The following is a 144179-nucleotide window of genomic DNA, read 5'->3' on the forward strand; positions in this document are numbered from 1 at the left end:
TGATCTTTATCTTTTTCGCAACACTCTCATCCTAGGCTTGGGGCAACTGAACCTAACCATCCAACCTTACGTGCCCTCTCTAGATGCCTATAAAAGGGAACCCTGCACTCACAATTCAAGGCAGGGAGTAGAGGCGAGAATTCAAAGAGTGAGAGAGATTCCAGAGAGGTAAGAGTCCAGAGGACAGAGTATGGTGCAATGGAGAGAGCCTCGGTCTCTTCTAGTTTTTCAATATTTTTCTATTGTATGGAGAGAGCCTCGATCTCTTCTATTTTCATTTCAACTTGCAAACCGGATACCAATTTTCAATCTATCATTTTTCAGCCTGCATATTTTAACTCTCCTCTTTGAACACCAGAGTAAGTAGGCTCCGCGCTGACATCACGTAATTTATGCTCTATAGTTGCATCTCTTGATGATATTCAATATAAGAAAACATGACTTAAATTAATGAATAACCAAAAACTCTATGTTCTTTTTCTTTTCCATACTTTTATTGAAAAATCAATTTTCAATTATTACAATTTCTTTTTTAGTTCATCTTTTTTAGTTTAGATATCTAAATTTTAGTATTTTACTGGAAGTTTTTTTAATCTCCTTTGAAAGCGTACAACCTAATATAGTAGAGACCATGTTGTACACGGGTGGAAATGGGTGTTTAATATTTTCCTTTTTCGTAACTGTGACTCTTACCTAGAATCCACGGCGCATACATATCTAAGAATCATCTGAGTTAAGAATTTTTTAGTTTTCCTGATCTCTGAGCAATTCCACATATTCTAGCCAACCATGAATTCTGGAGCTTTTCTTTGGCTAGTGGTGACTCCTACAGCATCGACAAACCATTTTGTCAACCTTGTGAAAGGTATTACACAATCGAACCGAGTTTACAAATCAAGCATACCCCTTAGGGTTCAACAAATGAGGATACAAGTATGTTGCATGAGCTATTATGAACAATATAAGTATAATTATTACTTTCTCTTCTCAACCCTTCTACGAGATTCAAGTATGGAGGTCTTAGTCATGAGTTTCACTGGATTTGGATAGACTTTGGATATGGGCTTTTATATGCTCTTGCTCATATCAACTAAGCATACAATATTATATAGGTTTACAAAAGATATATGCTATGTGGCTTGTTGGGTATCCGAATCCTGTTACATCAGAAATCTTAGTAAACTCTAATTTTATATTTATCACCACATACACACACATGCACATATCCACCGTTTGACTCATACAACCTTTTAGATGATCCAACACAGATGCCTAGTGGACCACCTGAGGGAAAAAATTTCCCCTTAACATCCACAACATGCTATAGAACTATTTTGCTCCAATACAATGGGTGAGGCAATCCGCATGCTGTCTCAAAATGCAACACATATACTTATTAAATGGTCCATAGTCATATTTAGAATTTGGGCTATCTACCACTTCTGTAGAAAAAGCTTATTTATAACTTTGCTCATGGGGGCCACTGCGGTTTGTCCGCCGAATCGACCCCCCAAAACAACACCGATTCCACGATTACATGTCCCACCATGTAAATTAGGAAAATTTTGAGGGATGCCTATTTGTTTTATGTGGTGTGGCCCACCTAATGATCATATGGTCCTTATCTTTTAGAGCTATCCCATCGCCATTATGGGACTTACTGGATGTACGGGTTGAGTAACACACACACATGAAAACATTTACACACAAGTGGATAAATTCCCTACTCGTTTATAACCAATATTCGGGTAAGTGAAACGGTAAAACCCGTGCCGATCAAAACAGTCAGGTCAACGATGGCTCCCATTCATAAACCATGCCGCCCATGGGTTTTTGGCTCTGGATGGTGGGGCTCACAGCTGGGCACTCAGGTCTTTAGATTTTGGTTTAAAAAATAAAAATAAAATAATTTTAAATTTTAAAAATTTTTATTTTTCAAGGAAAATGGGATTTTGTTTAGTCCCACACTGGATAGAGTGGGAGAAAACTTTTGGTTTATAAAGTTTTGTGTGTGGAGTTTTCTTGTTGGAGCAATGGAGAGAGATGCTTGGGTTACATATTCCAACCTGGCTCGGGAGTGGGAGAGGACGTGGGCACTAAGATAATGTGGTTGTAGTGGCCCTATTAGGTGCACTTTGTGCCAGTTTATTTAGACCAGTCCAAAAACAAACAATTCTTGATGATCCAACCCTTGATGATCCAAGGGCTATATTGCTGATCTAATGATAAAAAAACATATGAAATTCGGTTCGAAGACAAACAAATGATCAGAAATAAATGAAATTCAGTGTTGACAGTAAGAAATAAAAAACAAACAATCCTTGACGATCCAACGGCTATATTGCTGATCTAATGATAAAAAACATATGAAATTTGGTTCGAAAACAAACAATCCTTGATGGTCTAAATTTCAGAAATAAATGAAATTCAGTGTTGACGGTTAGAAATAAAAAACAAACAGTCCTTGATGATCCAACGCCTATATTGCTGATCTAATGATAAAAAAACATATGAAATTGGGTCCGAAAACAAACAATCCTTGATGGTTTAACTATCAGAAACAAATGAAACTCAGTGTTGACGTTTAGAAATATTTCACAAACGTCATGAACCATTAATGACCATCTAGCAACAGTCCGCACCCTAGATGCTATATAAATTGAACCTTCCAGGTCCAAAAACCATTTAACATAAACATATTTAATCAGAATTTAATCCAAACTCTCTAAATAATTTCTTTTTAAGATTATTCAAGAACAATTGAATTGGTTGAATTTTTTGATTCACTAAGTTTGGGCACTCGACAAGTCTGCCAGAGAAGAGAACCGTGTTAACCGAGTACCTGTGAATGTCCTTTTGTAATTGCTGCATGCAGACCTTATAAAGGCTTGTCGTATATATCCTCGAAGCGATTCGCCTCTAACCCTATTAGCGATCTCAAATCAACATGATAACATATCAGCGACGTGCTTCAACTTGTTGTAAATTTTATTTTTAAAATTATTTCTGAAAATTAATCTCCAACATCATTACTGTTGATACGTGATAGATCGGTTTGAATGACCCACACCAAGCAATTTCCAAATTGGTCGCCTACATGCACAATTACGGTTGAGAACGAAAACATACGTTGAATTGAAATAATATTAGTTGTCAAAGCAGTCTAAGTTAGAATTACATTAATAAATAATTATTACATATTTACAAATATTTACTACAGTGAATTAAAAAGCAAAATGAAAAAGGCAAAATCTTAGGATTTGAAATTTTACTTTTTGCCATGTGTTTCAGTCACGTGCAATTTAAAAACAAGGCGCGTTGCATGCTGACACTACCAATAACGAACTGGCTACTAGATAGTAATCTGTGGGCCCACCATGATTCATGTGTTTCATCAGTACTGTCCGGTACATTTTTCCAGCTCATTTAGGGCATAATCCCCAAAATGAGGTAGATCCAAATCTCAGGTGAACCACACCACAGGAAAATAGAGGTGATTGAATGCTCACCATTAAAAACTTCCCAAGCCCCCCTGTAATGTTTATTTGCGAACTAACCCATTGATTAGATAAAAAAAAGACCCGGATGAAAGGAAAACATAAATATCAAGTTACTTCAAAAGTTTTGTGGTCCTTAAGAAGTTTTTAACGGTTGGTGTTCAATCCCCACCTTTTCTTGTCGCGTGGTCCACGTGAGATTTGTACCTGTCTCATTTTTGGGATCAAGACCTAAAATGAGCTGAAAAAATGCGGACGGAGTGGATAAAATATATGCATCATGGTGGGGCCACAGATCATCATGTACTAGCAAGCATTGGTACGCAACCCGCATTACTTACAAACCATGTTCCAAATAAATAAAGCAATATACTCCGGGAAACAGCCCCTACCATCCATACACCATTTAAATAACGGTGGTGATTCATCCCAGGTACAGCTATCAAGCCCATCCAAATTGTTGGTCCCAATGTGGATGTGCAGTATCTCTCTGTGTCTATGTTAAGAAAAGTGGTGGTCCACACGTGTATATATATACAGGGAAATGGTATTATGAGGTTGACCTAACTTCCCATGAATTCAAGCTGTGTGACCCCACCCTGATGTCATTTATCCCATCAGTCAGATGCACCATTCCATGGTTGGCCACGGGCTTAAAGATCAAGTCAATACATGACTTGGGTGGGCCACATCACATATAGAACTTGAGAGGGGTTATCCTCCCATTAAAACATTCATAATCATTTATTGGGCCCACCAAGATGTGGTTCACAAATCCATCTCATCCATTGTGTGTGTCCCACTTGGATGAGAGTCTAGACCAAGTTTCAGAGGTATCCAAAACTCAAGTGGGTCCCATCAAGTGCTTTTATATATTTTAGGCATGTCTTCACATGATTTTAGATGGTATGGCCCACCTGAGTTCAGTATATGGCTGATTTTGGGGATATCCTAGGTGTTGATGTTCAACACACATCACAATGGGGCCCACACCGCTTGACCTCATGAAGTTCCCATGAGGTCCACCTTATAGTACCATTTCCCCACACGCGCGCGCGCACACATATATATATATATATATATATATATATGAGAGATGCATGCACACAACTAAGTTGGATGGTGAATTTTGGTCCAACTAGCTGGGCATTTAATGAGAAAAATTTTCTCTAATGCTAATTAATGTTGAGAGAGAGAATGCCATTTGCTTCACGTTAGCCTTTTAAGAGGTCTTTTGAAAATGATCTCTGACTTGAGTGGGTCCCACTGTAGTGTTAATGTAAAATCCACCTTAACCATCATGTGTGTCACTCCATGTTAGATCTAAGAACCGAAAATCAGTTCCATCCATGGTTCAAGTGGACCGCATAATTGAAAATAGTGTTAAAAAAAAGCTCACCTTTTAAAATAATTCCTTTCATGAGGCACACTTAAATCAAATATGTGCTTGATTTTTGAATTCTATGCCTAGCTTTTGATGTGGCATCTAATGGTTGGAATGGATTTCACTTATAATTATGGGTATCGTAAAAATCAAAGGTTGATGTCCCTCCTTTTACTGTTCTATGTGTGTCCTACCTAAATAAGAAGTCAACCTGATATTTTGTCTTTAGACGTAGAATAAGATCACATATCTGATGGTCTCAGTGGATTTCACATGCACATCAAGACATCATGGTGGGCCAAATGAAAATAAGGTTAGACATTCGTCTTCCACCGTTAAGCTTCTTCCTGCTTCCTTACGAGATAAAAAGAGCATGCTAGGATAAATATGAAGAATGCATTAAGTGCAGTCCAATGCTTATGCAACACAGTTTGTCCCTGACCATGTTGCCCACCTTCATGTATGTATTATATATCCATCTGGCCCATTGGTTTTTTTAGGTCATTTTAGAACATTGATCCAAAAACGAATAAATAATAAATCTCGAGTGGTCCACACCAAATAGAAAATAGTGAAAATTGAACTTTTACCATTAAAATTTCCTAGGGCCCAACGTAATTTTTTTACTTTCCACCTAACTTATTGATAATATCATAAAGACCTTGACGAAGGAAAATAAAAATAAAAATAAATTTCATCTTAATCCAAAACTTTTGGCCCACAAAAAGTTTTTAATGGCCAATCACCACTATTTCTATGTTGTGGTCCACCTGAAACATGTATCTATTTCGTTTTTTGAATCCTGTTTCATCAGAAGCTAAAAATATAGATGTAGAGAATGGATATACAATACGTTTATCCGGGTAGGCCCAGGATGAGGAATGCACAGAACTGCATATGTACAGGCTGCACCCAATGTACTTGGGAATAGGCACTTTTTCTATCGGGGAATCCGAAGAAGTTTCACGGTAGGGGAGAGCTTACCACGATTTTTTATATGGCCCACCTTATCATGTAAGCAAGATCCACTCCGACCATTAGATATGAAATCTCATTGTAGGGCTAGAGAGAAAATATAATGTAGATTTGTAATTCAGGTGAGCCACACCAATGGAATATTTGAGGGAGAGACATCCACCTTTGATTTTTACGCGACCCAATCATGAGCATGTGAAATCCACTCCAACCATTAGATGCGAAAGTAAAAGCTAGGTGTGGGACTTAAAAATCAAATCCATACATTATTCAAGGGGGCCTCATCAAACAATCATTTTGGAGGGTGAGCTTTTTTAGCACACTGTTTCCAATTGTGTATTCCATCTGAACTACCAATGGCGTTTATTTTCAGTCCATAAGTCTAACTTGATGTGACACATGTGATGGTCGGGGTGGATTTTACATTATCAGCACAAAAGGTCCCACTCAAGCCAATGGTCATTTTGAAAGCAATTTCTCTTTCCACGTTTACTAGCATTAATTAATTAGAACTAGTTGGACGGTCCAACTAAGCATTTCTCTCTCTCTCTCTCTCTCTCTATATATATATATATATGAGTTATAACCCCACTATTGGCAATCAATTGGAACACCCAAATCCATAGCTCAACTAGCAGACTGAGCAGAGATAACTCGTTTCAACACTTGAGGTCTTGGTATCAATCCCCAGCCGGGGGTGGCTAGCATGGAGTGTGTGTACTGACACGGGCGTGTACTAACAACCTAACCCAAAAAAAAAAACAGGCAATCAATTGAATGGTTAAAAAGGAGAAGAAGTGGGTGGATGGTTAAAAAAAAAGAAGTGGGTGTTCTAAATGATGAGTGGTTGCAAAATGATGGCGACTTGTCTCGGTGGACTTTATCATCTTGCTCCATCCATAAATAGGTCAGTGATTTGGACGGCCTTGATTGCGTTAAAACTATGTCATGTGTACGTTTGAAGAATGAAGAGTCACCAACCTTTCTTAAATGGCGCAGAACTAGCATATAAGTCCAACACCAGAATATTATAAACCATGAATACCCCTCGAGACAGGCAAACAGGTACCTCTATTTCTAAGCAGCAAGAGGGCACTTACGTCTTTTTAACGGACACAAACCGCACTCAGCTATAAAATCTCAGTCCACTTCCGAAACGGCGGTCTCCGGTCAGTCTCCAAAAGGCGCCGATTCCGCTCCCGGGATCTGACCCACACTCCCTCCGAGCAGTCAGTGTCATCTGACCCACCCGTGATACACGGGAAAGATACTATATTCGGTACTGTTCGTGTATATATACAGGAAAAGGTGGGGCCTTTGGGAGTGTCGGAGAGCTGCAATGGAGAGCAGCAATGGAGAAGCAGCAATGGAGAAGCAAAGGAAGGATATACACCTTTTCTACTGTGTAGAGTCGGAAGATCTCGCTCGTAAAGTCGCTGCTCAATCCGACTGCATTCAGCTCCAGTCTATAAATTGGAGGTGGGTTCTCTTTTCTAACCCCTCTACTTGCTTCTGCCTTTTCTTTTACCCCTTTATTGGTGGTTTTGATTTTCGTGTTACATGGATTTTCTGCTTCTTCCTGCAGTTTTTGCATTTGGGTTTTCTTCCTCTGCTTTGATTTTCTACCTTTTGTCATGAATTTGTTTTTTGTTTTTTTTGTTCATGCTCATCTTGTATGGCTTATCTTTCTTCTTCTTATTTTTTTTCTCTTTTGGGTTGTTGATTTTTTCATGTTTTTCATGGATTGAGGTAGTTTTCTTTTTTCCATGACTTGGGTTTTCTGCATTTTATCTAACAGTTGGGTTTTGATGGAGTGTTTATTGTAATCTCAAATGGTTTTTTTTTTCTCTTTCAACCTATTGATTTTCTTATTTTGTCTTGAATTGCTGTTTCTGTTTTGGTAGTAATTTCAGCAATCTAACAAGTATATTTTAGCTCAGGTTACCATGTACTATGTTTGTGCTATGTTTAGATTCCCTGAAATGTAGAAGAGGTAGAAATATGCTCATCTCTGTTGCTGCCTTAGTGGCTAATGCATCCAAACGTGCAATAAAATGTACTTGCTGATGAGAATTGGGTTCTCTCCTGTATCTGTAATTTATTCCTTGCTTTTTTCAATTCATTTCATGATAGAATCATCCTTGTTGTGGAAGTTATCAATGCTGTTTCTGTGGTTAAAACTGAAACTTCTTTGGCTGATGAGGTTACATGTCTTTAACTTCAATTGCGGGCTACCTCTTTAAGTGGAAGTGCTCACTCCATATAACTGGCGATGCCATTTGAGGAATCGCTTGTCTTCCAGATGAATTCCAGTGTGCAGCTCTTGTTGTAGTCAGTTCTATGTAGCTCCCTCCGCATGGTTTACATGGAAAACATGTGGTGATCATGAGTGTCGATCTGATGGGTCACCATGTGGATAGGCCACATCCCAAAAGGGAAAAGGATTGGACTGTGGTGCCATCCAATCTGTTGCTTGCAACTGGAAAGCTTAGATGCAGGAGGTCACATTCAACCAGAAAGACTCACAACAACTTGACAGTGAGAGTCATACAATCACTGCAATTTTAGGCATATTGCCCATCCACATAGTGGTCCTCCAGATCAACAGTCCTGATGACCACACGTGTTTGCCATGTGTACTGTGAGGAGGGAGTTGCATAGAACTTATGCCAGACAACTGCATATTAGCCCCTTTGTCCAAGTTATCCAATAAGGAACGCTTCTGATGAGTAGCCACAAGGCACACCTCATTTTCAGCCATCTTCAGATAACGCTAACATATGCAATTGATGACACTTTGCCAATCCCACCACCTAGAAGCAATGTTTCGCGGAAGGTAGTAATTCTTGTCATAGAAGTTGAAACAAGCTGTGTGCGGGGTCATGGGCCTCATATCTTTGGTGGCTGAGCCCCTATGATGAAGACCCTACAACATCCATTCAGTCTTGTGAATAGCTGGGCCTTCATAATGCCACTAAAGATTGCTCAAGAGCGGCACATTCTCTATTGATTTGGTTCCAAATCCAGTCCTTGTAGTTGTCCCTGATGATGGGCTTTGTAGACTATATCCTGGAAAGTGGCTAAAGCTTTGGTGGAGAGTGTAGGAAATTGTGAAACTAGGGTGCGAAAGAAGTTCCAGTAATGTCTAAACTTTTTGGGATACATTTAAAAAGGCTTGTATTTAGTTATGCAAATTTAGTAAAATCAAATTTTGGAGAAGAAAGCAAACCATGCATGTCGTAAACTGGTAACAAACTACTTGCACATTTGTAAAATCTTCTTAATGGTAGTTCTGAGAAACTTGGGAGTAGGGGGAGTCATCAGAGATGAATGAGGTGTCTCAAGGCTTGCTTTCTTGAGGCCAGCTAGGAGTGGTCACTCAAATTATTGAGAGCTGTAAAAGAAGGGTTTTTATGTGTGTGTGTGTGTGTGTGTGTGTGTGTGTGTGACAGTATAAGGCCAAGGCCCTAGTGATGTAGAGCAGGTCACGGACAGTTTCATGGCCAAGATGGATCAAAAAAGGCCCGATTGACGACAGAAGTGATCCAGACCGTCAGACCTTAGATCGGGCGTATCTCGCAATCCGGAATGAGTTATCGGGGCGTAAAATATATGATTTTGGGGTAGAACGAGCTACTTTAGCCACCCAACCCGCTACGCCAGGTTGCGCAAGCCGGATTTGCGAAATACCCCCGGATCGATGGTTGTTTCCCTGTTTTAATTCCGTTTTTACTACAAATAGTAAGTTTTAGTTTGGTTATAACTCTTCATCCATTGGGCTTTAGGAGTTGCGCCCAACACGAAAAGTGCTTAGAATAATTAGGAGAACAGCTTGGCGAAGCCAAATAGGACACTATTTTTGGCCGAAAACCTTGCACACTAGTAGGCATCGTGACCGTCTATAAATAGTAAGTTTACTATTTATAGTACGTTGCGAATTCTAGGAGTTTTAGTGGTAGTTTGTTTTGATTTCTCTCCCATTGCTTGGTATCCCTATTTGAAGGGTTGTGAACTCGTTTATTTCAATAATCTATCAAATTACGAATTTATTAGAATTTATTTCTATTCTTCTTGCTTTCTTTCCTCGTGGATTCGAGAAGTCTTTGTGAAGAGTTCGGAGAAGCTCTGTGGATTCGGAGTAGTTATCCTTGAAGAAGACGGTGATCAACCTCATCACGTTCATCCCTGCGTCACCTAGTCCGACATTGTCCTACACAACAGGCTCGAGATTGAGGCCACTAAAAATTGGTTGGGCCTAGGCTATGTTAGACAGGAAGCATGCCTTGTATAGCTAATTTCCATGTATAGATAATTGATTCTGTTTTTATTATTTACCTTGTATAGATGATTGTAGATCTTTATATATTCAACCCTTTAGGGTTGTCTCATATACAAGAAACCAAAGGAGGATTGTCTCCTCTTTGTTTAAATGGTATCAGAGCCATACCGATCTCCTGCAATCCAACCCTGCTCCACCATCTTCAGCTGCACATCCTGATCCGGCACCTCCTTCGTCACCGGCACCACCTCCTGATAGATCCGGCCTCTCCTGCGTCAGCAAACCCCTGCGGCACCACCTCCTGACAGATTCGGCACCTCCTGCATCCACAAACCCTGTTCCGGCACCACTAACCTAGCCCAGCCGAAATTGATCAAATCCCTATTTCTAAGGGTGAAAGTTCTCAATCCATCTATTGATTAGGTCGGCTGCATGCATAGTTGTTAAAATCCTACGATTTAGGATTTGAGTCAAATCTAACGCAAAATGATTTGAATTCCTTTTTGGATGAATCCTATGATTCTTAATTTGAATCCTACGGTTTGTGATTTGATTCCTGATTTACGATTTAAATTATTCATGTTCTCTTATTTTTTAGAATTTTATTTGGCTTTCATTTTATGTTCTTAAATGGGTGGGGCTTTAAGAAATTTTTTAAAACAAGTCAGTTTTTTTTTTTTTTAAAATAATAATAATAATAATATTCTTTATAAGAAATTAAATGATTCATTTTATCTTCAACCTTTAATTATGGAGCTTTTATTGTGATTTCTTGTAGGGCTGTACACGAGTCGAGCTAGCTCGAAAAGCTCGCTCGACTCGCTCGACTCGGCTCGAGTCAGCTCGGATTGACTTGGCTTGAAAGGCCGACTCGGGCCGAGTCAAGCTTGTTTTCTAAAGCTCGAGTTGAGTTCGAGCCGAGTTCGACCATGGTGCATTTCAACTCAACTCGACTCGAAGCTCGAGCTCGAGCTCGACTCGGCTTGATTAATATATTTTAATATTATATATATAATATTAATATTATATATATATATATATATATATTTAAGTTAAAAAAAAGTTAAAAGTTGAAACTGTTTAGTAAAAAACCCTACCCGACCCTACCCGTCCCCATTCCTTCTCTTTCTTTCTTCCCTTACCTTACTGAGCACGAGCAGCTAGCACGCCGCAGCCTGCATGGCCGCACCCAGCACGGCAGGCCAAGACTCTATGCCCGACTGCCCCTCTCTATCTCTCTCTTTTTCTCATTCTCCTGATTTCTCCGAGCAACCCGTGCAACCCACTCGGCGACTTCGAGCAACCCGCGCCCAATCCCGACTCGGTGACTCGTCTCAGGCCCGTTTAGCCCATTCGGCCACCACAAAAGTAGGTGATTAATGATTTACACACACACACACATAAATATATGATTGGAGATTTTTATTTTTATTTTTATTTTTGAATATAATAAATTGACATATGAACAAGCTCAACTCGACTCGAGGTAAACTCGACTCAACTCGAACTCGACTTGAAAGCTTTGGCAAACAAGCCAAGCTTCAATGTTGAGCTCGAGCTCATGCTCGTGCTCGAACTCGAGTATAGCATGGACGAGTCGAGCCAAGCTTGGCCCTCCTCAACTCGACTCGACTCGGCTTGATGTACAACCCTAATTTCTTGCCTCTTAATTGGTCAAGAGTCGAGACACCAAATTGATCTATGATTTATTTGGAATGTTTTTATAGAAGGTTGGGATCATTATTGACCTCTATGTAATATGATAGTGGTAGTTAGGATTTGACTTCAACTTAAAGACTTAATTTCTTTTTGTCACATCTTGAATTCAAGTTGTGTCTTTCTAGGGATTCATTACGTGATTTTAAACTCGAAAGGTTTATTTGATTCTCTGTTTAATAATGGAAAACTTATCATTAACAAATTACACTTTACAACTTTGACTTTAAAACATAACAGTGTTTATGATTCCAGGGGGCCATTATTTTGAAGTCTATTAAGTTGGTGGCAATGTTTTTTTTTGGGTTTAAGTTTATATTTTAATTTTACAATACATCTATATGAGGCTTGAAATTGATGATTCGACAAAATGTTGAAAAACAATTTTTTGAGTCCTTAGATTTCAGACTTTTTGGAAACCTTTTAGATTTCTAATCATCTCAGTTCTTGATAATGTTATTCTTCAATTCGAAGTCAAGTTTTTTCAAGTTGATATTGACTTCATTAAAACCTTTGAAATAATGAAATGACCACATTTAGCTGCTTTTTTTTTAAAAAATAAAAAATAAAAAATTGAATAGTGTCAAACAATGTTGGTTGTAACATATTCTATAAATATCTACACATTATGATGTGCAATGATAGAATAATGAATATTTGATTGTATCCTTCTTTTTTTTTTTTTCTAGATTTTCCGAATAATTTTCAGATTTTTCCTATGTTTTGTGTAAAAGATTTAAAAACCTATGATTTGCGATTTACGATCTACAATTTCCATATTCTTGTGATTTTACAATCTTATTCAACTTTGAAAACATTGGTCGCACATGCATAAAGAAATAGACATTTAGAAAAATGAAAACCAATAGTCTACATGCAAGTTGCATGTGTTGCCTAACCAATCATTGGAACAGATATTTATAGGACAGGACACATGTAGATATGAAGTTGGGCTGGGCCAAGCTAGGTGAAAATGACATGAGCCCAAGACCAGCCCTGAAATTGATTAGGCCATGCATGACAGGCCCAAGCTGGGTCTATGGGCCAAGCTAATAGGTCCAAGCCCTGTCCAGAGCTAGGCTGGGCTCGCTGACCCAGGCAGGCTGCCTGGCCAGTTGCCAACCCTAGGTAGGACATCTCTCATTGTTTCAAAGAGGAAACAACCTCTTGATAACCCTCTTTCACAAGATAAAACACCCATACTATATATTGTTTTCCTCAACCCATGTTGCATGCACTTTATGGAGAAAAGATATTTAAAAGGGTTCTTCCGTAAACACCTTTCTATCTCTCATGCACGCATACATACACATGAATAAGCTGAAATCAGAGTCGTAATCTTTTCTTCGTCTTCTTCTTTTTCTGAATGATACATGTCTTCTAGCTCTTTATACTTACTATTGAAATCTACTTCATATTATCCAACTACTATTTTCTTTTGTACTTGGAAGTTAGAATTGAACTGTTTTCTTTAGATGCATCGCAACCCTTGTTATAACTTATAACCTTTAGTGTACTTCAAATTTCAAAATAATTCTTAGTTAAATGCTGTTATGAAATCCAAAGGATGACTATGATTTTTTGTTCTGTTAGTGGGGTTATTCTCATTAGAGAGGGAGAAGTGATGCATCTTCTGCATGTCTCAGGAGCTTTGATGATGGATTCCCGAACCTTTTCATTAACAATGCACAGCATATCAGAGGCCAACATGTTGCTTTCCTGGCTTCTTTCAGCTCCCCCTGTGTCATTTTCGAGCAGATCTCTGTCATATTTGCTTTGCCGCGACTGTTTGTTGCTTCCTTTACATTGGTTTTACCATTCTTTCCAACTGGTTCGTTTGAACGCATGGAAGAGGAAGGAGATGTAGCAACTGCCTTTACCATGGCACGGATACTGTCAAATATACCCATATCAAGGGGCGGTCCCGCTAGTTTAGTCATCTATGATATACATGCTTTGCAGGTTGGTCTTGCTTAGAACTGAAGCTGGTATGCACATTTAAGCATTATTTATATCTCTGGGAAGCGATGTCTCCACGCACACACGCGCACGCTTGCAAAAAGATCTATATGTCTATATAGCTTCTTTGCTTTATCAAACTACTGTAGGTTTTTGGTAGTTTATTTCTGCATACAGGATTGAAAACACAATATTTTGTCATAGACTTCTATGCAATTTACTGAGGACTTCCCATACCTAGTTGCTTCGTCTGTACATATTTTTGTTTACAAAATTCCATCCATTGTTGTTCTCAAAAAAAAAAAAAAGAAAAAAAGAAAAAAGATCATTCCTTGTCGTATGTGATCTTAGTTTATGAATGTTGCAGTAATATTACGGTTCAAGCCTTTAGCTCAATGGTAGACAGCCTGCATTTCAACATTGAGGTCTCCAATTTGAGCCCCGCATACCTGCCTAAAAAAAAAGAAGAAGAAAGAAATAAATAAAGAAAGAAAAGATCTGAGCCCGAGAGATAAACTTGAGTTCATATCCTTTAAAAAAAGAAAAAAAAAAAAATCAGTTCTTGTCATCGGTGTTTTTAAACAATGCTAAGGGGCCGTTCAGAGCAAGACGTTCAGTCCTTGTCTTGCGCGCCTTTGTTTCAAAAGGGGATTGGGGAATTTTCTTAGGGTAAACAGAGAAGTGCTTCATTCCCGTGCCTCCAAAAAACACAAATTGTCCCATCGAAGGAAAACCATTTTCCTTTACTGCTTTCTGGCACGGAATCCATGGTTTCCAAACATGGCCTTAAGAATACATTTGGATAATCTGGTTCTGGAGGTGGATGGTTGCACAACCACTCCAAATCTCAAGTGTCTGTTCTTTATCTCAGTTGAGATTTTGGTTGGAAAAAGGTGGAAAATGGTTTTCTATCCCTCTGCTTACACCTTGTCAATTCGTTGATTGCCTTTGCCCCTGCTGTCATCTCTGCTGACAAAGCATTTATCCCTGTCTCTGCTATCCTCGCACCTGCTGATCAAATCAGATCGACTGAAACAGGATATGCTATTAGTGGAGCTGGTTCTACCTCAACAACCGGATCTGCTATTGGATCTTCAACTGCCTCTGCTTCAATTTGTGATGAAACTGTGGTCTACTAGTTCTGGATCTACACACTCTGACTCTTCAGCCGGTGTCCAGATGCTACTTTCTGACCTAGCTTACCCTGGTTCTGATGATGGGTGATCAATGGCCTATGCCTCTACAGGTGCTAACTAGGCTTCTATGGGGCTTCCAAAACCTGAGCTAATGTAGCTCCTGCTTTCCAAGCTACCTAACGCATGGTGGAACACTTCTGCTTAAACAACCAAACTCTAGTTTGCTCTGAGTGTACATTATTAATTTAGGGGCAGTTCCTGTTTCATACACCAATTGCATGTATTGCTAGGTCCTTTTTCCATAACAGAATTTCTGGCTACCACCCAGTAGAAGCTTAACCATGTAATCAGTTGTGTTCTATTAAATAAATGACCTGACGTTTCCAGCCTATTGAGGTTCATGCATCTATAGAGCACAAGTAGTTGATGCCCGATGATTTACATATCTTGCTTCGTCATGACGATAATCATTTCTCATCTATTTATTTCACAACAGATGCATATATGATTTTGTTTGTGTATAGCTTATTAGCAAGGCATGATATGTAGGCATGTCTTTTGGGGAAGCGAAATCTTGTGGCATAAATTAACTCAAATTAAACAGTCCAAATCGTGGGACCTACCATGGATAAGTCAGAACTTCAAAATCAGTTCAATTGATCAATTCTAAGATCTGATTAATCGACATTTCTTTGCCGACTTTGGACCATTGACTATTTTACATTTCAATCGCCCATTAAATGTCCATCAAGTCCAGTTAGAAAATCAAATTAGTGTAAATTTTGTTCATTATCTATTGAAATGGGGCCCCACAATATGGACGGTTCAGTTTGAGTTAATTGTATGCCGTGTACAAATTTCTTAGTGCCTGTGTATCAACCATCATTCTCTGCCCGAGCATTGAAGTTATTCTCTTCATATATTAGTATGAAGATGAGTTGTATGTAGTCATATCACCGCCTTGGAAAACAAAATTTCAGTGGACAATTAAAATATTTTCTGTGCATATTTTTGTGGTTTGTAAGAGAAACTTCATGTGGCATCATGCTATGTTATTCTTATCTTTTAAGCAAATGTCTCTTGTGCCTAATCTGGTAAATGGAGCATCCATATCTCTTTCATTCCTGTTCCTAATACTGAGTATGTATTTATTTCCCATACCATTTGACTGTATGTACTTTGCCATCTTTCTGGCACTCTCTTGTTTGACTTATGCAGGAAAGATTTTATTTTGGGGATCATGTTTTGCCTTGCTTTGAAACTGGAATCCCGCTGTTGAAACAACGCCTTCACCAGCTTCCTGATGCTGACAATGTGAGTTACGAGCCCTCCCACTGTAGCCTATCCTCTTTTTACATCTTTTGGTACCCAAGGTTTTTAGATGTGTCATCATCATCACCATGACAGCCTTGTTCCAGCCGTTCAGGGTTGACTTGTTTTAAGATGGGTTTTTGGCTTGTCCGTATGTGTTTTTATCTGTTCCTGTTTGTGTGCCACCAAGTTGGTTATTGTCAAAATATTCATCTTCTGCATTTGGCAATAGTTAACCAGTGAGGTTTTAAAATCCCAATATTGTCTCAGTGATCTATAGCCTAGCATTTCTTGCAGATATGCGTGGCGTTTCCAGATGATGGAGCATGGAAGCGATTTTACAAGCAGTTGCAGCATTTTCCCATGGTTAGATATCTTTTTTAAAATTATTATTATTTTTTTGTTGCACACGCGCACACACCCCACACACTCACTCCGTAGTGGGATTTCACCACCTATGGATACTCGAACCCTTGACCGGGTGTTGAAACTCCTGAGAGTCTACCACCCAAGCAAGAGTAAGGATCCATGGTTAGATATCTTATCCAACGATATTTAACACATGTATTGTTGTTTATCTGTATTAATCTGGCACGTAATGTTGAATGGTGCCATGGCAGGTTGTTTGCACTAAGGTTCGTGAAGGCGATAAGAGGATTGTTCGTCTTAAGGAGGGGAATCCTGCCGGTCGCCATGTTGTCATTGTCGATGATCTGGTGCAGTCCGGAGGGACACTTCGTGAGTGTCAGGTAAGGACTGTTTCTCCTTTATTCCATCGCTCTTCCTTCATAGAATCTTGACCGAGGGGTCTGCCTCATACTCCAAGTAGAAATGTTTTGAGGGTGGCATTGCCCTACATATGGAGTAGCTATTGTAGGATATGTTAGCTGTGGCATTGCACAGCCTGCAAGGGTTTACATCTGGCAAGTGGGGCCCAGGCTCCAGTAGCCCAGACCATTGTTTTGTTGTCCCTGGTGTGGGGACAATGCTTCTAAACAATCTCCTCAATCTTAAGATCTCAGTCCCCAATCTTTGGACTTCTTCAGTTGAATATGGACATTTGCTGTATTTCTCTTCCATCTATTTGTAGGCTACAGATCGAAAAGTAATGATTCTCCTATCAAGGAGTTTTTTTGGGCATGGTCCACTTGGGGTGGGAAGCAACATACAAGTGTTCTTGATTGCTGAAAGATGGGCCCCACTTTTTATAATTGAAAACCCACCTAGTAGTTGCAAAGCCTCAGGCTACAAATCTCTTGTTGAGAATACAAACTCAACATCGTCCAAGGTTTTATCATTATCTGTGTTAGGCATTGCTTTGTGGGTTTAGTCCCACATCAGATACTTGTGTACAGCGGTCTCTGACTCCTGTCTATAATGGGGCCCAAGTCATCTAGTTCAGTATTTGAGCCAATAAAGGAGCACCTTGTGTGCCAACAAGCTTCAGTTTGTTGAGAGCGTAATTTTAAAATTTGAAAACCCAAGTGAACTCGAAACTCTGTCGGGTTGAATCGAGTTCCTCATTCAGTTTTTATTTATTTATTTATTTTCAAAGTCTTGAACTCCAAAAGTACGCTAATCGCCATTCCATTCATAAAAAAGCCTTAATAGAAGTTCAACCAATAAACATTGAGTTTATATGATGAATTTTACCTATGATGGAACTGTCATTCTTTTTTTTCTTGTTCTCTCTCTCTCTCTCTCTCTCTCTCTCTCTCTCTCTCTCTCTCTCTCTCTCTCTCTCTTTTCTCAGAAAGTTTTGGCTGCTCATGGCGCAACAATGGTAAGCGCTTACGTCACTCATGCCGTGTTTCCTAAGCAATCATGGGAGCGATTTACACACGAAAATTCCGGTAAATATACTCACCAGGCATCCGTCTAAACTCCAACATCCCATTACAAGGTTCTAATTTCCACTTATGTCAATTTCAGAAGGCTCAGACAAGGGCTTTGCTTACTTTTGGGTCACAGATTCCTGCCCTCTTACTGTGAAGGCCATTGCCGGCAGGGCTCCTTTCGAGGTGCTGAGTCTTGCAGGATCCATTGCAGATGCCCTTCACATCTGAAGCTTGTGGGGCCACTTCTGTTACAGCGGCAACAGCAGCTGATGGACCAATCAGAGAATTTCAGGTGGTGGCTCATTCAAAACAATCATTTTGGTAGAAATGCATGTGGACTAAAACACTAGATTATGTATTTTTAATTGAAATAATCTAAAAGCTATTATGGATATTTGAACTATATTATCTACTTGTTAGCTGATTTGTATCTTGGGGCATCCAAGCCTTTCAATGGTTTTATTTTCATTGAGTTCCTTCTTTCATTTCCTGAAGATGTGTCTGGCTGGCCCAAGGGCCTGTTTGGATGCACCCGGGCATTTGATGCCTAAATGCTGTTTTGAGCTAAACCGGAGTTCATGTTGTGTGATTGGCTGCCATTTTGATCCCTCATCAAAATAGGTGCTAAAAGGCCCACTTGCAGAAAACAAATCAGATTGGTTTTCAGCATGTCAACTGACAAAATCGCGGACCCCTTTTGTGGAAATTCCCTTTCTGAAGTTTGCATCCAAACGGGCGTTGGAGTCTTGTTTCATCATCTTTTCCTATTCTGGTTTGCCATTGTTTCAGGATTTCAGGATTGTATTCTTTTTCAATTACTGTTTTTGTGAATGTTGAGAATTTGCATCTATGCTTTGGAAACGTATGGCAATGTAAACATTCGGTTGGAACCATGTGTAGGGCCCACCCGTATCACTCTGGCATGGGAACGGATTAGGTGCCGCCCTGGCCTCACCTAAGACGATGCGGCCCTTACAGCAGGGCCCACCATGATGCATGTATTCTATATCAACTCCGCCCATCCATGATGCATGTATTCTATATCCACTTAACATCCATTTTTCCATATAAATTAAGAAGATCCAATTCTCAGGTGGACCATACTATAGTAAACAGTGGTGATTGAATGCCCCACCATTGAAAACTTCACAGGGCCCACTGTAATGTTTCCGGAATGTTTATTTGTCATCCAACATGTTGGTAAGGTCACATAAACCTGGATGAAGGAAATTTTTTTTTTTTTCTTCTAAAAAACATTAACTTGATCCAAAACTTTGGTGGCACATTAATGGTCAATCACCACTATTTCTTGTGGTATGGTCCACTTGAGAATTGGATCTCCTTTATTTTCGGGCTCATGTTCTAAAATGATCTGGCAAAACAGATGGACAACATGGATATATAATACATGCAGCAAGGTGGGCCCCACAGCAAGGGCCACACCTAATCCGCTCCTCTTTGTCATCATCAACAGTGGGCCACTGTCGATTGGCAAAAAAAAATTGTTATGGTATCTGCTATTGTTAGGATTGTCAGGTTTTGGTCCATTTTTGTACTAGGGTGGAAGCTTTTATATTGTAATCTAAATATTTGAGAGGATGAGGAATGTTCACATCCATCACAATGGACAGTAGAGAGTCGCCGTCCATTGATTTATATCTGGTGTGGCCCATTGTGTACTTCAAATACCTGAAAAATCTCTTCCCACGATGGATCACAAACAGCCAATTGTGTGGAAATTGGTCTTAACTGTCCATTTGCAAGCTGACATTAGAAGGCAGCTCATGCACACGCCACCATATGTGTTAGCATGGCACGTATCTATGAAGTCTAATCCGTCCATCAGGGAGGTACTGTAATGTTTAATCCAAATCTGACCGCGTCAGATCCTGTCACTTAGATGATACAATGGAAAAAAAAAAAAACAGAATTTGAAAAGTCATAAGTAGTCTGTAAAAGGCTAGTCCATCTAACTACAATGGGGATACACGGGTTATACCTCAAGTGCACATGGAAAAGTCAAATTTTCACCATAAAGGCCTTGTGATCTAGGTTCAGTTTCAACTAAAACACGGTCACAACTAGTGATAAGTTTGGCCGATCAACTAAAGTGGGTTGCATAGTTTCTACGGCCGAAGATATCTAGGGCATGGAATACCAATTGTGCTAACATGGCCTAATATTACGGCACACTAATCACAATCAAGTGCATAAGTAGATGATTATTACTATACATGGCAATTCAAGAGAAGCTCTCGTCCATATAGTGAGTTTACATAGCATCCCATGTGTGCGCAATCAATGGCTAACCTATGACAAACGACTAACTTATGTATCATTGTTCGACCGACCATGACTGTCTATGTGTCCAAAAGGTTATTTTTCATATCGATGAACTGGAGAAGTGGCTATGAAGATTTCTCTTTACATTTGACTTTAAAGATTTATAAATAGAATGAAGGTAGGTTGAAGAGTTGCTCTCACCAATCCAACACATATTAAATCAAATCCACTGTATAGCATTACTTATCAGTTATAGCCTTTATCTTTGATCTTAGTTTAGCACAACTCATCTATACTACCATACTGGACCAATCTTAAAATTAGGAGTAATATGATTCTCTTCCTTTTACACTGAGCGATGGATTGTAAAGAAGGCCTTTTTTTTTTTTTCTTTATACAAGTGCAATTCCATTCCCCTATGCTCCAGTCATTGGACTAAGAGCGTCTTAATTTTAAGACCTCATCATCTACGTCGCAGATGCTGGATCGCGAGGAATTATCTCTGGCAAGTTCGTTCTCATTTCATCAAAATAATTCAGTTCTTTTTATTTACATATTATATTTATTGGATCATCATTGATATCACAGTGAGAAAAAAGACAAACCATCTCTTTTACAAGTCACTTGATTGTGTATACGAGTGGTTAAAGAAATGATTGAATTGCTTCAATTCTCGATCATAGGTGGCTGCTCAGTCCCTATGTCTATCTTAGTGCTTGGGATTAAGGCATTCGGTTCAGATCGAGCAGTAAAAGACTCTGGCATGCTTGACACTATACATATGTATGTAAGATCGAATTTTGAGCCTAGCACTTTCTTTGGCATGTACGGTGGGACTTGTGTGCAGTGCTTAATATAGTTTTATAATACAGTGAGTAGGAGGTTCACAAGACTTTTTACAAATTCTGAGGATCAAGAGATGCCAAATGTGGAAGGAGAAATTCCCATGTAACTTGGGTCACACCTCCCCGGGCCTTAAGAATCAGTTATGTTGGAAACAGGTTCATTATTGTTTAGTAATATGTTTGGAAGTGTTACAAGTGCTGTGTATAACGTACAAGCTATCCTACAGTAGCTTCCAAAGCAAGGGTCCATCTAAACTGAACAAGCACAACTACAAGTTGAGTCAGCAAAGCTTACATTAGAAGGAATAACGGAAATGACCACCTTTATAGTTAATGTGAGATTATGTTAAATGTCATTAGTTGTACATATGCTATGTATAGCATTACCTGTAATTAGACATCTGTAATTAACCATGTATAAAAATATTTTAATTATGTTTGGTTTTAATTAAATTTCCTTGTTTAAATTTAATTGGGGGTGAAGTATAATACAAAAAATCAATTGAAATTTATCTGATTCCAGACATTATGAACTAATACAACCAATAAGCCCCAAATCTTGAAGCTACCAAGGGTAGTACGTTCCCTGAGCCAAACAGGCATGATCCCTACTAACGTGTGAACCAGCCTGATTTGTTGTGAGTACGTTTTTGAAGTGAGACCCACCCTGTGAATTGCTTTGATATAGAACTTTGGCCAAGCATACGGTGGCTTGTAGATGGTATGGTATCCCTTGTACGACGTGTAGGTTTTGTAAACTCTACACAATTACTTCTGCAAGGACCTGTCCGGCGCGGATTAATAGATAGTCAGTAGCCAAATGGCTATTGAAGTGATGTCACCGAGCTATGCAGAACCCACCATGATGCATGTGTTGTATTCATACCGTACAACCATTTGTAGAGATCATTTTATGGCATGAGAAAAAAGAATGAAATAGATCCAAAGTTCAAGTGGACCCACCACGGAAAATCTTGGGATCAGTCACACCCACCGTTGAAACATTTATAGGGCTCACCATAATGTATTTTTTAGATCCAACCTATTAATAACATAGAGATAGATGAAGTGAAAACAAAAATGTAAGCTTGATTGGAAACTTTTGTGCCTCTAAGAAGTTTTGAACGGTGGATATCACTGTCTCCATTGTTTTCTATGGTGGGGTCCACTTGAACTTTAGATCTATCTCATTATTTTTCTCCTGCCATAAAACGATCTCTCCAAATGGATGGACGATACGAATACAACACATGCATCATGGTGGGGTTCACAGAGCTTGGTGATGTCACTTTAGTAGCCATTTGGCTACTGACCTTGTCAGTATCTAATCCGTGCCCGGACTTGTCGGGACAGGGTGAATATCAACGGTCTTGATAATACGTACAAACAAACCCTAAGGTTGCAAAAGGAAAAATTAGCACTACAGACTCTTCCGTTGCGTGCCTTTTATTTTCAATGCCCAAAAAACTTATGTTAGCAAAGTGGATTCTTAAGGCACGGAAATATGGTTTTGACGAAAATACCTTTGGTTTTTAGGATAAATCAATTAGAAGGGGTATTTTAGTCTTTTTGGGTTCATCTATACAGATAAAGGTCTACTTTAGTAAAATAGATTTTGTTAGAGTTGAATAAAAAAAGACGAGTGGTACATTGGATCTATAATAAAAAATTACCCACCGCAAAATTGGAAATGGAATTGCATACTGGGTTACTCGGTACACTCTTATCATACTGAGTAAACTCAGCTGAGCCCACCTTGAATATATGCGGTTCATCTAGGCAGTCCATTCATTTTTCCATCTAATTTAAGAGTTGAGCCTAAAATTGAAGCGTATCCAAAGTTCAATTGGATCATACCACTGGTAACGGTGGGGATAATGATTTCCACCGTTGAAGCCTTGCTAGGCCTCACAGTGGTTCTTATTTGACATTCAACCTATCCATAAGATCATACATACACGGATGAACGGGAAACACAAATATAAGCTTGATCCAAAACTTCTGCGGCCCCTGTAAAAAATTCTCAACTGCAGAAGTTCAAGACATCTGTTTTCCGCGGTGTGGTTCATTTGAACATTACATATGCTTATTTTTTGTCAAAGCCCGCCCTAGCATTATTGGGAGAATGGATGGACGGAGCGGGTAAAATACATAAATCACGGTGGACCTCACGGAGTTTACGCCGTACGTTAAGCGTAGTGAGTTACTCCCACAATCCGCTTCAGCATCAATTGAAACGGGGCATTAAAAAAGGAGTTTTGCTAAGGGCACACGAATACGATAAAGCTCACGTACACGCCGCACATGCGCTAGCATAGCTAGTAGGTGCGAAATCCCATCCATCTATTAGGTTGGCCCGACCTTATAGATCTTTTACAAAAAAGTAAGTCTAGTCTAATCGGCACATAGCCCCAATATTGGAAACAGGTGGACGGATAAGAACACTTCAGCCAAGTTTTTCAGAGCCGTGTAATTTTTTCTGCTAAACTGTGGCCCAACTGACTAGTGGATTAACCTGATTATTGAAATATGACATCTATACAGTGGTGCCGCTCTGATGAATGGATTTGATGTCCATGCCGGCACAAATGTGGCGGGAACATAAGCTTATTGCACACGTGCGTGCGCTTATCGAAGCTCTTAAAAATATGCAATGGATAAGCTCGGGGCCATTAAAAAATATGGGAGCGGATTAGCTGTTACCCGGGTAGCATCTTAGTGGGTGTTACTCTAACCGTGTTGGGCCTATATTTATGTGTTTATTATATATCCACACCGTCCATCTGTTTTAACATCTCATATTTTAGTACTTGATACAAAATTTAAGAAGATCAAAATTTTAAGTGGAATATACCACTAGAAACAGTGATGAATGATCATTAAGAGCTTTTTGTGGGCCATAAAAGTTTTGGATCAAGATAATATTTTTATTTTACCATCATCCTGATTTCTTGACATTATCAACAGGTTGGATTTCAAATAAACATTAGGAAAACCTTAAGATGGGCCCTAGTGCTCAATCACCACTGTTTCCTGTGGTGTACTCCACCTATATTTGGATTTGGTACTCCTTCCTAAAATGGACCGGGGAAATGGACGGACGGCGTGGATATACAAAAAAAATCATCAATGTGGGGCCACGGTAAGGGTAACACGTGTTAACCATGTAACACCTAATCCGCTCCCAACAAATATGGATCGCTGCTCTATTTTTGCTCAACATCTTCCTTGATTATCCATCTGCAGGCCACTAACACACACCCATGATAGCATTGGACCACTGGCCTAGCATATCAACGGTTTAAATTAGTGCAAAAAGATAAAGAGGGAAGTTTTTATGAAATCGGAATGCCTGCTGAGTTACTCGGTACGATAAACTCTGTTTGGCCCAACGTGAATGCTTATGTTTTATCCACGCCGTCCATCCGTCTTCCCCGCTCATCCAAGGGGTTGAGTCCAAAATTAAAGCATATCCAAAGCTGAAATCGACCATACAATTAAAGCATATCCAAAGCTGAAATCGACCATACAACAGGAAACCGTGGGAATAATGATTTCCACCATTGAAACCTTTCTAGGCCCTACAGTGATGTTTCTTTGTCATCATACTTCTTAATAGGTTTAAAAAAAAAAAACATGGGTGAAAGGAAAAAACAAATATAAGCTTATCCAATACTTCTGCCCTCAAGAGTTTTTCAAAGGTAGACGTTCAATTCACTATTTACCGTGGTGTGATCTATATGAAAATTGGATATGCTTCATTTTTTATATAAAGCCCTAAAGTTATCTTTTAAAATGGTTGGATTTGGATATGCTTCAGTTTTTTATAGAAAGCCTTAAAATTATCCTTTAAAATGGATGGAAAGAGAGAGTTTACTCCGTATGCTAAGCATACTGCGTAACTCGCTATCTAATCTGCTTCCAAGTATTTATATGTATTAAGAAGTAAGCGGCGGCCTGCATAGTGAGTAACTCACTGGGCTTAACTTACTGAGTAAACTCCGCGGGGTCAAGTATGATTTATGTATTAATATGCTCCCTGTATCCATTTAATTTAAACATATACAATGTTTAAATGGACAACATCATTGGAAACAGTTGACTTGAACTTCTACTGTTAAATTTTTTGTATGGGATACAGAGGTTTTGAATCAAGCTTATATTTGTGTTTTCAGTTAATCCATGTCTGTATGATCTTATGAATTGGTTAGAAGACAAATCAACATTACTATGGGGCCTAGCAAGGTTTTAACAGTGGAAATCTTTTTCTCCATTGTTTCTTGTGGTATGATCCTCTTGGTCTTTGTATATGCTTCAATTTTAGGCTCAATCTTTTTGAATTAGATGGAAAAACAGATGGACAGCGTGAATAGACCACATATATTCAAAGTGGGCCCAAATGAGTTTACTCTGTATGATAGTACTGAGCAACCTAGTAGTCAATCCGATTTCATATAAAAAAAAGATAAAATGATCAAAATAGGGGTAATATAAATTCCCTTGAATGCGGATTTCAAGTTCCTGCACTGCACTGCGAACCTAGGTGAGATCCATTGTGATGTTTATCAGAAGTTCACCCCAGCTATCCATTTTGTAAGCTCATTTTAGAACTTAAGCCAAAAAAATGAGTCAGATTTAATACTCAGGTGAGGCGAAAATGCAAGTATTGAACTTCTGCCGTTCATATGTTCGTAGGGCCACAGATGTTTTGAATCACGATAATATTTATGTTTTAAGCTCATCCCAGTAGGAATGCCGTTATGACACTGTCGACCCAGGAGGTTTCAACTGTAGGAATTACCAACTCACCTTTTCCTTTAGTGCGGCTCAATTGAGTCTTTGATCGTTCTCACTTTTGGGATGAAGTCATAAAATGAGCTCACAAAACGGATGGACCGGGGTGGGGTGGCTGTCTTACGATCATCACGTTTGGCTCCACCTTGGTTTCCAGCGCTGGAAACTCCTGCGAATCCGATTCCCTCTCCCATCTCCTCTGTCGCCATTGCCAGTGTCACCCCACTGGAGCTGGAAGCGGATTCGCAGGTGTACCTCACACCAGCTGCTGTATTTTCGTTAGTAAGTTCTCGCGGTCTGATCATTAGGTATGTGTTATATTCAAACCGTCCATCAATTTGGAGAGCTCGTATTAAGGCTTGAGACAAAAAAATAAGACAGATATAGCTATCAAGTGGACCACACTGCAAAAAGCAGTGAGAGATTAAACGTCTACCATTGATACTCTTTTTGGGAGTTTTGGATCAATATGAAATTTTTTTTTCCTCTTCATTCAGGTCTCTGTAACCTTATGAACAGATTGGATGTAACATAAACGTTATGGTGGGCCCTACGAATTTTTTAACGGTGAAGATCATTATCTCTGCTTCTATTTGTGGTGTGGTCCAAATGATCATTGGATATGATTCATTTTTTGGACAATGTTCTAAAATAATCTCTAAAAATAGATGAACGGTGTAGATATAATAAATACATCACCGTTAGACCCATGTAACTTTGATCTCCTTTGAACCGTTCGTACAAATCGGAGCTCGAGGGACGTCAGTGCTCCTCCTCGCAGTCGCACGTCTCTCTCTCTCCCCAAAACGAAACCAAAATGACCGGAATACACCTCCACCGCCACTCCTCCCACCACCACCTGAAAAACCTCCCCATCGAAACCAAAGCATGTACAAGTGCAAGAATCAAACACCTCTCCTTCGCTTTAAACCTCTCCAAAACCACAACCCCAATCACAACCGTCCATCAACCTCCAACTTCCCCACTAGTAGTGGTGGGGTCCGCCAATGCTGACATCTACGTGGAGATAGATAGGCTCCCCAAAGAAGGTGAGACAATCTCTGCCAAGACTGGCCAGACCCTTGCCGGAGGCAAAGGCGCCAACCAGGCTGCATGTGGAGGAAAGCTCTCCTACCCCACCTACTTCATTGGCCAAGTGGGCAAAGACGCCCACGGGAGGCTGATCACCGACGCCCTCCAGGGCGGTGGGGTCCACCTGACTCGGCTCAAGACCTTGCCTGATGCACCCACTGGCCATGCTGTAGTCATGCTCCAGTCCGATGGGCAGAACTCCATTATTATTGTGGGTGGTGCTAACATGAGCTGCTGGCCTGATGAGCTCTCTGTCGAGGACTTGGAGGTTGTGCAGAAGGCTGGGATCGTGCTGCTGCAGAGGGAGATTCCTGATTGGGTGAATACCCAAGTTGCAAAGGTTTAGTTAGATTTCCTTTTTTCTTCATACACAGTAGATTTGATATTAAATCGATTCAAATTATGGACCCCGATTGTAGATGAAGCATCGTCTGAAATTAACCAGATTATCCCAACTGTTCGATTGGTGGACATCTAATGCATGGTTGGAAAGAAAAGACATAGTACTCAGTGGTCCTAATTCAACAAGTGGGATTGGATGGTTAGGATCATCACTGTGATTTTCACGCGGGCAATTTGGGCAGTCTGGAATGACATACGTGTATGCGCACTTGATAGTGGATGAGTGGCCAATTGTTGCCATTTAACAAATGATGGTGAATGCCCACAGCATTGTAGTCCAGATTGATGGAGTTGTTATCAAAGTTTGGTTTAGTTTATGAGAGGAAACTGATGGTACATTTTTATTCAAGTTCCAATGAGTAGTGGTGTTTTAGCAAATCATTTTTGTTCCTTTCATTTGGGTCGTTGAATGAGAGAGTCATTGAAGAAGCAACGAGGTTGCTTTTGTTTTGTCTATGGGGTCTGTATTATTTTTGTTGGGTTTTTGGAAAGAAAGAAATACTCAATTGATTAATAAAGGTGAGTAGGACTTTAGTGTGTGGTTGACTAGAAGATTAATTGAAGGAGAAAGAAGTTATTTCTTTGTCAACTGGGATTTTCCTAATTTTATGTGGGTTGTTGTAGAGAAAGAAGATGGATGAATTTGCTAAGGATTTGGGATTATCTAAGTCTATATTGTATTCTTCTTCTTCTTCTTCTTGGGGTCTGAGCAAATTTGGGTTGGGTTAGCATGGACCTGAGTTTGCGTTGATTTGGGTCAATTTGTAAGGGTCCCTGTGTTGGAAAATGCCAACCCCATTTGAAATAGGGTTGGGTTTGGATTGAGCAAATCTGGGTTGGGTTAGGCTGGGTTGGGAATAATCACATGTAGTTGGGTTGGATGGGGTTGGGTATAGAGGAATTTGGGTTGGGCACCTCGGGTTGGAATTCGGGTTGAGTTGGATACTCTTGAGGTTAATTGACCTTCAACTCGACCCAATGCACCTGAGTTGCACCCCTAGTATCCATATCTCTTTAGCTATTACTTTTCAAAAGAATCCATTTATCTATTAGTTACAGCAGTCATTCTTTTGAGTATTTTATTATTATTTGAAAAATTAGAAGTTTGTTGTGGATTAAGAGGGGAGAAGAGCACCCACCATGGTATTAAAAAACAGTCACTCCCATTATGCGATACAGGGCTGAATTGGTCTGCTATGGAGAAAAAGGGGGTTTTATTGGCCAGTATGGCCTCATATGTTCGTATAGGCATCTTTACGGAGCCGATACGGCCGTTAAAGGCCAATATGGTGATAACAGGGCCCATTTTGAAAATTTTTATTCTTGAAATTTCTCTCATTTTCCCACTTCTTTATTCATTTCAACCATGAAGGAAGCTTAGAAACCAATTATAAACTAGATCCGTGCCTATTTTGAGGATCAAAACACAAAATATGTGGGATTCAATGAAACAAAAGTATAGTGGACCATTTTGGGAAATATTGAAAGAAGGGTTAAACCATCACTTTTTCTATTTTTCCATTATCAATTTTGTTGTATTGATATCTAAATGGCTCTTATCCATCTCTCTCTCTCTCTCTCTCAAAAAAAAAAGAAAAAAAAAAAAAAGAAAAAAAAAAGAAAAGAAAAGAAAAGAAAAAGAAAAGAAAAGAAAAGAAAAGACTCTCATCCACCATATAATGCTTGGATTTTGTTCAATTAAGACCTATTTGGTTGTCTTTTAACATGTCAGGTTGACACTGCCCAATATATAACATTCTTTTCAAAGAATGGCTTGTTATCCCATCAAATACTGAAATGCATGTCTAAAACCGAAAAAGAATATATATTTGGGATCCTCGCATTTTTTAAAAAGGATTACAAATAATTTTTGAGATTTTGTCCAAAAAAGAAAGAAAGAAAGGCCATTACAGGGTTGTATCAGTTAAAATGGGGGCCAAATTGGTTGATATGGCCTGTATACTGATGCGCCAATTGATACCATTACATAATATGTTGGCGCTGACATACACTCCTAATGAGGGTTTTTTTTTTTTTTGAAATAATAATGAAGAGTCAAGTCCTGCTTATGGAGAAGTGGATGCTCGATCCTTCTTATCCGAATTATTTGCTAATGAGTTAGCATCTCTAAGACTGTATCTGAACAACTTTCACTTCTCATATTGTCCTTCTAAAAGGTCTTAGAATTTCACGAAAGAGTCTTCTTTATCTTTGAAGGAATTAGTTAAGATTATTGACCAAGAAGTTCCCAAAATGATCACTTTTGATACCTTGGGTTAATTCATGAGAGTGAAAAGATTGAGAAGGATTTTGCCGATAGAATTATAGCTGGATGGAAGAAATTGAGATGTTCCTCTGGAGTTTTATGTGATCATTGTGTAACACTCAATCTAAAAGGGAAAGGTGTAACACTCAAGCTAAAAGCCTGGCATGGTGTTACCCTTGGCAAGCAAAGAACTCTGATTTGGAGAATGGCCCTTCTAGCAATCTAGTGATCGGTGTGGGAAGAAAGGAATGGGAGGTGTTTATTTTTTATTTTTTATTTTTTTATTTTTAAAGAAGCAACGGGATTATATTAAAAGAAAAGAAGAGGAAAACAACAGGGGCTGCTGAGGTGGCAGAAAAACAAAAAGGAAAAAACTATAAGCCTAAAAACAGGAAATTAAAATCCTTAAGAGGAGACATTAGCAGCCCATTCGATAAATAATTTTTTAGCCTTTGAGCCCACAGCTTGGACTGAAGATTGAGAGTTGTTGAAGCATCTGTCGTTCCTCTACTTCTAGACCGCCCACCAGATTGCGATGATTACCATTCTCCAAACCCGGGATCTGATTTTACCCAACTTGAACTCGTGCCAGTATGCCAGTAGATGGAAAGCGGAGGCCGGCACGCAGCCACTGACGTTACATCTATTAAAAAAATCCGCCCAAATGTTGGAGATAAACGGATAGTGGACTAGCAGGTGGTCTACAGATTCGTCACTGCTCATACAACACAGGCAGATATTGGCCAACTGCATGCCTTTCTTTTTCAAATTGTCGATCGTAAGGATCCGATTCTTGGTCGCCAGCCAGGCAAAACAGATGAACTTGGAGGGAGCTGGGTATTTTCAGATGAATGGAGAGGCCAGGGATGCAGGGGGATTGGGGCCAATAACAGCGTACATGGACTTAACCGAGAAGCGGGAGGATTTATCCCTCGTCCAGGTGATTCTGTCAGGCTTCACTTGGATCGGAGACATGCTAGAAAGACAATCTAGTAAATCGGCATATTCACTAACCTCCCAATCTTGAAGATTTCTGCAGCACGGAATGTCCCAAACAATGCCTGAAACAGAATGAGAATAGAAGCTGGCAACAGGATTTTGGTTGTTAACGGCAAGGCGGTAAATAGAAGGGAATCTGTCCTTCAGTCTCGTCTCCCCCAGCCAGTGGTCTTCCCAGAAACGAATCGCAGGGCCATTCCCCAGATCGAAGCCAATGTTCTCAACAACAGCTTTTTTGGAACGAAGAATAATTCTCTAAATGTGTGATGCTCTATAAGCTGAAGAATCCTTAGTCCACCAACCCCCCGGGGAAGACCCGTATTTACCTTTGACAATGCTACACCATAAGGCTTCCGGTTTCGATCCCAACCTCCATGACCATTTACCCAAGAGGGCCCTATTCATGATCTTCAGCTTTTTGATGCTCGCGCCGCCATCCTGGAAATGCCTGCAAACTTCTTGCCAATCCAGGAGATGAAATTTCTTTTGGTTGTCCTTGCCGCACCACAAAAAATCTCTTCTCAGTTTTTCGATCTGATGCAGAACTGAAGGCGGGCATTTAAGAAGAGACATGAAGTACATGGGGATGTTTGATAAGACAACTTTTATGAGGGTGAGCCTGCCCCCCGAGGACAAGTACCTGCATTTCCAAGTGGCTAGCATTTTTTGAAAAATTTCCACAACCTTATCCCACATCGATTTGGGGGGGGGGGGGGGGTACCAATAGCGAGCGGCAGCCCAACAAACGATGTCGGAAGCACGGTAGACTTGCAGCCCAGGGATTCAGCATATGTGGAGAGGTCCTGATCCGAAATATTCACCCCAAAAACCTTAGATTTGGTCATGTTTTAACGGTGTATCCAATTCGGTGGGGTCCATAGTGTCAAGAGTTCATTACTATATTATTCAGTGGGCCTCCAATGTGGTGCATTTAAAGGACTGTAATCTGTTTTTATTCAGAGGGTAATTGCCTCGCTATCTTAGCGGGTTGATTCTCTCTTTGTAATCTCTCTCTTTTAATGAAAGTTACTGTTATCATTTTAAAAAAAAGGAAATATTATAGGATAGCTATAAGATTAATCATGCTTCATGGGACAAAATGTTTTTCAGTTAAGAAACAGTATTTCTTAGGATGGCTGTTGTTAAAATGAGGATGTTGAGACGCATGAGTGGAAAGACAAGAAAACATATAATTAGAAATGAATGCATTTGAGGGAACATTGGGGATCCTTACTCTTGCACAGGTGGTAGACTCTCCGGAGTTTTAACAACCGGTTAAGGGTTCGAGTATCCATAGGTGGTGAAATCCCACTATAGCGTGACTGTGTGGGGGTGTGTGCGTGTATAAAAAAAAAAAAAAAAGAAAAAAGAAAAAAGAAAAGAGGGAACTTTGGAGTAGCACTAATAGGTAATAAGATGAGGGGAAGTAGACTTAGATGGTTTGGTCATGTGCAATGTAGACCAAGAACTGCACTGTTTAGGAGTGAGTTGGTACAAGCTGAAGGCTCTAAAAGGGCAAGGGGAAGGCTCAAAAGGACATGGATGTAGGTAGTAAGAAAAAGACTTGATGGTCTATTGTCTAACCAAAGGTATGACCCTTGATAGAGTGGAAGGTAGAGCAAGATTCATGTAGCTTGATCACAATTAATTGGGATGAGGCTTAGATGATGATGATGAGTCATCTCTATCTTTTCTTTTCAGATAATCAATGTCTCACTGTGTAACACTGAGACCAGGGATCAAGTGCCCATGTGGTGTAGGTGGGTGGGCGAGTGTGTGGGGTGTGGTTGTGTGAAAAATAAAAAAAGTCTCACTGTGCAAAATCCACTCATAAGGATTGGTTGAGTCCTATTTATAGAAAGGTGGAAGCTCAGTCCCTTGTGTTTTTTTTTTTTTTTTTTTTTTTGAGAAATCACGATTGTATAATAGTGTCAAGAGTTCATTACTATATTATTCAGTGGGCCTCCAATGTGGTGCATTTAAAGGACTGTAATCTGTTTTTATTCAGAGGGTAATTGCCTCGCTATCTTAGCGGGTTGATTCTCTCTTTGTAATCTCTCTCTTTTAATGAAAGTTACTATTATCATTTAAAAAAAAAGGAAATATTATAGGATAGCTATAAGATTAATCATGCTTCATGGGACAAAATGTTTTTCAGTTAAGAAACAGTATTTCTTAGGATGGCTATTGTTAAAATGAGGATGTTGAGACGCATGAGTGGAAAGACAAGAAAACATATAATTAGAAATGAATGCATTTGAGGGAACATTGGGGATCCTTACTCTTGCACGGGTGGTAGACTCTCCGGAGTTTCAACAACCGGTTAAGGGTTCGAGTATCCATAGGTGGTGAAATCCCACTATAGCGTGACTGTGTGGGGGTGTGTGCGTGTATAAAAAAAGAAAAAAAGAAAAAAGAAAAGAGGGAACTTTGGAGTAGCACTAATAGGTAATAAGATGAGGGGAAGTAGACTTAGATGGTTTGGTCATGTGCAATGTAGACCAAGAACTGCACTGGTTAGGAGCGAGTTGGTACAAGTTGAAGGCTCTAAAAGGGCAAGGGGAAGGCTCAAAAGGACATGGATGTAGGTAGTAAGAAAAAGACTTGATGGTCTATTGTCTAACCAAAGGTATGACCCTTGATAGAGTGGAAGGTAGAGCAAGATTCATGTAGCTTGACTACAATTAATTGGGATGAGGCTTAGATGATGATGATGAGTCATCTCTATCTTTTCTTTTCAGATAATCAATGTCTCACTGTGTAACACTGAGACCAGGGATCAAGTGCCCATGTGGTGTATGTGGGTGGGCGAGTGTGTGGGGTGTGGTTGTGTGAAAAATAAAAAAAGTCTCACTGTGCAAAATCCACTCATAAGGATTGGTTAAGTCCTATTTATAGAAAGGTGGAAGCTCAGTCCCCTGTTTTTTTTTTTTTTGAGAAATCACGATTGGGGGGGTGGGGTGGAAGAAACAACAGGAAGAGAGAGAGGGAGGGAAGGCCAAAACAGACTGCCAAGGCGGCAACCGAATTACACGCCTAGAAAGAGAAAATCAAAACCCTTCAAAGCAGGCACCAGGGCCGCCCATTCAACAATGAAACCTTTAGCCTTAGAGGCCACCACGGAGTGGGGGAGAGCGATATCCTGAAAACATTTGCCATTCCTCTCATTCCACACAGCCCACCACACGGCAAGGATCGCTAGTCTCCACATACGAGATTCGCCTTTGCCAATCCGAACTCCATGCCAAGCCTTGAGAAGGAGGTCCACAGAAGAAGGAAAGCACCAACGAACATTAAAGCAAGAACAAAACTCGGTCCAAATTGGGAAAACGAAGGGGCAGTGAATGAGAAGATGATCGAGCGATTCCGCATTACTCATGCAGCATAGGCAAATATTAGGCAGGAACATCCCTCTTTTGTACAGATTATCAACGGTCAGAATTTTCTTGTTTCCTGCTAGCCAGCCGAAGACGTTGATCTTGGGGGGAGCCGAATACTTCCAAATGTGATTAAAAGAAGACCCGAGAGCGGGAGCTTGGGTCTCCATGGCCCTGTAAAGGGATTTCACCGAGAAAACGCTCGTTTTATCCAGATTCCACAACAAGTAGTCTGCGGCTAGGGGATCTGGGGCTGCTCTCTGAATGCAGGCTAGGAGATTGGCGTATTCTTGAATTTCCTAATCATGCAGATTGCGTTTACACTCCATGTGCCAGACAGTTTGACTAGCAGCGATCGAATAACAATCAGCAACGAGAACGTTTTTGTTGGGAGCCAGCAGAAACATATTCGGGAAACTGACCTTCAAGGGAGCATCCTCCAGCCACGGGTCCTCCCAAAATTTGATCTTGTCACCTTTACTAATCTGAAACCTGACCGCCGAGAGGACCTTTTCCTTCATAGAGAGGATCCCTCTCCACAGGGCCGAGGAGCGATAACGAGAGGACTCCTTTGTCCACCAACCGCAGACAGACCTGCTGTATTTGCCCTTAATCAGGGAGTTCCACAAGCTTTCGTCTTCTGCCCCTAACCTCCAAGACCATTTTCCCAACAACGCCTGATTCATCAGATGAAGATTTTTTACCCCCGCACCACCGTGCTAAAGTTGTTTGTAAACAGTCTTCCAGTCCATCAGATGAAACTTGGCACTCTCGGATTTCCCATGCCAGAGAAAATCTCTTCTCAGCTTGTCCATAGATTTGACGATCAAGGAGAGACAACGGAAAAAGGGACATCATGTATAGGGGGAGATTGGAGAAGGCTGCTTTTATCAGGGTGAGCCAACCCCCCAGCGAGAGGAATCTACACTTCCATTTGGCCAGGTAGGCCCCCATTCTGAGCAAAACCTTCTCCCAGGCAGACTTAGGGGGGACACCAATACATAACGGGAGGCCGACGAAGGAGGAGGGGAGAGCAGTTGCCACACATTGGAGAGAGGAGGCCCAGTGATTGGATTCTTCACGCTCCATGTTAATCCCTATCAGTTTCGACTTGGACAGATTGATCGATTGGCTTAATACTGCCTCGAAGCAAAAAAGAGTCATGCGCAGGTTGTCCACATACTCCTGAGAGGTGACGCTGAAAACCAGAGTATCATCGGCGTACTGAATATGTGATATCGGATCAGGGAGGCCTTTGACGTTAATGCCTTTAAGGATACCTGAGCGCTGAGCCTGATTAAGCATCCAAGAAAGGGCTTCCTCGACCAGCAGAAACAAAAACGGAGACAGAGGGTCCCCTTGCCTCAACCCTCTAGAACTACAGAAAAAACCCCTTGGCGAGCCATTGAGGAGGACCGACAGACGCACAGATCCTCTGCATTCCCCTATCCACTATCTCTATTTTGCACTGAACCCCATTCTATTCATCAGATACTGCAGGAAGCCCCATTCCACATGGTCTCATAAGCTTTTTCCACATCTAGCTTGCAGAAAAGATGTTTCATACTAGACAGATGGCTAGAATGCAGCACTTCATTGGCAATTAGAGCGCTGTTCACTCCCCAAGTATAGGGTTGTGATGTAGTAATAAACTCGGTAAGACCGAGGTCGAATCCCAAGGGACTGATACCTGTACGCTATCTGAAATTAAATAGAACTAGAACTAGAATGAGATGAAATCTAAATCGAGTGTAAGTTGAGGAATAATGATGAAATAATTATCTAAAACTTAAAGAATTCAAGAAAAGGAAACTAGGGTGCCAAGGATTCACTTGTAGAGATCAGGAAGATCTTATGCCTGCGTCAAGAACTCAACTGGACTTAGAGTCCCCATCTTCATCCAGTTGAAGAATGTAACCATGGAAATCAAAACTGAACTTCCTTTGATATAGTTTTCAAGAGATGAAAGGTATATGAATTAGAATGGATTCCATCACCAAACCATGCCCAGGAGACAAGGTAAACAACAGAATTAAACTAATTACCAACCAATTAACATGCTATGAAGGTTAGGAAGGGTACCGTCATCCAACCATGCCCAGGAGACGATGGTGAACAACAGGGCTTCCTGACGTCATAAACATAAAAAAGGGAAAGGAAATACTCAAAGTCATCGCAGACCCATTGTAATTTTAGTCACAACAGACCATTAAAAACTCAAAATATTCCCATAATAAAATTAAATCAAAATCCATTCAATCTAAACAAAAGGCACACATAAATTCTCCCATCACGCTACAAGCTTCACCTCTTAGCCCTAGCTAAGAGGTTTAGCCAACCATGATTAGGCTAAATCCCTTAACAAAAACAATAAAATAAAAATAAAAGGAAAAAAAACTACAAACTCTACTCTCCCTCTTGTGCACGTCCAGCCCCAAGCCGAGATGCCCCCTGACGTTCTCTCTCTCTTTTATAGACAGCCAAGAGGTCGGCTGTTTGCATAGTCGGTGGATATCTTTACGCAGAGAACCTTCTACGCAACTCGTTCTTGCGTTGAACCTGATCTTCGCACACTAGTGTGTTTTAATGAAAGGATGGATTCCCTACGGTCATTTTTGAATGATATAGAAGATGAACGGCCTGGATCAGCCATCTGATCGGTGATGGTGGCTCACCTGGATCGACCGCAGCTCTGTTGCGAAACAGAGCTTGCGCGTCCTGCATTGTGAATGTCGGTGGGCCCCATGTGTGAAGCTATCTGCGGAATCCACCCCGTCCACCAGTTTCTTCTTGAAAAGCCCATCGGGAATGGACGGTTCTTGACTGATTTCGGTGTGACCCACGTGGTTTTCTACGCTGCTGTCCGTCTTACGTTTGGACGGTTGAAATCCGATCCACGCTATTTTCTAAAATTCTATCACCTAGGATTGAATCATACGAATTTTATAAATCTAATGGACGGTCCAGATCTTCACTTTACATGATGAGTGGGGCCCACTGGGCAGACCCGATGTCGGACAGCGTAAACATTGTTGCGTTTTCTAATTTGGAAGGAGTCGGTCAGCGTGCGCTGACCGACTATGGTTGTAATGGTGCACGGCTGGTGCACGTGTACACCTTGCACACGCACTGTACATGTGGGTCCCACGGAGATGTTTGTGAGACATCTGCTCCGTCCATCCGCTTTCCCATTGAATATAGGGGTTGAGACCAACTTTGTGGCATATCCAGATATCAGGTGGGCCCCAATTCAGGATTTTAGGGGCTGATCTGTCCGTTGGGCCATTTATGCAAGGATCCAATGGCTGAAATTTGACGTTTACAGTTAATTTATGGTCCTCAGGCCATATATGAAGTCTTGAGCCGAACGGATGGTGAGAACCCTATGATCTTACATTCAGGACACTTTTCAGGCCTCTTTAACGTGAACAGCTTGACTTTCTTGGATTCCTGGCGTGTAAACTCTTCAATCTCGATCCTTGGAGTCCGGTCCATTGCCTTGGTGATGCTTGAGCATTAAGTCCATGTTTTTTTGCATCCTTTTTCGGTCCAAGCTTGCAAATGTACCTTGCATCACAAACACGATTAAATCAGACCGTTAAACAGTACCATGTTCATAAAATCCGGCAATAACTGGGGTCCACTATGCAATATTTGACCCTCAACAAGTGCAATCGATGATCTGTCTTCCAGGAATGAAGGCATTCTGATTGGTTGAAATGAGCTTGTCCATCACCTTGATCAGACGGGCTGAGAGGATCTTAGCAAGAATTTTATAGGGGGCCCCGAGGAGACATATCAGCCGAAAGTCTTTAAACGTTGCAGCTCCTGGGAATTTGGGAATAAGGGCAAGGAATCCCGAACTTAGGCCTTTAGAGATCCGATCCCTTGCTTGGAATTCGTTTATAAAAGCCATGACATCCTCTTGCAGCATCTCCCAAAACGAACGGAGAAAAAGAATCTGGAACTCGTCCGGCCTGGGAGCTTTATCTCCACCCAAACCGGCAACAACTTCTTTCAACTCCTCCACTGAGAATGGAGCTTCAAGCAACAACGCCTCTTCTTCAGAGATCGAATCAAACGAAAGATTGTCCAGTTGCGGTCTGATCCAGCCATCTGTCTGAAAGAGAGACCGGAAGTGAGCTACTGCTTCTCCAGTTATCGCTTCCTTGTCTTCAATTCTGATTCCTTCCACTACTATACTGCTGATCTTGTTAGCTCTGGCATTCATACTTGCAATGATGTGGAAGAATTTGGTATCTTTATCTCCCTCCCTTAGCCATTTAGTCCGGGATTTTTGCTTCCAAGAGATCTCGTCTTTGAGCACCCTGGAAGATAGAGATTGGATTAGGTGGATGCGCTTGGAGAGGATGTCTAGAGAGATTCTCCCATCTTCAATGCCTGAGTCAATGTCTGAAATTTGGGACACTAGCCCCTCAAGATTTAACTGTCTTTTGCTCAGAGTCTCCAATTTCCACTGCTTTAGCTTGTCTTTAAGCATCCTGAGTATAGAGCTGAGTCTGAACCCGACAAATCCTTCGACTTTGAAGCTAAGAGAGGTCAAACCGAAAAGGTTTCAGACCCCAATTTGTTACCTCCGCAGACAGGAGAATGGGGCAATGGTCGGAAGTCGTGCGAGACAGGGCCGATTGGGACGTAGACAGGAATGATTCGAGCCATTCTGGGGACAACAGAAATCTGTCTAGTCTGGATAAGCAAGGGGAAGCTCTCTCGTTGGTCCAAGTGAAACGGGCACCCAGGAGCGGCAGGTCGAGAAGTTCCTGATCATCTATCCAGGCAAAGAAACCCTTCATTGAAGCCGTAGCAGAATTGCTGTGAGATTTTTCCTTACAGGATTTGATCAAATTGAAATCACTTGCTAAACACAGAGGGCCCGAAAAATTCTGTCTGATCTCCCTGAGCTCGGCTAAGAAGTCTTGTTTGCCAAGCCATTTGTCAACAAGGTCACATCTCTAAGAGCAGAACCAACTTCAAATTCCTTAGTCGTAGCCAGTGTTCAAATTGTCGGCGAAAAGTCGATAATATCGACGATATTATCGGTGTCGCCAGCCCTGCGACACCGAAAACCCCTTTTTTCGTTTCTCTCCTAGTTGTCGGCAAAATATTGGCGAAGTATCGGCGATTTTTTTGATATGGGCGATATTATCGAAATACGGGCGATATCATTGGGGTTGCGTGAATAAATCGGAAGAAAAATCGAAATATCGGGGCTGAAATTGCGTGAATACGAAAAAATTGGGGAAAAAATGAGAGTGATTTACGTACCTGGTTAATCGGAAGTCAGAACAGGAAGATCTTCTCGAATCTCGATCGACGGAGCTGGTACAGATTTAGGGATTTGAAATCTCCCGCAAAACCCTTCGCATATCATCATCTCCCCGCAAAACCCTCTTTAGGGTTTTTTTTTTTTGGTTTTTCCCTCCAGCGAAAAACCCTCTCGCAGTCGCACCGGCCGTATCTAAGGTTTTCGTGAGAAATTGGTTACCGAGTACGCTTTTATCGTACTGACTAAACTCAGTTGGGCCCACCTTGGATGTATGTGGTCTATCTACGCCATCCATCTGTTTTTCCATCCACTTTAAGGGGTTGATCCCAAAATTGAAGCAAATCCAAAGATCAAGTGGATCATACCATAGGAAATGGTGATTATAATGATTTCAACCGTTGAAACCTTTCTAGGCCCTAGCATGATGTATGTATCTTATCCATTCTGTTCTTCCATTTTTACGGATCATTTTAGGGCATTATCCCAAAATCGAGAGGGATACGAATCTCAGGTGGACCACACCACAAGAAAATAATAGTGATTGGATATCCACCATTTAAATCCTCCTAAGGCCCACTGTACTGTTTATTTGACATCCAATCTGTTAATTAGGCCACACAGACCCAGATGAAGGAAAAAAACAAAGATCAGCTTGATCCAAAACTTTTATGGCCCCCAAATTTTTTTTAATGGTCTAAGTTCATTCAAAACTTTTTCCTATAATGTGGTCCAATTAAGATTAGTATATACCTCATTTTTTTTCTCATACCACAAAATGATCTATAAAAATAGATAGATGGTATGGATGAAACACATAAATCGTGGTGGGCCCACAGAACACCGACCACCAGCCCTCCGCCAGTGGCAGTAGCCAATCTGTTTCAGCGGATGAGCGTACGGATCACCTACCGCCTGGTCTGTTCGTAGCTCGGTACAAGGGAGGATCCACGAGCCACTGAGGGACCACTGTGATGTATGAATCTTATCCATACCGTCCATCCATCTTTTCATATCATTCTAGAGTACTATACCAAAAATAAATCATATCAAAGGCTCACGTGGACCACACCATAGGAAGCAATGATGCTAAGGATGCCCACTGTTGAAACCTTCCTATAGCCCACTGTATTGTTTATTTTACATACAACCCTTTGATATGATAATATGCACCTGGATGGAGAGAAAAAAATATATAATCTTGATCTAAAACTTATGTGGCCCTTAAAATTTTTTCAACGGTATTAATTTATTTACCACCGTGTGGCCCATTTGAGATTTAGATATTATGTATTTGTTGGATAATGTTTTAAAATAATATGAAAAAATAAATGGACGGTGCGGATAAATTTCATACATCATAGTGGCCTTTCATTGGCCATCAGATCCTCCACGCGTGTGGGATACCGGTCTCGGATGAAAGCGGATTGCGTACTGAGTTACTCAGTACCCTCTTATGGTACTGAGTAAACTCTGTTGGGCCCACTGTGAATTCATATGGTTTATCCACACCGTTCATACATTTTTACAAATTATTTTAAGGGTTGAGGCCAAAATTGAAGTATATCAAAAGCACAAGTAGACCATGCCACAGGAAACAGTGGAAGTATTAATTTCCACTGTTGAAACCTTTCTGAGGCTCCCAATGATGTTTATTTTTCATCCAAACTATTAATAACATAAAAAAAAATATGGATGAAAGGAAAACACAAATATCATCTTTATGTAAAACTTATGTAGCCACGAAGAACTTTTCAACTGTAGAATTCAATTCACACTGTTTCCGATGGTGTGTTCCACTTGAGATTTGGATATTCTTAATATTTGGATTAAAGATATAAATTTATATGATAAAACGGATGGACGGCATTGATACCGTGCATGAATGACGGTGGCCCCACAGAGTTTATTCAGTACGCCTGGCGTACTAAGTTACTCGGTACGCAATCCGCTTCCAAAGTGGATTGGCTGGTGTAACACAAACCAGTGTGTTGATGTCACCAAGTTCTATGGGTCCCATCACGAGGTATAAGTTATATCCAAACCGTCCTTCCACTTGGTGAGCTCTTCATAAGTCTTGATCTGAAAAATAAGACAGATCCAAAAATCAAGTGGACCACACTGTAAAAAGCAGTGGAGGATTGAATGCCCTGCCATTGATACCTTTTTGGGGTTCACATAAATTTTGATGTGGGAGAGTTTTGGTGCATGAAGCATTGGTGCTGAGGCCCATCATATAAACAGTTTGGATCACCGAATCATGGAACACCATACAATTACAAACTGTAAGAAAAATAAAATAAAATCTGAAACTTGGTTAAAAGTACAAATTCAATGGGCAAAATCAAACAGTTAAGATCAACTGGATCTATGCACTTCCATCTGTTATTTGTGTACATTAAGGAGCTCAAATGGCAATATATGTACCAGCATGGCAAATTGAGATGAGATCCAATCCATCCATCATGTGGTGCACTTGAGCTTTGGACATCCTTTTGGCCCCTATTAAATGGAAACTTATCATTTAATATATTCTTTTTGTAATTTTTTTATTACTCAATATGTAAATATGTGTATTTAGGCATGTCCTGAAGTTTCACTGAAAAATTCCACCATTTTCTCTATGTTTCCACCATTTTCCCTGCATTTCCAGTTATCGGCGATATTATCGGCGATAACGATATTATATCTTTATCTTTGCCCAGCGAAACTTGTAGCGATACCGACAACTCGAACACTGGTCGTAGCTTCACATTCCTTTCTAAGAGGTCCAAAATTTCCGCAACGGAATCAGCCATTCTCCTAGGCCTATACAAAGGAGCTAACACTTTCCCCAATGTAGTTATTCTTGGCTAGAATAACAACATGGAGGAAATCTGTTTGATGATACATCCATAATCTCATGATTATCAAGTCCTGTTTGCACCTCAAACCTTTACCATCGCCCAAATCCCAACAATTGTAGGGTCGGTTTCTTGAAGCGGGCCCATATAGGGCAGTTTCAACTTCCTCCCATTATACGGTTTGCTATACTAGGGCCTTCCAAATAAGGCCTAGAGGAGCCACAGGATGCCTAGCAGCCTATGAGAAACTCATCTTAGTGATAACAGTTTCAGTCTATTGTAAGGGAGGAAAGCAAGCTGATTTTTGGCTTACCTTCCACCTTACTTCTCACCTTGCTTGTTTGATCCTTTGATGAGAAAGGATGCATCCGAATAGGTTGCATAAAAGATCCTTTGGTTCCTCTCCTTTTGTAAATTTTAGAGGCTATGGTATGGAATCCTTCAATTAATTGGAGTACTTGAGTCAGATACTAGGAATTTAGGATACTTGGACAAAAAATTCCCTCGTTGAGGTTTGTACCTTTAGCAGGGTCTTGAACTGTTGACCTACTAATTTTTAGAGTTTAGATGTACAGTACCAAACGGGTTACAAGCCAAACCTGTGAATATTGCCAAGGAATTATGTTAACATGAATTGTAACCAATCCTTGTTGTACAAGAATTCTGAGATTGGGGGAGGATCCATCATACCTGATCCTTTTTTTTTTTCTCCTTTTTTAAAGAATTAAGATATTTATTAAAAAGCTAAAAGGCAGCAAAACAAACAGAAAATAAAGAGGAAAAATACAAATACAGCCCACCCCAAGGGGTAGGAATCAGGACCCCTCTCCCTAAGAAACAGAAAAAAACCTTTCTAACCGCAGACCCCAATGGCTTACTCCTATCCCTAAAGCACCTCTCATTTCTTTCCAGCCAAATGCACCATAAAGCCACCAGCAAGGCGAGACACCAATACCGCCTATCCTTAGAACGAGGACCCCCTGCGTGCCAGGATAAGAACAGCTGCTCCATAGAAATCGGCATTACCCACGGCACTTTGAAAAACCGAAATGATGCTATCCTACACCCCTTTTGCAAAAGGACAGGAAATGAAGAGATGCATCACTGATTGCTTCATGCACACAAGACAGACATTTGGGAGGACCATCCCTCGTCAAATGATCCTTGTTGCATTTGATATCCATATTTAGTAAACAGAGCATAGAGGATTTGGAAGAAAAGCATCGTTGAAAGAGATCTTGCAGTCTGATTTCTGCAAGGATATGGCACACAAAGTTGAAAGTTGAGGAATGGTAGGCAAAGCAACTTTTTTTTTCCTTTCTTCTTTTGTTTGTTTGTTTGTTTCTCTCTCTTTTTAATTTTTTTAATTTTTAATTTTTAATTTTTTAATACTGAAGAATTGTCGAAAATGCTGCAAAATTTTTTGGGAGCACTTTTGAGGAGATGAGGCACCGCTTCAACCAAACCACATAATGGGGATCAAACTTGGGGACAAGACAGTGGGCTTGGTGTTTTGTTGTAAGAATTCAGCTCCAAGTAATCATCTAACTAAAAATGATAGCTCTGCCACCCCATCAGCTCTCCATAGATTGCGAAGGGGAAGGCACGCAACCTCGATATAGAACTGAATCAGATGACTTTATTGAGTCCAAAGTGCATGTCCAACTCATCTAGCCCTTACAGTGGAGTTTACGATGGAAAATCTAAGCTTCCATCTTTTAGGAAGCTAAAATGTCCTTATTCCACCTTGTTTATGGGTGGCTTTAAGTGTTTAGTTTTAAGGATAATACAGGTGCTTGATTTGTAGTTCACAACAGAGCAGGCACAGGTGGATGGTAATATATAGGGAAGCTGGTATCTAGTATTATCTCAGAGTGAAAGCTTGTTCATTTATTTATTGAGAGTACCGTACTTATATTGAAAAGAATTTGATCTTCTTGTATTTCTTATCAAACCATTTGCCTGCATGGATATTATTATCTTAATCATGATGCGGGTGGCTATGTCTCAAACTCCACAGGGCACATCTTGTTCTTTCAATGCATTTCACTGAGCCACAAGAAATGGACCCAGCCCACCATCTGCTTCTGGTGACACTGGAAAAGCTTGCCATTTTGGCGTTGCTGTTTTTGTTGATTTCACAGAAGCTTTTACTGTGGTTCTTTTTCATAGTCTGGTTCTACTATTTTCTTAGAATGGTTCCTGACTAATGGTTTGTGGCACTGAATGCAAGTATAGTTTAAAAATGGTATGATTTGTATCACTTTGATGCATAATTCTGATTTGTGTTTGAAAGTACAACATCTTTAGGCTGCAAGAAGTGCTGGTGTTCCAGTCATTTTGGATGCTGGAGGAATGGAGGGACAGATCCCTGGAGAACTCCTAAGTTTTGTGGATATACTGAGCCCAAATGAAACTGAGCTGGCACGTTTGACTGGAAGGCTGACAGAAACTTTTGAACAGATCAGTGAAGCTGTGGTAAAATGTCATGAAATGGTGAGTTTGGTTAGAACCACTACTAATAAGGACAGATGTAGCTTTACATTCTTGGGTGTTTATGGCTTGTTTACATTAACCTATAGAGGTATGTTCATGAACACCTCTATGGATGTTAATGTTATCGACCACCATGCTCACACATGCCAATCTGTGTCATGTATACAACGTCAGAGTGATCCAAAAGGCCGGCCTCTCTATGAAGATAACCCGGTGCAGAAAGCAGGCTGACCACTCAACAGGTGGGCCAAACCCGTAGATCCAATCAGATAATTTGGCCATCCATTGTTTTCATATTGTGTGGCCTGCTTGACGAGTGAGCTGCCTTTTTTTTTTCCTGCCAGGTTCTTGATGGTGGGCCTCACCCTTTGGACAGTTTGGATTTTATGAACATGTGACATGCTGGTGTACGTGCAAAGTGGACAGTAGCTTTAATGTCCATTTAGATGTTAGTGAACATTCCTCATACACAGACTTTTAGGATATGCCTGGAGTTTCACTGGAATCAAGGTGCAGTTTCCACCAAAATGGTTTTTCTTTTGTTTCAAGTAGTGCTTAACTAACAAGTATATTTTTGGGAGTGAACAGCAATAGCTTGCTCATTCAGTCACTCTGCCCCAGAACACTGCAGTTCAAAACAAAGTCACCAAAAGAAAGTGATGCGGAACAATTAACCACTTGCTCTAAAAGCTCGAATTGATAGAGCATGGTGAATTAATCCCTTTATCTCATAGCCCAGGCCCCACATCGCATGAGTTAGGACCTCAGCCGAACCCCCCTTGTGGGCCTCATATCACATGGGTACCGCCTCACACGGGCCGCCCACCTCGAGTGTGTCCCCACATCCCACTGGCTACCCCACTCGAGCCCGGTGTGAAAATGCCCCTGCATTAGAAAGATTCAACCAAATGGCCAGTTTTGGGGCTTTCCCAAATGCCTACTTTCAACCAATAGGAGTATCATGGAATTTTTCTGCTGGTGCCAATTAAAGAAATGGACTACATTGATCCTTTGTGCTTGTGATAAAAGACGGATTCATACCCATATCCAGCACTTACTCGTTTGAGACCAAGATCCTCTCCTTTTGTTATTTGTCCTTTATTTCTATATTTGCTAATTATTACTATGGATGATGCAGTTTTGAACCACGACATAATCAAACATGCTTATATTCATTGTGTTTTGTGTCTTCCAACTTCCAAAATGATGGAGATGTGGTATGTTCTAAATAAGGTTTGAAAACTTGGGAACTTGAAGTGGTCTTGTCTGAATCAATTCATCCGATTCTTGAGTCTTAACTGAACTGAATTGACTGAGTTTCTGGTTTTTCTGACAGCAAAGTTATGGGCGAATCTTTCTCCAACATTTTAGTTTTTTTTTTTTTTTAAATAAATTTTAAGATGAGAATTTTATTAAAGCAAAAGAAAGGCTACAAGAGCAAAAACTGCAACGAAGAAAAAAGGAAAAGAAAGGAAAAAGAAAAGGAGAAGGAAAAAAAAGACCAAACTAGGAAACACCTAAAAGATTTTGATCCCTAGTGGGGGTGGCTAACAGTGAAGTGTGAACTGACAGTGGGGTGTACTAACATGCTAACCAAAAAAAAAAAAAGAAAAAAGAAAAAGAAGGAAACACCTAAAAGAAAGAAAACTATACGTGAAAAACCACCTAGAAAAATAAAATACAGCAACCAGACCCAAGTCTGGCAAAAACCCAAGGGAGAAGAAGCTAAGGAGCCCAGTCTCTAAAGAGCACAAGAACCATCGAGAACACCCCTGCTGAAGCCACGCTCCTGTTCCTGAATCAGCGATTGTTTCTCTCAGCCCAAAAAACAGCTAGCAGAAGAGTTCTCCATGTCCTCTTTCCAAGACCTCCTCCAGTCTCCGCGTGCCATATACAGAGGAGTTGATCGACAGAATTGGGCATTGCCGATATTCCTGCCAATCTAAGGATGCCCCACCACAGATCTGATGTGAAATGGCAATGAATGAACAGGTGATCTACAGATTCCTCCTCCCTCAAGCACAGGAGACGCATTGGGAAGGAACATCCCTCTTTTCTTCTAGTTATCAATAGTTAGGATTCGATTCTGACCAACGAGCTAGCCAAAAGCTGCCACTTTTGGAGCCACACCATAAGACCAAAGCGCTCCCGTGTGGCAGCATCGAACTGGATCAGCAGGGTTTTTATGGAGTTATTTCCTCTTTTTTCTCAACGCAAACCAAATTGGTCTTGATCAAGGCATTTTATAGCAAAAAAATTGAAGTACGACATACGAATATGAATTGATGTGCACCCATATGATTTTACAGTTGCGCTGAAAACATGGCATCCATTTGTGGTCTAGTAATCTGAACAATAACAGATGGCATCATGCTTAATATCTGTAGATTGTGTACTGTTGTGAGCATTTCAGGGTGTCAAACAAGTCCTGGTAAAGCTTGGGGCAAAAGGGTCAGCTCTATTTGTAGAAGGGGAGGATCCAATACAACAACCTATCATTTCAGCTTCCAAAGTTCTGGATACAACTGGAGCTGGTGATACCTTTACTGCTGCTTTTGCTGTGGCTCTTTTGGATGGCAAGTCCAAAAGGGAATCCTTGCAGTTTGCTGGTATGCATGTTTGTGTTTCCTTCGCTGTGGCTTCCTTCTATATTCTTACAGCTATGGGATATTACCATTTGCAACTGTTGTATTGCAGCTGCCGCAGCTTCTCTGTGCGTTCAAGTGAAGGGGGCCATTCCAAGCATGCCTGACAGGAAAGCAGTTTTGGAGCTTCTTCAATCTCTTTGAGGGGATTCTCTTTCTTTGGTAAGTATTATCATGTTATCCAGATGGAAGATAACTGTGTATGTGAAAAAATGTAACAAGTGCGAACATTTAAAAAACTAATGCAAGGCTACTCTAACTTTTGTTTTCTTTGTGGGGTTATTGGAATTGCTTGTCTGGTTTCATGGTGATTTGAGTTCAGGTCCTGATACGCAAACACATATGCATGCATTTGTGTGTATATATTAAATACCAATTTTCATGTGGAAGATTGGCCAACTAAATGTGACCATGAAAAAGCCACCCCAAAAAAAAAAAAAAAAACCACCAAAAACCAGTACTCAGGAAGTCAGAACTATAGCAAGATCATGTCTTCAGATTACACTTTGGTTTAGCTAGAGCTGATTTTCATATCTAGTCCATTGATGATTTGTGGCAGAATTCTTAATCCAAACCCATCAATTTGATCTTGATCCTAGCATCTTTCACTGCTGACTCTTTTATGTTTTTTTTTTTTTTTTCCTTTTTTGAAAGGCGCTGACTCTATATGGATACGAATCCACAAAATATCTCTGATGAGCTGGTGCTTGGCTCCCTTTTGTGTTGAAGAAGAATACATTTTGTATTTTCTTAGGATTGTCAAGTTATCTGAGAGTATGTCTGAATTTCCATGGAATGGATCCTACGAGTTTCGTGATAGGAAGCTCTCTGAGGAGAAAAAACTGTAGTTTGTTCAGGTTCCTGTCATTGCTAACTGGGGTATTGGGATCAGTGTTCGAAATATCAGTATCGTGCAATGTATCGCAACCTTGGGATACAGATACGTATCGCTTATCGCACGGGATATATCGTTTGTATCACGTTATTTATCGCACTTTTTGGGAAACATTGGGAAAATGGTTGAATTTTTCAATGAAACTTCAAGTATGGTTAAAAACGACCTTAATACACACTTTTAAATCATAACATCTTAAAAAAAAGGTGCACACAATAGGTTTACTTTGTATAGGATCCTAAGCTATGCACTGTCTGATTGACAAAAACCCACTATAAATGTTGAAATCAGCCATCATACATGTTTGGTATTAATTTTGGAGTGCAACATTGCAAGCAATTTGGGAAAAATTGGGAAATTTTTGAATTTTCCCCAATTTTCCCAAGTCAGCTCACTTACACTCGAAATTTGAAATTAGAGTGTATGTGATCATTTCATTAGACACTCTTAAATACTTCAAAATTAGTCTTAATTCACAGCTGGTTCAAGATAAATTTCAAAAAAAAAAAAAAAAACTAATAATGTTTTTAATTAATTTTTAATAAAAAATAAATTTCTTTTTCAAAATTTGATAAAAACTTCACAAATCGGTAGATCAGGCCTTTTGCCTGCTTGATTTCATGTTTGGAGTGCAACATTGCAACTGATTTGGGCAAAATTGTGGAAATTTCGATTTTTCTCCAATTTCCCCCAAATCAACCCACCAACACCCAAATCTCCAAATCGAAAATTGAAATCCCTGGTTTTCCATGCATTTCATGAAGAATCAAGGATTTCATCTCATTTTACTCTCATTTTAGATTTTTTTTTTTTTTTTTTTAAAGGATCGGAATGGTAAAAATATCACAACGGCCCCAAATCCGAGAAGATGTTAATCCTGGGCTTCAAACTCTTCTTTTCCTCCCACAATTTTCAGTAAGATGGACTGAAATCCACCTACAAGTAAATTAGAAGAAAGATTTTCGAAGGGAAAACGGGATTTTTTTGAAAATTCGGATTTTTTTTGAGAAGGGAAGAAAGTTCCCACTAGGTTTCGTCGATATCTGTGGATATCTGTTGGTATTGACAGATATCGACGATATCTGGAATAAATACAACATATTGACCAGTGAGATCATGCGATATATCGCCGATATCGCTGATATATTGCACGATATCCAGATTCTTTTTCTTATGTTTTTTGGTATCTTCAGGCCTGTATCGTATTGCTGGAGTGGGATCCTGATAACATCGGCTGATATTATCGATATTAGGAACACTGATTAGGATTAGGAATTTGGAATGGGCGGAAATGGAAGATAATCATGATAACAAAGACGTGGAATACATGGTATAATCACTAGATTAATTTCTGCCTGTACAAGATGCACATTCTCCCTGTATTTTATTTTCTTGAAGTGGCATCTTGAGTTCTTGTAATCTGCCTAAATTTGATAAGGTTGTCTGGACTGTTCTTGGATTACCTGAAACATGCTCGGCAATGTAGAACAACCTGGACATTTGAGTAGTGAAAGGGTAACGATGTGGATTATGGACAGGATTATTGAACTGCATGTCGTGAGTCTGCATGCAACAAAAAAAAAAAGAAAAAAAAGAAAAGAAAAGAGAAGCTGGCCCACTGACTGAATTATGGATCCATAGGTGGCAACAGTCCTGCCTGGACCGATGCAGGCCCAACTTTTGAACTGGCCTGGGCCTATTCTAGATTTAAGGCCCATGCCCTGCCCATTTCTAGTACCTTCTGATGTTATCGTAATAGGAATTTACTTTTGTTTTGTTTTTTTTCATTCTCATAATATTTGTTTATTTTCATTGATATCAGGTTGAGAGACGGTGTAACTCTTAGGAATGGATATGCAAATTGAGAATTGCATCATTGGAGGAAGACTGGCAAGCCTGAGAATAACTACTGCATCAAAACTGCAGATGGGTATTGATTGCAGTGGCCAAGTCTGAGAACAAAGCACACAGTCAGGCTCTTTTGTTATTTATCAGTTTTTGGTTTCTTTAGAAATATGACAAACGTTTTGTGGATATGTAAGTGTTTTTCAAATTACAACACTTGTAATTTGTACCTGTAGTTTCTGCAGTAGGTTTTGTTTGTTTGTTTGTTTGTTTTTGTTTTTTGTGTTTTTTTTTTAAACACACACCCACCCCACACGGGCACTCGATCCCACGATTTTAGTGTTTGAAACAGTCCATCTGCCACTGAGTCATGGAGCTGGACCAAAATTGCTGCAGTAGGTTGTTACTGGTGTTTATGTGAATTTTTGGTGAGTATTGATGTCATGATTGATACCTACCAAACTTGGGCCTCTTGAATGTGTGGTCCATTGTGGATCATGACTCCCTGTTGTTCAAACTGAAAGCCCTCTTTGAGTACTCTGCATATCATATTATTCTTTTATTGTTCCTGCTTTTTAGAGGGCGATGGTGTTCTGTAATTACCATCACCATGAGACGAAGCTCTCTGACAGATTATTTGGGCGGGTGGAAATCTTTACCCACATTTCAAAATGTACTACTGGTAAACATCTTTTAAGGGGTGGGAGATAACGACCACAAACTCCGGTGAGACTAGTGCGTATTGAAGCCATGATTCATGTTGACATAACCTAGTATTATCAAATTAGGAACGACTTCTGCTATACCCAAATCCAGTGGAACTACTCTCCCCCCTTCTTTAAAATTAAGAGCCATTGTAACTTGGCAATGGTAAGGTTTAATCTCATCCGATAATAGGTGCTTCAATTGATGGACCATCAGTCCATCACTGAAAACCAAGCAACTGTTAGCTTACTGCCTGGGACACAGGGTTTCAAGTGCAGAAACCAAAAATGAGCTCCGAACTACATTCAACAAGCAAAAGACAGATCAGAATCGTCTGTTCGTAATCTCTGGGCTGCGCCTCATCAACGGTTACCCACCATATGAACCGTTGCAATCTCAATACAACACTGACATTGGAGCAGTCAACGGGCAGGACCCAGGCTCAGCTGCAGATGATTTTGGAATGTTCGTGTGGGGCCTATCCAAAATTTTGATTTTCCTTGTTGGGGCAGTCAATGGGCTGGATCCGGGACCAGCTGCAGATGATTTTGGACTCTTCTGGTGGGGCCTATCCAAAATTATGATTTTGCTCAGCACAGTCCAACCCATTGACAGCCCTAACTGCCACATGCAGCAGACACAACAAGGCCTGCGTAGCAATTTCATGTTTTGAAACTGAAAATCATCGTGTCCTATTTTGCAAACTCAGGGTAACATCAGTAAAGGAGAAGAATCACACCCAGCACACCCCACCAGAGAAAGGGTTACATTCCAAAGTTAAAAACTACACAACTTAAAACTCTCGATAGATTAGAAGAATGCCTCTGTAGGATCTACGTTTATGACATGCACCTTGAGAAAACAGTGGAATCTTCTGATCACACTTTCATTAGTGCTAAAATTCCTAAACTGAAACTGACCGAGAAACGCCCTAGCAATATATATGATGTTAGTTCCATTGTACATCGACCTATTTGCAAGCCTAACTACACTTTCAAGATCCCGTAATAATGACAACATCAACTACTTCCCCATTTGCTGATGATAAGGGATTTCTGATGCTGAGATGGAAGCTGACCCACTACTGGCACCCACTGACAATTCTCTAACATGGTTCTGCCAGCTTAATATGGGCGGGTGGCGGTGGGCTCCCTGCAAAGGGCCTTCCTTGGCTCACCCTGCATAAAAGAAATCCTGTGATCAGTATCTAAAGCAAGCATTAGTTGACATTTTAAGACAATCAAATTCAAATATTAGTTTCCTTCCCTCAGTTTCATCAAAATAGCTATTGCAATTAGTAAGCAAGCAAAGACATTGCATGGGTCCTTACTCTTGCTCGGGTGGTAGACTCTCGGGAGTTTCAACACACTCACGCTAGTGGTGAAATTCCACTAGCGTGAGTGTGTGGGGTGTGTGTGCATGTGAACAAAAAAAAAAAAAAAGCAAAGACATTGCATTTTAGAACTGATAGTGGTGGATAACAGAGCACACCAATTGGACGACTATGGCAGTCTGATCAATTGATGTTTACCTGCTGAATGTGGAACTATGCGCACTACGGTATTTGACAGTAATACAACATTCGACCAAGAGTGTCTGCAGCACACTCAGGCTTACAGCCTGTACAACTGAAGCCATGGCTCAGAATTGCAAATCCTTGACAATGGTGGACCCAACTGGCCTGGGTGGGCTCAGTGCACCAAAAATCACCAGATGAGAAAATATGGACCATTCAATTAGTGGTCAGAAAATAGATGGTTAGGAAAGAGAACAAGTACGGTCATATTCAACTGAAAAGGGGAAATACACACAATAGATGGGATTTTATTTTATTTTATTTTATTTTTTATTCTTTTAAAAATTTAACAAACTTTGTTAAAAGGGAAAAAGGAGAATACATCAGAGAAGGGAAGTATTCTCAATAGAAAGAGACACCTGACTTGACACCCTCCTGGGCAAAGACGTCGGCGGCCACATTAATGGCCTACGGTATGGACAAATGAAATGTTTTATCCCAGAGGATAACACATGATTCTCATTAAAAGAAATTTCATTCCTGGCCAAGTGGAGGAAGCCAAAGACATCATATTGAAAGGATTCCCTTCAAAGATCAACAGTTTCGTAAGGTTTGTCAAGAAGGGCCATTGCCTCCACTGTGTTCACCAGCCCCCAAGCAATGGGGCCAGTAAAGGATGTGAATAAGACCTTTATCATCTCTGATCACGGTGCCCATAATAGAAGAACCTGGTTTACCAAAAGAGGAGCGATTAAGATTCGGTATTCAAACCCAGGCAGTGGGATTTTCCAAATACTGCCTAATTTAGATATTGACACCATAATATAGGTCACCAAGAGCCAATCTTTAAGGAGACCTCAAAATCAAATGGCCTAGACATTTGAGCTGATGGTCCCACCATTTATGGACCTGAAAAATGGTTAACATACAGGCTACAGCACTGATTGACATTCATTACAATAATCCCTAAGCCTGGATGGTAGGATAATCCAATACAGGAAACATTTGGGCAATGGACTTTCCGGAATCTAGCCCATAAGATCTCAATTGCCTTGATCACCAAATTGCGGGCTTCACTGGTATGAATTCTGGGCCCAAAGATACTGTGCAGAGAATATCAAACAAGGATATGGGCACTATGCTTGGAATTCCATTTTTGTACCAGTGAGGGCTATATTTCAGTCACTGAGACTGTTGGTCTGTTGGCATCACCTTCATGTACCATGGTCCAAAAAATTTGCTTGACAGTGCATCCTAACCCTTCAATTGATGCCCTAAAAAAACACCATCATAAAAGAAATACAGCAACCGTCCACGTTCAACTGATAAATGGTCAGAGATTGGATGGCTAGAATCTTCCAATTTGGGATATTTTTCGAAGCAAAGTCTGTGCAGGAGGGGCTCATCGGATCAATGCTCTGGACTACCGAACCATGGGCCTCACTAACACAAACTGGAGACCGGAATACATTACGGACACTGAAGATCAGATCAATGCTCTGGACAAATGCGGGTTTGAAGGCTTCACATTTCGCCAAAGTGGAGCATCATTTCTCTACTTGTCAATGATATCATTGGTTGCTTTGTTATTCTGAGAACATGAAACTAGGTTTGCCTTCTCAAGAATATCAAAGGGTAAATATGCAAGTTATCAGTGGCTGTGAGAAGTATAACATGGAAACAAACAAGGCTTGGAGAAACAAACCATGAAAGACTTGAGCTCCCTTGGTGTATCTTTCAGCAATGCCTTCAATAGCATGTCCAAAAGCTGTAACACATGCAAGCAAAAATTAAGATGAAATCAAAAAACCATAATCAGTCATTTTAGACAGCAAAGCATGCTCCGATCAAACTGTCAATTTTCGAAAATTGGAATCCATATTCCATACCTTCACCTATTGGTAGAACTTCCTCGTGTGGTAGACTGGTTCACTACTACCCATATGGTCAAAATCCTCTCGTCCCTGCGATAGGTAAGAAAAACAATGTTGTCAAGAAATTCATACAGTTTTGTAAATACACCACGGTTAGAAGGAGAGTGCTGTACCATATGTTGCCAACTTTCTTGTGTGTAACACTGATTGGCAGGTTGTAGGACTGAGAGGTTTGCCATATTGTTAGCTTGACTTCCATCGACTCGGTAATGACTACCACTAGCTTCGATTCTGGGTCCACTAGCTTCAATTCTGGGCCCACTAGCTTCAATTCTGGGTCCACTTGTTTCAATTCTGGGCACACTTGTTTCAATTCTGGGTGCAAGTCTCCCAATAGAATTACGAGCATCTACAAGCTTTTGCATGGAGTCTTGTAGTATGTGCAATGCAAAGTTGTAGCTCTCTTCGGATAATGACCCTTCCTCTGCGAATTTAATGGATCGTTGGCATAGGTCATTGTAACGCTGTTCCATAGTTTCAGGGCGATCAACAACACATGCCTGTTCAGCACAATCTTCTTCCAACACATGCCTATTCTTCATTTCCTTTGTCCAACGCTTCAGAACATAATGCGACGGGATCTTTGGTACGCCTGCAGTGAGGAGGACTACAAGTGCATGTCTGCAAAGGAAGCCTTTGAACTCAAATAAACGACAAATACAAGAAATTCTTGATTCATGCCCATTCCACATAACTTTGTAATCCCTTCCCTTCATCTTCTCAAAATCTTCCCATTCTTTAACGATGAACATTGTGTATGCCCCTTCCTGCTGCACAATATTTATACAACAAGCAGACATTCCAAAAACCTCATCTTGGAATTTCTTGAATATGTCTTTTGTGTAAACTGATGACATTTGCTTTTCAAAAGGTGACGGTGACCTCAATGACGGTGGTGTGTGGAAAGTCTCAAAATCCGCTTGGGTTTCCCTCTCAATCTGTTTCTTTAGAGCTACCTCATACTGATCTACAAACTCTTTCAATGTCGTTTTTCCACTCACGTATGCATCGAGAAAAGAGTTGACATTTTCATTTCGATGTGAAACAGACATCCCAGCAAAAAACGTATCCTTCAAGAAGACTGGAACCCACTGTTGACGATCTTCATACAATGTTTGAAGCCATGCGTGCTTCCCAAGCTTGAAATCATTAATCAATTTGTCCCATCTCATTTCAAATTCATCAACTGTCAGAGAATCATATATGCAATCATGAAAATCATCTTTGAATGTTGGATTGGCTCTACATATTTGACCCAATTTCTCTGGAACCTTTTTCATAATGCGCCATAAACAAAGGCGATGCCGGGTTTCTGGAAACACCTCTGCGACTGCTGCTTTTATGACCCTATCTTGGTCAGTAATTATTGCCTTTGGGTGCCTTCCGTACATAGCTGTAAGCCATGTCTTAAACAACCAAACAAGGGACTCTTTTGACTTATCTGCTAAAAGCGCACAACCAAACAACACTGGCTGTCCATGATGGTTCACTCCTACAAATGGAGCAAACGGCACAGTATATTTGCTTGTTAAATACGTTGTGTCAAAGGTAACCACATCACCAAAGTATGTATAAGCAGTCCGAGACCTTGCATCAACCCAAAAAACACTTTTTGGATGCTGTTCCTCATCTACTTCTGTTGCATAAAAGAATGCAGGATTCAACACATGCATATGCATGAAATGCTCAAGAATAGCTTGCACTTCTCCTTCTGCAAGGAACTTCCGCCGCTCTTTCTCTGCTGGAGTTTTACGATCTTTGCCTGTTAATCCTAGATTGTTCATTCCATCAGATTGTTTGCTCATTGCAGTTTTCTTGTTCGATTGTGGTGTGGACTCATCAGTTTGTACTCCTGGAGTGCGTGAGTTTCTCTTTTGAGGTGCGCAAATCTTTTTGTGTGATCGAAAAAAATGCACATTCTCTGGGGTGAGAGGATGGTTATGTTCTTTGATAACCTCAATCAATTCCCATTTTCCTGAGTCTTTTCTCCTCGCTTTTACCATTGCTTTGCAACCAACCTTTGTGACCGGTCGTGGGTTTTTGATATTTCCATTCTCGGCCTTGAAACCATACTTGGAACATACGTAAAACCCAGCAATTATTGATTTGTCCCTCCTTGAATAACGGGTGGATCTTTTAGTGACACCAAAGCCAACACGCCTAGCATATTCATTATAGAATGAATACACTTCCTGTTCAGACTCAAATTCCATACCCACATTGGGCTCTAGATTGGCATCTCCTTCATTTGCAATGGGCTCCCTCACTGGAGACTTGTGCAACATTTCATCCCTGCCTATGAAGGGTGCAATATCCACTGTAGGGAAACATTCTGCTGTATCACTTTCCATGTCAACGACAGGGGAAGGAGTAGCAGGGGCAGGAGGCGGCGGCGGAGGAGGCTGCAAAACACATTTCAGCATCAATTTCCAGACATTGCACTGCTCGTCTAGTGACAAATGAACTAGAAAAAAAAAAAAAAGAATAGCCCCAAAAATGCACAAACAAACACGAGTCATTCAAAGATAAAGAAAGGATCATCCCATTTATGTTAAGAGCTATACACAATAGAACCAATTTATTTGTGGTCATAGCATATAGCTAGAATAGCCCGAGTGTCCAAGGAAGCAAGAGTGACATACATAAGTCAAACATAAAAATAAAAATAAAAATAAAAATTAAATATTAGTGCTTTGTCCACTGGTCATGTGCAATGTTCAAAGCATCGGTATTGTTACAAGTTTCACTGTCCAGGGATACGGAAACAATACCGATATCACCAATAACCGGAAATGCAGAGAAACATGAGGAAAATGGTGGAATTTTTTAGTAAAGCTTTAGGAGATGCTACGATACACATTTGCATATTTAGGAATAAAAAATTGCAAAAATGATGCATGCATAATAAGTTTTCATTTAATGGGAGCCTAAAAGCATGTGTTGTCATAAGTAATCAGCCCGACCATCCCATCGATCCATCCAACCATCCCATTTATCCATCCAACCTTCCATCCAAACATCCATCAATATTTGAGAATACACACGATATTTTGTCAAGAAATTGTTGACAACTAGAAAGGAAACGAAAGATTGTGGTCTCGATATCGCCCATGTTGCGATAATGATAATATTGCGATATTATTTGAACATTGCATACAACCATGCGCCCATAAAAAAAAATAATTTTAAATAGAAATTATTTTTAATAAACAAATTTTTGGCAATATTGATACATTGGTAATATTATCGAAATATTGTTGATAGAGTTGGGCACAGGAGGACTCGACTCGACAAACTCAACTCGTCCAACTCATTCAGACCCAACTCAATCCGAACCGAGTAAGCTTCGTCCAATCCGAACTCAAACCGAGTCGAGTTCAGGTCAACAGTAACTTGACTCGACTCGACTCGAAATCCAACTCGGTACTGACTTGACTCGATTCAAAACTTGACTCGTACACACACACACAAAACCCAGATTTGACGTTTCAAATTTGAGATGTTGTGTAGCTGATGGACAGGCTGCAATTCTAGTAGGTGCACCTAAGTTTTGAGTTATGATTTCAGCCCATGGACCGCTGCACTCAACCCGACTCGGTACTAGTGACCAGGTCGGACTCAATTCAGATTAGTCCAGGCCAAACTTGGACTCGGATTGAGTTAGGCATGCTAGACTCAGTACCAAGTTGGGTTGAGTTCGGGTCAGGTCTATTTCAAAACCGAGTTGGGTCAGCACTAACTCGGTCTGACTCGACTCGATGCTCAGTTCTAATCGTTGATATACTGGCAATACAAGCGACACCTAGAATTTACACAGTCGAAAATATTGGCGATACATTGGTGATATTGATACATTGGCAATACAAGCGGCACCTAGAATTTACATAGTCGAAAATATTGGCAATATTGATACATTAGTGATACTTAGCGATACATCGCCAATACCTGGAATTTCTGGAACTACCAGTGTTATTGGTATCGCCGAGTTGGAGACAAGGATAATATCGAGGATACTTCAAACAATGGTCATATGTGAAAGCTTAAAAGCACCACATTTGATTGGCAAAATGTTAGGCAAAAAATCATTTTATCTGTTTTTTTTTTTTTTTTCTAGACCTCTGCCTTATTTTATATGTTCCTTTACTACCAGTCACTAATGATAAAAAGGAAAAAATTGTCTTAAGAGAATGATTGCTCTTGAATTGAGAGAACCTCGATCTCATGATCCCCAACAATCGAGAACTTCATAGCTATCGGGGGATGTTTCGAGAATACATAGCTCTCATTGCTAGAGGTGCTATCGCCATCACAGTAGGAACCCAAGAACCCTTTCGAGGGCAAGCTCTCGACGTCGTGGCAAAAGATGAGGTAGGTTGATCTCATCTTCTCACAGCTGACGAACCTCTACAGATTAGAGGGACCTTAATGGAGACTTCATTGAAGAATACCTCCATTAGAGATGAAGACAAGATTTACCTTTGCAACAAGACTCTCTTCCCTTCGACTCTAGACGGAAGGACTCCCGACCGCCATCCCCCATGGACCGGAGACACTCTGCTCGAGAGCCTTATAGCGATTCCCAGGAACCAAACGATGGAGACAGACTTTCTAGAGCTTTGTCAAAAAGGAGTCGAGGAAGAACACAAATCTGACACTTCGCCCCCTTTGGCTCTTCTCTTCCCTGCCGTCACCTACAGGAGTCGTTTCTCAATGTGATGATCCATCTCGCGGTATAGGAACTTCTAAACCCCCCCCCCCCCCCCACCCCCCCCCCCCCCCCAAACCACTTGAATGAAGAATCCTTGGGTTGGATTTCATTTTCGGTAGTTAAATGGCATTTCGAAGATAAATAAAAATCGTCTAAATTTAATTCTAGCCCTCTGCGCGAGTTCCCAACTCTTTTTGTGAATCACTTCCCAAGGGAATGGATGGAACTGCACTTTTCTCGAGTCTTTGGGAAATTCAGTAAGGTTATAGAGGTAGTTATTCCTTTGGGTGAAAGGTTCCTCAGTCATTAGAGGATTAGACTTTGTTAGGAGGGAGAGGGTCGAGGATCTGTCTAAAGCGATCAAAGGCCTCCATGGCTAGAAATTTTACGGAAGAGAGCTCAAGGTCTAGGGTGCTTGCTTTGAGAGTCCTAAGTAGAGGTGTGCATTTGTGACCCGATCTGGCGGATCCGACCCGATCTGGCCCGTTCCGAACAGAACCGACGGCCAAGATCGGGCCTGATCGGGTTGTGGTTTCCAGATCCGATTTTTTTTGGCTCGGGTCCGGATAGACCTCTGTCCGGACTGAACCGACTCGTATACCCGAACCGATGGGACCCGAACAGCACCGAACAGACCCGAACCGATAGGCGAGCGGGTAGTATAAAATATATTTTTTATTTTTTACCCTAATTTTTCTAAAAATAGATGGATGATGTGGATAAAACATATAGATTGTATAAAATATGTTGATCTAAGTCATGAGGACCCAGATGAAGGGAAAAAATAAATATCAGCTTGATCGAAAACTTTTATGGCCTACATAACGTTTTTAATGGTCAAAATTTATTCAACACTGTTTTCTATAATGTGGTCCACTTGAGATTTTAATATACCTTTTTTTTTTTTCTAATGACTTAAAATGATTTATAAAAATAGATGGACAACATGGATGAAATACATACATCATGGTGGGGCCCACAGAGTACGGATGTCCGGTAGCCAGGGGAGTAGCCAGTCCGTTTCCAGCGTACAGCTGTAATACGTCTGTGCTGTACGGACGGTTCAAAGGAGATCAAAGTTATGGCCCCCACAGTGATGTATTTATAATATCTACACCGTTCATATGCTTTTAGAGATAATTATAGAGTATTATGAAAAAAAATAAATAATATCCAAAGATCATGTGGCCCACACCACAAATAGCAGCAGAGAATAATTTTCACTATTAAATCATTCGTGTGGTCCACTCGATAGTTAGATCCGTCTTATTTTTTGTCTCAAGCCTTAAGACGAGGTTGGAAAATGGATGAACGGTTTTGATATAACACATAATCTATGATTAGATGTACAGACCTTACTCGCTTGGCTTAAGAAATTACCCAATACAGCTCCGCTTGCGTAAAAGGCAAGTACTTTGAATCTTTGATTTTCGTGCATTGCACGTAAGATTTAATAAAAACGCTCGTCGCTCGGTACGTTAGATTGAAAGTTCTTTCATACCCATGTAGGGCCCACCTTGATGTGTATGTTTTATCTAAGCCGTTCATCAATTTTTACATATTATTTTAACCATTGAGTATAAAACATAGGTATATTAAAGGTTAAAGTAGACCACACCACATGAAACAATTTAATTAAATTTATATATCTGAATTCTACTCAACCCGATCCGACTCTGTTTTCCTAACCGAGTTGGACACTGTTCGAGTCACGAAAACTATGCATCGGATCTGTCCGAATCATGTGACCCAGATCCGGCCACGGATCGAATCGGATTCGGGTCAAGCCTTTAGAATTTCGGATCAGGTTGAGTTGAACCTAATCCGATCCGACCAGGACCGATGCCCAGCTCTAGTCCTAAGCTCTCAAGATATTGAACATCTTGGGTAAACCCACCCTCAGGTCTCAGATTCCCCCAAAGGTTTTCTCCTCTCCTCTTTCAATAGTGTTGAATGGGTCAGAAACCCTGGCTGGATCTCTGGTTTCCTTTAAAGAGGTGTTATTGGGTTCCCATCCCCATTTTACCTACCACACATTAGCCCAGTGTTGCAGCCTCTCCTTCCATCTCGGTGTTGAATGTCGGAGGTCCTATCCCCATCATCTTTGTCCCTCCAAATACTATGTTTAAAGCCTAGGATATGTTCCAATCCTGTCTTGTTGTCATGCTGAGTTGGGGGTTTCCCATTGACGAGTTAGCGATTTGGTTTGAGTTCTACTGTGCTATGGGACCTAGAGACATTTTCTTGCGCCTTATTATCCCCTTTGGCAGTTTGGGTCTCACTTCGTCCATTGGAAAACTTGGACAAGGTTCTCTTTACTGATTAGCTCCACAGTACGGGAGCAAAGGAGTTTGTGTGCAAATTGTCAAACTAGTCCTTATTCGGTTGTTCAAATGTCCGGTTTAGGTTCCCAAATCTTCCCCTAGAATTTTGGTTTGACGATTTCTTTAAAACTCTGGGTTCCTACATTGTGGAGTTGATCCTAGTGGAGCAAGCCACTGAATGGTGGGAGGAGCTCCCTACACGTTGGTAAGCCTTCACTTTATCTCTGGGATAAAATTATTAAGAGGTTGGAGAGATGGTTTGACGATTTCTTTAAAACTCTAGGTTCCTACATTGTGGAGTTGATCCTAGTGGAGCAAGCCACTGAACGGTGGGAGGAGCTCCCTACATGTTGGTAAGCCTTCACTTTATCTCTGGGATAAAATTATTAAGAGGTTGGAGAGATAGTTAAACTATCTTCTTGGAAGTCCAACCTCCATTCTCTAGGGGGTAGACTTGCTCTCATCAATGCTTGTTTATCTAACCTCCTTGTCTATTTCATGTCCCTCTTCAGATTCCCCAAATTGATCATATATAGTATTGATAAGCTTCACAGAGACTTCCTGTGGCAAGGAGGCTCCCTCTCGAGGAAATTTCCTTTGCTAGATTGGAAGGAGGTTTGTATAACTATTCACACGTGCCGCGCGGGGGGGGGGGACAAAAAGCCTTGAGTTGGTGAATTCTACCCTCTTAGGCATATGGATTTGGCGCTTTGGCGAGGAAGATTCCTCCCTCTGGAAATCCATTGTTTCTACCAAACATGGGACTTCTCAGATGGGATGACGGACCAAATCTTCATCCCTCTATAGGGCTTCCTTCGTGTGGAAGGGCAATAACTGTGTGGTCTCTTCTGTTTGTCATTGGTTGTGCTTCTCCGTGGGTAAAGGTCGTAGGATTAGATTCTAGGTTGACAAATGCTTGGGTGATCAACACCTTATCTCTTCCTTTCCTAATCTGGCCCCCTTAGACATTAATGTCTCGCTTGCTGAGCGTTTCCCAAACTCGGGTGTGAATATGATTTGCCTCCCCCCTTTAGAAGGAACCTTTGGGACTATGAGATTTTGAGTTTTGCTAACTTATCATCTCGTCTGCAGGGTATCTCCTTATCCCCACAAGAGAATGACTCTTCCTTTTGGCCCCTTAGTGTGTCGGGCGTCTTTTCGGTATGATCTCTCTACGTTGCTATCTTGATCAACTCTGTTCCTTCCTCCATCTATCGAGTGTCATCTGGCATTACAAAGGACCCCCTAAGGTCGCAACTTTGTTCAGCTTGTGAGGAGATAGTGGGTCCTGACAATAGACAATCTCTAGAAGAGGGTCCTCCCCAATGTTTGTCTGCTTAGCCTAAAGGGTGCAAAATCCATCGACCATCAACACTTGCACTGCATCCTGTTCTCGAAAGTGTGGTTAGAAGCTCTCCAACTTGCGAGGGTTCTTTGGGTGATGCCTTCCTCTATCAAAAGCCTCCTGTCCTGGCACACAGCTGATGGCGGGAGTTTGGGTAGGAAGAAATGGAGAATCTTGCTTCTCAGGGTTCTTTGGGCCACCTGGCCTGGTGTTTCTGCAATAGAAGCCTCTCATCTTCTAGGGTCTTCAATAAGGCCCTTCTCCTTTTCCGTGATTGGGCTCCTTGATTGTTTAGGTTCTTGCTTCCAGTGTTTGAAGTATCGGTATCGCTACAAGTTTCACTGGCCGGGGATATAGAAACAATATCGATAGCATTGATAATGTCGCTGATAACTAGAAATGGGGGGGAAACATGAGGAAAATGTGGAATTTTTCGGTGAAATTTCAGGAGATGCTAAAATACACGTATTTGCATATTTAGGAATAAAAAATTTACAAAAAGAATGCATACATAATAGGTTTCCATTTAATGGGGACCTAAAAGCATGTGTTCTTGTGAAAAATCAGTCCAACCATCCCATCTGTGAATCTAACCTTCCATCCAAACATCCATTGATATTTCAAAATATTGACAACATACGATGTTTCATTAAAAAATTGTCAACAACTGGAAAGGAAATGAAAATTTGTGGTCTTGATATCGCCCATGTTGTGATAATGATAATATTACGATATTATCAATATTATTGTCGACAAATTGAACGTTGTATGCAACCATGTCCCATAAAAAAATTGAAAGGGAAAATTTTTTATTAAGTAGATTTTTAGAGATATCAATACATTGGCAATATTATCGAAATACCACTGTATACCAACAATACAAGCAACACTTGGAATTTACATTGTCAAAAATATTGGCGATATCAATACATTGGCAATACAAGTGACACCTGAAATTTACACAATTGAAAATATTGATGATACATTGGCGGTATCAATATATTGGTAATACTTAGCGATACATCACCGATACCTAAAACTTTTTATACTATTTGTATTATCGGTATCCCAACTAGTGTTATCAGTATGGCTGAGCTGGAAATAGAGATAATATTGGGGATATTCGATAACATCGGAGATACTTTGAACGATGCATACAACCATGTGCCCAATTTGAAATAATTGTTTCTTAATAGACATTTTTGACAATATCGATACATTGGCGAAATTATCAAAATATTGCTAATACAATGGCGATACAAGTGACACCTAGAATTTACACAGTAAAAAATATTGTTGATACGATGCAAGCGATACCTAGAATTTACACAGCCGAAAATATTGGTGATACATTGGCGATGTCAATACATTGGTAATACTTAGCCACACATCGCCAATACCTAGAATTTCTAATACTACTAGTGTTATTGGTATCATCGAGCTGGAGATACGGACAATATCGGGGATACTTGGAATAATAGCATATACATTAATCTAAAATCAGTCAATCCCTTCTTCCATCCCTTCTCTAATTCATGCTCTAAATTCCCAAAACTATTGATCAATATGCCCAAAAACTTATTCGTTTTCTACCTCTACTTACGACTACTTACCCAATTTCTTTGGAAACCAATCCTTACAACCAATGATTTAAATATCGATAGCAAAGCACGTATCACCCCCTTCGAATACGGAAACTTATCGGTTTTGCATGGGAAATATCGCATGTATTGCAGAATGTATCGTTGTTTTTGGGAAACATTGGAAACTTGATTTAATTTTTCAATGAAACTTCTAAAGATGTTAAAAAAGGCTTTCTTTTTTCTTTTTGGGAAAGCATTAAGAAGACATTATTCCACACTTAGGACTCAAAAGATCACAAAAAACAAGTACACATAATAAGTTTCCTTTGTATAGGGTCCTAAACTATGCGTTGCCTGACAGAAATGATGCAATCATATCGAAAATGAGTTCATACTATTCATAATCTTACAAGACGAGAATGAAAACATAATCAATCCATTCAAAGGCCAAAAAAAGAAGTAAAAATATGCATGTGCCCCCATTACGCCTGTGCGGCTATGCCTTGGACCCACATAGATATGCGGCGACTCATAGTCATCTTCTCCATCTCCACTGGGGTTGTCATAGTATTGTTGCTCCACCAATCGGATATACTGTGTGCCCAGGTCATAATAGAATGATACCAGCTCAAATTCTCTCTCTGAACTGGTCAGCATGCCCATCCATGGGTATTGTGTAATCATCGCCATTTGCAATTCATATGGATTTGGAACAAGCTATGGGCTGAGAATATGTGCAACTCCTGGATACATTTGCCCATCTCTGATATCCTTGCATGTATGAATAAGCATACTCAATGTATCCGTCATAGTCGAAAAATTGCATCTGTGTGCCATAACTACTAGAGTCACTCGTATATCCATGAGGTCCATAATCATATAATCCATATCCATACACTGATACAAAACTAGAGATGCTTTTCACACTACTGGTGTCCATGGACCCCATGCTCCATGCTAAAGACTCCTCAATACCACTCAAACTACTTCATACAGTAATCATATTTATTTTTCAATTGAGAAGACTGTATTGGAACAAGATAAAAATCATAGTCTTTGTCTTGGGTGGCATACTTAAAATTTTCTCTCCAATGAATGGGCTAAGAGGCCTTTGACTCTAAGTCTCTCCACGGACATCACTGTCGCCATCACCCCCATCGCCACTGCCATCATTTCCATCACGTCACCTTAGTGAATGGGCTTAAGAGGCCTCTGATTCCCTCTTTACAAACATCATCGTCACCATCACCCCCATCGCCACTACCATCATCACCATTCCACCACCTTTATCGCTCTTTATATCGTTGTCAGTGTCGAAGAGGGTGGCTATAACATCATGACAACACCCCTCGACAATGGGTTAAAAGCTTTGGAGGGAGATCTTGCCTCCTTTACAATTGCACCAATGTCCATGCCTTGCGATGTTGTCTCCTCTGCTATCTTGAGATCTGGTCAGCCATCTATTGTATCTAGGTCAACTGACTTAACCCATAAGTAAAGTAGGTCATTTGCACCTCCTTCATAAAATGCGTCCTAACCAATCATCGTAAGATTTAACAGGCCCTCTTTTGCTTTTCTTATACCTTCTACCCATAGTAGCCTCTCTTGAAACTTCATATTATAGTGGCATAAAACTTGCAACGATCTTTTTCTGCTTATTCGTGTGAACAAACAAGAACACGCTCCAATTTCACTCATTTAAGTGATGATGGCATCGTTTCTGTGAGTGCGCAGGTAGCTAATCGTTGCAAGATCTCGCAATCACTTTCATACATGGACCACCATTCGCCTACAAATTGATCATGGTTGTTTTTTAGTTCCATATGAAATTTTAAAACATGAAAACTAACTTGCAATTATAAACCTACATGTAACAACTCACATGGTATCATCGCCTTCGTCGACTCTCTCACCGCTTCACACCTAGATATGCCCTCCCGCATCTCGAAAATCCACGATCTGTTGATGGCATTTAACACTAATTGTCAATATATGTGTGATAAGAACTTAGGCAAGAATTAAATGCAACAGTTTACCTCATTCCCAAAATGAGCTTTCTCTGGAGAATTAGGGAATAATTTCTCAAATACTTCATGCACTGCTCTCTTTAAGCTATTGTCCTCGATGAGTCTAGTTAAGGAAGTATACTGAAACCCATCACGGTGCACATATTTACTTATTAGTGTCAAGAAAATAACCATGTGGGTCCATACCATGCAAGAAACTAATAAAGTATTAAAACATATAAAAAATAGATAATACTTACTAGCCTTGTGAAGTGGGCGATCGAAAGTCCTATTCTATCAATCATCACAAAATCATACACACCTTCAAGACTTTTGCCTTGTTGGCATCTTTCATGTACTACATGGACTCATACATGGAACCCATCGATGGATATGTCTCGTTATCCACCATCATTAGGACTCTGTATATGGGCCGCAAAATACCTACACAGTATATGCATGGTCCCAAAAAAGGGTTGATCATGACAATCCCTTCATTTGTTGTCGCTAGAAAACTACAACTTTAATTTCAGTTCACACTTTAGAATTGAATAGTCTCAAACTCCATGCTTGTATTTCACGAGACCTTCTAAGGTGATGAAATTAGTGGCAAATTGTGTCATCCCAGGCCACACTATATCGCCATGACACTTCACATGCATCTTGGCTAAAAGCCAAGTGGGATTGTAGATGAAATTAATAATTGCCCGAGTATCAGCAATCACAATCTTAATTGAAAGCCTATCCCCCTACCACCTCAAGCATCAAAATTATCCAATAGGCTATGCATGGGGTCCAGTACAGAACATATTTCTTCATCAAATCCTTGCCCGATTTTATGAATGCGCTCTTATTGTTTGTGCGAAATGCACTACATTCTTCCTGCCCACTTCCTTCATCACATCCTTCATCAGTCCGTATATTTAATTTATGTTCTTAATGTCATTGGACGCACAAATGGACTTTAGAAATATGATCCTTCCTCTACAATAGAACATTTTTTCAAAGATAACAAATTTATTTTAAAAACCGCACCAAAAATGGATCCTTCCTCTACAGTAGAACATACAATTTATGATGGACAACTTCGCCAACCTCATCCATTTGTTACACATCAACGTAACCCCATATGTTTCTCATGACAGCCTCAACTTGATATAACCGTGCATCTCAACAACTCCATCATCTAGGTAGGACATCATAGTCTCATATTACTCTCACCCCCACGTACTTTAGTAACCGTACTCTTAAAGTGCGGACTCACAATTGCCTTAGCTGACACGTGGTCATTTATGAAAAACTTCGCAACAAATTTTTCTATCCTCTTATTCACATTCCCTCCACTCTAAAGATCCTTTAGCCGCTTTTGCTTTCCCCCTTCTTCCCTAACACTGGCAAATTTGAAGGTATATCTAGCATATCATCATAGTACTACTGTTGCACATTCTAGACGTATGTTTCTCATGATAGCCTCAACTTGTTGATATAACGGTGCATCTCAGGAACTCCATCATCTAGGTAAGACATCATAGTCTCATATTACTCTCACCCCCATGTACTGTAGTAACCATATTCTTAAAGTGCGGACTCGCAATTGCCTTAGGTAACACGTGGTCATTTATGAAAAACTTCGACACAAATTTTCCTATCCTCTTATTCACATTCCCTCCACTCTAAAGATCCTTTAGCTGCTTTTGCTTTCCCCCTTCTTCCCTAACGCTGGCAAATCTGAAGGTATATCTAGCATATCATCATAGTATTGTTGTCGCACATTCTAGACCCCAACCCCCACCTATCTATCACTGCCTTGCCACTATCGCCCCTTCCTCCAGGCTGTTGCCCCCCACTCTATTGCCGCCATCAACCTCCCGTGTTGACCCCTCAAAAATAGGCATACTCACTTCCCATCGCCTAATTTGGTCCTTAACCCACTCCTATAAGGACTCCTCAACAGCCCGTCTATACTTGGGGTGACTATCTTCGTCATCCTCTTCTACTACCCCAAGACCCCCATATCGAACGCACTTTAACTCCTCCCTAAACTCTCTCTCATGCTTACTGCACTCATCTCTCAATCTCACCCCTTTTCCACAACAACGCATTCATCAACATTCTCACTTCCTTCAGAACACGTGGGCTTCCGATAGCCCCCTCTCCCACCAGGTGTTCCTTCAAAGAGGACACCCCACCGCTCTTTGATACGTGCCACAATAGTTGCACTTGGACCCATGTCGGTTGTTGGCAAGTGGAGTCCCATGCTACCAACCAATGTTGGGTTGCTTCCATTTTCAAGACATTTTTTGCCCATGCGACCCCATTAGCTAAAAAAAATATTAAGAACAACAAATAATCTCATCTCAAATATTTTCACAAATTTTAAATGTTTTTAAAATAAATATTAAATGATAAATATAAAAATAACTAATATTTCTATAATGCATATAATTTATTAGCACATTAATATATTAATTAGTTGTACTACATCTATCCTACAATATACAATAGATATACTAAAAACTATTTTCAAATTATTTTTTGTTGTTTTCCATAAAATTGAATTTATTTTTTAAAATAAATAGAAGAGTGTGGTTGATATTAAGATCAACATACGCTCATCAGTACACAAGTATTTTAGGAACAAATTTTGGTGAGTCAGTGTATTTTAAAAAATATATATTAATTTCTTATTTGTTTATATATATATATATATATATATATATATATATATATATATATATATTAGTTTGGTTTTTAAGATATGTTTAGGAATAAATTTTGGTGAGTTGTACTTTTATATTTTTTAGTTAAATTTTTTTTTTTTTTCCCAAAAGACTTCCATTAATATGTAAATAAGCCTACAAGCACTCTCATATGATTTTTCCACACTTTGATTGCAAGTTTCACCAATAAGGGGAATTTCATATTTCCCTAAATTCCTCTATTTTTCCCAATATTGAAAATTAGAGGTAAAAATTCATGATAAAGCATAAAAAACATGCAAAATCATAGATTACTAAATTGATTCCAATGATTCTAAACCATTTAAATAAGAAAAAACACTTTCAATAATAAATAAATAAATAAAATAAAAACACCGATTGGCTCAAGCCCGTCGCCACCCAAATCCTCTTCTCTCCAAACAACTCATAAGGACTAGTCAAAATCCTCTTAGGAATCTAATTCCTAATTTTTTTTGACAAATAATGGATTTTTTGTGTGTTCTTTTCTTTTATTTTTTCGCAAAGTGAGCATTGTTCTATCGGTATCGTTGATACTATTGCATGTATCGACAATACTCAAGAGTTTTAAACTGCGATATTCAAAATATCACAATGTATCGATTTATCGTCCATACATTACAATATCGTGCAATATTTTCGGTGACAAGGGGGAGTTTAATAACTCCTCCCTGATTTCATGTCGTCAAAGTGCAATACCCGGCTGATACTATCAATATTTAAATCATTGCTTACAACAGCTCCCCTATATTGAAAACTCATTTAGGAAACTATTCTCCACCCAAAAAGCCACCTATACTAAATAATGCCCAAGTATACCATTCAATATTGCGTACTCCATACCTACACTCCACCACTTGCCTCCAAAGGCCCTCATTCTCCACCCCTAAGCTCTAAAGCCATTTGACAAAGAGTGTTAAATTCATGAGCTTTAACACCTTCACTTCGGCCCTACCAAACTTCAGTGGCTTACACACCTCAACCAATTCAACAAGGTGGTAGTTGTGCTTTTCTCCCATCTCTCTCCAAAGACAAACCTTTTGGAGCCTCTCCACTCAACCACTCTCTTCAGGAATGGCAAATTGACCTCAAGTAGGTCTACATATTTGAAAGGGCTGACTTAAAAAGAGTTAACGACCCTCAAAAGACAAGTATCTGCTTTTCCAGGCTGGGAGTTTCTGCTTCGCCCTTTCTACCACTAGTGTGACAAATATCACCAGGATTTTGAAATTTTCACGATAATATATCTCGGCATATTTCAAAATATCATGTTTTATTGCGATATTAACTCAAAAAATAGTAAAGACATTAACGAATTTGTTATATAAATATATATTCAGAATTTACATATTTTAATAATTTACAGTAAATATTTTTACTTTTGTGAGGTTTTCCTGATAATATCCCTAGGAGAAAAAAAACAAAAATTGAAAATCTTCCCGAGAAATTGCCAAGAATGAGATTTGTCACTATGTCCACCACCACATCTCCCAGTATTTTTTCAGCCAGTTCTACAATGCAAGGGAAACCAAGTACGAACAGGGGACCTCCCCTGTTTTGCATCCAAAAGCTGCCATCTCCTCTAGCATTCTCTTATGTCTTCTCTATCAGTGAATTCTACTAAAGTGCACCTTTTTCTCGAAGAAATACTCACTGTTTAATTTTATTTATTGCATATAGTTGGTTTCTGTTTGCATACTGTCCTGCATCATGAAATCACTAGCCATTCAATTATTGGCTTGAGAATGGAAGGTTAAAGGAATATCTATTCAACTATCCGAATGAAATGGAAAAATCCCACATGCCAGAATGCTGGGATTGTTCCATGAAAAGAAAATTTAACCCATTGACCATGGATGGGAAGGCCCACCAGATGAACGGTCTGGAGCACTCAAACGTGGGCCCTCCTTGTACGCAACAGCCTCCCGCATGAATAAAAAGGGTGATTCCGGTCAAGTATCACATAATACCAGAAAGAAGCAATCATAGTTATTGGGATGAACGATTGGGAATGAATAGCAAACGATTCAAAAAATGCCAAAAACAAATTAAGTTCCCAGTATTCACAGTGACTAAGTCACCCTCAAATTGCAATTACCTCATGAAAGTAACTGAATTGCATTTCGGAGTCCAAAACCCTCAAAACAAGAATGCTAGAAATTGCAATTCAATTCAATAACGCATCCAAACACGCCCTTAATTTTATTTTTTTTTAAGATGGATAAAAAGGAAGTCGTTCTTCTAAAGAAATATCTAATCAAAGATTTTACAGAGAATAACCCCAATTCGAATGGATGTAAAGGGTGAGCATGGCACATCCATGATGCGCATGAAACAAACCATGAAAAGCAGGAACTTTTCATCATCATCATTGCATCCATGGCATCATCGTCGTCGTCATCATCATCATCATCATACATGCATGAAAGATAAGAGTTTCAGGCCCATACCTTTGGGGGTTGGAGTTCCTTGGCTCTACTCCTCGTCACACGCGTCGCCTCTGAGAGCCACATGAACCTTAGCTGGGTCCCACCAAAACCCTAGAATCGAGCGATCAGAGAAGGGGCACCTGAATCGGAACCCTAGAGCTAGATCGAGGAAAGAGAAATTTCGATTTTGGATGCGTCAGGAGTCGGGACCTGAAACGGACGGAGATCCTGCTTATTCCGTATATTTCTTCCTCCCCCTTCAGCTGCGAGCCTGCGACTTCCCTCTCTCTCGACCGCGATCTCCCTCTCGAGTCTCGATTCAGATGCGAGTCGTACACGCCTATCTTATCAACAATCCTCGTCCAACCTACTCGCTCCACAGGTGTATGCCCTCACTTCACACGTGCAAACTCCGCCTACAGTTTTGCTCTATGCAATTCCTGATTGACATCTTGTGCGGTATGCGTTGACCACATGGCCTATAGGGAGTGACGATGGATGATCCGAACCGTCTGTATTTTTGGTGATAGAACAGATGGATCATAATAAAAAAATGGAATACAGTGAATAATCTTGACCATAGATAATTTTAGTTGAATTTTGACGGTTGGAAAGAAAATACTCAAACGGTTATATTAATCTCTAATGATTATTGAATGATGAACAATCTATAGTATCTTACACGAGATGGATAGTTCATATTAGCCGATTATCCCTTCATGTGGGTCCCATTCAGCGACATTTACTGGTGGTCCTGAAGTGCATAAACCAGTGGATTTGCAGAGTTGATACGCTGGCAGAGTATTAGTTTCCATACACATGCACAAGAAGTTTTCAAACGTGGCAGATGTTTATATCGATCCAAACCGTGGTAATTGTGCGTCAGTGTGATTTGATCCTAATATCATCAAGCAGATAATCTTAATTTCGCTATTTATTTCCATTAAGTGGACAGTTAAAACTGAAAAACTGAATCATCTGAATTTAAAAAACAAATGTATATTAATTATTTAGTACAATCCAATCAATCTGATGTTGGATATTTACACCATTGGGTCCTATTATTTGGATTGATGAGGTGCAGATTGTACGGTGGTTCTTACATGCACACGAAAGGTCATGGTCTTCAAGAGCATGGATGTTTTTCTCACGAAGTATATGATTGGAAAGAGAAAAACTTTGATACACTGACAGAGTGTGATGGATGATACTCTGGCACCTAAAAACTGCATACATGGCATAAAAGTAAGTCTAATCAAACTGTCAGATTTATGGGTCCCGGTGCAGAAGTATCATGAGCCAAAAATTACACTTATTCTATTATCTGACACTAGTGATATTTATTGGACGGCCAAAAATGAAAAATCCAGTGGTCCTATTTTAACAAATAAGCGTACATGGTTCAGAGGTGAAGATGGCCCAAAAAAATTGATTTGAGGACTGTGACTTCATGACAGCGTATTTAGTCGGTCTAATTTGAGTAAATGCATGTGACGTGTACAATATTTCAGAGCCTGCGTACTGCATCTTCCGTACGCGGACTGCGTACTGACACTACCAGTAGAATTAGCAACGTGGCTACTAGACGGTGATCCGTGGGCGTTATCCACATCTTCCATCCGTTTTTTATCCTTATTTTTAAGGCATCCACTCAAAAATGAGGTAGATTCAAATCTCAAGTGGACCGTATCACAGAAAACAGTGATGATTGAACGCTGGCCATTAAAAACTTCATAGGCCCCCTTGTAATGTTTATCTACCATCCAACCTGTTGAATTGGTTACGAAGACATGTATTAAAGGAAAACATAAATATGGCTTGATCTGAAACTTTTGTCGGCTCCAAGAAGTTTTTAATGGTGAGAGTTCATTCGGCATTGTTTTCTGTGGTGTTGTCCGTTTTTGATTTATCTGCCTCATTTTTGTCCTCATTTCTTAAAATGATCTGAAAAAATGAATGGACGGCATGGATTAAACACACGCATAAAATTGGGGCTATAGAACACCGTCCAGTAGCGAGTCCCCACCGGTAGTGTCAGGAAGCAATCCGCGTCGGCCTCTGCCCGAGTGTTCACAGACAAGGACCTGAATTGTCTACTGCGCCTGCTTTAAGAAGTGCGTAAAAACACCCTAGCTCTGTGGGGTCCACTATGCTGTATATATAAAATCTCCTCCGTCCATCAGGTGAAGAAACCTATTTTCACCATAAATACAAAATATCAGCTTGAAAAAAGACATATTTTGACCACGCTAATTATGATAATACAAATTTGTGCCTAAAACTTCTTAGTTCATGACATGTTACCCGCCTGAATTTTAGATTGAGATGATTTCTGACTATTCTCTTCATCCTTGTAAGACACATCTAATGAACGGTTTTGATGAAATATATAGACCATGGTAGCTCCACGCAAGAATCTACGGTTGGCATGTCCAATCCTTGTTGTTTCGTGAGCTGTGGCCAACTTGAGTTGCTTATTTGCCTCATTTCTGGCCTCAGGGAGGAGTACAGCTGTTGGACGGACTGGATTTCACACAGGACAATACGGTGGGCCACAGAGCTTGGACATTTTACGGCTTTAATGGCTGCCTAAAACCGGTGTTATAGATAATCCCGGTCCAACGGACACGGACCGCTTAATGCTTTAAGCTTGGCGATAAATCCAAGCTTCGAGTTCGCTAGCCCCACACGCGACTTGACATGTGAGACACGTGCCGAGTCTTATGGCGTGTGTAAATAAATCCCTGCGTGTAGCAGAACAGACAAATCGTGCGGATGGTCTATACAAATTCTGGCCGTTCATCTATAGATCAGGCTACACGTGTACGGGAACAGTTAACGGGCTGGAAAGACTCGCATGTGTGGCCTACCTCATATTTGAGTGGTATGAATTTTCGACTGGATTAACTACCAGTGGTCCCACCTGACACGTGGTTCGGATGTCCTACCAACTCGCGAGGTTAGCAATGGTTCCGTGTCACACGCACGTGCGGCGACGCGACTCCTGATGTGGAGATTTGCCGAGAAACATACCTTCCGGACTGCTGTATGATATGGTGAGACTACAGCCGTCCGTTGATCCAACGACATCATTGTGGCTAGATATCCTAATGGCCCACAAAACAATTGCTGAGTTTAAATGAAAAGAGTTAAAAAATCAAAAGGGCCCATCGTGTAGACGTTTTAAATCACCGAACGTGACCCACGTGACGAGCGGCTAGGATGTTAGACACGCAAGTATATTGGGCACACGGAGATGATCGGCTAGGATGCATCCCCATGTATTACTCTAGGATACGCGGGACTTCAGCCGTTGGATCTGAGTCATGAATGGGATGGTTATGATTGCCTAACAAGAGTGATTCTTAGGAATCACATGCAATGTATTTGTCCAAAACGGACTGATGAATTAAATTGTTCGTTAGAACTATTTTTGCGTAAACAATCATGACCATCCATATTAAAGGCCGTTGATCTAATGGTTAATGTTTTTCATATTAGTGCAATTTTTTATTTAACTTTTAAAAATGTCTACCCGATCTAATGAGCGGTCTGAATCAATCGATTCAACTCGATCTAAGAGCACTACAACGTATAAGTTGCCGGAGAGCACGAGAGCATTTCTCTTCTGTTCTATTGTAGGAGAAATTTACCACTGTACGACCCATTTACCAGGTGAAGCCCACCTCATTTTACCTTACTAATAAGCCCCAGGTGTACGGACGCCACCTCAAAGGTCGAAAATGCCCCTACTTTTTCCTTGAAGCGAATCGGCGGGTTTTGGAGGCTTAGGTTACCTATGGCTACGGATTATAACCGTAGCCATTGAAAAAGGGTGGTCACATTAATGCTGCCGACCTCTAGGTGTCTATACGGTAGTACCGCCCGGGTATGGTAGTGCTGGCCGGTTTTCTTTAAAAAATTGGGTAGGTCCCATCGTGGGCCCCACATAATTTTGAATATGCCCCACACTCATTGTTCATGATTTTTGTTGGTCTTACATCCACCTGTGCACTTTTTTTTTTTTTTTTTACATGGATAACTTCATTCTACCTACATTTTTCTCTAATACATATTTATATAAATATGTATATATAAGCATATAAACATTTTTTCTCTCTTTTTTTTTTTTTCATTTCTTTCTTTATTCATTCAACAAGAATGTCTTCTAAACCAAAATTAGTTACTTGATGTACCCTATATGATTTTGGGGTAGGAGAAGCTACTTTAGCCAACCAACCTATTTATTTTCTAAGATTCCATCAGGTCGATGGTCGAAAATCCATTTCATTCACTTCACAGTCAATTTCAATCAGTTTGCGGTTAATTTCATTCATTTCATTTACTTCACGATCAATTCCATGTATTTCACGATCAATCCCAACGATTCCGCTTTACTTCACGGTCAATTCCATGTATTTCACGGTCAATTCCCTTCACTTCATGGTCATTTCATGCATTTCACGGTCAATTCCCTTCACTTCACGGTCATTTCCATGCATTTCACGGTCATTTCCATGCATTTCACGGTCAATTCCCTTCACTTCACGGTCATTTCCATGCATTTCACAGTCAATTCCCTTCACTTCACGGTCATTTCCATGCATTTCACGGTCAATTCGCTTCACTTCACGGTCATTTCCATGCATTTCACGATCAATTCCCTTCACTTCATGGTCATTTCCATGCATTTCACGGTCAATTCACTTCACTTCACTGTCATCTCTAGGCATTTCATGGCCAATTCCAGCGATTCCATTTCATTTCACGGTCGTTTCTATGCATTTCACGATCAATTCCCTTTACTTCACGGTCATTTCCATGCATTTCACGGTCATTTTGCTTCACTTCATGGTCATCTCACATGCATTTCACAGTCATTTTTGGCGATTCCATTCATTTTCACGATCATTTCTATGCATTTCATGTTCAATTCCCTTCACTTCACGGTCATTTCCATGCATTTCACAGTCAATTCGCTTCACTTCACGGTCATTTTCATGCATTTCACGTTCAATTCGCTTCACTTCACGGTCATTTCCAAGCATTTCACGGTCATTCCCGGCGATTCCATATTGATTTACGGTCATTTCCATGCATTTCAATGTCAATTCCCTTCACTTCACGGTCATTTCCACGCATTTCACGGACAATTCGCTTCACTTCACGGTCATTTCCATACGTTTCACGGTCATTCCCGGCAATTCCATGTTGATTCACGGTTATTTTCACGCATTTCATAGAAATGACCGTGAATCAACACGGAATTGCCGGGAATGACCATGAAGTGCATGGAAATGACCGTGAGTGAAGCGAATTGACTGTGAAATGCCTGGAAATAACCGTGAAGTGAAGCGAATTGACCGTGAAATGCCTGGAAATGACCGTGAATCAACACGGAATCGCAGGGAATGACAGTGAAATGCATGGAATTGACCGTGAAGTGAAGGGAATTAACCATGAAACGAGTGGAAATGACCGTGAATCAACACGGAATCACCGGGAATGACCGTGAAATGCATGGAAATGACCGTGAACTGAAGCAAATTGATCGTGAAATGCAGGGAAATGACTGTGAAGTGAAGGGAATTGACCGTGAAATGCGTGGAAATGACCGTGAATCAACACGGAATCGCCGAGATGCACCGTGAAATGTATGAAAATGACCGTGAAGTGAAGTGAATTGATCGTGAAATGCGTGGAAATGACCGTGAAGTGAAGGGAATTGATCGTGAAATGCATGGAAATAGTCGTGAATCAACACAGAATCGCCAGAAATTACGGTGAAATGCATGGAAATGACCGTGAAGTGAAGCGAATTGACCGTGAAATGCGTGGAAATGACCGTGAATCAACACGGAATTGCCGGGAATGACCGTGAAATGCATGGAAATGACTATGAAGTGAAGCGAATTGACCGTGAAATGCGTGGAAATGACCATGAAGTGAAGGGAATTGACCGTGAAATGCATGAAAATGACCGTGAATCAACACAGAATCGCCGGGAATGACGATGAAATGCATAAAAATGACCGTGAAGTGAAGCAAATTGATTGTGAAATTCGTGGAAATGACCGTGAACTGAAGGGAATTGACCGTGAAATGTGTGGAAATCACTGTAAATCAACACGGAATCGCCAGGAATGACCGTGAAATGCATGAAAATGACCGTGAAGTGAAGCAAATTGACTGTGAAATGCGTAGAAATGACCGTGAAGTGAAGGGAAATGACCGTGAAATGCATGGAAATGACCGTGAATCAACACGGAATCGCCGGGAACGACCATGAAATGCATGGAAATGACTGTGAAGTGAAGCAAATTGACCGTGAAATTCATGGAAATGACCGTGAAGTGAAGCGAATTGACCGTGAAATGCATGGAAATGACCGTGAATCAACACGGAATCGTCAGGACTGACCGTTAAATGCATGGAAATGACCGTGAAGTGAAGGGAATTGACCGTGAAATGCATGGAAATGACCGTGAATCAACACGGAATCGCCGGGAATGACTGTGAAATGCATGAAAATGACCATGAAGTGAAGCGAATTGACCGTGAAATGTGTGGAAATGACTGTGAAGTGAAGGGAATTGACCGTGAAATGCATGGAAATGACTGTGAATCAACACGGAATCGTCGTGAATGACCGTGAATCAGCACGGAATCGTCGTGAATGACCATGAAATGCATGGAAATGAAAGTGAAGTGAAGCGAATTGACCGTGAAATTCGTGGAAATGACCGTGAAGTGAAGGGAATTGACCGTGAAATGCGTGGAAATGACCGTGAATCAACACAGAATCGCCGGGAATGACCGTGAAATGCATGGAAATGACCGTGAAGTGAAGCGAATTGATCGTGAAATGCGTGGAAATGACCGTGAAGTGAAGGGAATTGATCGTGAAATGCGTGGAATTGACCGTGAATCAACACAGAATCGCTAGGAATGACCGTGAAATGCATGGAAATGACTGTGAAGTGAAGCGAATTGACCGTGAAATGCGTGGAAATGACCGTGAAGTGAAGGGAATTGACCGTGAAGTGCATGGAAATGACCATGGATCTAAACAGAATTGCCGAAAATGACTGTGTAGTGAAGCGAATTGACCATAAAATGTGTGGAAATGACCGTGAAGTGAAGGAAATTTACGGTGAAGTGCATGGAAATGACTGTGAATCTAAACAGAATCACCGAAAATGACCGTGAAATGAATGGAAATGACCGTGAAGTGAAGCGAATTGACCGTGAAATGTGTGGAAATGACCGTGAAGTGAAGGGAATTGACCGTGAAGTGCATGAAAATGACCGTAAATCTAAATGGAATCACCGAAAATGACCGTAAAATGAATGGAAATGACCCTGAAGTGAAGCAAATTGATCGTGAAATGCGTGGAAATGACTGTGAAGTGCATGGAAATGACCGTGAATCTAAACGGAATCATAAAAAATGACCGTGAAATGAATGAAAATGATCATGAAGTGAAGCGAATTGACCATGAAATGCGTGGAAATGACCGTTAAGTGAAAGGAATTGACCTTGAAGTGCATGGAAATGACCGCGAATCTAAACGAAATCGTCGGAAATGACCGTGAAGTGAAGCGAATTGACCATGAAATGCGTGGAAATGACTATGAAGTGAAGGGAATTGACCGTGAAGTGCATGGAAATGACCGTGAATCTAAATGGAATCGGTGGAAATGACCGTGGAATGAATAGAAATGACCGTGAAGTGAAGCAAATTGACCATGAAATGCATGGAAATGACCGTGAAGTGAAGGGAATTTACTGTGAAGTGCATGGAAATGACCGTGAATCTAAATGGAATCGCCGGAAATGGCCTTGAAATGCATGGAAATGACCCTGAAGTGACGCGAATTAACCATGAAATGAATGGAAATGACCGTGAAGTGAAGTGAATTGACCGTGAAATGTGTGGAAATGACTGTGAATCTAAACAGAATTGCTGGAAATGACCGTGAAATGAATGGAAATGACCGTGAAGTGAAGAGAATTGACCGTGAAATGCGTGGAAATGACTGTGAAGTGAAGGGAATTGACAGTGAAATGCATGGAAATGACCGTGAATCAATACGAAATCGCCGGGAATGACCGAGAAATGCTTGGAAATGACCGTGAAGTGAAGCGAATTGAATGTGAAATGCATGAAAATGACCGTGAAGCGAAGCGAATTGACCGTGAAGTGAAGCGAATTGAATGTGAAATGCATGAAAATGACCGTGAAGTGAAGCGAATTGACCATGAAATGCATGGAAATGACCGTGAAGTGAAGTAAATTGACCGTGAAATGCATGGAAATGACCGTGAAGTGAAGGGAATTGACCGTGAAGTGCATGAAAATGCTCAAATTAACGTTCAATGTCCAATACTCACTTTATAATGGTTCTAAGTTCTAATTGATTTTAAATTAAATCAAATGGGCTTAGCTCTATTTGATTTTGATTCCAAGAAGAAGGAATACAACAATTCCTCTTTTCAAATAAGATTGGAATATAGGAATAAAATCAAATAAGCAAAGCTAACGAAAAGAATATTAAATATGCACAGCGTAGCTTAAAATGAACAAACTTATCTCAGAGTGGAGGCTTGAATTTTCTTGAAATTAATCAATGAAATACTTTAAAATTCGTGTTCAATTTATAGATGAAAAGATCACGTCTACGACTGGTCTTAGGCACCCTTCGACTAGTCATGGAACCAACGGCATTTTGAAATTTTTGAGCGCGATCTTAAAAACCGTTTTACGATTGGTCCTAGGGAGTCTACGACTGGTCGTGGACCACCTACGACCGGTCGTAGCTGACCTAGGACTGGTCGTAGACAACCAGGTTTGGTTGCTGGAGTTTGAGTCGTAGTTCTAGGACTGGTTGAAGGTCGAGTCGTGACCTCCCTACGACTGGTCGAACAGTCTCCAGGATTGGTCGTAGAGTAACCAAAAAATTTTAAAAATCTTTAACAACTTAGGACTGGTCGTGAAATTTCTTGGACTGGTCGAACCAATGCTAGGACTAGTCGAACAGGGGCCAGGACTAGTCTTAAAACAGATCAATTCATATAAATAGATTCATTTTGCATTATGTATACAAAATGACCTACCCTAAGGTCAATCTAAGGTCTATCATACCTGGGACATGAAGTATGAATATTGATCTTCATCCTTTCAGATGTAGGTTGACCTTTGAACCTTATGAAGCTTGAAATCTCTATCTTGATGTAGCTTGATCTTGAGATCTTCGAAAGCTTGAACTTAAACTTCATCTTGAGTTGTATTTGAGTCTTGAAATATACTTGAGTCTTGAAATATACTTGATTCTTGAAATGTACTTAAGTCTTACTCTTCTTATCGATGTAGCTCTGAACATTGATGCTTAAAGTATATGACTTTGCATTTCTTGAAGCAGAGCACTATACATGTCCTAAACCATTGTGATGCAGTGTCTTGATTATATATATATCAACATACAAACACAAGACACAAATAGAGGTTTTGGCACAACAAAATTTGACAATCAAAGGAGCATGAGACCATAGCACTTACAATCTCCCCCTTTGTCAAATTTTTGACAAAACACACTCATATAAAAATAAGAGAAGCACCACATGCATAATAAAGAATCATGCACCGATTGTCATAAACTAGCAAGCACACAACATTAATCTATACTTACTCACCTTGAGTAGCAGCACACATATGAAAAATATAATGATTGCTATACATATTATAGTACTACTCATATTCATAAGCAATCAAACTAAAAGCTTCCAAAAGAGCTTCCAAAAGCCTTCTCCCCCCTTTTGTCACAAAATGACAAAGGAAGAAACAATGTAAAGGATTAAAAGATGGAGTAATAGATGGATTTAATCGACAATATATAAGCAAGTAAAAGTTCATAATCCATTTACTAGTTTAACTAAAAAGTCAGCAAACCAACTAAAGTGCACAATCCAATATAAGTATGAAAGTTAATACAGACCAAGAATTAAAATCACTCAATCAGATCCTGAAGATGGAGCAGGAATGGTAGGATCAAGTTTATGCATCCCCTTGTTCAAGCGCCTAAGATACTTGCGCATATATTTAAACTGAAAATCATGGGCAACATTCATATTCTCTACCTTCTCCTCTAGAGCACGAAGATGAGCATCAAACTCAGATGGCTCATAGTTAGGATCATTTCCAGAATTTGAATCAAATTAATCGAAAATATCATCCATATTCACATCATCAGAAGGAAGATTACCTGCTTCTTCGTTCCCAGCTTCAGCTCCTCCACCACCAACATCCACTTGGCCACGAGCCAATTCCATCTTGTTAATATTCGAATTGTTAAAAATAAAATGATGGATGTGAGCCTCTCCAATAGGCATAACGACTAGCATGTAATTAGCTAAAACAGTCATGAAATAAGTAAAAAGAATATCACTATGACCTGGATGGAGACGAGACTGAATAATGGAATGACATATCAATGAAGGTAGACAAATTTTAGTACCAGAAATGACAGAGTGCAAAACACAGACCATAAAGGCAGTTTAATTCTGTCTTATTACCAGAACAAGGATACAGATTAGAAATAAAAATCTTGTGAAGTACCCTATATTTGGGTAACAAGTACCTTGAGAGGAGCGCATTCCCTTTATGAGTCCATTGCACATTCATGTTACATAAATCTCTGGTTAGTATACGCTTTTCAGATTCTGAGGGTTTTTCAGCTAAAGTATGAATAGCAATACCCTCCTCATTAATAGGTATATCCATTAACCTTGTAATCAGATGACGATCAACCTCAAATGAACCTTCTCTAGTATCAATTTTAAAAGTTAAATTCTCAAAAGAGAATTCTAAGATACATGCAAACATGGCCTGTGCAATAAATTGGTATGCAGCCCACCCCAATGTAAAATGTTATCCCATCCTACAGCTTGGAGGAGTGGAAAGATACCAAAAGGAGCAGTGTGTTCAATGAATACTGGTCTCTCAACAATGACACTACGTATACGCAAATCCCGCACATCAGAGGGATCATCTTCGGGAGACCGAAGATGGCGCCAGTGATTGGTGTTGATCTAGAGGATAATAGACCACGAGAAGTTTTCTTTTTTCCTCTAGCATCCATTTCCAAGAATAAACACACGGAAATAAGAAGATTCAATAGATTTGAAATGAGGTTTTGATAGATTAGATTTTTCAAAAGGAAACCCCAAAATTGTAATGAAAGATCAAATGGATTACTCCAAGAGTGAAAATGGAGTACTATTAACAAGAATCTACAAGAAAAATGCAAAAGAACCACTAACCTCAAAGAACAATGAAGGTGGGTTCGACTGGTCGGGCCTCGGCTCGTTGGAGAGGAAAAAGGAAATGAGGAAGATGAGATTTTTCCTTAATTTTAAAAGACCCAACGTGCTCCACGACCAGTCTTGAGATGTCCTCGACCGATCGTACGACGACTGGTCGAGTACATCCTCGACTGGTCATGTACCGACTAAAATATGCAATTTTCATAAAAATTTAAAATTTAAACACATAAATTATCAAATATAAATACATTATGATACAAGTATGTAAGAATTTTCAATTTAAATTGCACATACCTAGATCAAAATTTAATTTACTAAACCTGTTTTTATCAAGCGGTTTAGTGAAAATGTCAGCAAGTTGAGTCTTGGTCGGTATATATTCCAAAGATATTATCTTTTCTTCCACTAATTCACGAATGTAATGATACCTAATGCCAATGTGCTTGGTACGTGAATACTGGAATGAATTTTTAGAAATGTTTATAGCACTGGAATTATCACAATATAAGACCATAGAATCTTGTGCTATTCCATAATCACTTAACATAAGTTTCATCCAAATAAGCTGAGTACATGCATTTCAAGCCGCAATGTATTCAGCCTCAGTAGTTGAGAGTGATACAGATCTTTGCTTCTTGCTAAACCAAGAAACTAAACAATTTTCAATATAAAAACAACCACCACTGGTTGATTTCCTATCATCGATATTTCCAGCCCAATCAGCATCAGTGTACCCAGTCAACTGAACACTAGTATCATATGGATACTAAAGACCTAAATTAGCAGAACTTGCGACATATCGAATAATCCGCTTAACCGCAGTTAGATGTGACTCTTTAGGGTTAGCCTGATATCTAGCGCAAATACCAACACTGAAAGCAATATCAGGTCTACTAGCAGTTAAATAAAGCAAGCTACCAATCATGCTACAATATAATTTAGGATTCACATCTTTACCTGTAGAGTCCTTTGAGAGTCTTAGAGTTGTACTCATAAGAATCTCAAAACTCTTACAATTGTCAAATCCGAATCTTTTAATCAAGTTCAAGGCATACTTAGTTTGAGAAATAACAATTCCATCAGGTTGTTGTTTTACTTGCAAACCTAGGAAATAGTTTAACTCCCCAACCATGCTCATTTCGAACTTAGATTTCATTAAATCTGCAAACTCAACAGTTATGTCAGTACATGTTGATTCATAAATAATATCATCCACATAGATTTGAACTAATAGGATATCATCGTTATGTTTCTTAACAAAGAGCGTCTTATCGACACTACCCATTTGAAAATTATGACTTAGTAAAACTTAGTTAATTTTTCGTACCATGCTCTAGGAGCTTGTTTTAAACCATATAGAGTTTTTTTTAAGACGGTATACATGATTAGTAAACTTAGGGTCTTCAAACCCTGTAGGTTGTTCAACATATACTTCTTCATGTAAATCGCCATTCAAAAAAGCACTCTTTACATCCATTTGATAAATTTTAAACTTTCTAAAGCATGCAATGGATATAAAAAGTTTGATTGATTCAAGGCGAGCAACTAGGGCAAAAGTTTTATCGTAATCAATGCCTTCTATTTGAGTATACCCTTGTACAACCAGTCTTGCCTTGTTTTGAATAATGTTACCAAGTTCATCAGACTTATTTTTGAAAATCCATTTTGTTCTGATAATATGTTTATCTTTAGGTCTAGGAATAAGATACCAGACATCATTTCGAACAAATTGATTAAGTTCTTCCTGCATAGCTACTATCCAGTTTTCGTCAGAAAGCGCTTCTTTTACGTTCACCGGTTCTATTTGGGAAGTAAAGCACACGTAATTACATATGTCTTCTAATTGTCTACGAGTGCACACACCAGTGAGAGGGTTTCCAAGAATTTGAGTGGTTGGATGATCTTTGACAGTCCTCAATTTAAAGTTTTCTTGATTTGATGAATTATCTGGTTTGTCAATTAAAAGAACTTCATTATAATCTGAACTTGGGGCAGGTGTATTCAAGTGATCATCAATGACCACATTAATGGACTCTTGAATCACACTAGTCCTATTGTTCAGTACACGATATGCACGACTGTTTAAAGAGTATCCTAAAAAGATTCCTTTGTCACTTTTAGTGTCAAACTTTTTTAAATTTTCACGGTCACACAAAATATAGCACTTGCTACCAAAAACTAAAAAGTATTTGATAATAGGCTTCTTATCAAACCAAAGTTCATAAGCCGTTTTATTATTAGATTTACAAGTATAAACCTGGTTAATAATATAGCAGACGGTATTCACTACTTCAGCCTAAAGATTTCTAGGGAGCTTCATACTATTCAACATTACGTTTTTCATTTCTTGAAGCACTCTATTTTTCCTTTCGACAATTCCATTTTGTTGTGGAGTTTTGGGCGCAGAGAATTCATGCGATATTCCCTGATCGCTACAGAATTTCTCAAAACTGCTATTCTCGAACTCAGATCCATGATCACTACGGATCTTACAGACTTGAGAACTTTTTTCAGTCTAGATCCATTTGATAATCATTTTCATTTCATCAAGGGTTTCTGATTTATCTCTTAAGAAAGCTACCCAAGTGAATCTGGTACAATCATCCACAATTACCAGGATGTATTTTTTGCCACCACGACTCTCCGTCCTTGTAAGTCTTATAAGATCCATGTGGAGTAGCTCGAGTCGTCTTAATGTGGCATTGGAGTTCACCTTTTTGTGAGAGCTCCTTGTTTGCTTGCTATACTAGCATTCACCACATATTTTGTCTACTTTTTGTAATTTAGGTAGACCTCTTATTAGTTCTCCTTTACTCAATCTGTATAAATTACGGTAGTGTACATGTCTAAGGCGTTTATGAAATAATTCTGTCTCATCGGTATGGACTATGTAGCACGATTGATTAGATGAGCTGCCATTGCATACAATGTAGCAGTTTTCGAAAGTTCTGCAATCAGTTAATATTACAGAACCCTTTTTGTTTATGATTTCACAACCTTGATTTGAAAATTTCATACTATGATTGTTATCGCATATTTGAGATATGCTTAACAGGTTGTGTTTTAGTCCCTCAACATATAAAACATTCTTAAATAAGGGGAGGTTATAGAGTTAAACCGTACCTTAGCTAATAATTTTGCAGTTGCTACCATCACCAAATGTGACTGATCCATCAGTCATATCTTTAAGGTCGGTGAATAAAGCCTTGTCGCCTGTCATATGCCTGGAGCACCCGCTATTAAGGTACCACTTCGAATGACTTGTTGCTTTGAAAGCGGTGTGGGCAACCAAGCAGGTAACCTTAGGAATCCATTTCATAATTGTTTTGGGTTTAGGATTATAGTTTGTCTTTTTGTTTTTGTAATTGTAAGAATGACCCACTAAGTTAGATTTTAAGAGCTCCTTAAGCAAATCAACTATTTTTTCCGCTAAAGGGTTTTGGTTCTGATCTTTATAGTTGACATAGTTGCTTTTAGGTTTTTGAAAAGATTTAATATTTTTAGAAAAACTTTGATTAATATTTTTTCCTTTTGAGTTTGAGGTTTCTCCTCTTACAAACTTAGGAGGTGTGTTCTTTTGTTTAGAAGGTCTATTCTTATCATATCCCAACTCGGATCTATTGCCACATCTAGATCCGGATAAAAGTTTTTCAAACTTTGGATCTCCTTGGGCATACCTCCATGTATCCTTTAAACTCAAAAGTGAAGAGTTTTCAAGCTTAAGTTTATCATTTTCAGATTTAAGATTTTCAATCTGGGAGGTTTTGAATTCTAAATCACTTTTTGTCTTTTTAAAACAATCTGAAATAAGGAATTTTTCAAAAACAAGTGAATCAAAATTTTCTTTGAGTTTTAAAAACTTTTCTTTTTAAAGTTTCAATTTTACAGCAATTTTACAACTTTCCTTGTATGGGGCATTGTAAGCATCTTGAAGATCTTCTTCATTTTCATGATCACTATTTAGATTTAGTTGAATCATCATGATCTGAAAAAGTGAACTTGGCTAGAGTCATAAGGGCTTTAACTTCATTGCTCGACTCAATTTCAGAATCTTCTGATTCAGAAGAGGCTTCAGTGCCAGAAGATTCATCCCAAGTAGCCAACATTCATTTCTTTTTAGATTTGTCCTTTTTAGGACATTTGTTTGCTAAATGCCTATATTCTTGGCAGTTGTAACATTGACTATCTTTCAAAGACTTCCAAGTTTTAGTTTTAGATTTAGATCTTTTCTTATCATTTGATTTTTGAAAGTCTACCTTCTTTTTACTTTTGAAAATCTTGTAAAACATTTTTGCTAAAAGAGCCATATCATCTTCAGAATTTTCTAAATCAGAGTTTTCTTGAGAAATACATTTAGAAGATTTAATAGCGATAGATTTACCTTTAGGAGCTTTAAAGTTCAACTCATAGGTTTGTAAAGAACCAACTAGTTCTTCTGCCCTCATATTGTCTGTATCACGAAGTTCCTGGATCGCGGTTACCTTAGAGTTGAACCATTCAGGAAGTGAGTGTAGTATCTTTGCACATACTTTACTTTCTGAAATTTTGTCACTAAGACCCCACATAGAGTTTACAATGTCATTTAATCTTGTATAAAAGTTCATAAACATTTCATTTTCCTCCATATGAATTTCTTCAAATTTGGTTGTGAGGAGTTGGACTTTAGAATTTTTGACAATTGATGTACCCTCGTGCTTCATTTCTAATATATCCCAAGCTTGCTTTGCAGTATCGCAGGATATAATTCTTTTGAATTCATCCGGTGATAGTGCGCAAGTGATTGCGTTTAGTTCTTTTGCATTGGTACTACTCTCACTTTTTTGAAGGGTGGTTCAAGAGAAATAAGGTGAAATTTTTATTGATTTTGAACCATCGACACTAGTTACTTCCATGGTATGAGGGGTCCATTCAGTCATTGTAGCTTGCCACACGCTCTCATCCATTGATTTGAGGAAAATCTTCATCCTGGCTTTCCAATAGGCATAGTTGGAGCCATCAAATGGTGGAGGCCTAGTGACTGAAAGGCTATCAAAATTTGACATCTTAAATATAGCTTAGATTGTTAGCTCAGGAAATGAATCCAAAAATAAAGAATTTAAAAACGAGCTATTAGGCTTTGATACCACTTGAAAAGGCTAAGCTATATGTCCTAGAGAGCCAAAGCCCAAGCTAAATGTCCTAGAGGGCGGAGGGTGAATAGGACTATGCCAAATTTAAAATAATGATAGCGAAATTAAATAATGTGATAACCAAATAAAAGAAATCAATTCACAATGCTTAAATAGAAAACGGCCTCAATAATCAAGTATTGAGAGATTGAAACAAATGCAGTTCTAAGGACAACCTTACACCATAAAAACCAAGGGTTTATGGCAGGACAACCTTATTTTTAGAATGTTCTTTGAATCAAAAACTCAAACCGAAAAGGAATAAATAAATAGCAAGGAATTGAGATAAATTGCAAGAATTTAAATCTAAATTATTACGACATTCCCCACTTTGCTTGAAATGCAAATATTACAACATTCACATCCACACATACATTCAACAAACTTGAATGATAAAAGATAAGAATTTAAGCAAACATTCAAACCACAAAACACAAGAATTTATAGTGGTTCGCCTGTGTGTTCACCAACTGTTAAACAACAGCCACATAGCTACTCCACTCCTAATATCCTCACACAGGGGATATTAGTGTTCACTATCAAAATAGGTTTCACAGGTTCACCTAAAACCTTCACAATTGTGTCTTTTTAACTTGGGCTTACACAATCCAAAAATCCACACTTTCTGAGTTTTCTGGCTCTCCTCATATAACTAACACAATAAGATTTTTCTAGCTCAATCTCAAAAGAAACCAAAAGAATATAAATTACATAAATGTAAAATACCTGAATTTCTCCTTTTTGTAGTAGCCTGGTAGAACCAATCAGAGTAGATGTTCGAATTAACGTTCAATGTCCAATACTCACTTTACAATGATTCTAAGTTCTAATTGATTTTAAATTAAATCAAATGGGTTTAGCTCTATTTAATTTTGATTCCAAGAAGAAGGAATACAACAATTCCTCTTTTTAAATAAGATTGGAATATATGAATAAAATTCAATAAGAAAAGCTAACAAAAAGACTATTAAATATGCACAGCGTAGCTTAAAATGAACAAACTTATCTCAGAGTGGAGGCTTAAATTTTCTCAAAATTAATCAATGAAAAACTTTAAAATTCGTGTTCAATTTATAGATGAAAAGATCACGTCTACGACTGGTCATAGGCACCCTTCGACTGGTCGTGGAACCAACGACATTTTAAAATTTTTGAGCGCGATCTTAAAAACCATTTTACGACTGGTCTTACGGAGTCTACGACTGGTCGTGGACCACCTACGACCGGTCGTAGCTGACCCAGGACTAGTCGTAGACAACCAGGTTTGGTTGCTGGAGCTTGAATCGTAGTTCTAGGACTGGTCGAAGGTCGAGTCGTGACCTCCCTACGACTGGTCGAAGAGTCTCCAGGGCTGGTCATAGAGTAACCAAAAAATTTTGAAAATTTTTAACAACTTAGGACTGGTCTTGGAATTTCTTGGACTAGTCGAACCAGTGCTAGGACTAGTCAAACAAGGTCCAAGACTAGTTTTAGAACAGACCAATTCATATAAATAGATTTATTTTAAATTATGTATACAAAATGACCTACCCTAAGGTCAATCTAAGGTCTATCATACCTGGGACATGAAGTATAAACATTGAACTTCATCCTTTCAGATGTAGGTTGACCTTTGAACCTTATGAAGCTTGAGATCTCTATCTTGATGTAGCTTGATCTTGAGATCTTCAAAAGCTTAAACTTAAACTTTATCTTGAGTTGTACTTGAGTCTTGAAATGTACTCTTCTTATCAATGTAGCTCTCAACATTGATGCTTAAAGTACATGACTTTGCATTTCTTGAAGCAGAGCACCGTACATGTCTTGAACCATTGTGATGCAGTGTCTTTGTATATCAAAATATAAACACAAGACACAGATAGAGGTTTTGACACAACAAAATTTGACAATCAAAGGAGCATGAGACCATAGCACTTACAGTTAGGCATCTTTTTCTACCTGCACAGTGTGCAGTCTCTACTTTATGAGATATTATAGTTTTTTTAGGGATTCAACGGAATTTTAGCATTATTTAGTATAGTTGTGTTTCGCAGAATATGAGACTTTAGGTGGGCAAAAGTAAAATTAACAACACATATCCTTATTACGTAGGGTTTAAGACCCCACGTATGCAAAATAAATAAAAAAAATGTTAGACAAGGGAGAGTATTGTATAATAAAAGGTAAAGGAAAGTGAGTGTGTGTTTTTGATATGTCTAGAATGTGTGGACTCGAATGCAAGATTATTTGAGATGTGAAAAGATAAAACGGGAGACTCGTCACCCTTTTTAGCAAAAAATGATAGTTGAATATCCCAAATTCCAACCATAATCTTGACTTTGCTGGCTTCTTCTAACGAGTTGGCTTTTATGTGCTTGGACTTCTGAATGGGGCAGGGCCTCAGTGTCGATCAAGAATCTCCGAAGACTTTGAAGAAAAGGGCCCACCAAGACACATCCCTCTCAGTTTCTCTGTATTTCTCCTTGACATTATGTTATTGCCCCTCTAGACGAATGCCTAGGGTTGAATTTATAGGTTGAGAAACGGTCGGCTAATGGATGGTCGATCGGACGCTTGACAGTTTTTTGCCATACAAAATCTGTCATAGAGAATCAAAATCTCCGAGTTGTGAAAAATGCGGTGTCAGTTGTCTATCGGCCAATGGTTGGCCGACGGTTAGCCTATGTGAAATGTCTGTAGATGCCCCCTTTAGTAGAGGTTGCGAGCAATTGAATGTTAAACCGAGTGGACACCTCACCTTTTGGGTTAGATGTAGACGCGGTTTGGTCTATTTTAACAGGAGTGTCACTATTGAAAAACTTGCCTAGTTAAAGAATAACTCAGGCGTATCCGAGGGTTGGGGAAAACATTGCGATTTGTCCTACGCTTTGTGGCTTTACGGGTAATCAAATCGCAACCATTTCACACCGTGATCGGCATTGGTACATCGATTGTGTTTGCGAGTCTATAATTTTTTTATGGTTAGAGCCCATGCACATTTTGCGGCCTTATGAGGGTAATATGCTTAGATCTAGAAAGGTAGTTCTAGATATTGCACAATCTCCTAGAATCGCTTGTAAGACAGGACATTTGTAACGGACAGTTCCTGCGCATTCTACAGCTTACGAATCTCCCACGGTACAAATGCATTAAGCTTGTAGATGTCCCATACTAGAGCTAACCATGTTATCCTTTTGTCACTTCAGTATTTTATTTTGACACTTTGATTGTAATAAGCTTTTAGCAGTTGGAAGGGCAATTGCGCTAACTCGGATATAATCACTTTACATTCTAAGACGATCAAGCTAACATTGGAAGTTCAAGTCGATTGTCCTATGTTCCACTTATGATTTCAGAGAAAATCGAGAATTCGAAAATCCCCTAAAACCAATTATTTTGGTTGTGTCAGTACCCACCAGAAAGTATGGAAGACCATCTAATGCCTCAAATGCCGTACGCGTGTGTATTTTTGAATTATTTTGAAAATTTTTAATGTTTTTTTTTAAAAAAAATTTGACAAAAGTCCCCACATGTAGAACATAGTGTTAGTGCACTTATTTGTGCACTATTTGTCAATCACATGGGTCAGTGGGCCAGTGAGTCCTTGGAAGCTAAAGGCCAAAGACACATGAAGATATAAAGTATCAAGGAATGAAGGAACATGTAAATTGAGGTGCCTAGGTGACCCTAGCCTTGGACCTAAAATAACCTAACATCTACATAATATGCTCCAAAATAAGTAGACATTTATTTGATTATCCTTTAGCCTTAAGAGCTTCATTGGAACATGCTTAGATAAGCTATATAAGTTCAGAGCGGTTGTAAATCGTATAATCCAAAAACAGTATAACTCTGGGTGAGTTCAATTGATCGAGCGAATCCTCGAGCGATCTTGATCGATCAAACTCGTTCAAAAGTGTCCAATGAGCTAAATAGGAAAATTTGAAATTACTTCGATCAATCGATCGACATTAGCCGTTATTTGTCTGTTTTTCTAACCATTGTAAACTTGTTGGCTATATAAAGGGCATTCACTATTTGGGTTTTTTTTTTTTTTTTTTTTATATGGATTTTTTGTGCCATTAGAGCTTATATAATTTCTCACTCTTAATCCCTCTCCTAAGCCTCTAAACTTAAGAGATATAAGTCATCTTCCTTGGGATTTTACCATTTTAATGAGGATTTTAACCTCCATTATAAAGATGTACTTGATCTCCACCATTTGCTAGAGAATAGACACGATCCTATAGGTAAATCCTTAGTCTATTAATGTCTATAACACCCATCTAGGTGAATCTCCATTGTAAAATAACTATTTCTTTAATTGTAGAAAATTTCACCCTCTCCCACTACCTTGGTCACCTCATAGGTACATCACATGTAAGGTGTTTGATCGTGGAATTGAGTCATCTACATCAACAATCGTCGGAGCAAACGAGAAGCTTATGTAAATATGGGAGAGCATTAAAGAAGTATCTTAAGAAGGCATAACAACTAGACTCAATCCGACCACCAAGTAAGGGTCAATTTTAGAGTCCATGTATACTAATTCTTTGTGTATGATTGAGTATAAAGTTTATGATCCAAACTCGAATATGTTCTTGTGTAAGACCTAGGTTCTTTTGTAGGATTGAATTCATCGGACACGAGTGCGTATGTGTTAGTATCTATGGGAGCCTCTAATAGGAGAAAAATGTAGGTCTTTGGATTAGGTCTGTAGTGGTTGTTGGTTAACCGACAGAAAACCAACTAAGTCTCTGCAAGAGCTACCGACATGGGTGGAAAGAAATTCTACCAACACGGGTGAGTACATGTAGGTCTTTGTGTATGGTAGTCACCACACGGGTATGTACGTGGTCCATCAGCATGGGTGTGTATGTGTAGGTTAGTAGTGAGCATAGTAGAAACCACTGTAAATGTTAGAGGTGAACCTATTTTGAAACCTCTGAGATAGTGAAATCCGGTACATTCGAGGAGAGTGCGTCTGTCGGGAGTGGAATAGGCAATCAGTTGAACCGTTATACATCCTTGTGTTTACAATTGTTAATGTTTGCAATTTTATTTATGCTCATATTTAATTAGTTTAATTATGTGAATACTTGAATTGGATTGTATGCTATGCACTTTAATTTGTAAGCACATACGAGATCAATATCTCTATCACATAGACTAGTTGCTCAATTAGTTGCATTAATTATAGTGTATGAGAATTGGAGCCTTATGCCTTAATTATTCATAATTGGTAAATTAGTTAATTAGGTAAATAATTTTTAAGTGGTCCTATTTACCACACCCCCCTCTCCTATAAGACTTAGCTGTAATTCTAAGCTCTGCGTATTGTGGTAGACCATCCATGTAATTTCACATGGCTCCATGGGATTTTTATTACAAAATATTTTTAAAAGATTTTTTAGGCCATTTATTTTGAAAAGATCCGCTTGATCTCGCGGGGAAGCATCATCATGTGGTCTTTTATTTTGGCCATTTTTTTTCTAAAATTTTCAAATAATCCTGACTTCTTCTCATTTCTACTAGGGATTGTCATGGTTATGATCAAAGTCATTTTTTATTGCAATACATATTTTTGAAAATTTTAAAAATAAATATGGCCCATCGTCTCACAATCGCATGGATATGGTTAAGATCAACTTTTATTGAGATGGGATTGTTGCGTGGTGTCAAACTTTAGGCATGTTTTTAGTTGACACAACGATCTTGTGGAAGACGAGGGTGTCCTGCAAAGAAAAAGAAATCGTTTTTAATTGGAGAGTTGAAAAGTTGGTACAGAGGGAGTGAGACTCACATAAGCAATGTACTAAGGTTGTTGTTTGTTGGGTGCTCTGGAGAGATGCCCATGGCTTGAGTGATTCAACTTGTAGAGTTGAATATTATTTTTAATTGGGTGTTTGTTTATTTATATGCACGTGCCCTCATTTTTGTAAAGGAAAATATAATTATTTATGGAAGAAATGAAATGATTTTTTTTTTTTTTTTGTGCTAGCCCATTTGTATGACTGGTGGTTTCGATTTTGGTGCTTCAAATTGCAGGAATTAGACATTTTGACTCAGCTATGTGTTACTTGACATTTTTCTAAGTTGATTATTTGGGAGTTACATTATCTTTAGGAAGTGTTTAGAGGAAACTTTGTCCTAAGTCTGAGCATGGTTAAAAGATCTTGAAACGTTGCGACTGTCATATCTGCCTACTTAAATTCTACTTGCCTAGATCTGTGATTTTCCTCTCTCTCTCTCTCTCTCTCTCTCTCTCTCTCTCTCTCTCTTCTAATCATTTTTACCCGTAACGCTCTTTCGGATTTTCACCACGTCTGGTATGCCCATCATTTTTGTCTGTGGTGTCCTTTTGGGTTTTCACCATGTCCTCAGTATTTAATCTTGCTTGCCTCTTGGTAGCTATGCATTCCTGCCCCCGATGTCCTTTCAGATTTTCACCAAGTCTGTTGTTTTTACTCGAGGAGTCTTTTAGGTTTTCACATCGCCTGTTTTTCTTTGGACACACTTTTCTTTTTTATATATTGTATTTTTCAAGAGCTCCGATTGATGATGAGATTTTCTTCATTGCTGGCTAAATTATGTCTTTCTAGGTAACGCAAAACTTTAAACATTAGGATCCAAAGCTTAGACCAATTTGAGAAGTTTTGTGATGGGGACAAAATGTTTGCTCCTAGGGGCCAATTATTATTTTTTTCTCTCTCTCTTTTTTAATTTTATTTTATGCCCTTATAATTCTACGGAGCTTGGGCTATTTTTATATTTTCTTTCTTTTCTTTTTGTGTTTTTTTTAATACATGGGGTATGTTTTGGGGAAATGATAGAATTTATCATTTTGGTTATTAAATATGGGCTTGTATTTATGATCGCGCCCGCTACCCGTGATAAACTTTGACTTGATTCGCATTGGCTGGCTCAAGAAAGTCTTTTCCCTTCAAATTGGGAAGGCATGGAGCGCCTCGTAAAAGAACTTCTAAGATAATTAGCGGGTGACCCTTCAAATGGGTTTTGAACTTGCCCTCAAGATTAAGCATGTGAAAGGGACTTTTGTTATCATCACACCCCCTGTTCTGAAGCCTCTTGTTTGAACCTACTTTTTAGGTGCTCTCGCGATTTCTTTTGATACCTCTGAGAGTGATACAATGCTTGCGTGTACTTTTCATAAGTCTGGTGTAGTTAATCGTATCGAGTTGGTGGCCACTCTGCTTTGAAAAAGTCCTTTATCTTTTAGTGTATGAAGGACATCCCATTCTTCGTGGTGATGACTTGGGAAGTTCTATGATGGCTGGGTGATGTTGCTTTTCAAGGATGTTATTATGGTGGTGTAAGTTGCGTCTTCCGCCTATTTAGTGAAGTAATCGAATCTCACAAGGATGCACTTAGGACCGTTGGATGATTTTGAGCTCACTTTAGTTGATGATGTTGATACCCCACATTGAGGATGGCTAGGGTGTCGTCAGGTTGTAAAGTTTGGAAGCAGGCACATGGATCCAATTTATACACTCCTAATGTTTAAGGCATTTCTTGACATGTTAGTAGCAATTTGACTCCCCAAAACACCCAGTGGTATCCTTGTCATAGGATCTTCTTAGCCATCATATTCTCATTCATACGCGGATCACAATCTCCTTTGTGGACTTCGAAGATGATTTTTACTATTTCTGTTTCGACCATGTATCATATGAGAGATTTGCTTGTATAAAATGTTACTACGAATCATGAGTTGGGCTGCAAAGAGACGAATGGTGCGGCAATCTATAGGTGTTGCATCTTCGAGGTATGTCCAAGCTTTTAAATTTTGCTTAAGTTCAGGGTATTTAAGGCGGTTGTCCTACGACAATTTGACAGGTAAGAAAAATGTTGGGTCCTTAAGTTCAAGCATGTCTTCGTGAGGAAAGTCAAAATTTGATAACCACGATTCCAAGAACTCGATCTTCCTTTTCTTATTCTCAAGGGAATTTTTCAATACGCTCTTCCTTTGGGATTTCAGATGCCCCTAGGTATTTGATCTTGAAGTTGACTGGAATGACATTGGCTTTCGAATTAAACTTTTCAAGGAGGTCCTCTAGTTCAGGAGTTAGGTTCTCATTTCCCATGTCCTTGACCTTTTCCAATCCCATTAGTTTGAAATCTAATTTTGAATCAAAATCACAAAACTTAACTTCGAATTCATGTGGATCGTTACATTGGCTTGGCACTTTATTTCTTAGAATATTTTAAAGCTTTTACGAATTTTTTGTATTTTGAAAATTTTTTAATTTTTATTTTTAAAATTTCAGATTTTTTAGGATTTTGAGCATTTGGAAATTTTCTTTGTTCTTTTTTTTGGGGGTTTTTTTTTAAAAAAATTTTAATTTTATGTTTTTGGATTTTGAAAGCCATTTTTTTTTTTGTTATGGGGTTTTGACAAAATTTTGAGCATTTTCCATTTTTTGGGCTCTTGAACCTTTTGTGTGTGTGTGTGTGTGTGTGTTTTGAATTTTGAATTTTTTTTTTTTTTGCTTTGCCGCGACGAATCTTCACCATTGAGCCCAAGCATCATGATGAAGCGGGGGCCTGGCTCTGAGGTGGTGGTGAATGCGGTGGCTTCTGGAACGTTCCCGAGGCATTGGAGTTCCTTAGGTTCCCTCAGCTCAAACGAGATTTGAACTGTGGTCCGGTCAATGAAGGGCAGCTTCTGCCCCTTACTCAGGTCCTCATTGGGCAACACAGCCAGTGTCGGTTTGTACAATTGGTCCTTTGGGACAAACTCCTATGTGCAATTGGGATGGATGATCCCTATAATGATGAATTTAATTTGTGGGCAAGTAAAGTGATTGTTTTCCTCTCTATGGCCTCGTTCTTTTCTGAAAACTCTACCCTCGCCTCACGTTTGAAGTAGGTTGATATCTTGGTCCGTTCTTTCCTAGATTCTTTTGAACATCAATGACTTGAGTTGAGTCCTAGTATTCGAGTTGATAATAGAAAGTTTGGTTCTTGGTAGGAGAGAAGACATAGTTTGATTCGATAGGACACACATATGGAATGCGGTTTACAGTCTTGGGTTCGAAATTATTGTGTGAAGTGTCCTCCTCATATTGTTATATGTTTATGACCAAGGATTGAGAAATTGGGGGTTGAGGACCATAGGAAGAGGAGGCTGACAAGTCAGAGAGACTAAACAGGCTCTTACCTTGGAGGACCATGGGAAGTGTAGATAACCCGAAATGACTATATTGATTTTTATTTTTTTTTAATTTTTGTGTCACTTCAATATGCAAAATTATATTCCATTTAGTACTCCCTTTTCTATTGGTTCTATGCTATCTTCAGATCAATGTATTAGTATAGAAGTAGAGATGGCAAATATGTCTCAAGTATCTTATTCATCTGTGGTAAAGGAGCTTATGTTTTTCATGATGTGCGTTAGACTATACATTAAACAAGTAGTAAGAGCAGTCAATAAATATATAGCAAACCTAGTTTAAAATCATTAAACTGTTATAAAGTTGATCCATCATTACTTGAAGGGAACTTCTAAGGTGGCTATTTATTATAATGATAAAAATTGGAGTTAATTAGATTCTTGAATATAGATTATGCAAGATATCGTAATAAAAGAATATCTACTATAAGTTATGTTTTCTCTTTGGTTGACAGTGTTATTAGTTGGAAGTCGAGATTACAGTTAGTGTTGACCTTGTCTACTAAAGAAATAGAGTCCATGTCAACTACGTAAGTATATTGATGTAGAATGGGTCGTGGACACTTTCATGTCTAAGATGGATCAGAGAAGGCCCGATCAGAGGCAGAAGTCATCAAGATTGTCAGAACCTTAAAACAAACATATCTTGCAAACCAGAATTAGTTACTCGAGGTGCCATCTATGATTTTGGGGTAGGACGAGTTATTTTAGCCAGCCAACCTAGCTATTCCGAGTTGCTCATGCCAAATTTGCGAGATTCCATCATATCGGAGGTTGAATTCCAAGTTTAATTTCGTTTTTACTATAAATAGTAAGTTTTAGTTTGATTATAACTCTTCATCCATTGGGCTTTAGGAGTTGTGCCCAACATGAAAAGTATTTAGAAAAATTAGGAGAATAACGTGGTCAAGCCACATAGTACATATAAATAGAACATTTACTATTTATAATAAGTTACGAATTTTAGGGAGTTTTAGTTATAGTTTAATTCTTAAACTTCTTTCTATTCTTAGTATCCCTATTTCAAGAGTTATAGACTTGTTTATTTCAACCATCAATCATTCAACAAGTTTTTTTCATATATCTTAAAATTATTTCTATTTCTTTTCCTCGTAGATTCGAGAAGTCTCAATGAGGAGTCCAGAGAAGCTCCATGGATTCAGAGTAATTATCCTTGAGGAGGACGGTGATCGACCTCATCACGTTCATCCCTGTGCAATTGATATCAAAGCGAGGACTCCCCTCGGGCCGATGGTAAACAATGAAGGTATGAATAAAAATCTTATGGACGGTGATGTAGGGGTTCGTTATCTTTTGAAAAGAATGGAAGCTTTCCATTGGGAGAGTCAGTTGACCATGCAAGGACTGCAGGCAACCTTCAAACATGTTGCAGATGCGCTAATTTTGCCCCGAGCTCAGAGTGATGCTCAACTACCTATGGTCGTTGTACGACACAACCCCAATTTCTGCAAAGCACCATCAGATGATGGTAAATCATAGGCCACCACTTTGATCATAAGAAAGCTGTTATACATGTCAAAGGTAGAAATAGAATTATAGTAAGAGAACATCTTTCGAACGAGGTGCACTATAAGCCAAAAAGTTTGTAATGTGATAATTGATGTCAAAAGCAGTAAGAATTTCGTATCGAAAAGAATGGTGAAAAAGCTGCAATTAAAAACAGAAAAACATTCATCTCCATAGTGATTGGATGGATCAAGGAGATCAACAAAATAGAGATAACTGAACAATGCACTGTCTCATTTTTAATTGGTAAAAATTATAAGGATCAAGTACTTTATGGCGTAGTCGAGATGGAAGTTTGTCATATGTTACTTGATCGACCATGACAAAATAATATTGATGCTATTGATACGCATAGAGGTCGGGATAACGCATTTATATTTACTAAAGACAGTAGAAAAATTGTCCTCATCTCTATGGGAATGAAGAATCAACCCAAGACTTCTAAAGTAGAGGCTCAGTCTCTTATAACTGAACATGCTTTTGTTAAATAATCTGAGAAAACAAGATGTGTATATATATATATACATATATATATATATATGCATTAGTTAAAAATAATGAATATATGGAGCATGTGAACATCTCAGGGGATTTGAAACCAGTGTTGCAGGAGTTCAAGGTGACTGTGCCCGATGAACTCCCTAATAAATTACCTCCCATATGAAATATACAAAACCACATTGATTTTATCACATGGATAAGTCAACCTAATTGCTCACATTATCAGAAAGAATGTGAGATATTGAAAGTAGAAGTAAAAGAACTGATCCATACTAGCCAAGTCAAGGAGAGCATGAGTACATGTATTGTGTCAACCTAAGAGCCTAATACTAAGTACAAGAAAATGCCTAATAAACATCGATATCAAAAGTTATCTTAGAATCATGAACCAAGTTCCTTGAGTAACTCGATGATGAGTTTTTCCCAAGTGGAGGGGTCTGATGTAGAACGTGTCACAAATACATTCCTAGCATGGTTGGGCCAAAAGAAGGTGGACTGTAAATTGATTATAACTTTTGATCCAAGTATCGTTACGACACACTAGACCGAGTATCAAGAACTGAAGCAGCACGAGAACTAGAGAATATGTTCTTTTAAAGTGGAGGGGACTGATGTGGAGTGGATTACGAACACTTAAATGTCCAAGATGGATCAGAGAAGGCCCGATAGGAGGCAGAAGTCATCAAGACCGTCAGAACCTTAAAATAGACATATCTTGTAAACCGGAATGAGTTACTCGACGTACCATACATGATTTTGGGGTAGGACGAGCTACTTTAGCCAACCAATGCCGGGTTGCCTACATCGAATTTGCGAGATTCTATCATATCGATGGTCGAATTCCATGTTTATTTTTGTTTTTACTATTTTTAGTAAGTTTTTAGTTTGATTATAACTCTTCATACGTTGGGCTTTAGGAGTTGTGTCCAACATGAAAAGTGCTTAGAATAATTAGAAGAATAATGTGGTTATAGAACACTTACTACAAAAAGTATATTTACTATTTATAGAAAGTCACGAATTTTATGGAGTTTTAGTTATAGTTTAATTCATAAACTTATTCCAAGTCTTGGTATCCCTATTTAAATGGTTGTAGACTCATTTATTTTATCTATCAAATAATTTATAAATTTTCATGAATACTATTTCTATTTTCTTGCTTTTTTCTTGTGGATTCAAGAAGTCTCTGTGAGGAGTCCAAAGAAGCTTCATGGATTCGAAATAGTTATCTTTGAGGAAGACGATGATCGACCTCATCACGTTCATCCCTGTGTCACATATAGGGAAAATATTTAGTTGAAAAAATTTGTAAAAAAATTGAAATTCAAGCAAAAAGTGGTGGTGATCCATAATGACAATTGAAACATTTTATACTTAGCTAAGAATTTAGTATTTCATGCTAGGACGAAGTATATTGATGTTTACTATTACTTTTTTTGTGATTTGGTGGAAGCTGTATAAATCTCATTGCAGAAGATTCACACTAATAATAATATAGGGGATATGCTGACAAAGCTTATTACAAATAAGAAGTTTATTTGATGCATGACTTCTCATGAACTTATTTTTAACTAGCGAAAAGTAATGCTTGAGTAACTGTCATTGAAGTATTTTTGCGTTATTAGAGCAACTAATATTCAAATAGAAAGAATGTTAAGGCAGTACAACATTATACATTACAATATTCCCAAAAAGGAAACATATTTTCTTCCTTTCTCTTTACTCACGTACACGTACGTATAGAGCCTAGTTCTCTCCGGCTTCAAACATGTGTTCTCTCTCCGATAGCTATTGTCTTATACAAGGAGAACAAATGTACAAAGTGGGGTAGCATTTTTCTGGAGATTTTTAGGTGAGAGACTTCTTATAGAGTGAGAGTGAGGTAAACTTTGTATTTTTGATTTTTATCATTTTAATAAAGAAGAAAATTCTGTATTACTGCCTTATGAGCGTAGACATATCGCAGAACCAGATAAATTTATGCATCTTTTGCCACTTATTTCTTCTTTATCCTTTATTTTTTGTTGGTTCTTATCCTTTATGATTTTGTTGCGAATGTCATATACTAGTGTCTTTTCACAACCATTATAATAATGGTTTTAATAGTTTTAAGATGTCTATGAATCATGTGAGTGGTCAGCGTATTCAGATACACGCATAAGGGTCTTGATAGGCCATGGCTAGGGCTAGCCTACCCTAGCCAACGGGGTTTGAAGGAAAAAAGAGAAACAAAAGGCGGGTCCCATATGAAATACTAGGCATCTCTTACATGGGCCCCACAGTGCAAATGGCAAAAAAGCATGATGATTCTTGGATTAGGTGGCTTACAAAACAAGTGGGCATCAAAGAAGAAGTTGACTGAGTTTTCCTCAGTTAACCATTTGTTTCTAACCAGTCGCCAACCTTTTGAGCAGGTAGGACTTTTGGGCAGAGGTATCCACGTGCCAGAGCCCTCGAGATGGACAGAATAGAATCCCACACGTGTGCAACATGAATTGGATCTCACAGAAATATGGTATTGGTCTGGCTACTTGGGACGGGACGGGCCGGGCCGGGTTGAGCTGAACCATTTATCATTGACCTGGACCTGGTCCTTGGCCAAGTTAAGGTCACTGGTCGGGTTTTCAATAGGTTGGCCTGGGTCGGGCGGAGCTAGCCTGGTCCATTGATGTGCCTAGTTGCTGGTCTGTTCGGCCCACTGCCATCCCTACATGCAGAGCAACTGTTCAAGTCGCATCCCGTCCGTTGATCTAAGAGCGGCCATGTGGACCTCGAAGGCTTGGCCCATGTGGCGAGGTTTCCAACATTTTGTACCTTCTGTCGTGGTTTAAATGAGTTTTTAATGACTCTTTGATGGCTTCTTATTATACCATTAGTGGTCCACACACAAATTGGCTGAATCATTAGCAACGGTGCTGAATGATGCACCTGAAAGCCAAATACCTAGCAAAGCTATTATCAGGCCACTGAAGAGGCAGGCTCAGATGGCTCTGCTGAAGCCCGATTGTGAACTAAAGAGCTAACCCCATCGGTCCAAATGGTTCTGGCTGGACCGGACCCGCCGGGCTTGAGCTACTCAAAATTATAATTTTGATGGGCCTCTAATTGGGCCTGGGCCATTGATAGCTGTATCTGAACTGAGATTGCAGGATCGTGCTCGTTTTGACAGCTTTTTCCTGGGCCTGGACCACCTTCTCAACTTTTTCCTGTTTATTTCGGGCTATTAATCTGAGAACTAAGATAGTCTGATCAAAGATATACGTCCTTCCCATTGTGGCCCAGTAAATCAATGGTTTAGATGGCTCTAGAAGTAGTCCAACATCACACCTTTTCCCTCTAGGCTGACTCATTGACGCCCCTTCTATTAGAATCTATTGGGGTTGACCAGATGAGCAGACCCATATGCGGGCTTGCATGCACAGCCAATAACGGGTCCGTGTCAAAAGCCCTTCTGAGTAAGGTATGGAATGTATACGACTCAATCCAAACTGTCCGAATCATGGGCCTCAGTGTCGATTGGACAGAGAAAAAAATTCAGAGAGGTTGAACAGCCCCGATCTCTTATTTGTGAACATTTATTTCTGGAATTTGGACCATTGAGAATTTATCAATTTAACCATTCATCAACAGACAGGATCACTCGCTCATTATTGTAGAATATGAGTTGTCTATGATGGGGTCCCTGTTTGAACGGACTGGGTGTCCCTATATTCCACGTGTAAAATGATACTGTGCATGTGTAGTTCTTCATACTAGGATGTAGCATATAAAAAACGAAAGAAATTAGGGAAATTTACCAAAAGACGCCTTTGTGGACTCCCGCCTTCGTAGCTGTTTGGAGCAGTACAACATTGCTCGAAATAGTATGGCTCATCAGAGTGTTTATTTGATTGATATTTTAGATGAACGGTTCAAATAATTTTTCCCATCTGATGGACGGAAAGGATTTACATTAAAAAAAATGATGCGGCCCGTAGAGCTTGGGTGGGGCCTACTGTAATGTGTGTGAGAAATCCACTCCGTTTATTCATTTTTCTAGCTCATTTTAGGAAATGTGACAAAAATATAGGTGGATCCAAAACTCAAGTGGGCCACACGAAATGGAAAATTAGGGAAAGAAATTCCTACCGCTGAAACCTTCCTAGGCCTACCTTGATGTTTATATGCCATACAAACCGTTTACAAGGTCAATCCCACTGGGATGAAGTGAAAACACACAAAAAAATAGCCTGACAAAAAACTTTTATGGCCATAAGATTGTTTCTATGGTGCTCATTGAATCCCCACTGTTTCCTCTCGTGTGGTCCACTTGAGTTTTGGATCTATCTAATTTTTTGTCACATGTACCAAAATGAGCTCAAAAAACGGATGGACGGGGTAGATTTCTCGGAAACATCGTAGGAACTTCGTGGGAAAGGCTTTGGCCTGAAATCCGACGTCCTCTTGAATGTGTCTACTGGCCGTTTATCAAGCTGACATGCACCAAAGAAAGTACAAGCACATAAAAGCGTATCCTTGCACATCCATTGCCATGTGATCTCCTTAATGGCAGCCCATTTGGGGTTTCCTCCCTTGATTTTTCATTCTCATCATGTCCCATTGAAATATTGGAATTGTGTCTTGATGCAGATTTGATTATGTGAATGTCCAAATAATCTCTCCTCTCAATCATAATTTTCAATCTTTTTAACTTATTTAGTTTATAAGTGTGCGTTTGGTTTTACCAAATATCATGATATTTCATGACATTTTGCACTAAATTAGATTGACTAATTATGAAATTTTAGATATTTGGTGTCACCAAACACACCAAAATTTCATATATATAAATGTGATTAAGGGAGTATACACGGATAGGTTCAAGAGGCCTCACGCTCTCCACATCTTGCAAACTTCTTCCTCTGTCCACGTGTTGCGCTAGCCATAGCCATATGCATGGATATGATTTAACAAGAATAATATTTCTATGCGGTCTGTTTGGATCTTCAAAGTAACAACTCTCTTTTGTTCACCCAATCAATGAAGGTAATAAAGTTGTGAATTCTTTAGCTAATCAGGGGAGCAGCTAGGGAAATAATTCTTCTATAGTGATAAATCTTTGCTCCCAAAATTTCTTTTAGATCTATGCTTTTTCTTAGATGGGACCCATCTTTCTTATATTACAAGGAAATAATGTCTGCCTGGGTCCTCTTCTTTCATTCTTATTTTATAAGGTGTTGGCCCACCTCTTAACTGAGGCCCCATCTCAAAACACACATTAATTGGATGGTTATGATCATGAGAAAGCCATCTGCAATGTCCTCTAATTGTATGATGAGAAAAACTATAGCATTGCTAAAATTTCATCGACTGTCCAACCAATGAATGTTGGGAGCACCATTGGGAAGCAAAAACGTGTTCACAACGCTAAGTATAGAGTCGCGATGTTATAATTATTCGGTAAGACTGAGGTTGAATCCACAGGGATTAAACTTGTATGTATTTTGAAAATAACTAGAACTAGAACTAGAACTAGAAAATAATTTAAATTGAAATCTAAATAATTGAGAGTAATGGTGAATAATGTTGATTAAAACTTATTAATTTAAAGATGAAAACTAGGGTGCTAAGGATTTATTTGTGGCTATTAAGATGTTACCTTATTTGATTTAAGGACCACAATTGGAATTCGAGTCTTATCTTATCCAATTGGAAGATAAAACAATTTAAATCAAATATGAACTTTTCATTAACCTAATTTTCAATGGAGGAGAATTGTGATGATTGGAAGAGATTTCATCACCCTACCATACCCAGGAGACGATGGTAAATAACGAGATTTACTAATCTCACTGTCGCAAAATAAGAAAAGAAGATATTCAAAGCCATCACAATATCTATTGTAATTTGAGTCACAATAAATCATAGAAAGGTAAAAATAATTTCTTAATATCAAACTAGAAATCAATGAAGTTCAATAAGAATAATAATCAAAGCAGAATAAACGTCCAAACACGCTATAAGCTTCATCTCTTAGCCTTAGCTAAGAGGTTTAGCCAACCATAGACATGATTGAAACCAAATTTCTTAAACAAAGCATGAAAAATAAACTAGGGAAGAAGAGAAACTCTTTGGCGGCTGCTCAACCCTTGTGTATGCTCTTTAAAACCTTTCCAAACCCTATAAGATGCTTTGGAGTATCCTAGGGAGTCATATTTATAGTTGTGGAACTCCAACTTTCGCACGTAGTTGAAAAAATTTATAAACCGCATCAAATTTACGCACTCTGCGCAGTTTTCTAAAATAAGCCTGAAGTTAAACCGCCTTAAATTTACGCATTCTGCGCAATTTTTTAAAATAGGCTCAGAGTTTCATAATATGCTTTTTCAGGACAATTTCAGGAATATGTTTATTTTCAAGACAATTTCAGGATTCTTTTTCTTTACTTCAAATCTTTGATTCTCTTCATTCATCACTTGGTTTTCTTGGATCTTTGGTATCTGAATTCTTTATTAATGACTTCCAAATATTTATTTAGTAATCTTTTGAGTATAAATCTTTCTTTTGACATCAATTTCACCTTAAGCTCTCGAAATCACCTCGCACATGAAAACATGCATAATTAAATCGATTAAACATTATCACGTTTATACAACCAATATATAAATAGGAAGAAATATGCAATATCTCACACTTAACAACTATCCAATGAATCAGCTTTCAGGTAGTGGGAGGACCACCTTGTGAAGAAATAGGTACAAGAGAATTCAAATTTCTTATTATATTTCTCTTTGAAAGATTATTACACATATAGGTATTTTTAAAAGAGGTAGAAGAGTTGTATCCTTAGTCTCTCATGAAAAAGTGGTGACGGCCCACACTGACGTATGACATGCAAAAGTTCATTGATTGGACAATCAGGATTATTAGTTCCTTATGAATTTTGGGTAGTGGCCTTTCCTTTTCTTTTTTTGGGTAGTGGCCTTTCTATGTTTGTGAACACTTGATGGACTTTCCTGAAAACCTGGGTCATTTGTCCATCTATTGTGGTCCATGCATCTACGATAGCAATAGCAAAAGAACTGTGCTGGTCCAACTTGGACATTCTTAGGTACTTGCTTCTTCTAGCTCAAATTGTTACTCAGGTAGTTTTATTTTTGGGAAGTGATATGATATGCTGGCATAGTATGATGATTGTCATCTAGGAGCTTGTACGGAAATAACCGTAATGAAAGGAATTTAGGAGTTTGTAACTAGGTATTTGACTAAATATGATCGTCCAATTCCTATAGAACCTATCACTAAAATACCCCTCGAAGGGAATAGTGCTAAGCGGATTGAAAATGGTTTTACATGAGATGAGACATTCTCAAAAAAGTGATTTGATTGATGGGATTTGGTATGATACTAATGAGATTGATGAGATTAATATTCGAATATTTCTTCTTAGAACGTATTGATTTGACCTCATAAGTGGGACCACTAGCCAATAGCATGTTGCCGCTAGAAGCAGAACCCTATATTTCTTTTAGAGAATCTCCTAATTGTTCCAAAGAAACTAGAAAGATATTCTTGATACATAGGCACTCAGAGATTGTACACATGGCGTAATTAACTCAAATGGAACTAACTAAAACGTGAACCCACTTGGTAAGTCAAAGCACCAAAATCAGATTGGTTGAGCAATCGTAACCTCTGATTTATGGGGACATGTTTGTTAAAATAGGATCATTGGATATTTTTAATTTCATTTTCAGTTGTGTAATAATTGTCAATCAATCCAATGGTCAGATAATCAAATAAATGAATTTTGTTTCATGATACATCTAAATTGGGAGAATAATTTGGATAGTCTAATTTAAATTACTTGCATAGGAAATATGCATATTGTAATTAATTTCTAAGTATTCATTTCCACTCTACCACAGTTTTAAAGAGTTTTCTCTTTATTTCTTTCGAAAAGATTTAGAATTGTTTCTAGGGATAAAGACCACATATCCCCTCAATATGGTTTTCTTGATTCCTCACCTCATATTATTATTTTTGTTCCAACCTTTCTCTCAATTTTATTAATTGATCAATGTACACCCCCACCATTTTAGTAAGGGAGGCTAATATAAAGGCTAATAATTTTATTTATTCCTATTGTATGCTTCCACAAGTTTCTATATTAGTCATTATAGGCTAATCTCATGACATGAGTATTCTATTAGTCCTCTAACCTTTCCATCAAGGCTGCCCCATTATGAATTTGAATGCCCCAAAAATATGGGTGACCCAACCATTGTGTGGTCACTGGAGCCATACATGAACTGAGTTAGCTTGGTTAACTCACTCGACTCAACTCAAAAAAGCTCGATTTGACTTGGCTTGAAACTAGGTTTGAACCGAGTTGAGTTGATTTTTTGAGCTCCAAAAAAAATTTCAAGCCGAGTCTGTCGACTCAACTCAGAACTTGGCTTATTGGGTTCACTTTATATATATATATATATATATATATATATATATATATATATATATATATATATATATATATGAGGAACGCTCAGCTATGCACCGGTTCACACGTTATTACATGCGAACCTTCCTATCAACCGTCGGATAAGGTTGACGGTCTGGATGAAGGCACTCATAGCGCGAGTTTGAAAAAGTGAGTTTCCTTCTCTCGCACGCCTCTTCACCCTCGGAAGGATGCGCAAGTGAAGGAAAACATGAAATTCTTCCGCTGGGATGCTAAGTGGGTCCCACCAAGATGTTAGTGATAAATCCACGCTGTCCATATATTTTTAAAAATAAATTTATGGTATGAACCCAAAACTGAGGTAGATCAAAATCTCAAGTGGGCCTCACAGTGTTGATTGAATTTTCACCATTAAAAACTTGCTGGGGCTACCAAATTTTTGGATCAAGCTAAATTTGTTTTTTTCATCATCCAGGTCTGTATGATCTAATCTACAGGTTGGATGTCAAATAAATATCACAGTGGGCTCTAAAAAATTCAATGGTGAGAATCATTATCACCGCTGCTTCTTGTGGTGTGGTCCACTTCAGATTTGGATCTGCCTCAGTTTTGGGATAATGCCCTCAAATGATAAGGAAAAACGGATGGACGAGGTAGATTTCTCAAAAACATCATGGTGGGCCCCACCTAGGTTTCCAGCGCACGAAAAGCTTTAGCAGGAAATTCGTGTTCAGAAAAACCGTACTGCGGATTTATGCGAAGGCCTTTCACATGGAGTTCCTGCGCTGGAAACCTAAGTGGGACCCACCGTGATGTTTTTGAGAAATCCAATCCGTCCATCCGTTTTATGAGATCATTTTAGGACATGCATACAAAAACGAGCCGAATCTAATACTCAAGTGGGCCAAAAAAGTAAAGATTGATCTTACACAGTTGAAATATTCGTAGGTCACAAAAGTTTTGAATCATGATAATATTTGTATTCTCAGCTAATCCTAGTAGGAATGATGTTATGAATGGTATATATGGCATGTAAAGATCACTATCGACCCCAAGGAGGTTTCAACAGTAGGAACTCAATTGAGTAGTGTATGCCGCTCACTTTTGGTCTCAAGTCCTAAAATGAGCTCAAAAAACAGATGGACGGGATAGATTTCTCACAAACACCATGGTGGGACCCACCTAGATTTTGAGCGAACTTAACAAATTGGGCGCGTAATTAGTGGTCGTGGATTGAATATTGACGGAGGTTGAGTAGCTAACGAGGATTGGATAGTGAAAGAGGTTGAGTAGTGAGACTCGCTACTGAAGTGACGTCACCAAGTTCCGTGGGTGCCACCATGATGTATGTGTTGTATCCCCACCGTCCATACATTTGGAGAGATCATTTTAGGATATGGTCCAAAGAACCAGGTAGATCCAAGGCTGGGGAGGACCCCACCATAAAAAACAGTGGTGAGAGTGAAGCCCACTGTTGAAACCTTCAAAAGGTCCACCGTGATTTTTATTTGAGATCCAATCTGTTCATGTGTTAACGCAGACATGAACGAAGGGAAAACACAAATATTAGCTTGCTCGAAAACTTTTATGACCCTTACAACTTTTTAATGGTGGGCGTCACTCTCCCCACTATTTTCTGTGGTGGGGTCCTCTAGATCTTTGGATGTGACTCATTCTTTGGATTATGCCCTAATATGATATCTCCAAATGGATGGGCGGTGCAGATATAAATCATACATCATGGTGTGGCACACAGAACTTGGTGACGTCACTTTCTTAGGGAGCGTGGTTACTCAACGGACGCGGATTTCAAGCTAAAGGCTTTAGTAGAAACTTTCTGCGCTGGTAACCTATGTAGCGTCTACCGTGATATTTTTGATAAATCCACCATGTCTATCTGTTTTGCAAACTCATTTAAAAACAAAGACCAAAAATGATCCGGATCCAAGACTCAAGTGGGCCGAAAAGGGGAGAATTGGACTTCCATAGTTGAAATATTCGTGGGGCCATAGAAGTTTTGAATCAGGCTAGTATTTTTATTTTCAGTTCATCTGAGTAGGAATGACGTTATGAACAGTATGGATGGCATGTAAGCATCACTGTCGACCTTAGGAAGGTTTTAATAGTAGGAATTTCCCTGCCCACCTTTTCCTTTACTTCGACTCACTCGAGTCTTGGATTCGGATCATTTTTGGTCTCTTATCCTAAATTCATCTCAAAAAGAGGATGAACGTTGCGGATTTATCAAAAACATCATGGTGGGCCCCACATAGGTTCCCAGGGCAGGAAGTTCCTGCAAAAGCCTTTCACAGGAAATCCGCGTCCTTCTTCAACCCGCCGATAGCAAATCGCGCAGGGAGGTGAGGGATGCATGTTGTGTCCTACCTCCGCCGTCTCTGGGAACAGGCAGGAGCTTTGAGTGGCCACCGTGATGTTTTCTGTGGTCTTATCCACACCGTCCATCCATTTTTTTCATCATTTTAAGCTATTAGCCCAAAAATGTGGCAGATCTAAGATAGATGTGGGCTACACAGTGGGGATTAAACCCTTACCATTAAAAAATTCATGGGGACCAAGGAAGTTTTGGATGGAGCTAATATTTGTGTTTTCTCTTCATTTAGACCTATGTAAATTTATGAATAAGTTGGATGGCAAATATAAATCACGGTGGGCCCTAGAAAATTTTCAACGGTGAGAATTATTATCACTGCTGCTTCCTATGGTGTGGCCCACTTGAGATTTTGATCTACCTTAGTTTTGAGTTCATACCATAAATTTATTTTTAAAAAATATGGATAGCGTGGATTTATCACTAACATTTAGGTGGGACCCACTTAGCATCCGAGCAGAAGAATTTCATGTTTTACTTCTCTCGCATCCTTCGGAGGGGTGAAAAGGTGTGCGAGACAAGGAAACTCGCTTTTTCAAGCTCGCGCTACGGGCGCCTTCATCCAGACCATCAGCCTTATCCGATAGTTGATATGAAGGTTCGCACGTAATGACGTGCAAACCGGTGCGTAGCTGAGCATTCCTCTCTCTCTCTATATATATATATATATATATATATATCACATAAATTAAAAACCATAAAATCTAAACTTGAACTCGGCTTGAGCTGGCCGAGCTGCTGACTGAGCCAAGCTGAGCTGGCTAGTCAAGCTCAAGGATTGAGCCGAGCTGAGTTCAAGCTAGGGTAGCCTGTTAGCTGAGCCAAGCCAAGCTGGGCCAAGCTTGACTTGGTTCAACTCGTTTATAGCTCTAGTGGCCACCATGCGTATTTGGAGGTTTTGGATGGTTGTTTATTGTTTTCTATAGTTAGCCAATCATGTTTATATGATGTTCCAATCATGCATTATATAAGCCTCACCATGTTGATGGATGACTTAAATAATAAGCCCATCCATTAGATAGGCCACACCATAGAAAAAATGGACAACTATAAAAAAAAGTGTCCAAATTCATGTGGTAGCCTATATAATGGTTGGATCAGTATAATTTCGGGCGTCCAACTTTCATGATGGGTAGACCTTTTGAGCATATTGGATTCCACAACCACACCCAATGGGCCCATGTGGTGTGCACTTGGTTCTACACCCCAGGTAAAACACCCAAGTTGTATGGGCCACCATGTTGCATATGTAAAATCCACTTTGCCCATAAGGTGAAAAACCATTCCATTAACCATAGTACAAAAGAGAAGTCTGATTAGAAACTAAAAATGGAGACATTGGAAACAATGTAAAATTTCTCCCAAAACTGTTAATTCACATTGTTGCAACTTCCATTTTCAAGTAAGCTGATTTTCGTATCTTCTTTTCATCCTAGTGAGTTGTACCTGATTAATGGTTTTGATGAAAGATGCATGCCATGATGGCCCCACATACAAACCTATGATTAGTATCGTATCTCTAATGTTTCATTCCCTAATGCCCATTTAAATTTATGGATTGAGCTTATTTTTACACCTAGACCTACATTCAGGATAGAACCTTATGGATGGACTTAGTAGTACGTGAGAAAAGGAAAAAAAAGAAAAAGAAGAAGATGAATTTTGAGATGGTTGTGCACCGTTTGCAAATTTTTTTGGTTTAAGACGGTTGTGGACATCTTTAATATGAAGAAAATTCATCCTATAAATGTTGAACATCCACTAATCATTTAAGATGGTTAAAATCCATCGGTAATTGTGAAGAAAAAATGGCTATTAGCCGTCTGGAATAAAAGACTATCCTTAACTGTCTTATAGGCACTTGTCTGAGATAGTCAAAGACCATCTGCTTTAGAGACGGTCCTTAGCTGTCTTATGGTGGTCGTCTGAGACTATTAGAGACCGTCTGCATTAGATTTCTTGCTTCTCCTCTTGGAAAGGTTGGGACTATTCTGATCGAACTCCGGAGGTAGTTTTGTGTTTCAGGAGATCATTGGTGTTTTAGATGGTTAAGTTCATTTTTTTTCTTTGTTGTATTTAGATGTAAAATATTATTCAATTGCTGTTGTAAGAAGTAGAACTTGCAAGGAGACGAATGGGTACAAGTTAGACAAATGGCAATGCATATTCTTCTTTCCTTCTTTTTTTTTTTTTTTGGTACTTTTTCAATTTCTTCCATATGTTTGTGTTGTTCTTACAAGGCCTTGCAAGGTTCCATGTGTTTTCGAAAGATATGAAAAATAGAAGGAGATAGAGCTTTGGCTTGTCTTAAATATATTGTTACAAGTAACAATGAATTATGTTCTTTATTGTAATAAAGTTAGTATCATGTTACTTCTACAAATTTGTTATTGTTAAGAATGAGATGATCCGCAGGAATATAAGGTTAACTTTTTTCTAAGAATATATGATTATAAGAAATACCTATGTATGTAATATATATCAGGAGAAAGAATCCAGTAAGAAATTTACCGCTATTTTTTATTTTTTATTTTATGAAATAATGAAGTCGTCTCTTTGCCTTGTGCAATTGAAAATTACACAGGGATACAAGGTTTACTTTTTTCTTAGAATATATGATTATAAGAAATGCTTCTGTATGTAATATATATCAGGAGAAAGAATCCAGTAAGAAATTTACTGCTATTTTTTTTAATTTTGTTAATGAAATAATGAAGCCGTCTCTTTGCCTTGTGCAATTGAAAATTACATAGGGATATAAATTGTTTAGTGTGGAAATTATCGACGGTGTTAAACCGACTATAATTTGCAAATTAAAATCTCCACAAAACTTGTTGGGCGATGGTTATGGACCGTCGTATTGTGACGATAGATTCCATCCAGGAACTTTTGCGACGTAGCAAAAAATGGACCATGTGATGGTCTAGAACCGTCTGTAATTGCTATTTAAGACGGTTTTGAACCGTCATTTTTTTCACTATTTTGGCATAGTAATTACCTTCTTGAGCTTGCCCACCATGCTCTATATGTAAATTGATTCTGTCCATTAGGTGGGAACCATTATTTTTACTACACGTGCACAATATTAGCCTGGTAAAAGCTCAGATGGGCCACATGAATGGAACACAATAAGAAGTCTCCTAAAACCTGGTTCACGCTCTATAGCTTGCCTGATGCTTGAATTAGATTGATTTCTATATATTTCTCTTCATCCTGGTGAGTTACAACTGATTAACGGTTTTGATGAAATATACACACTCCAGTCACTCCACGCAAAATACCTATGATCACCATCCCATGCCCATTGTTCCATATATGTGTTGTGGCCCACCTAAGTTGTAGATCTCATTAATTTTTTTTGCGTGGAGTTATAATAGGTGTGGTCCTCTTATATAGGATTGTAGTACGGGCACAGGTGATGATAGAACCTAGCTATTTTGAACATCTCAATCCTTCAACTTAAGTGGGCTTTTGCTCGTGCAATATCAACGGTGAGTCTTTGTTGTACCATAAGCCATTTCAACATGGAGCCCGGTGGATGAAAGTTTTGAATCACCGATAGTGGCACCCACATATGGTGGATGTCATAAGGTGTGTGCAGGTGGTCATAAGGTGGGCGTAACTATATATGTGTTGTGGCCCAAAAGTAAGGCCGGTTCAGTCATCAGGTGGAGCATCCATCGTACATGTTGCTTGCATTTAAATAAGTCCAACTTAGTAGGGGTGCACATCGAACCGGTAGAACCGTGGAACCAGACTGGAACCGACCAAATGGTTCGGTTTGGTCCAGTTCTAGAGTGCACCAGTTCCTGTTCCAAAAATTAAAGAACTGTTTAGTTCGGTACGGTTCCGGTTTGGGGTATGTAGAACCAAACCGAACCATGATCCGAACCGTGAATCCGAACTGTGGAACCAAACTTGGAACCGAACCGTGGAACTGATCTTGGGACCAAACCGTGGAACCGAACTTAGAACCATGAGTTTACAATATATTTTAGTTGTATATTTGATTCATGATTTATGGTTTACAATACACCCTTTAATTATTTTCATAAATGTATTTTTTCATGCCATATATAATATCTAAACCATTCATCAAATGGATCACAACATGAATGGACATGGGTTAAATTATAAAATGGAACATGCAATTGGGCTGGATTATAAAAAGCCCAGAACTGTGGAACCGATTTGGAATCGAACCGATTTTGATGGTCTAGTTCCAGTTCGGTTCTAGGGTGCTAACAGTCCAATTCTGGTTCCGAAAATCTTAGAACCATTAGGAATGGTTTGGTTCCAGTTTCACCCCAGAACCGGACCAAACCGAACCGTGCGCACCCCTACAACTTAGGGAGTATTGGAGATGAAACCTTGCCTGTGAATTACATTGATTGTGGCAGGATTGTGTGGGCCCCATCGTGATGTATGTGTTTTATCCATGTCGTGCATCTGATTTTTCAACCCAAAAATGAGGCATATCCAAAGCTCAAGTGGACCAATACAGTAAATAGTGGGGATCGAACGCCTACAGCTGAAAACTTCATTGGGGCCACATAAGTTTTGGATCAAGCTTCTGCGCGACCTTATGAATAGGCTGGATGACAAATAAACATATCGGTGAGCCCTAGAAAGGTTTCAACGATGGATTTCATTATCCCCCTTATTTCCTTTGGTGTGGTCCACTTGAGATTTAGATATCTTTCAATTTTGGACTCATGGCCCTGAAATGAGCTGGGGTGGATAAAACACATACATCATGGTGGGTCCCACAATATCCTGTTTCCATGGAGGTCAGTGGTGGCAGGGTCACTACGGAACCTGTGTCCAATTGAATGAACCCACCATCCAATTCCAGTCATCAAATGGACAGCCAAAAACAAATCGGCGGGTCTAAGTTCACCATGAAAAATCAGATGGTTAAAATTGCCTGATAAACCTAATTTTTAGGGTATACTCCATCAACTGCATCCTTTGCTATTTGAACAGTCCGGATTTCCGCACATATATCACTTATACACGAACTGAATGAATCACCACCACATAGAATAGTGCGCGTTTTGTTTTGTTTTGTTTTGTTTTTTCCTTTATCTAGTATGATTGTTTTTGTGTGTGTGTGTGTGTGTGTGTGTGTGTGTGTGTGTGTGTGTGTGTGTGTGTATAAACATTGCCCCCAGAGATATCTCAGGAGTGAAGGAAGAACATGTTATTTTAAAGATTAAAAACATGCTATGCTCACAGAAGCCCGAAAAAAATGCAGTTCTTAGCATGCCAGAGTTATCTAAGATTGCAATGGTAAGATGTATAAATAGACAACTTTGCCATTCATAACAGGAGGAGAAGAAAAGAGGAAAAAAAAGGAGGGGAGGAAGGAGAGAATGGAGATAAGACAGTGAGAGAGAGCAGAGTGTAATGCCCCAAATTTCAAGGGTCGAGCATGTACTCGATCCCTGATATTTCGAGTGTTACTTATGCATTGCGGAAGCATGAATTTAATGTGCCTTTAACCTAATATCCAAGCAATCATAGAAATAAGTTAAATAGTGAAATATGCTCTGAAATAAATGTATGTAAAGTGTTGAGGGTCAAATATTACATATCAGACCCAGTTATTGTATGGATTTACAATCATTGATACTGTTTAATAGCCTGATTTAATCGTGTTTGTGATGCAGAGTGTATTTACAAGCATGAACTGAAAAAGGATGCTTAAACCATGGATTTGACACTCTAATGACACCCAAAGCAAGGGACGGACTCCAGGGGACCAAGATCGATGGAATTACACACTAGGGATCCGAGGAAATCAAGCCATTCACGTTAAAGAGGCCCGAAATTGGTGAAGAATGCAAGATCACATAGTTCCCGCCATCTGATTGGCTCAAAACTTTATACATGGCCTGAGGACCATAAATTAACCGTACATATCAAATTTCATCCCTCGGATCACTATGGAAGTACTCCAACTGACAGATCAGCCCATAAACCATTGATTCTGGGCCCACCTGATATCTGGGACTGTCTCAACTTTGGTCTCAGCGGTTTAAATAAGATGAGGAAACAAATGGGTGGTTTAGATTTTGATAGAACATCACAATGGGCTCTGTTTATACAGCGTGTACATAAGGTACACAACGCACGCGAGCCGCACCAAAACGGGTCAGCAGCGTCTTCTTCCCAAATACGGCAATTGCCGTTTCACGCCGTGTAACGGACGGAACTGTCCATTTTTACGGACGCTAGTGGGCCCCACACATTGTCCAAGTAAACAATCCAAACCGTCCATCGTGTAGAGGGCCTCGACTACTACAAAATCTTGCTGAACTTTTGGACCCATGCAAGCACACGTGCGCGATACAGAGGCCACAAACAGGCGGTCCTGCGATGTTCAAAATGATTTTTGAATTGATTTCTTCTCTAGACTGCGTCAATGGACGTTCAAAACCACTCATTATTGACTGAAATTTCGTCCTGAATCTAATGGATGGGGTGGATTTCCCCGAAAATACCTCTGTGGGGCCCACCGATCACATCAGCGCCGGACGTGCGAAAGGCTATGCACGTCCGCGAAATCGGATTTTCCAGGCAGTTGTGGCCCACCATCTTTGATCATATGACAGATCTGAACCGTCCATCGTGTAGACCAGCCAAAATACTTCCAAGAGACGCTGATTTTACAGAAATAATGCAAGGAACGCGAGAGTTATGAAGCCCCGAACTTGGCTGCGAAAAGGCTTTCGCTGCGCGTGCGATAGCTTCCCAAATTCGATTTTCACCACTCCAAAAGTTATAAAAAGAGTTCCAAACGTGGAGAAGGGGGTATGCTTGAATAGGGGACGTCAGATAGAGAGAGAGAGGCAACAGGAGGGCTCATTTTGGAAGGCTTCAACGTGGGATGTTCGACAGGGAGCTAGGAAAGTAATTTTTGTTTTTTTCTTTTTTCTGTTCTTTTCTTTCTATTGTATTTGTTTTGGATCCAGCCCATTCATGTTGGGCTGAACCTCTTAGCTAGGGCTAAGAGGTGAAGCTTGCAGCGTGATGGGGGACCTTTTTGCTTGTGCCTTTTGTTTAGACTGAACTGATGTTGATTTTAGTTGATTATTAAAGGAATATTTTTCTTAGTCTTTAATGGTCTGTTGTGACTAAAATTACAATGGGTCTGCAATGGCTTTAAATATTTCTTTTCCCCTTTTAATGTTTATGACGTCAGGAAGCCCTGTTGTTCACCATTGTCTCATGGGCATGGTCGGATGGCGATACCCTTCCTAATCTTCATACATTATTGATTTTTTTTTTTTTTTTTTTTTTTTTTTTTTTTTTTTTTTTTTTTTTTTTTTTTTTTTTTTTTTTTTTTTTTTTTTATTTTTTTTTTTTTTTTTTTTTTTTTTTTTTTTTTTTTTTTTTTTTTTTTTTTTTTTTTTTTTTTTTTTTTTTTTTTTTTTTTTTTTTTTTTTTTTTTTTTTTTTTTTTTTTTTTTTTTTTTTTTTTTTTGTTTTTTTTTTTTTTTTTTTTTTTTTTTTTTTTTTTTTTTTTTTTTTTTTTTTTTTTTTTTTTTTTTTTTTTTTTTTTTTTTTTTTTTTTTTTGTTTTTTTTTTTTTTTTTTTTTTTTTTTTTTTTTTTTTTTTTTTTTTTTTTTTTTTTTTTTTTTTTTTTTTTTTTTTTTTTTTTTTTTTTTTTTTTTTTTTTTTTTTTTTTTTTTTTTTTTTTTTTTTTTTTTTTTTTTTTTGGGGGGGGGGGGGGGGGGGGGGGGGGGGGGGGGGGGGGGGGGGGGGGGGGGGGGGGGGGGGGGGGGGGGGGGGGGGGGGGGGGGGGGAGGGGGGGGGGGGGGGGGGGGGGGGGGGGGGGGGGGGGGGGGGGTGGGGGGGGGGGGGGGGGGGGGGGGGTGGGGGGGGGGGGGGGGGGGGTTGGGGGGGGGGGTCTTCTGAAATTAGAAAAGCAATGGAAGCACTCAATTCGCGCCTCGATAGGATAGAGGAACTCGCTCATCCCAACTACAATCCAATCCAGAAATACAATGCGAGGAAAGTGATCCTCACTCGCTTTTGAAGAAATCTGAAATTTGGAATGAGGAGTTGGATTCCATTAATGAGCATACGGTTCAATTGCCCGATGAGTCGATCTCAATGACTGTTCAAAAGAATGGTGGAGATACATGGGTGTCTTTCAAATATAATGATGATGATATACTTCATTCACAGGATACACTAGATTTCAATGATGAGGGAGAGGTTGGTTTCTGTGAACCTCAACCCAATCTGGGAATCGAATGCGAGGAAAGTGATCTAATCCCAAATGTGCACTGCACTGAACTAGAATATGATGAGTATTGGGATGACGATCATGAATGTGCAGCCCCAGTTCCTCTTAAATTTGGTCCAGGTCAATGATCAAGAAGTGCACGAAGTGAGTGGTCATAATGAGCTACTCCACTCACCTGGCATATCTGATTTAAAAGTGGATGAGCTCATTACAACCAACCCTCATATCTCTTGTGAGACATGTTTGGACCACTCTCTTGAATTACATGATGATATGATTCGAGAAATGGACGAGTCACTCGATACAACTCTGGAATTTAAAACCACCCAGTTGAGGCCACCATCTGAACTATTGGATTTTGACGATTCACTTTCTCTTCAACAGAGTCCGCACATCAATACTTCGTCTACTGACCCTCTATCTGTCTGTGTAGGGCTGGAGCAAGAGAGCATGCGTCCATCCACTTCAAAAGACGATGGAATCCTTGGGCTCATCATCACAGATTTCGATGCAGGAGTCGAGTTACTCCCAGCTGACTTTACCACATCTTTGAACTCATGCTTGGCACACCTTGTGGATTCCAATGACCTCATGATACAAGAAAAGGTGGACTCCTTGCATGACACTATCTCGGTGGTTGTCACGGACCAAGCGAACCCTTACTCTGAAGCCCCTTCTTCCACAGATCCTGAATGTTTACCATTAAGGGAGGAGGAACTGAAAATTGAACTGAAGTCTGACACTTTGGAATGTGTTGAGACTACATTACTTCTTGCGAAGTTTTCTAAACTTTATCTACCTGTAGTTTTTGATTCACTATGGGATACTAACGATGAAACTTCTTCTATCACAGGTGAATTGTATATGCTATAGATACCTCAAGCACTTCAACGAAAAATTTCTTATGAGGTACATAAGTTTCTCTGGAAGGTTATGCTCCAAGGCGTCCAAGCCTATTTCAAAAAGGGCTTTTGGATGATCCTGTTGAGGAACTTACTGAAAAACTTATCAAGATATTGGTCGGAAGAGGAACCTTACGGCTTAACTCAGTAGTTTTTCCTTGCTTTCTTAGGACTAGGTTAGTTTCCTTTATGCTGTTTTAGGATAGACGATAAACTTAGCGCTCATGGGAGCCAATCCAACTTTTCATTCCATTTCATTTTTCTAGTTAGTTAGTTCAATGTTTGTGGGTAACATTACTGCAAACCCTCACGAGACTACAACTCGTCCACTAGGGGCAACCTAGGGGTTTAAAGGCTTGTTGCATACGCTAAATGCAATCGAGAGTACCTGCGAAAGTGGTGTAGGTAGGATTTCATTTTTGTTATTTTTATTTTACTTCTGTTGGTTTCTCTCTTGTGCTGACCCGATCTTACGTAGATATCTTTGGAAAGCCTTTTGATTCTTTCGTCCAGGTACTATCTTTCCATCACTCCTCTTATATTTTTGTTGTCCCATGTGCATTGCATGCTTATTTCTTTTACATTGAGGACAATGTAGATTTTAGGTTGGGGGTGGGAGATTAGGTTTCCTAATCAGCATTTTCTTGGTCTTGAGCAAAAATTGTGAAATTTTTTTAAATTTTTCTAGACTTTCTTGTAAATTCGAAGGGATTTTGATGGCCATCTAGGGCACTTGAAATTTCAAGATACGTGATGTTGGTAATTTAAGACGCTTAGATTCAGTATATGTTGGAATTCATAGTTAAGTTTGAATTGTTAATCCAAAATTAGAAGTTGTAAACATTGATTGAGTCAGGATTTCACAAAACACGTCTCGCTTGCACATTAAGGGTTCAGTTCGATATTAAAGGATTAACTTGGTGATCACTAAGCTTGAAAGGAACCAACCTGAGGAATTGAAAGGATTGGGTGAATGGTCTACACCATAGGTTTGCTCCCTGTAGGTGTAGATTTAATTCCCTATAAATGATATGTGAAAATTTTGGGTGTACAGTCTTCATCATAGGTTTGCTCCCTGTAGGTGAGGATTTGATTCCCCTTCTTGGTGTCACTTTTAATGGAAAAATCAAAAGCTGAAGGAATGAAAAGATGATCTGTGAGGCAAGTTTTGGTTATCATGAATCTTTTTATTGGCTAATGATATCCTGAAATAGAGAAGTGAATTTTAATGATGATAAGCTGAGATTACACTGTACGCTCATAGATCTCAATGATTAGAATTTTTCTAATTAATGGAATAATACTTTGAACTTGATTAGGAAGTTTACCGTGCGCTAGTCTAGGGGAAAGTAATATCCAACATTCATGAATCCGAGAATTCTCATATCCGGATTATTCTACAAAAATCACCCGAGTTTATAGAAATTGTTCCGTAATTCTCAACTTACTTTTCGCATATTTTGCTGGACTAGCAAAATGCTAGTAAGGGTTATGTTGAGGGTCAAATATTACATATCGAACCCATTTATTGTATGGATTTACAATCATTGATACTCCTTTAATAGCCTGATTTAATCGTGCTTGTGATGCAGTGTATTTACGAGCAGACTGAAAAAAGGATGCTTAAACCATGGATTTGACACTCTAATGACACCCAAAGCAAGGGACGGACTCCAGAGGACCAAGATCGATGGAATTACACACCAGGGATCCGAGGAAATCAAGCCATTCACGTTAAAGAGGCCCGAAATTGGTGAAGAATGCAAGATCACATAGTTCCCGCCATCTGATTGGCTCAAAACTTTATACATGGCCTGAGGACCATAAATTAACCGTACATATCAAATTTCAGCCCTCAGATCACTATGGAAGTACTCCAACTGACAGATCAGCCCATAAACCATTGATTCTGGGCCCACCTGATATCTGGGACTGTCTCAACTTTGGTCTCAGCGATTTAAATAAGATGAGGAAACAAATGGATGGTTTAGATTTTGATAGAACATCACAATGGGCTCCGTTTATACAGCGTGTACATAAGGTACACAACGCACGCGAGCCGCACCAAAACGGGTCAACAGCGTCTTCTTCCCAAATACGGCAATTGCCGTTTCACGCCGTGTAACGGACGGAACTGTCCGTTTTTACGGACGCTAGTGGGCCCCACACATTGTCCAAGTAGACAATCCAAACCGTCCATCGTGTAGAGGACCTCGACTACTACAAAATCTTGCTGAACTTTTGGACCCATGCAAGCACACGTGCGCGATACAGAGGCCACAAACAGGCGGTCCTGCGATGTTCAAAACGATTTTTGAATTGATTTCTTCTCTGGACTGCGTCAATGGACGTTCAAAACCACTCATTCTTGACTGAAATTTCGTCCTGAATCTAATGGATGGGGTGGATTTCCCCGAAAATACCTCTGTGGGGCCCACCGATCACATCAGCGCCGGACGTGCGAAAGGCTATGCACGTCCGCGAAATCGGATTTTCCAGGCAGTTGTGGCCCACCATCTTTGATCATATGACAGATCTGAACCGTCCATCGTGTAGAGAAGGCGCTATTCGAGGTACCTCAAATGCCGACATGCCGCCTGACATAGGGGACAAAAAGGCTTATTAAGGCTTATTAAGAAGTCACTGAACTTAAGAGTTTTTCTACCTTCATTCAAGTCGCATTCCACTTTACATATTCTAAGTGTGTCAATTACATTCACATTTCCTTATGTTTTATATATTATGTATTATTCTCACACTTTCGTTTTCTTTTACTTTATTTTTCTGTTAAAAAATTTTAAATCTTGCGAAGCAAGGTTAGTTTGCACTTCATTTTATTTACTGTATTTTCATCATATCTGTCTACCTGGTACTACTTGGCTCCGTGATGTTAGGCTAGTGTGCGTTTCATTTTATTCAATTTATTTTTATTTTATTTACCTACCAGGGATCACTTAGCTCTACGATGTATGGATAGTTTCTTTCTTTTATTTTTTGTCTGCTTGACCCTTATAAGTTATGCGAAACACGACAAATATTAAAATATCAAAATTCTGCTGAATCACTAAAAATTTGTAAAATCTTTTGAAGTAGAGACTACACATTGTGCAAGCAGAAAATGGTGCATAGTCTCATTATTTTTCATCATTGAGACCCTTACTTGAAATTTATGATTATAAACCAACCACGGGAGTCACTTTAGCGATTTACGATTTTTAATTGGCCCTTGATTTTAAGCTTCATTTGACTACTGTTAATTCTAAATCAAATGTATTTTGACATCCGAGTCAATAACATACTCTAGTTACACTAACAAATCAATACTAAAGACTAGGTAGTGAGGGCACCGCTGTGCTCGTGGCATACCACATACATCAGTCACATGCCCTAAAATAATAATTGCCTTTTTAGGTGTAGACATGCATACAAGTTTGAGTATGGGTCCTTTTGATAGGGCTACATATCACTAACAAATAAGTGCAAGTCTGAGTGTGGTTCCTTTTGATAGGGCTACATATCACTAACAAATAAGTTCAGGTAACCTTACATGGCATGAGTACATTTCACTTTCATCATTCATGCAAGTGTACCAAAATGTGATGGCTTCTCGTTGGTCAAGGCAAGACCACACCAGACCAAGTGTAAACACAGCCATCTGGTGGGCCACATCATTGGAAGTAATGGACAGCCAGTCTGACTCAAACTACAAGTAGAGCCCACGCCTTGAGCAACTTGTCCTGATTTTCAGTAAGGGTGATCTTCATAATCGGCGGGAAAGATGGAACGGTTCTTGTACTTCAAAGAGTTAATCAACCGCATGCAAGGGACCACAACTTTGCAGTACCATGCAATCTCTGCACTCGTTCCTGCCAACATGTCCTAATGACATCAGTAGGAAATGACATTGCAGAAAAATCAGAGTAGCTCCGTAGTCTGGCAAGCCACACTTTGGAATCAATGGACAATCAGCAGTCTGTCTCAACATGTAAGTGTGGCCCACTTATATATTGATCAGATCAATCTGATTTTTTTTAGGTGACCTTGATGGTGGCCTATCATTTTCTTGGAACTGATTTTATACGATTGTCTTTAGCCGATCAGTTCTCCTCTCTGAATACCCATGTGATAGGTACTTTTCAAGGTGGTCATTTAAGAGAGAAAATGATAAAATATCACATTGACATGTCCTTCAAATTTAACGCCGGTTCATTTGACCACCGGTTACCGCAGTAATATTTGAGAAAATGTACCATGATTACAAATTACTTTGATGTTCTCTTGGCAATATTTGCACTTGACAGTAAGATTTTAAGAGATTATTTCATTTTTATTTTCATTATAAATATCTGATAAATAGGTTATTATTGTTAGATACGGTGATATTTGCAAATCCAAAAACCGTGTGCAGCAAGCTGTTAGATTAGATTCTTTTTCTTCTAAGATTAGATGGCTAGCTATGTAGATTTCTTTCTAGATTTCTCTGGATTATTTCTTCTTTATTTAGCTACCCCTAGGATGAATCTAGACAGGGATAGTTTAGTAATTTCATACAATAAGAAAGCCTATAAATAGGCAGCAGTGTAATACGATTTTCTCATTCCAAAAGGCAGTTGCTGTTCTCTCTTCTTCTTCTTCCAAAAGTTGCTGATTTTTGTTTCATGGTGGCTGCAGCCACACGTCAGCAGGAAGCTGGGTTTTAGACCCAACAAAGTGGTATCAGAGCTACTGATCCTTGGGCCTCATCAGAAAAAAGCAGGTCTTGCACTACCAGTTTTGGGTCTGCAAATACCCAACAACAAATCAGCCGTGAGGAGGCTGAACTGCATTCCTTCTTCATCTTTGTTTTTTCTGTCCAGATTTTGTTTGAAACGTTAGTTGTGGTGGGCCCATAACCCACAGGTCCCATTTTTTCAGAAAAAGTTTCCAGCAAAAAATCTGTTTTAAAAAAAAATCAGATTGCAGCAAAAAAAAAAATCTGTTTTTCAAAAAAATCAGATTGCAGCAAAAAAAATCTGTTTTAAAAAAAATCAGATTGAAAAAAAATCTGTTTTTTTTTCAAAAAAATCAGATTGTAGCAAAAATCTATTTTCAAACAATCAGATTGAAAAAAAATCTGCTTTTTCAAAAAAAATCAGATTGCAGCAAAAAAAACAGATTTTAGCCAAAAAAAAAAAATCTGTTTTTATAAAAAAAAATAATCAGATTTCTATTTCATCCATCTCCCTTCATTTTTTTTCGAAAAAAACAGTCATTCCTTTAAAAAATAGAAAAAATGGCTAGCACAATCCAGCCGCAGGTTCCTAAGTTGTCAAAGGACAACTATGAAAAATGGTGCATCCAAATGAAGGCATTGTTCGGGTCGCAAGAATTATGGGAAATCATCACGGATGGGTATGAAGAACCCACTATGGAAGAAGAAGCCGTCTTTACCAATGAAGAAAAGATCACTCTAAAAAATCAGAGGAAGAGAGACAATAAAGCTTTGTTTCTCCTCTATCAAGGGTTGGATGAATCCACCTTCGAAAAGATTGCCGAAGCAATATCAAGCAAGCAAGCATGGGATACCCTTGGCACTATCTTCAAGGGTGTAGATCGAGTGAAGCGGATTCGCCTTCAAACATTAAGAGCCGAGTTTGAAGCAACTCACATGAAGGAAGGTGAGAATATTACTGATTATTTTTCACGTTTGCTTGTAATTGTCAATAATTTGAAAAGAAATGGTGAAAAGATTGAAGATGTCCGAGTTATTGAAAAGATACTTCGATCCCTCACAACCAAGTTTGAGCATGTGGTTGTAGCGATCGAAGAATCAAAAGATATTGAGAAACTCTCCATTGAGGAGTTGATGGGATCGTTGCAAGTTCATGAGCAACGAATGCAGAAGAATGTCAGTTCCATGCCGATGGAACAAGCTTTAGAGTCAAGATTGACTCTGAATAATAACAATGGTGGACGTGGAAGTTCACAACGTGGTAGACGTTTTGCTAACAATCGCGCAAGAGGCAGAGGGCGCGGATACCAACAAAGCCATGGCCAAAACCAGCAGAAAAATACCAATTTTCGTGGAAGAGGAAATGGTAGAGGTAGATCTATGCATGGACGAGGAAGTACAAAGAACATCCAATGCTACAATTGCAACAAGCTTGGCCACTATGCATCTGATTGCTGGAGCAAGCCGGTGACTCAAGACGAGCTATCCAACTATGCCGAAGCATCAAGCCATGAACAAGAAAGCTCCACACTTCTCCTTGCACAAGAGAAAGGTAGTGATCAGCATGATGTATGGTATCTCGACACGGGTGCAAGTAATCACATGTGCAGCGACAAGAAACTCTTTGTGGAACTTACAGAAGGAGTTCATGGCGATGTAACGTTTGGAGACTCATCAAAAACACCTGTGAAAGGTAAAGGTAAAATTCAAATCTTTCAGAAGAATGGTGTTCCAAACTATATCTCCAATGTGTACTATGTGCCTAACATGAAAAGTAACATACTGAGTCTCGGACAACTCCTCGAAAAAAGGTATGTCATACACATGGAGAACTCTTCTCTTTCCATTAGAGATATGCATGGACGTTTGATTGTAAAAGTCCAGATGGCGAAGAACCGTATGTTTCCTCTCCATATAAACACAATGCTTGAGAAGTGTTTTTATGGAAAAGTAAAGAATGATTCCTGGATGTGGTATCTTCGCTTTGGCCATCTAAATTTTAGTGGCCTGAAACTTCTGTCCTCATCAAGCATGGTGCATGGTTTGCCTACTATTGAAGCTTCAGAACATGTGTGTGAGGCGTGCACACTTGGGAAACAACAAAGGAACTCCTTTCCAAGTGGAGTATCCCGAAAGAGTAAGAGAACCGTTGCAGTTGGTTCACACTGACATCTGTGGACCATTAGATCCAATCTCTCTTGGAGGTAATAAATACTTTATTACCTTCATTGATGATTTCAGTAGAAAATTATGGGTGTATGTAATCAAAGAGAAGTCTGTTGCTTTTACTATTTTTAAAAATTTTAAGGCCCTTGTTGAAAAAGAAAGTGGTCTTAAAATCAAAACTCTTCGATCTGACAGAGGTGGGGAGTACACCTCAAATATTTTTCGAGAATATTGCAGGGAACATGGTATTAAGCAACAACATACTGCAGCGTACACGCCACAACAAAATGGAATTGCGGAACGGAAGAACCGCACCATCCTCGATATGACGAGGACCATGCTGAAGGAGAAAAGTCTGCCAAAGAATTTCTGGGCAGAGGCAGTTGCATGTACTGCCTATCTGCTCAATAGGTGTCCGACTAAGAGTGTCAGATTCCAGACACCGCAAGAAGCATGGAGTGGATACAAACCGAGCGTGGCACACCTTAAGATCTATGGGTGTGTTGCCTACGCTCAAGTTCCAGAAGCAAGAAGGAAAAAGCTTGATGATCGTGGCGAGAAGTGCATCTTCATCGGCTACAGCGAAGAATCAAAGGCATACAAGCTCTACAACCCACTAACCAATAAGCTGGTGGTGAGTAGAGATGTGGTATTTTGTGAGGAAGAAGCATGGAAATGGAACGAGGGAAACTCAGCCAAAGAAAAGCAAATCGAGGTCGAAGAATATGAAGAAGAGAGACATGAGAAGCAAGAGCAGACACCCACATCACCCCCTTCGGATCACAGAAGTCCAGGAGTACGCTCCATCTCTCCTGGAAGTACTTCATCAAATCAGAATTCATCCAGCACATCTTCATCCAATTCTCCTTCACCCTTAGCTCCTATCAAAATGAGAAGCCTCAACGAGATCTACGTAGAAATTGAGGAAGTGAATTTGCTCTACCTGTATGTGGACCATGAGCCTCTCACATTCGAGGAGGCCATAAATGAAGAATGTTGGAGAAAGGCTATGGAAGAAGAGATTCATGCCATCGAGAAGAATTACACGTGGGAGATGATCTCACTCCCTAAAATCAAGCAAAATGCCTATGGTAAGATTGAACGATATAAGGCAAGGCTCGTAGCAAAAGGCTACAAACAAAAATATGGGGTAGACTATGAAGAAGTTTTTGTCTCCAGTTGCTCGTCTTGACACTGTGAGGATGATTATCTCCCTTACATCTCGTCACAATTAGATGATCTACCAACTGGATGTAAAATCTGCATTCTTAAATGGAATACTCGAAGAAGAAGTCTACGTTGACCATCATGAAGGCTTTGTCATCCAAGGGGAGGAACACAAGGTGTATCAACTGAAGAAAGCCCTATATGGGTTGAAGCAAGCCCCTCGTACTTAGAATACATGGATCGATGGCTATCTTCAAGAGAATGGTTTCGTCAAATGTCCATATGAGCATGTCGTCTACACAAAGAAGAATGCACATGGTGATATGCTTATCGCTTGTTTATATGTTGATGATCTGCTGTTCACTGGGAACAGCCAGGCGATGTTTGAAGAATTCAAGCAGGCTATGTTTAAAGAGTTTGAGATGACTGATGGTGGATTGATGTCTTTCTTCTTAGGCATTGAAGTGAAGCAACAAGTCGACGGCATTTACATATCCCAGAAGAAGTACACAAAGGAACTTCTTGAGAAGTTTCAGATGGTTGACTGTAAAGCTGTAAATGCACTTGTAACAACAGGCCTGAAGCTCACAAGAAATGGAGAAGGAAGAAACGTCGACTCAACCCTATTTAAGAGCCTAATCGGAAGCTTAAGGTACCTCACAATCACTAGGCCAGATATAGTCTACAGTGTTGGGATTCTAAGCCGGTATATGGAAGCCCCAAAAGAGTCACATTGGTTAGCTGCAAAACGAGTACTGAGGTATATCAAAGGGACTATTGAATTCGGTCTCTTTTATCCATACGATGATGAAGCGATGTTGTATGGATACTCTGATAGTGATTGGGGTGGTGACCAAGATGAAAGAAAAAGTACCACAGGCTATGCTTTCTATCTTGGGTCGACAGCATTTACATGGAATTCAAAGAAGCAGAGTGTGGTCGCCCTGTCCACATGTGAAGCTGAGTACGTAGCAGCTTCATCCACTGTATGTGAGGCGATCTGGCTAAGGAATCTGCTAAAGGAGCTGAAGCATCTACAGGAGGAATCCACTGTTATATATGTGGACAACAAGTCGGCAATCGAACTTGCCAAAAATCCAGTTCAGCATGGAAGGAGCAAGCACATCGACACAAGATATCACTTTCTTAGAGATCAAGTAAAGCAGAAATTGGTAAAGCTGGAATACTGTCACACCACTGAGCAAGTGGCAGATATCTTCACCAAAGCATTGCCAACTGACACATTCAGGAGACTTAGATCAATGCTTGGAATGAAGCCGGTTTTGGTTTGAAGGGGAGTGTTAGATACGGTGATATTTGCAAATCCAAAAACCGTGTGCAGCAAGCTGTTAGATTAGATTCTTTTTCTTCTAAGATTAGATGGCTAGCTATGTAGATTTCTTTCTAGATTTCTCTGGATTATTTCTTCTTTATTTAGCTACCCCTAGGATGAATCTAGACAGGGATAGTTTAGTAATTTCATACAATAAGAAAGCCTATAAATAGGCAGCAGTGTAATACGATTTTCTCATTCCAAAAGGCAGTTGCTGTTCTCTCTTCTTCTTCTTCCAAAAGTTGCTGATTTTTGTTTCATGGTGGCTGCAGCCACACGTCAGCAGGAAGCTGGGTTTTAGACCCAACAATTATTACTCGTTACATCTGTTTGACTTTAGCTGGGTGTTTTGGTTGCATCTGTTTGATTTTTGCAGCGTGTTTGGTTCCACTGTGATGTATGTGATATATCTATACCATTTATCTGTTTTATCTAAACATTTTAGGGCATTAACCAAAAAGGCGAGGCAAGTACATATCTCAAGTGGCTCACACCACAAAAAATAGTGGTGGTAAAACTTCCATCATTGAAAGATTTTTATCTTTCTAGAGTCTGTAAGATAGTTCATTTGTCCTTTAACCTGTTCATAAGGTCATATGGACATAGATAAGGGGAAAACACATACATCAGCTTGATCCAAAACTTCTCAGTCTCCAAAGAAGTTTTTAATGACAAGCATTCAATTCCCACTATTTCATGTGGTGTGGTCCACTTGAGCTTTGGATTGGCCTATTTTTACGCTTGTACCCTAAAATCAGTTAGCAAAACAGATGAACAGCGTGGATAAGCAACATATATCACAGCGGCTTCCATATGAAAGTCGCACCCATTTCTATTTACACACACCAGCACTCTTGCTGATGTGGGTACATGTCGTGCGACGACGAGCGCCTACGCTCCTCGAGCTCCGAGTTGTACTAACGGTTCAAAGGAGATTAAAGTTACATGGCCCGCATCATTGTATTTATCATATCTACCCCGTTCATCCATTTAAATCATTTTAGATCTTGATCCCGAAAATGAGAAATTTCCGAGGCTCAATGAACCACACCGAGGATAGAAGTGGGGATAATGATTTTCACCATTAAAACACTGGTAGGACCGACTGTAACGTTTACTTTCCATCCAATCTGTTCATAAGGTCACACTGACCTAGATGAAGAGATAAAACAAATATCATATTGACGCCAAATTTCTGTGACCCCAGAACAGTTTCAATGGCAGGCGTTTAATCCTCCACTGCTTTTTAGAGTGTGGTCGACTTGATTTTTGGATCTGTCTAATTTTTTAGGTCAAACCTTAATAAAATCTCTCCAAGTGGACGGACGGTTTGGATATAACTAGTACCTCATGATGGGACCCACAAAACTTAGTGACGTCAACGCATCAGCCACATCGGTGGTATGTGGTACACCAGCCAATCCGCTTCCTTTTTGTTTACCGTTCAAAAAGCAAAAGTGAACATCCCTTGAGAAGGGCACTGGAAATACAGTAGTAAATAATTATTATTAATTTACATATTTATAATGGTGAATTAAAAAACAAATGGCTCCTTAACAACATTTTAATATCAAATCATTACTAAAATTATATTAACTTTATATTTAAATTCTTTTTACAGTGATACTAAAAATTAAAAAAAAAATTGATTACAGATTCTTTTTACCAATAACTTGAATGCATATGAATTTAGCAGATAGCATTTGGTTTGGCAGTAATAAAATCTTATTATCCATAATAATAATACTTTAACTTTGCGTTACCAAAGTAATTGGCCAAACAAACGGGCCCAAAGCAAATCACATGACAATATTGGTGATGAGAGCTTTGTGGGCATAGCTGCGTTGGAATATTGTGTATGTTTAGGACATTGGTTATGAGAGCTTTGTTAAGGCCACAAGCTTGTATAAGGCAGTTCATGTACACACCACCCCATCTGCCATTGGTCGATGCATGATATCCAACTCGTCCATCAGATGGGCCACATTGGTTCATCTCTTGCACAAAAATCAGGCCCGTCGGATCAAGACTTGGGTCTTAATTTACAAAAGATATGGGCAGGTGAAGAGAAAAACTTCAGACGTCTATTTCTTAATTTTCCAATGATTTCTATCATTATGGATAGCTTGATTTCTTGATTAGGGGTACATGGATGGACCACGTGATGGATGGCGTGGATGTGAAGCAAATTTGACCAGGTGAGCCCCGCACGGTAAGCGTAACACCCACTAAGCTGTTACCCAGGTAACAGCTAATTCACTTCCCTGTGGGTGTTACCCTTACCGTGGGGCCCACCTTGATGATGTGTTGTATATCCACTCCATCCATCTATTTCTCCAGCCTATTTTAGAATGTGGTTCCCAAAGTTAAGCAGGCACATATCTCAGGTGGACAACACCACATGAAACAGTGGCTTTTGAGTGCCTGGCCATTAAAAATTCTAAAGGGCCGGTCACAAGGTTTAGTAATGTTTATTTTTCATCCAACGTATTGAAACCATCATCAAGACCTGGATGAAGGGAAGATACAAAGATCAGCTTGATTCAAAACTTTTGTGACCCATGAAAAGTTTTTAACTGTTTCTAGTGGTTTGATCCACCTGAGATTCGAATCTTCTTTAAGGCTTGGATCACGTCTAAAATGAGGTGAAAAAACAGGACGGCGTGGATATACAACAAATACATCAAATTGGGCCCCACATGGGTGTTACCCATGAAGTGTTACCGGGCTAACAGCCTCTCTCCTGAGTAATGAGGCCACCAGATTCCGTAACGGGATTGAATGAAACACTCAATGCATGCATTTAAATGTACCATTTATTGCAAAAGAGTAGTTTCGGTCGCATTTCATAAATACCCCCACGCATCACTATGCAGCTTTGGGAAGGAAATCATAGTAAATGACCACAACCATTCAAAAGGCGAAAGGAACATTCCTTATAAGATAACCCCATGTCACATTCATGATATTTACACCCCTATTTTTGAATGTCTACACCCTTATGTACCATCCATTCAATACCATAGACACTCACCAAATAAATAAAAAAACAGATAAAATGACCAAGTTATATATATATATAATAAATGTCTTTGAAACCAACATGGTTGATGGTACCAATCATAGCAACAAAAAACCATGTAATTGCAAAAAATACAAATGGTTTTTTTTTTTTTCCTTACATTGGACCACTCAAGCAAGTATTGTTGGGCTTCTTCCTCATATCACAGACCACTCCTTCATTCCCTGCCAGCATCATGTACTTGTCTCTCCTAGTAAGTGTGGTGCACTCAAAACCCAGTGCATCAGCCAGTTGTCTCTGTATATGGTTAGCCACCTCACAGCTAGACTTCCCTCCGGCGCACGTTAGCTCCCTGGGCACCTTCCCAAGGAACTCCAAAACATAGGTGGGACATGGGTTCATCAAGAAGAAGATGGGGTCCAAGCACTTGAGGCCACTGGCTGTTGTACCATAGAACATGCCCACATGAGTGTTGATAGCCACAGGCACAATCTCATCAGCCAACTCAGCAAACAAGGAGCTAAACCTGAGTAGATATGGCTCCCTACATGTAGTGCCCTCAGGGCAGACCACCAAGTCTCCTTCACTCAGTAGTCTTTGCATGGTCACACCATCTTGCTTTCTATCCCTTGTAAGCCTGACTGTTTTAATGGGAGCAATGAACTCAGACATCTTGCTTAAGCTGTATGTGACTGCAGTCATAGGCTTCCCTAGTGCTGTACTTAGGAAGACTGGATCCAGCAGTGTCCTGTGGGTGCACACATAGAGGACCCCAGTTTTGTTGGTGGCTGATCTTGATGGGGTGCACCCCTTGATTCTTATATGGACCCCAATCCATGATCCTAGCAAGATGACTATCTTGTATGGGAGGAAGATGCCCACAAGCAATCTATAGATGGCTAGGATTATTCCTGCTGGGAGCCATAGGAACATTGATAGGGTGGCCATTGGTGTGGGGAGGAAAGCTAGCCTACCATCATGGAATACCAAGGGCTTTGGATACTTGTGTCTTGGCATCACTGAGCTTGCACTGGTCTTTCTGTCTTCATTGCTCACTACATAGGCTTCCTGTCACACATACATGCATGCTTATGAGTGAGAAATGGGTATATATGCTCCATGCATGCATGTAATTCACTCACCACGCAAATCATGATTCATCTGTTGCTGCAAAAGGTGATGGTCATACAGGAGTTTAAGTGAGCATGTGCCATCCATGCATGGAACTAACTCATCTCATAAAAAATATATTATATTATTCTATTATGTTGAGGTGGTCTCAAATCCAACAGATTGGGCCACAAGTAATATTTGTTTAACTTCTAACCTATTAAGTGCATGTCACATTCAACCCTTCCAATAGGTTGCCCGCCATAAGGATCTCTAGTATAAAAAGTCAGCCAATTAGTCATCAAGTGGGCCACACATTATAAAACAATCTTTAACCATTGATTAATAGAAAAATACAACTTTGGTCTACTAGATGAGTAGATGTAGCCGATTTTTGCATAACGCAATCCTCATGAGGGGACCGACCTATTCAATGGGTTGGATGTCGAACGCACATGAAAAGTTAGAAGTTATCGACTGAGATAGACCATAACTTATAGTACAACCGGTTGAACTTGGGACCTTTTAGTTATTATTTTATCTTTTGCATGATTTTTGCAAAGGGTAGAAGTTATAAGTGAATGAAAAATGGTCATTAGGTGTCATGCATGCATGACATTAACTCATCACATAAAAAAGATTAATATAAGATCATGACTAGTGTGATTTTTCAAAAGGTGATGGTTACAAATGAATTAACGAAGAGCCGGTAACAATCATGTGTGCATTACATAACACATTCAAAATGATTATTCTATATTTATCATGATTTGGGCGGTTTTGCAGAACGAAACGCTTTCTTTGTGTCTCCGGGAGTCATGTAGGGCGCGTGACTATTTACTGGTGTGGATGGATGGCTTCATGTACATCTGATGAGATCTATCCCGTCCAGCATGTTTGCCACCCTATGATACCAAATAAACACTGATCCAATTCTCAGGTGGGCCTCACCACAAGAAACAGTGTAAAAATCTAAATACTATAAATCCACGTGGTGTGGTCCACCTGAGATAACATGATTTTTAGAGAGTACATTTTTATCTTAGTGAGAAAAATCGTATGACTGGTAGCATATATAAACCACGGTGAGCCCATATAAACCAACTTTAGGTGTCCCATCCAAACTCTTCCTTATGGTGTGGTATATGTGAATTATCGACCGACCAAGTTTTTGGTTTTCAAGGTGTACGCCTGATGGACGGCATGGATCTTATGCGCGGTTCTTTTCAAAATATCATGGTTAACATGAATTAAACATGGGCATATGCATGCAATTAACCATGCATGCAATTAACCCGTCACATGAAAATAATAATAATTCTATTATCATGACTTGTGTGGTTTTGCAAAAGGTTATGGTTGTAATTAACTTACAAATCAGTTGAAACGGGTATGTGACATACACGCAAGAGCTGTATGATTTTGAATGTATCAAAAATGAGTTTTGCATGACTTGTATGATACCAAAAAAAAAAAAGCTATGTACAAAAATGGGTATTGTCATTCAAGAAGCAAAAACCAGTTTCTCTATTTTTTAAATAAAATACCATGAATGGCTATGGGGTTGAATGCCATAGGATCATACCTTGCATAGGGACATGAAGAGATTGTCATTGAGACCAGACCCACCGAGGCCAATATCAGGCTTGCTCTCTCCAAAGACCTCCTTGACAGCCTTGTGCTTGACAAGCACACCCTCATCAGTGAAAAAACCAGTGTAGTAGTCCCCAAACACATGCAGCTCAGTCCCCTCAACTACATCCACACTCAAATACTCCTTCAAAAACCCTTCAACCATGACCCTTGGGATACTAGTAAAAACAACCCTCCTCCCCGTGGAAGCTAACACCTCATATGCATGAAGGTTCATGTTCTCAAGGAAGAACTTCGGCAAAACAGCCCTTCCAACACTCTCCATGTCTCTCAACCTAAGCCCACAAAAAGTCACAAAGACCATGACTCTCAACCCAAGTTCATGGTCCAAAACCCACAACAGTGGGCATGATAGAAGCAACACCAAGGCCCTAAAAATGCTACCCCCTTCAAATGCAACCAACATGAAATAAGGAAAGAAAGATGGGGTTCTGAGCAAAGTACCATGGATGTCACAAACCAAGGTCTTGGTACCATTACACTCTAAGGGACACTTACTTACACTAGGATACGTGGACCCTTGGTGTGATCTACCACATTGGTTGTTGTTGTTAAAGAGAGACCCATAGGTCCCAATCTTCCTAGCAGCCCTGTAAAATGAGTGTGCCAAGAGCTGGTACCAGGCCCAATCAGCTAGCTTGAGCAAGACCATTGGGAAAACCATGCCTTCTCTTCTTGGGTGTGGTTGTTTGATGAAGGTGTATCGATTGTAGGGAGAGGGACAGTGTATATATATTGTTATAGATAGAGGTTGACCTGGCCATTATCACACCTCATGCATTAACTGCACCACCATCCAACATACGTTTGCGCTTTTCTTCCTTCCTATCTGTGGTAGGTTGGGGTGTTGGTGACCGCTAATGCTGTTTTCACCCCCCATTGAAAAAATGTCTCTTCCATCTTCTTATAATAAATACCGTATCTCGGTGTATTTCTCTTTGCGGGTGTGGTCACCTATACAGCTAGCCGCTGTGTTTGAATTTTGAAATGCGGAATTGTAGGGTCCTGATGCATTTCTGCTGATGTGTTTGTATGTACAGCTGGCCACCATGGTTTGGTCATCCGGACCGTTGATATGGTGGGCACGGCCATGGATGTGAGATCCTTTAAAAGTGCTCCGGATTGGAAGCTCCTGACCTTTAGATCAGCAAGTCTATAAATAGACGGTTGAGGGAAGTTTTCGAGAGTAGTACTCCAAAAAGCTGGACAGAAGACATTTGTGTTGTCACGCCAAGGGTGTGTAGTCACCCATGCAACCCTATGTGTTTGAATTTTCAAATGCGGAATCATGAGGTCCTGAGTCTGCTGATTGGTCCGCATGTACAACTGAGGCCCCATGGTTGGTTCATCCAGACCGTTGATATGGTGGGCACGGCCATGGATGCGGGGACCCTTTAAATGTAGCCGAGACTGGAAGATCCTAATCCTTCAATCAGCAGCCTATAAATAGACGGTCTAGAGATAAATTCAAGAATGGTCCAGAAGACGGGAAGAATATTGAACGGCTGTAATCTTTCAATCTGCAAGAGAGAATAGCCCATTCACCATTTGTACCGTCGGATAAACGAACCATGGGCCCCATTTGTACATCCAAGTGCATCAGGACAGTGTCTACATCCCAACTCCATAATTCTTGTTTACAAGATCTCTCTCGTCCTAGAGCCGACGCCTTGGACAGTGCTTGGATTTTCAGTTCTGAAAAGTGGGGCCATAGTTTTAATCCAAGACCATTGGGATTGGGTGGATCCCCGGATCTGTAGGGCCGACTTTGACGTATGTGCCTTACATCCACACCGTCCATCTATTTTAAAAGCTCATTTCAGAGCATAAACCGAACAATGAAGCAGATCCAAGTCTTAGGTGGACCATACCACAGGAAATAGTAGTGATTGAATCCTCACCTTTAAAAAGTTCATGGGGACCACCGCAACGTCTACTCCCCATCCAACTTGATCTAAAAGTTTTAATGGCCAATTACCACTGTTCCCTGCATTATGGTCCACCTGTGATTTGGATCTGCTTCATTTTCATGCCCTGAAATGAGTTTTCAAAACTGATGTACAGCATATATACACACACACACACACATCACAGTGGGCCGATCCCACCCACCTTGGTTGATTCCCAAGCCATGCCCTATATTTAGAACTTGATCTAAAAAATAAAACAAATCTAAATCTCAGGTGGACAATACTACCAGAAATAATGATAATCCATGGGCTTTACAGAAGCTCGAGATCAAGATGGTATTTAGGGGGTGTCTTCGTCACAAAAGCTCTCGATCAAGATGATATTTAGAGGGTGTCTTCATCCAAGGCCTTGTGACCTTCTCAGTGACTTTATCAACAGGTTGGATGGTAAATAAATATTTTTGTGTAGTTCATGAAGTTTTTAATGGTGGGATTCATTCATGATTGTTTCTTGTGGTGTGGTCCGCCTAAGATTTGGGTCAACTTCATTTTTGGGATCATGCCATAGGATGAGCTGTCAAAATGGTTGGACGGTGTGGACCTTTGCTGTATATCTCCTCTCATCAACCGTTTACTGTTTGGCCGCAAATTGAAAGGCTAGGATGTACCATCGAGGAGATATCTGAAAATAATATCTATGGGCAGTGTGATGAGAAAGACCAACGGTCTAGATTACAAACCATGGGCCCTACTTGTCAGAACTAAAAAACCCGAGGATAGTGTGGAAAGCCTAAGGTGGAGGACCGGATAAGTTCCTTTTTTTGGGCTTTTCCACCAAATCTCCTCCGAAAAACCGTTGGTCCAAGGGGTTGAGAAACGAGGGTAGTTCACCAATCCACCTTTACGCGACCTTTTGTTCCATTTTCAAAACATCAGACCTTCAAAATAACATCCATGAAAGTTGGCACTTTTGGGGTGGGCCATCTCATCCCAACTGGACGAGTATATTAGTATCTGTTCATTGGGTGTTGCTAACGTGCACTGTGGGTGAACAGGAACTTTGTTGACTGGACGTATCGCGGATACATGTCCCACCTGCGTACGAAAGTATTTGAGTTCCCATGCCGTCGAGCATCTCTGAGGCCTACCATGATTCGTGTGCTGAATCCAGACCTTTGAACGGTGTCCGTACATCCCGACAACGAGGTCGATCCAAAATTCAAGTGGGCCACACTGCGGGGAACAATGTAAACTCGTGCCTAATGTCTCTAAATCTAACGGGCGATTTTTGGGGTGTTCATTCATCCTGGTGGGGCACGTTTGATGAATGGTTTGGATGCATTGTACACAGCATGCTGTACGCCACACACAGTCTGGAAGTTTCTATGCTGGCCCTCTACCAAATGCTCCCCTTTGTTCCCTATGGTGTGGCCCACGGAAACGGATTGGCTACTTCCCCTGCCACCACCCAATGGCTGGTGGTCAGTGCTCTGTGGGCCCCACCATGATGTATGTGTTTCATCCATGCCGTCCATCTATTTTCTAGATCATTTTATGGCATAAGACAAAAAATGAGGTATATCCCAATCTCACCGCATTACAGGAAACAGTGTTGAATAAACGTCGACCATTAAAAACTTTTTGGGGGTCATAAAAGTTTTGGATCAAGCTTATCTTTGTTTTTTCGCTTCATCTGGGTCTTTATGACCTAATCAACAGATTGGATGTCAAATAAACAGTACAGTAGGCCTTATGAGGATTTTAATGGTGAATATCCAATCACTGTTGTTTTCTTGTGGTGTGGTCCACCTGAGATTTATATCCCCCTCATTTTTGAGATAGAGCCCTAAAATGATCTGTAAAAATGGATGAACGGAATGGATAAAACACATACATCATGGCGGGGACATAGCACGGCTGGTGGCAGGGGGAGTAGCCAATCCGTTTCCGTGGCCCACCCGAGTTTTGAATTAGGCTAATGATGAGGCTATCGGCTTAACATTTTGATTTTGAGTTGTGAGGGACATTCGAGGGACAGGTTGGATGACACAGATACATCGCAGTGGGCCCCACACAGGACTACCGTAACTCACGCAGATTAGGGGCAGCTGTAGCCTGTACAACGACTTTTGTTGGATCCGTGGGGATTACATTTAGACGTAACTCGCAAAGAATAGATAAAGATGGAGTGCGACATTTGTCGGATAACGATTGACCGTTCAAAAGTTTGACGATGGATTAACGGTTTAGATGATGCGCATTGATTGAATGGTAAATGTGTGATATCTATTCTGTGACCAATCCGTATCTAACAATCTGCGCACGTGAAAATCCATCCGGACCATTCAACTGATATCCTAAACTTCTTATGTTCTGTGGTTAGGATCTTTTTGGATTATGACCAATCCCTTCTAAAGTCTCCAGATGGCGCGGTGGCTGAACGGATGATTTTACCCATCCATTGCTGGAATTCAATGCGGACCGTTGATGAATTTTGCCTTCAATCATTTATTTTTTACTCCGACGGTCAAGATCATACATTCGTTATTACGGTGGACCATCCGCTTTAGCACCCAACAATGGATGGATCCTGCCAGTTTGGTATGTGGACCCGATGGGGCGATGGATCAACGACGGATGCCAAAACGAAATAATGGGTGACTTCTGCTTAACCTGATTGCAAAAACGTGCGGTAATGGGAGGGTTGAAGTGCGCCACCAAACTACCAAATTAGACAACCGGATTGCTTGGTGGGTTGACGTCACCAAGTTCAGTGGGCTCCACCATGATATACGTGTTATATCCACACCATCCATCCATATTTATATATCAGTTTAGGACATGACCCAAAAATGAAACATATCCTAGAAAAGATTGGTGTTTCAGGAATGGTCGTCATATGTCACTGATGCAGGAATGAACGCAATGAGGTCGTGATGAGGTCCATCACTGCATTCCTTGGGGACAACTACTCCGAATTGATAGAGCTTCTGTTAACCACTCATGGAGACTTCTCGAATCCACGAGGAAAAAAAGCAAGAAAGTATAAAAAATTATAATAAATTTAAAATTTAATTGATAGAAATTCATAATTTACAATAAATAATAAATTTACTTTTTATAGTAAGTTTTTCACGTGGCTTAAACCACGTTGTTTTCCTAATTATTTTAAACACTTTTCATGTTGGACACAACTCTTAAAGCCCAACGGATGAAGAGTTATAATCAAACTAAAACTTATTATTTATAGTAAAAACGGAAATAACCATGGAATGTAACTGTCGATCTGATGGAATCTTGCAAATTCGGCGTGGGCGACTTGGCTATGCTATGTTGGTTAGCTAAAGTTGTTCACACCCCAAGTATAGGGTTGTGAACAAGTTTTTGAGGCTATTGCTGGGGACTGATGGTTGCGTTTTTCTGAAATTAATTGGTTTTAGAATTAGGTTAAGATTAGGTTCTTTTTTCTAATTATTAGGTTAGGATTTTTCTGTTTGATTTTTAGAAACTAACCTAACTTTCCTGTTTTATATAATTTTGAGATAGATGTTCTAAATTGGTAATCTCTTTATAATTTCTCTATTTTTTTTTCTATTTTAAGAATTAGGGTTTTATTTTTAGAAACTAACTTTCTTTTTATTTTAGGTTTAGAACTCTCGTAATTTGTTTTAGAAATTTTTTATTTTCTAGTTTTAGAAATTTTTTCTTTTTTAAAAACTAGTTTTCTTTCTATTTTCCTTTTGAGGATCTTTCTATTTTTAGACTTTTTATTTTAGAAACTAACTTGTTTTGTTTTACAGGTTTCTTAGGAATTTTCAATCTGATAACTTCTTTCAAACTTCTCCTTTATCTAGATCTCTTAGTTCTATAGGATTATTTTTTTTCTTTTAGGATTAGCTTTAGAGTTAAGTTTTCACCATGGAAGAGTGGGTACATCATTATGCTGAGATGGATAAGAGATATTGGGGAGGAATGTATAATGATTATAATATAATTCAACTTATATCTCAAAAATTTTCTCAAACCATCATCGAGAACCGACTGGAATATTATACTCAATCGGTTAATAAGTCCTTACGCGATCATAATTATGAGGATGAGGACTATTGTCAACCGTCATATTCTTCCACATATGATCCGTATGATTATAACCAGTGGAAACAGCAATATTGGGAAGATGAACCAACAACATGTTATAATGGTTATTTTCTTGGATATCCTACCTTTGAAATCTAACCAGAAACGATCCAAGAAGATTCATTTCAGCGTAACATGGTCTGTCTTGCAGAAATTAGAAAAACGTTGGAAGCACTTAATTCGCGCCTCGATAAGATAGAGGAAGCTCGTTCATCCCAACCACAACCCAATCCAGAAATACAATGCAAGAAAAGTGATCCTAACTCGCTTTTGAAGAACTCCGAATTTAGAATGAAGAGTTGGATTATGTTAATGAGCATATGGTTCAATTTTTCGAAGAGTCGATCTTGATAATGGTCCAAAGGAATGATCAAAAGACGTGGGTGTCTTTCAAATATGATGATAGTGACACACTTCACTCATATGACACATGATTTCAATGATGAGGGAGAAGTTAATTTATTCGAACCTCAACCTAATTTAAGAATATAACGTTGAGGAAAGAGATCTCATCCCAAGTGTGCACTGCACGGAATTAGACGATGATGCGTATTGGGATGACAATCATGAATGTTCAGCCCAAATTCCCCTGGAATCAATTTCAAATATGGTTCAGGTTAGTGATCAAGAAGTACACGAAGTGATTGGTCATAAGAATATACTCCACTCATCTGACATGCCTGATTTAAATGTAGAGGATGAGCCCCTTACGACCGACCCTTCTAACTCTTGTGAGACATGTTTGGACCACTCTCCTGGATTGAATGATGATATGATTCGGGAGAGAGACGACTTACTCGATACGACTCTAGAATTTGAAACAACGCAATTGAGGTTATTATCTGAACTGTATACGTTTGACAATTCAATGCCTCGATTGAGTGGTTTCAATGAACAGAGCGTTCACATCAATGCTTCCCCTAATGATTTTCAATCTGCCTGTGCAGGGCAATAGCAAGAGAGCATGCGTGCATCCACTTTCAGAGATGATGGAATCCTTGGACAGATCATCATGGTCTTCAATATAGAAAATGAGTCACTCTCAGCTGAATTTCCATCTATTTGGATAATTGTTTGGCACACTTTGCAGATTTAAACGATCCCATGATTAAAAACATAGTGGATGTCTTGCAAAACAATACCTCGATAGTTGTCATGGACCAAGGGAACCCTTACTCTGAAATCCTTCCCTCCATAGATCTTGAATGCTTACCATTAAAGGAGGAGCTGAGAATTGAACCAGAGTCTGAAACTTCGGACTGTGTTGAGACTGCATCACTTTCTGAAAATTTTTCTGAATTCTCTTTACTTGTAGTCTCTGATTCACCATGAGATACTAACTTTGACACTTTTTTTGTCACAGGTGAATTATATATACATTAGATATCTCAAGCGATTGAACGACAAATTTTTACTAAGGTACATAAGTTTCTCTAGACATTTATGCTTCAGGGCATCCAAGCATATTACAAAAAGGCTTTTGGATAATCCTATTGAGAAACTTACCAAGAAATTTATCACGATACTGGTCAGAAGAGGAACCATGCTGCATGACTGAGTAGTTTTTCCCTTGTTTCCATAGGACTAGGATAGTTTGTTTGATGCTGTTCTAGGTTAGTTGGTTTTATGCCATTAAGTTAGTTTGTTTTCTCGTTGTTTTAGGATAGTTTGCTTTTGTTGGTTTCACTCTTGTGCTGACTCACTCTTACGATGATATCTTTGGAAAGCCTTTTAATTCTTTCATTCAGGTACTATCTTTCCATCACTCCTGTTTTACTTTCATTGTTCCATGTGCATTACATACTTATTTCTTTTACATTGAGGACAATGTAGATTTTAGGTTGGGGGTGGGCGATTAGGTCACCTACTCAATGTTTTTTTGGTCTTGAGCAAAATTTGTGAAAATTTTTAACATTTTTCTAGACGTTTTTGTGAATTCGAAGTGATTTTGAAGGATAGTCATGATATTAAAAGTATACGATATGGAGTGTTGGGGATTTACGTCTCTTGGATTTAGTTATCTGATAGATTTCACAGTTGAATTCGAATTATTAATTCATGATTAGAAGATTCTAAACATTGATTGAATCATGATTTCACATGTCCCGTCTCGCTTACATATAGAGGTTTCAGTTCGATATTGAAAGATTAACTTAGTAATCACTAAGCATGAAAGGAACCAGCCTGAGAAATTTGCCCATCATGCTTATAAAGAAGAAATGAAGAATAAATAAATAAATAAATAAACTAAAACAGCTGCCTTTGGAAAGGAATGGGCGAATGGTCTTCACCATAGGTTTATTCCCTGTAGGTGAAGGTTCGATTCCCCAAGGTTGACATTGGGAAAGGGTTGGGCGATTGGTCTTCACCACAGGTTTGCTTCCTATCGGTGAGGATTTGATTCCCCTCCTTGGCATTACTTTTAATGGAAAAATCAAACTGGAAAAATGAAAAGATGAACCGTAAGATAAGTTTTGGTTTAGGTTTTGGTTGTCATGAATACCCTTTTTTATTATCACTATTATCATGAAATTGACAATTGGATCTCTTAATGATGATAAGCCGAAATTACACTATACACCCATGGAACTTAATATTTAGAATTGTTCTAATTGAAGGATTAATACTTTGAACTTGATTATAAAGTTTACTGTGCGCTTGAGTCCAGGAGAAAGTAATATCCAACATTCATGAATCTTAGAATTCTAGTATTTGGATTGTTTTTCAAAAATCACCCGAGTTCATAAAAATTGTCATGTAATTCTCAACTTATTTTTCGCATACTTTGCTCAAGACTAGCAAAATACTAGTTAGGGGGCGCCAAAAACTTGTTCACACTCCAAGTATAAGTTTGTGATGTAGTAATAATCTCGGTAAGACCGAGGTCGAATCTACAGGGACTGAACCTTGTACATAATTTGAAAGTAACTTGAATTAGAACTAGGTGAAGATGTAATCTAAATCAGAGAAAATTAAGAGAATAATTGTGAATACATTAATTAAAAACTAATAAAAATAAAGGTGAAAACTAGGGTGCCAAGGATCCGCTTGTAGCAATTAGCAAGCTACCTAGCAATGATTCAAGGACACAACTGGAATCAGAGTCCTATCCTATCCAGTTGGTAAGAAAAGATTTGTCAAATCCCTGGACTTCTCATGAGTCTAATCATCAATAGATAAGATTGATGAAGATTTGGAAGTGATTCCGTCACCTAATCATGCCCAGGAGGGTATGGCAAACAACAACAATTTACCAATCTTACAGCCAATCATGAAAGAATTATGAAAGTTAGGAAGGGTTTCATCACCCACCCATGCCCATGAGACGATGGTGAACAACAGGGTTCCCAAGTTCACAATCTTAATACATGAAAAGAGAATATCTCAAGCTATCGCAGATCTATTGTAATTTGAGTCACAATAAATCATTAAAACTAAAAACATTCCTTATAATCAAACTAGAATCCATGAGAGTTCAATAAACATAAATCAAAGCAAAGCTAACACCCTAATCACGCTATAAGCTTCACCTCTTAGCCCTAGCTAAGAGGTTTAGCCAACTATAAGCATAATTAACTAAAAACTCTTAAAAGGAAAGAAACTCCTAATGGCAGGCCAATCTCCACGTTCTCTCCCTCTTTCTCTCTCTCTCCCTCTTTCTCTCTCTTTCTGCCTTCGCTTCCCACCACGCCTCCAGGGCTGCACGTCCCTGGATATCCCCCTTTCACGTCCTCTCTTTCTCTCTTATATAGGCGGCAAAGAGAAGGGCAAGGTCAGTTGGCTAGAATTTTCGTACAACAGGTGATGACACACAACAGAAATCGGACGCATGCTCTATTTCAG

The 144179-nt window shown here is 39.5% G+C and overlaps 4 protein-coding genes and 1 pseudogene across 7 annotated transcripts; 3 read left to right on the forward strand and 2 right to left on the reverse strand.

The window, feature by feature from the left end:
- Positions 1 to 6938: 6938 nt before the first annotated feature.
- On the forward strand, positions 6939 to 18563 carry LOC131245613 (ribose-phosphate pyrophosphokinase 4-like). Its single transcript, XM_058245186.1, has 7 exons — positions 6939 to 7335; positions 13498 to 13813; positions 16165 to 16260; positions 16555 to 16623; positions 16878 to 17006; positions 18011 to 18110; positions 18190 to 18563. The coding sequence occupies exons 1-7, from the start codon at positions 7196 to 7198 to the stop codon at positions 18321 to 18323; spliced, it is 984 nt and encodes a 327-aa protein (XP_058101169.1). The 5' UTR covers positions 6939 to 7195; the 3' UTR covers positions 18324 to 18563.
- Positions 18564 to 26812: 8249 nt separating this feature from the next.
- On the forward strand, positions 26813 to 50429 carry LOC131245615 (ribokinase). Its single transcript, XM_058245192.1, has 5 exons — positions 26813 to 27449; positions 44591 to 44776; positions 47190 to 47385; positions 47474 to 47583; positions 50139 to 50429. Exons 1-4 carry the CDS (start codon positions 26835 to 26837, stop codon positions 47563 to 47565), a joined length of 1089 nt encoding a protein of 362 aa, XP_058101175.1. The 5' UTR covers positions 26813 to 26834; the 3' UTR covers positions 47566 to 47583; positions 50139 to 50429.
- Positions 50430 to 51577: 1148 nt separating this feature from the next.
- LOC131245614 (protein FAR-RED IMPAIRED RESPONSE 1-like) lies at positions 51578 to 71777 on the reverse strand. Of its 4 annotated transcripts, XM_058245189.1 has the most exons (7): positions 71471 to 71777; positions 66313 to 66423; positions 66159 to 66235; positions 54430 to 56718; positions 54272 to 54346; positions 54088 to 54150; positions 51578 to 52044 (listed from the first exon to the last, which is right to left on the reverse strand). In XM_058245189.1, exons 4-5 carry the CDS (start codon positions 56665 to 56667, stop codon positions 54278 to 54280), a joined length of 2307 nt encoding a protein of 768 aa, XP_058101172.1. In that variant the 5' UTR covers positions 56668 to 56718; positions 66159 to 66235; positions 66313 to 66423; positions 71471 to 71777; the 3' UTR covers positions 51578 to 52044; positions 54088 to 54150; positions 54272 to 54277. The 4 variants fall into 4 exon arrangements, with proteins under 4 accessions (XP_058101172.1, XP_058101173.1, XP_058101171.1 ...); XM_058245190.1 differs by lacking the exon at positions 66313 to 66423; XM_058245188.1 differs by lacking the exons at positions 66159 to 66235; positions 66313 to 66423.
- A 23869-nt stretch (positions 71778 to 95646) lies between these two features.
- On the forward strand, positions 95647 to 128463 carry LOC131246968 (uncharacterized mitochondrial protein AtMg00810-like; annotated as a pseudogene).
- Positions 128464 to 131546: 3083 nt separating this feature from the next.
- LOC131245616 (glycerol-3-phosphate acyltransferase 1-like) lies at positions 131547 to 135143 on the reverse strand. The gene is made up of 2 exons (XM_058245193.1): positions 134222 to 135143; positions 131547 to 132594 (listed from the first exon to the last, which is right to left on the reverse strand). The coding sequence occupies exons 1-2, from the start codon at positions 134951 to 134953 to the stop codon at positions 131683 to 131685; spliced, it is 1644 nt and encodes a 547-aa protein (XP_058101176.1). The 5' UTR covers positions 134954 to 135143; the 3' UTR covers positions 131547 to 131682.
- Between the last annotated feature and the right edge of the window lie 9036 nt (positions 135144 to 144179).

Source organism: Magnolia sinica, chromosome 5, assembly GCF_029962835.1.
Source record: "Magnolia sinica isolate HGM2019 chromosome 5, MsV1, whole genome shotgun sequence".
Taxonomy (NCBI): Eukaryota; Viridiplantae; Streptophyta; class Magnoliopsida; order Magnoliales; family Magnoliaceae; genus Magnolia; species Magnolia sinica.

Excerpts from the sequence above, each read along its gene's own strand:
- LOC131245613 (XM_058245186.1), top strand. The coding sequence starts at position 7,196 with ATGGAGAGCAGCAATGGAGAAGCAGCAATGGAGAAGCAAAGGAAGGAT. Across the intron at positions 7,336-13,497 it reads CTCCAGTCTATAAATTGGAG|GAGCTTTGATGATGGATTCC; the intron begins GTGGGTTCTCTT and ends TGCATGTCTCAG. Across the intron at positions 16,261-16,554 it reads AGCTTCCTGATGCTGACAAT|ATATGCGTGGCGTTTCCAGA; the intron begins GTGAGTTACGAG and ends CATTTCTTGCAG.
- LOC131245615 (XM_058245192.1), top strand. The coding sequence starts at position 26,835 with ATGACCGGAATACACCTCCACCGCCACTCCTCCCACCACCACCTGAAA. Across the intron at positions 27,450-44,590 it reads TGAATACCCAAGTTGCAAAG|GCTGCAAGAAGTGCTGGTGT; the intron begins GTTTAGTTAGAT and ends CAACATCTTTAG. Across the intron at positions 44,777-47,189 it reads TGGTAAAATGTCATGAAATG|GGTGTCAAACAAGTCCTGGT; the intron begins GTGAGTTTGGTT and ends TGAGCATTTCAG.
- LOC131245614 (XM_058245188.1), bottom strand. The coding sequence starts at position 71,533 with ATGTGGCTCTCAGAGGCGACGCGTGTGACGAGGAGTAGAGCCAAGGAA. Across the intron at positions 56,719-71,470 it reads AGGAACTCCAACCCCCAAAG|CCTCCTCCGCCGCCGCCTCC; the intron begins GTATGGGCCTGA and ends TGTGTTTTGCAG. Across the intron at positions 54,347-54,429 it reads AAGAAAGTTGGCAACATATG|GGACGAGAGGATTTTGACCA; the intron begins GTACAGCACTCT and ends TACCTATCGCAG.
- LOC131245616 (XM_058245193.1), bottom strand. The coding sequence starts at position 134,953 with ATGGTTTTCCCAATGGTCTTGCTCAAGCTAGCTGATTGGGCCTGGTAC. Across the intron at positions 132,595-134,221 it reads TCTTCATGTCCCTATGCAAG|GAAGCCTATGTAGTGAGCAA; the intron begins GTATGATCCTAT and ends TATGTGTGACAG.